Genomic DNA, 144,179 nt, shown 5'->3' with positions numbered 1-144,179 from the left:
TTACCTTACCTACTTTTTTCTTCTATTTCAATTCTTAAGCCATCATCCAGGCTCATCCCAGTGTGTACCCGTTTGAATAAAAATATTTTCTGTAATAACCTGAGAATAATGTTTTAACCTACATGTAATACTGCTTATGTCATTTGAAGTAAGATAATATGATATCTTCTCAAAGGAAACACAAGAATGAAAAGTTTCAAGGTTTTTAAGGAGTGGTGAGAATTGCTGTCAGTGTAATGCTTTTCAAATGTTTGAGACTGAAGTAAACAAGACTGCATTTGATGAAGTCATCAATAATATGATACCCGTCTAATTCGGAAATAATTCTGTAGCCTGTTTGCTTGTTTGTGCCACAATACAAGAATATTTTGAAACTAAAGTCAGGTTTTGCAGTTAAGTTAGTGATTAATGTAAGATCCTCTTGTTTTGTTGTGGCATAAACATAGAAAAAAACTGTGATTACAGAATTTCTTCACAGAAATAATTACTCATTAGTGTATTATGTTATTGATGTGTTTATAGTGCTATACTTATTACCAGACTCCCTTTACCGATGGGGAACGAGCGGCAGGACTCGGTAGAAAAGTTCACTTGGCCTCGTCAAAATTAAGTTTTTCACTTCCCTGAGAACACAAAGTTCACGAGACTGATTTTGTTATTATTTTGAGTCAACATAAAAACTGCTGTCAAGTGAGGAAAATTAATTTGTGCAATGTTAAACTATATGCCCGAAATGAGACCGGTAACTTTGCGGGAATGATGATCTGTTGTTCAGTCTATGTTTTAAGAAGTATTGCATTATACGGTAAACACACTCAGTGTATTGAACACAAGATATGTGCGCATTTTCCTGGAAAATAATAATCCTGAAAAAAAGGTAAGGAAGTTACAAAAGATATGAAAGAATCAACAAATGAACAGAGATAAAAACAAAACTTGACAGAATGAAATGCTAACAACAGGAAGAGCGCGGGGTAGCTGAGAGGAGGGTGTCGGGTATACACTCCTGCCAACACGACAGAACACGAACCTCAAAACTTCACTCGTGGTGAATCAAACCCCTTGAGGATTAGGTTTGAAGAAAAAATGTGAGACGAGTTTTCGAATTTTATCAAGGGAATTAATTTCCTCTATTTCTTTATTTTCTTTGAAAATCTCCCGATAGCTTTGCACACGAGCGATCACAGATACATGTATACACACATATGCGTGCGCACACACACAGAGAAAAGAAAATAAAAATGTAAAAAAAAAAAAATTATGTTACTTCGCATAAAGAGCGTGAGGAGGAAGAGAGACTGAAGAAGAAAACGAGGGAGAACGAAATAAAAGATAAATAAAACAAAAGAATTTCTAACATATGTAGGTAGATATTAGACATTGCAAGCGACAACAAACAATCAAATATTTGTTCGTCTGCTTCATTGGTCCTAGAAAGAGGTTTAAGTGTCTAATGACGGACAGTATTACAAAAGGTGTTTACACCTTCACAAACATCGGCGAGAGTTCATCAAAGGGCCGCTAATCTCAAGGCGAGCATCCTCCGTTTCCTGTCTGACGCCGGTCACACCTCGCATAGTCTCCTCTTGTCTCAACTCATTTAACGACACTTCAGAGACTGCAGATGGCGACAGTGGCTCTTTATTTTCTAGACTGTATACCATTCCCAAACTCCTACGACCTTCATGTATATAAGATGCAAGTATGCATGGACAATTGGAGTAAAAACATATGTGACATATAAAAAATGTGTTTACAGGTTGTTGTTTATTTAAATGTGTACAAAACAATTTTTTTATCATTTATCCCCAACAATTTCAATGAAATATCGGATAATAATATGAATATACATAACAGATCTTTTTTTGCAATGTGTCCTACAAAAATGTCGGGGAAATAAACCATTTCCTTTAAAGCACATGCTGTCTTTTTTATCACATCCAGTCTCCATTTGCTAGAATATTTGAACAGAGTCCTCACTATTTGCGCATGCGTCATTGCACAAGCGTTAAGAACCCATCCCCAATTTTCTAATTCCTGTGGGAAGTAGGGAATAAGACGCATTAGAGCTGAAATGGATGTCCCTTTGACTCGCTCGCAGCCAGACATGCGTCTTTCATCAAAGTCTCGACCTTTGAACCCCAGCCACCGAGGTAATGTGTTGACTCTTATGCATGGACTTTTTCCTGTCTCGGGTGTGTGTGCATGGCTTATCTTTGCGCCATCAATCCGTTACAGCTTTTTCACTGGGACTAGATAGGTTTGTCTGTCCGCTAACATTATCTCTACCGCCGTAGTCTGGGAAATTACTTTAGAGTCGGACGTGAAATGACTTTCAAATAGCCATAGTCAAAACTCGGCCTCCTCCATCAGTCCTCTGATGAACATGAGCTCCATTTTGCCTACACTGGGCATGGATCAAACTATTTTTGTCTCTCTGACTGATATACCATCAAAACCACTACCATAATAAAAAAATGGCTAAATAATACATTTTTCTTATTTTAGTATACCTTAAATCATGAGATAGCATTATTGTTGTAAATAATTGACAAGGACAGCAGCATGTGGATGTATTTAAATGTTAAACAAATAATAACTAAAGCTAGAGTGTGATGAATATAGACATTATTCTGTAGAGTTGATTTATTTTATAGACATTCTCTTTCACATACATGATACACCCAGTACTGAGCTAACCCTCCAAGGCGCCACGAACAAAAGAAACTCATGAAGAACAAACTGAATTTTTGATTCGCTAAATGCTGTTGACACAGGCGTCAGCACGGATACATCAATAGTTTTCTATTTTTTTAATTTTTTTAAATTTCTGTTTCAAATTCTCTTGAGCAGCAGATCTTTGGAATCTCTGTTTTATCTTTAAGCAGAGTACGCGCAGGTCAAACATCAAAGACGAAAGAGGAGGACATGGATGAAGGCCAGCGTACACGAGCTGGAGGTAGGTGGATAAGAATGGATAGGAATACAAAAGTTTGATTCATTTGTTAACATACACCGATCTGTATCCTGTATGTAGCACAGCCACTGTATACAGGAACTAAAATAATTGTGAACACTGCTAGACATCTCCAGTGGTGAGCTACTGTTCTAGGGTCGTTCACAGATGATGCCAGGTGTTCATAATATTTTTTCTGTCGAGTCAGCTGTACGAGAGTAGACTAGATTTGTCCGTATCAGCCTGTTACCGAGATAGAAGATACTGCTGGCTTCGTACCAGACAGGACTTCTGATGTATTTTTCTTGGCGTTGGAAGTGGTAAATCAGTTTCACCGGAGGGACGAGTTGCCTCGCACAACAAGGTGATAGTGGATCAGGTGAACTATCTCCCTTGTTTTTGGAGCGGGGTGCCATAACTAACATCTTTCTCTTTTGGCAGTTTGTAAACAAACTTTGAAAGGTGTCCTCCCCTATAACTTCCCGCATCCTGATAGATTCACCTGTGAGAGGCTCCAATGTGTTTGCCCTCGTGATGGTTTCTGAGCAGTGGCATAAGTGACTGATGGTGATTGATCTTCCAGTGATGTTGTTAATTGAGCGACAGTTCCTGGTTTGTTTGTTTGTTTTTTGTTTTTGTTTTTGTTTTTTCTTTTAATTTTTGTTTGGTTTTTTTTTTTTTTGCTTTTTGTGTACAGAAAACAATGTAGATGATGTACTCATTTATGGTTTTTAGAGTACATCATCATCATCATCATACTTATACATGACTGAGAAGGAAATTAAAGAGACACAATGTCTGCTGATCCTCTTGCAGTTATTTTGCATTCCTTATTAAGTTTTCAAGAGAATTATACTGGCACAGATTTCGCGTCCATTTTAATGAATATCTTGCGACATAAAACTGAAATATAACATTGATTTTACATTCCTAAACACCAAGAACCAAGAGTTATCTTAAAGGCTGATTACAGATACATGTACTTTATTTTATTTAGTTTTCAAAAGTCACCTCGCTGTGGTAAATTAAAAATTAATTGCCTCCTACGTCAGAGTGGAAAGTGGTTTTCCGAAAGGATGTTTTTGCCGGGAGACATAAAGCTTCATGTGTCCCTGAAATCTCTGTTGTCTGTAGCCTTTCCGTTGCATTTTCGCGGGAGTTTCAATCTAATGAACAGAACAAATCCGCACGAGAGCCGTAAAAAATGTGGTTCGGCTGCGGGATTCAGTCCTGGATATCACGGAGAGGGACGTGTCAGGGTTAATTTTGTCTCGCGCATCACTGTGCCCAGTTAACCATTCCGATTATTTTTAGAGAGATTGACTGTCTACCGAAACCTTCTTCTAAGGAAGAAAGCTCAGCAGAGCTTTATGTGGCCGGAGCGAAAATGAATGAAAATGCCATTTGTGTCGTGGCATCTGGATAGTTATTATCGGTTTTACAAAAAAAAAAAATTCGCGAATGTTGGTAATACTTTTCATTCCTCATTGAAATTAGATAATAGTAAGAAGAGAAGAATGTCCTATATAAAAAAGATGTGAGGATTTATTAAGCCACCAGAAGGCAAAGTTAGAGTGACTAGTCACAAAAAGAGGGATTTCTCAATAGGAAAGCCTACAGACAGCTGGGGACAAGACAAAAAAATAAGAGAGAAGAAGTAGAGAAATAACACAATAATTGTGAAAGGTCATGGCCATTCCCTACAGGAACAATGACGCAGATGACAAAAGGACAGTCTGGTATATGTACATCATGGTTGTCTCTCTGTCTACACACTCGCCCCGAGTGATCCTCTGTAGACCAAGCAAGGACCACTGCGCTGAACCTTCCGAGTCCAATCTTTGAATTTTTTTCAAAGAAAGGTTAAGCGATACTATTTCAAAACAGACATAAACAAACAAAACCTGACATTGCTAATCTATTTTTGTAGTACTGTTGTCTGTTTGAAAGGCTGTAATAACTTACATAGCTGTAGATCATATTCCTAACTCTGTTTTAGAAGTTTAGAGTGTGCTATTTGAACTTAGCAGTGCATTATGTACTCCTGAGAGAATACTGCCTCACGAAATGAAGATGGAAGTACCAACTGTAAACAAGAGTTTGGAAGCACATATTTCACGGTAATAAATTTCTTTCGGGAGACAGCGAAGTCTCTTAATGCGTGTCAGCGGTTTCTGGTGGATACGTCTGTAGGTGGAACCAAAACTGTTTAAGTTGTCGTCTGGTGCAAACCTACACCAGGGACGAAGAGTTGATGGTGTAAGTGCTCAGCACACGTAAAGTGAGCAAAGTGAGACAGGTGCAAAATAGATTACTATCTGCTATCTGACATCCAGAAACATTCTATGGATGAAACAGAAAGTGAACCATCCAGAGCAAACCTTGTCCTCTTACTAACGTTTGTTGCCTGAAAGGCCAGTGTCAAGAACCTCCAAGTCTCAGAAGCTGCAGGAGCAAGGTGGTATACTGTGCCTAGAACATGCAAATGGCGGTGCAAACACCTTCATTCTCGACCTTAAGATAAATCAGCTACCCAGTCCTGAGAAACAGCTGCTGGGTGGTCAATGGTATGGATTTCCAGGTCCAGGAATGCCTCACAACATTCTGCTTCGGAGTCAAATACATTAACCACTAATTTACGCTCCCTATCATAAAGGTAAACAAAACAATAAAAGTGTCTACAGAATATAGGTTATTTTTTAACTCATAAATAATTCAAACACTCTCAAAAAGAGAAAAAGGTGCCTAATCTATTCGAAGTGACTTAGTGACACTTTGACTTGTCCACTTTCTGGAATCCACGTTCCAGCTAACATCCAGGTACTTGAGGTGCTCCCATCGACCTCGTTTTTGCCCGTTCTGTCATTTCTGGGTCCGAAATCCTAGTTGTGCTTTCGTTGTGGGCTGAAAAACAAAATGTTTACTTCAGCTGCTTGCAGTTTTTTACATGATAAAGACGCCTTGGCTTCTGAGACGATTTCCATTCATCATCCGTTGGGCGAAGATTCCTTGAATGTATTTCGCTTCTCCCCGTTGTGGCAGTCCATTAGCTTCATGGTGAAGACATATCTGTCCCATGAGCCCTACAGTCAAGGACGATGGCATCCTGCTATGCTCTCACTTATCATGATGTTACACCCACACGTACAGTCTGCTGCTGTTAGCATCTCAAGGACCGACTATGTGTCCAATTTTGTGGACTAGCGGGTTAGAACGCAGAAAATTCATGAAGGTTTGTAAGACCTGAAACTGCATAGTTACAGTTTGTTGATAAAGACTTGTATGTTCCAGGACAAAAATACATATTGCAAAAGATCGCTCGCTACATGTAAAGGGTCATGCGAGTGCAATATTTTTTGTATAAGATCGGATTAAGTTTAGTTTTCCTAAAATATGAGCACATAATTATGATTCATTTTCAAGATATAGGTCTTCAGACATCGACATTCTGACCTGCCACTAGGAAACCAGAAGAAAATAACTCTCTTATGCTGGACAGCTCCGTTGCGCGCAAGTAGTATTTGTAACAGTGAGTGTCGCTCAGTTCCAGAAAATTTGTGCATGACTTCCTATCAGATGAAGCAACATTACTCATGTTGTGTTCAAGAAGAGATTTTTGCCCAGAAAATAAAATGGCTGATTTTGGAATACAGCCCTACATATTTGCTTTTTATTAGGAAGATTTGATTAGTTTTAAAAAAGGTTCAGACCAAATTCGCTTAACAGACAGGTAAATAAATCTTCTTCAGATTAAAATTTTATGGGCAACAATCACGGACATTGCAGTCTACATTGTATTAACATTGGTTATTTTACTACGTGGGCGCATTAAGTTAATGCTTCCGCTTTTATTATTGTTAATAAATTACAAACGCATTTCAAATACGTGTTTGTCCAAGATAAACTGTAATTTTTATTTGATAGTTTCTAATTTCTAGTAATTTCTAGCATTGCAGTTTTTAGTTATCACTTTTGAAGTATTTTGAGTATATTTTCCAGTACAGTGTGGAGTCAAAGTTCGCACGGCACCTTTGAACAACGCAGAGATCTGTAGATATGCATAGATATTCAATACCAACTCACGCAGACGGCAATATTTCATTTCCTGTTTTCTCGACAAATCCAGGTTGGATATAGATAAAACGTTAATATGATATTTCTCGTGCCTCATCGTCATAAAACACCATCGGAAGTTGTGAAGCTTTTTGCTTTATTTACTGCGACTTTCACTCAGAGCTCGTGTTCTTCTGTAAACAGTCGTTGTTTATTTGTTATTTTCGAAGACGAAATCTCTTACACGAGGCAAGGCCATAGCAAGCATTTTCGAAAATAAATTCGTATATCTAGTTTTTCTGCGAAAAGCCGAGCTTTGTTCTAAATGGTATGAATGGAAAAAAGGGTTTTGTGCTACTTTATTTAAATGTGTGGTGTCTCGTCAGTGCTATAGCAAGTGTTCGAAAAAAAACAACTTCAGGATTTCGCAATAAACAGAGATTGTTAGCTGAAAGCTGAGCTGTTATGTTCCTGCAGATGTTTCTTTTAATCACTTCTTTTTAATTATCCCAACCTTTAATTTATAGTGAAAATGATCCTAAGAGGTGGTATATAACTATTCGAATCTTAATTTAAGTCCACTCACTTTCCCAAAGCAGCACAGTTTTCAAGAAGCTCTTTAGAAACCAACTCTGTTCAAACTCCTTCCTCCGATGGACACGCTTATTGTCCCTCACCTCATTATTTAAAAAGAAATCATTCAGACATGCCATCCGCACTTGCATGAGACAATATTGAATTTGTTATTGGGTAGAATAAACATACGTAGAATCGACTAATGCAATCTGAGGTTCAAGATGTTCCCGACACGCAATCAAGCATTAAACGTGTTTTGAAAGCATCAGAAGAAAACAATCAATATTGCGCAGGGACGCCAGAGGAAAACATTCTTCAAGATGATGCGTTTGTGACGGTTAGCAATTACAACACGTTAACAACGGTCTAACGGTGGAAATAATTGCAGCTTACAGACTCGCCTGACTACACCAGCCATTAGTCCTCCTGCTCCGGTGGATGCTTCCCTAAAACTATTCTTCCTCTCGGGATTTACGTAGCGGCCTTCTCGTAAGACTGCAAATGAAATAAAATCCATTTTTTTAAGAATTTAATTTAATTAGATGAAGTAAAAACTTCTAGTATGGCTGACCTTTTTATTTAATTTTGTGAGAGCACCCTGCAGAGTGAGAGAAGCTGAGTTTAGAAACTAGTTTGTCTTTGTTTATTAACCATCCTCCAAAGCTTAAATGACCTGATGCTAAAGAGACCTACTAAATCCCATCCTATTCACTTACTGCCCAGATTATGGGAAGATAATATTACTTGAATAATCAGGAAAGGTAAGTGTGGAAAATAGTAAGAGTTAGCTTGCCTTTCACATACTGATTTCTAGACACGCTGAACCACTGCCTCATCGGCTACTATACTATATTACTATTTGCTTTTTCATTTTAAAGTACAGCAGTCAGGATATGTGTCGCAGGTTTTGTGATTGAGAAAGAAGAAATGACCTTTTAAACAACACCAATCACGTTTATTTGTATGTTTTACTCCGTTAGGTGCGGAGGAGAGCAAGAATGGAGGCACAGTCTGATTGATCTGTTAGTCCCAGAATACGTGCCTGGACCTCACATCGTAAACATGCACATAAAATGCACCAGTATTCCAATTTCCCATTTTGCTAATAATAAAAAGACCTCCAGACAGATCGACCGAACAGTTGTCTTAGCATCTTGTACCCTTGTGACCTACGTGTGCTTGTTTACAAGAAATCTGAGTAATAACTGATCACTTCCTTCTGTAGCTGTCCAATGAACTGCCAAGGAAAACTACATATTTTCAATAGCTTTTATCTCCATAAAAGATGAAATATTTGCACTCAGGCATCTTAGGAGCCATCCTCTCCAGAGACAAAGAACTGCACCGGCAGTAGAGGCAAAGGTAGGATGGACAGGATGTGGCACAGCCGCAACATGAGGTTTACTACAAAGTATAATTTGTAACATTTCGTATAGTCCCTGTCCTGTTTTATGAATGTGAAAAGTGGACATGTGAAACCCTTGCCGATACGAAGAGGAGAATTCAGGCATTCAAAAAAATAAAAAAAATCCTAAGGAAACTGCTCCAGACCTCATAGAGAGAACATACAATCACTTGGAGGACATCAGGAATCTCTACTTGCCACAGTCCAGCGATGTAAGCCGGTGTGCTTTGGTCACGTGACCCGTCACGACACTTCGTTAAAGACTTTCGTCGACGGCGCGGTGACCAGAGGAATAATTGACTAACGAGCGTGTAGTTGTGAACAGGTCGTCATGTTCAGGATCTGGTACCACCCGAGACAGGTGTGAGTAGCGGACCTCGTTACCTGCCGCCTCAGTCCATGTTCCCCACATCCTCCAGCGACTGATGCCAGTGAATGGACAAATAACTGACTCAAGCATATGTGGATATATATTGTGTCTCTTAATTTTTTTTTTTAGGTTTATTTACTTTTGTGGCTGGGGTTCTTACGCCACCCACAACTCAGGTACAGAAATAAAAATGGGATATCTAGCCAGAAGCTCTTTCTTGAACCTTATTTTCATATTGATACGTTTAGAAATAAATAATTTAAAACATGAAATGGTTTTCTTTAAAAATGTCTGAAATCCTGTCTTGAGATTGTGTTGCAGATGGTTTTTTTGTGATTTTATAGAGTGCTTCGAACTAAAATATTTTTTCTTGTTACTCTCTGGCGTCTTGCGACGCATTTACAGTCATTCATCACGAATACAGCCAGTCGCCGGGCGGGAATGAACTATCTTTTTTAGGAGCATTATACATTATACACTTACCCGAGGGAAAGACTGCACAGTGCCAGCAACAACTTTTCCCAAAATGTCTGCTTGCACATTTGTCATAACGGCCGACATGAAATCTTAGCTCTTGAAATTTGAACAAAGGCTCCCACCATTAATCTCGACTGAAATGCCAAAAACATGTTTTACTTTGCCTGTGTTTGTTGATTTTATTTGTAGTAAACATGAACCCTCTCACTCATGCTATATCTCTCACAAAACACACACACACACACACACACACACATAAAGTTGAAATGTCTCTATAACAAAATTGAGATGTTTCACTAATACAAATGCGTAGCAAAACATGTTTTTTTAAAATTGTTATTGAAGATTTTGTTTGTCAGGCCAATTTGTTGTCTCAGCTCTAAAATATTTCTTAAGACTAAACTGTGCGATTTTCTGTCACGTTCTATTACAGTCATTAAGACCGAAACAATATTCCTCCAAATGTCGACAGAATCACCAAAGAAAAAGCGCCATTGCTGCTAGTCAACAACGAACCTGCAGTCAATGCACCTGTCACATCGTCTAAAACTCCTTTATTCCAGCTGTCGTGGTTGCCGACAAGTGAATGCAATCTATCAAAGGTGATGAATATGTTTCCTCTTTTTGACGATGAACACTTTTTATTTGGATTTTGAATTAGCGGCTAGTTCCTCGTTCGAGCACTCGGCGAACTTTCTCACCCTATCCGTCTTTCAACATTTTAGTTTGGACAGTTGAAATGTAAAACTCTTTAAAAATAACAAGTGGTTTGTTTTCTATCTCCTGATTGTGTGAGTTAGTGGTGAGTCCAGTGCTCGCTGAAGTTCGTTATAAGGTGTTAGTGTAAAAAAAAAAACTAAATATTGTAGACTTTAAATTTGAGCACTAACCTTGTTGAAGGAAGTTTGAGGTCACAAACTGTGTCTCTTTCTATGCGGAGTATTATTTTCAGATAGAAAGTCAGCTTGACCGGGATAATGACAGTTTTATTTGTATCATTAGTGGAGTTAATTTGAAAGTTTCTTATTTTCCCATATTGCATTTCAACAACATTAAAATGTGTGTCCTCGCTGTAGAGTTGACTTGCTGGCGGGCTAGCTTGTCTTTAGAAGGCAAATCTATCACATTTTGTATTAAATTTTAATGCACTTGCATGTCGGTAGTGTGCTGAAAGTAACAATAAAATATTAACACATAACATAGTAGAAACAAATGTATCAATTTCCTCCTATCAGTTTTTGTTATATGGAAACAAAAAGATGTTAATATACAGGCTAGCAGATTAGAAATATATCTGTTGATTTATACTACGAGAATAAACATCGTTACACATCACTACATAGCTACTGCTGTTTTAGGAAAATTCCCGACTCAGGGTGAACCCCACTCATCTGTAAACCTTTTCATGGGCTTCATTTTCTTTGTTTTCGGTCAGTCGGTTCGAGTTGAACTGGCTAACCAGGAGAAATTTCATTTACGATTAATTTCTTCTAGACAGATATTCAGTTAAAAAATAATCTCTGCAGGCAGTTGCCAAGGTGACGCGTGCACTCTGCTGGACCTTCAAGTTAAAACATCACATCAGACACTGAAACTTGTGGAGGCTCTCGCTCTACACCATCACTGTATCCCTGGGGCCAATGGACATCATCATACGACATGTCCGACAGGATCTGGATAGAGAGAGGCACTATGCAATGTTTAGTGTGTGTGGGAGGCCTGGTCTTTATTTTGATGTAGTGATAACATAGCCATTTCACTTAGTACGTGTCTGTCGCCATATTTCTCTGATTGTTTTTGCTTATTTTGCTATTTTGCGCAGTTTTGTTGTTGTTGTTGTTGTTGTTGTTGTTGTTGTTGTTTAGCATGAGCCATGACATGTCGTCCTGCGTGTTTGCCTGTAAGTGTACGTGTGTGTGAATGCGAGCTCGTCTGGACACAAACGTTCTTCAAATCCAGTTTTTTTGCCTGTTAATGCTTCCTGTTTGTTGAGTAAACTTAACACACATTTGTTCTTGTTAGCGATGTAAATAAATAACATCATTTACATCTTAATGGTTATGCTTATAGGTGACACAGACACAAACCGATATTTCCGTTTCCAAAAGGTTTAAATATTTTTTTTATTCAATTGGAACCTGTTTGCATTTGCAAGGTACATATATACCATCTTTTGAATTTTCCCACTTTGTTAAGTTTTAGTATTTTTCTAGGCAAGGTTATTTCCTTTCTATACTTCTTTAATCTAATTTTTACTTTAACCGCACCTGGGCCTTAAGTTTTCAGAACTTCTAGAACACTCATTTCGTCTTTTATTTCTCCAAAACGGTTCAGGTGATGACAACTGCGAGACCTTATTCTTGAATACTTAATAAGCATTAAATGGATTTCGGGTACTACCTCGACCTCAAAGCTGTTTCTTTATAGATCACTAATCTTTATTTGGTGTCCTGAACATGTTGTGAACGGAAGTGATGCCACCCGCTTCATTACCGTGGACGGTCCCATCAAAAGCCCCGTAAAGCCGGCGTGAGACGCTGGAACATAAATCTCAGTGCGCACGTGAAGTGATGCCACACCCAACGGAGCAAATGCAGTTTCGTTCCAACAACTATCGAGAAAATTGCTGGAAGAATTTTGTGGCGGACAAAAAAGGATATTAAAAAGTCAAGAACAGAGTAAACATTAAGGCCTGATGCTTGTTCGCGCCCGAGTGACAAGACATTCTAGATGATTTCTTTAAGATTCCGAGCAAGCAAAAGAGGAACTTGGTATGGAAGGAGGGAGGATTCCAAATGTCATCCTGGAGCACGGAAAACAGGTTTTAGGGAGGCGATAGAAAAAGGAGGAAATATCACATTTTAAACAGAAAACAAATAATAAAGTAATGTCCGTATAACTGCTCAGGGTCTATATACTTTACACTTATATCTAGATAATATATGTCTATGTATATAACGTTACAAGGAGCGATTGGAATAATTTTTGTCTGGAATTGGAATAATTGGAATAAACGAAGATTTTTCACATGGACAGGAACGAACAAAGTGAACTACTGAATGGCTTTGCTCGCCACTCAGAAGTGTCTCAAAGGTAGTTTTATCGATTCTGACAGGCTGTCGGCGATGACAAGTAGATGACTATGGTAAAGATAAGGTCATTTACGCAATCGTCGTGGAGAAAAGAAGAGATGGAGAGAGGTGAAGTTCAAAACGAGAGCGGAAGTGACGGATGCCGCCAATTTCTGGCTTTGACAGATGGTGGCATTGTGGCTCAGTGCTTGCAGAGAGTCGTTCACAGGCCACGAGTGCTTGAAGACTTGTTGATGACGGTGGAAGAGATAGGCTGACTCTTGTATCTCTAGAATGGGTTCAGTTTTGCCATTTTTCGTTTCCTCACGTCCTTCTTGCCATTATCTTTTCTCTATTCCTCCTTCTTTCCACCCCTCTCCAAACTCGTTCCTCGCTGTTTCTTGCCTCTCTCGATGTCAGGTGAGCATGAGCATGCTTTTAGCTTCTTCATGATGCCATTGTCGGTCAAAGTTGGAGAGATGTCTCTGTAAATGTGGATGTGTTGGACAGTTGAGGGTCAGGCTGTCCTGCGAACCATTTCCATATCACACGAAATGGTTGCAGGGTAATCATGTTCTAAGCCACCATCACACAGCCTCGCAATTTGTGTCCAATTCTTTCGCCAAAGTGTTGTCATGTCAACACCGTGTTTAATAAGAATAGTTTATTGACTGGGCAGAACAACATAAATCCCATTAACAACCTGGGACTGACTGTTGTTTGAAGTCAGTTGAGTGCCATGCTCCCAATAGTGCCAACCACCTTTTTTTAGTCTAACACCACATTCAGCATCTGGCTAAAGGATTTTTGAAACTAAATAATTATTATATTAGTCTGTATATTTCGTTATTTCAGGATAATAATCTATATAAACTATGTGAACCGGAGATGCGTTCATGCCAGTGTTAATTATTGAATTTCTGTAAATACGTTGTCATGGCCACGATTTCACCACTCCCAGACCGACATATGAGTGATAGCCCCTGACCACTAAAAGTTTTACAATTTTAAATTAAAAAATATAAGATATGTCATCATTTGTTGCAAGTCTCCAAGCAGCTTTCTCGTCACGTGTGTCTGACATGTAACGAGCTTGTTGCGTGCTGTTTGAAGCATCATGATGAAGTCCCTTTTCATTATGGAGCGTGATGAATGTAAGAAAAATAAGTTTTTACGAAGTATTTCCTAGGAGACAGAGAAGAGCTCTATTGAGAGATTGCGACTTTCTAGGGTGCTGTCAAATACACTCACTTTCAGTCTGAACACATTTCCTCCCGCAGGGATAAGTGATACTGATGGCGGGGACACTCTCCATCCTCGTGTAGGGCTGTCTTGCACGAGACTTAGCTTGCAATGATGTGTAGCGGCAGTGAGGTTGTCACATACAGAATGCTGGTGACTGGTCTGCCTGGAAAAACTGTGAAAGTAGAGTTCAGCCTCAAAATGGCTTGTATTTTGTTGTGTCCAAACTAATGTAAATACCATATAAATGAATGTCAAGTTAAAGCACACCTGTTCTGCTCATATTATACATATAGTCTTTTATTGCTTTGACCTGCCCCTTTCCACTATAAATATTCTGATTATCAGTTTTATAAATGTACGAAAAAGAAATGTCAGGGTGGAAGTTCTGCGAGTGGTAATGAATGAAAGGTTGACTAGGTAACGAAAGAAGCACGCAAGATAAGGAGATAAAACTCCACACGATTATTTTCCAGGTGCTTCAATACTTGCATCTCTTTCGTTCATAAAAGTGCCCGTAAATTTACGAATGGGCGGTCTTGTAGAGCTTTGACCCCACTGCACTGAAGATAGTAAGATCGGAATTTGTCATCTTTTCTCACATCGCATGCTTGTCTCTCAGGATGAAGCCTGTGTTGACTGCGCTTCTGTCTCGGGTTTTCTCGGGTACTCCGGTTTCCTGCTACCCCTTCCCTTCCCCAACACACCCCCGCCACATCGTTTTCATCATTTTTTTTTCCTACAGTGCAAAATCACTTCTGGGAATCACGTTCCTACCAGATAAAGCAGACATCTAGCTGACCATAAAATGACAAATAGCTTGTTGGTCGTGTGGCACGTGTAAACTTTTCTGGCTACAAACAAGATACGACAACACTCTTTGCATTTATGGCGGGTTCTCACTCTGAAATAAAAGCTTACTTCTTTAAATCAAATAAGATCGTTTTAATTTGCACAACAGGAATTTTTGTCTCTCCAATTCAAGTGGGATAAATCGGATTGCGAGCTCTTCACAATGGTGGCTGAAACTAGTCTCACACACACACACATGGGAGACATGAGTCTGATCATGGTGTGCCTGTGTGTGTGTGTGTTCGTATGTGTGTGTGAGAGTTTAATGGAGCAATCACTCATTTTCCTAAGTATGTTGTTTTGACATCGAAAGCGTTACTGTATGTGAATAAATTCATATTGCTGTGTCAGTGTGGGACTGCGCATGACAATAAATTATTATGATTTACTGTCTGTTAAAGAAATGCAGGTAAGCCCCCAAAACTATCAACGGCAGTTGCAGAAAGTATCTGACATGAAAGATAAACAATACAAATGTATCTAATAAAAAGGACAAACTCCCATTATCGTACATTATCGTAAATTTTCACCTGAGCAGAAAACAGACATTTAAACTACAGGAGCGTGGACGCGGTTTCAAAGCGATGACAACAAATAAAAAGAAAGCAAAACAAACACATAAAAATTCCAAAACAGACAAGCGGAAATGAGTATTTATTGGCGCGTGTTAGACAGAATGAGATTGTGCCCGGATGTCACGCCGTCCTCGACCGTTTTCTACAGTCACCTCATCTCTAGGAACAAACCGCTTCCACCAGGTCACTTTGAGGAGCGCCTTTCTACCATTGATTTTGTTTTATTCTTTTATTACTTTTTTCCCAGATTCCTCAGGGTGGCGTGAAACAAATGCCGTTCATCCTGTGACCGAGCAAACAAAATCATCACTCAACAGCGCATCAGTAAATCCGTGATTTTTCAAATGCATGCAGGATAAAAGACCGGATGCATCTTCTTATAAAGTTATTCCTATAGGTGAAATGCACTGGAGTAGAAGACATTCAGAGAGAAATGAGTGCAGGTGGAGTTCTGGGAGGTCTTTAGTGTGGTTTAAAACGGAAAAAAACTATCTAACCATTGCTCTCACCATGTCTGTACATTCCAAGGTGGACGATAGTTTTTGCATTTAATTGTATTTGACAAATGGTCGACGGCTGGGTAGCTGGGAGTTAGAAAGTACACAAGGCAGGAATTTTCTTTCCATCTTGTGATGAGGCTAGCGATGGACATCAACACCAAGAGTGTCATCACCAGGACTGTAAAGGACAAAACACCAGCGCCTCCCACTCGAGGTAGTGATTGTTGTGTGTTGACAATCTTTTCCGAATAATTATCATGCTGACTGAAAAAAAAGTTTTCTCCCGCATCTTTACGAGTGTAATTTCTGAAAATCAGCTCTTGTTTTAAATGAGATGTATCCTATTACCAACAAGGATAATTACTTTAGAGATGCAATTCACGAAGAACCTTTATCGATTTATCGAGTCAACTTTGTTAAGACAACTAAGATGCCTAGAGGTCTTGTGTCCTGATATTTTTCCCTTACAGTTTTTCCCAAACATATACACCACCAAAAAAGGCATTCAACATCATTTTATAGGTGAAATTAATTCACAAATAATCTCCAGTAAAAAATAGTGGATTGCAGCAACAACTTTAAGATGGAGGCTATTAATCCCATTTTGTAAAATAATCCCTCAGAAATTGTTGTAATTATAATAAACGAAACTAAATCCCACCATATTGCGATTCCTGAATTTCTCAGACAACACATTCAGTCGTCCATCTGCGTGCTGTTCCTCCTTATCTTTGCTTTCGATAGCAGAGCCATGAAGTGGTTCACTGTGTCCGGCCTTTCTCGTGTATTGTCTTCATGGACTGCAACTTGAGATGAGTTAACAATGTGCTGATGCTACATCAAACGCATTTTACAAATGTTTGGGGTTAAGGTTGGGTCATATTAGTTTCTTTTGACACCAGATGTTAAATAGATGTGTATGTATTGATAATATCCTTCTTGCTATGTCACACTTTCTCAGACATCAGCCCAGCCATCCAACCAGCAAATCCATCAGTGAGTCATGAGTCAATGAGCCATTGAGTCAAAGTGTCAATAAGTGAATCAATGAAGGAGTAAGGTAGGTAGGTTAGTTTTGATTTACTTGTCATTCTGATTGAAAGCGGACTACATACACTCATGAACAAACCACTAAAATGAACATCAGCTTCCTTTACCTCTCTTTTTCCCCTCTCTCTCATTGCCTTTCCTAATCTTGTATCTCTAAATTTCTCCTTTTCTAACTTTCTGTTAATTTTTTTTATTATTATTTTTTTGTAATGCTGTCATTCTTGCAAATCTAATTTACTTAAGGAGCGCATTGAAATTCACAGTCTTTTTTAACATGTAAAATAGATGACAACTTCAACATTTTTAGCCCTCCACCAACGTGCCTAAGTGTTCCTTCTGCCTGGATGTCCGTACTGACCTGGAGAAGGTATGGAAGCCGCAGGCAGACTGCTGTTCAAACAGACGAAAAATTGTTATTTGCCCGTACTGATAAATTCTGAAGGGACTTTGTTGGGGAGAAAATGGACTTCCTTCCGCAGCTCTCGGCAACAGAACAAGGGTATCTTTAGCAGCACCGGGTAGCGAAGTGATATGCTAAAATAAAAGGTCTTGATGTTGACAAGAAAACTTTTCGGTCGAAAATATCCATTAATGCCGTGTAAATTTTGAAGCATCAGTTGTATTTGTATCTTTTCTTTTTCTTCTCATCTTGTCTGCCTTCTCTTTGCACGAGTTCTCTCTCTACCTTTCCCAGTCACTCGCTCTCTTGAATTTACTTCCCCTTGCTTGGTTTGACTAGCCAGCCATGCGTTGATGATTAGTAAGAGTCCATTGATAGACGACAGACAGGATGGATTGAAGAGACAGAAGCACACACAAGTACTCACGGACAGACATGAGTCGAAAAAATAAACTGACCTGTAAAGACAGGAACAAAAAGAACACGGGATGGAGAGAAAAGTAACCCAAGATACACAGGTGGCTTTAGTTAGTTTATTTTAGTTTGTACAATGGTCACAAGCATCATAGGCCTACAAATCAAAGAAATTTACCAATTTGACTTAGGTTTTTATCATCATCATCATCATCATCATCATCATCATCCTCATTCTCATCCTCATCCTCATCCTCGTCCTCGTCCTCGTCCTCGTCCTCGTCCTCGTCCTCGTCCTCGTCCTCGTCCTCATCCTCATCCTCATCATTCTATCCAAGCTGATGTCGTCAACGTGTAGCGACCTCAAGTAGGGTATCCACCCAGATTGTGGGCAACAGTGCCTTGCATTGAGTTTCACGCAATCAATAGAAACAAAGTTTGCATCCCGCAGCTGCGCCCATATCGCGAGACAAAATGCAATATTTCAGGTCCATTAACAGGCTATTCTTTTAGAACTCGACGACAAACTCGAGAGATACTCATGAGAGGAAGCAAAACAGTGTTAGAAAACCCTGTCGGCGAACGTGATGATCAAGGGTTGGGTGGAATTTGCAAGCACTGAACGACCTAAAAACTGAGACCGGCCCTGGGATGTCTTTGATTTGTTCTCCTTAATGCAGGTTCTTGACGAGTTATTTCTAATTTTTAGCGAGCTAGTTAATGAGAGATCACTGAAACTTTATTCAAAGCACGACTGGTGCTTGCATGCCGCATAAAAAGTTTAGAATTCAGGACCGTAAAAAAACTGGTTTTCGTGCGTTTTAGTTGTTGTTTTACTTATATGTGGTAGATAAACACTTAATTTAAATTTAATTACCACTTAATTAAATTGTGAGAAACAAGTTTTAACCTAAATTTCACTTACTGACCTAATTTAAGGAACAGACTCGTGGAAACCACCACAAAAATAAGGGTATTTTTTTCAAATGTAACTAATATACTAGCCCCCAGTGGGACAGTTCCAACAGGGTCCTAACACTTGCGGGGAAAATTTGTGCAGAAGTAAAGAGCCATTTCCTGTTACACTGGTTGGTGAACCAGACTCACACACACCCCAAGTCTGATCCCTAAGGTGCTTTAAACAGAACCGTGTGATGGTGCTGAGTGTTCTGAGACTCACCACAAACAGACACACCCATCCCATTACCACCACCACCAGCAGCAGCAGCAGCAGGCTTAACAAGCAAATAAACGTGTTATACGACCTCCCTGCATCGCAGAGGCATCACATGCACACGAAACTAAAGAAAAAGCAAATTTTCCAGGAGCAGGTGTTGAAAGCACACAACAGGTAACTTTGTTGTTTGATTTTTTTTATTTTTTTTTTAACCTGACAACGGCATCCTTACAATCCTTGCACACCAAAACATAATAATCATAATAAAGAAATAATTAGAGAGTGTGAGAGTAATGAAAGACATTCTATATCCTCTATTTTTCTCTCCTAGAAGTAGCAGCAACAGTTACAAACGCAGGCGTGAACCTGGAACTGCGTGCGTGCATGCATGCCAACATATATGTATATGCAAGCTTGGCATGGTTTCCACTCAGACCTTCTCTCCCCTAAATGACTTCACACGTGTGTGTGGCTATCACATTTCACGGACAGTGGATTACGTTCCGAGCGGTCCACCGCGTGCAGGCGAGCGATTTCGTTCCGCGAGCGCTCGCGATGATGAATGGAGGCAGACGAAGCGGAGTCGGCACGTGGGCAGTCATCGGCAGTCAGCACGCGCTCTGTAACGCTGGCACCACGTGGCTCTCCGAGAAGACAGATGGCAAAGTTCTCAGAGAGAATCTGCTTGTCGAGCATCGGGAGTCTTTGATCCTGCAACTGCAACGCATGCTGATGACCAGCGGAACGGGGGCTCAGCCATATTGCTTCCCTTCCACTTTAGCGACAGACCTGTTCTACGCATGCGCGAGGAGGCTGTTCTTGGACCTACACTCACCTGCTGTCAAGACAGAAGCTATAGTCTAGGATCATTCCAACCAGGTGTGAACGCACTCTGGAAGGTCACCTGCGAAACTGAGAAGTCCAACACAGCCACAAGACACACGGAAAGCGGAAAGTGCGAGCAAAGAAGTCTGAATCATATTCGATATCTCAAATATTTATCTGCCGTGGCATGGTCAATGCCTCGGGGCCTGGGATGTAGCGACAGTATCGGCTTTCCCGCACTTTCACTGAAAATGTCTTTTTTTGAAGCCCAGCAGGCGTGAAAATAGTTACCTTAGTGTTATTCGCAACATGAGAGATTCTTTACCCACCTTCTCTCCCTCTCTTATTTCATTTTGGTTATTTCTGTTCCTCCCCCTCCTCCTCCTCTTCTTCTTCTTCTTCTTCTAACATTTTTTTCTCCTGACATCAATAAGCAGGCTTACATTGACTGCTGTTCATTGAAGTAATTACTTCATTCTTACTCTTATCTCATTGTAGGGCAGAGATCGGGAAAATAAAATCTGATTCTTTTGAACGGTTTCCAAACATTCATCTTCTCATCTCCACAGCGAAGATGTTTTCGGCTTTCGCCAGCTTTCAGAAGTCTTTCAACTGTCTGGCCATCGCAGGCTGTGCACTAGTTGACTGCCACTAACTCTCCAGCGATTGAGGTCCGTTTATGCTCCACAAGTCAAGGGTGTTTTCTCGCAGACATGCACTGACAGGGTGCCAAAAGCTTGCCCACCGAAGGAAAAGGTGCTGAAGTCGGACAATAAATCTCTGCTTGCTCTTAACACCTACCTTGAAAGAGGCAGAGAGAAAGAGAAAGGTGGTGCAGTGGGGCAAAAAAGAAAAAAAATATATATATAAAACACATCTAAAAACTCCGTCCATATCGTGCAAGTCAATAGTTCCTCTGTAAGACATGCTCACTTGACAGATCAAGAAAGAAAAGAAAGAAAAAATAAGACCACCTCTGTAGACACATATACTATCAATCCTTACTTTAAAGGAAGGCTAAACTTAACGATCATTCGGTTTCCATGATCACTGATCCCGTTGCCCTTAAAGCCATGTTTTCGGCGCCATGATGGTAGGTCTGGACTCTTGCTGTTTCACTTCCAGTGGTGCTGCAGACAACATCCACCATCACTGGGATTGTCAATCAACTGCCTGGACGTGAATACTCACTATTGCAATAACAAACAGAAGTTCGGTGAAAAAAGGTTTCTCACTTTTTAGATAACTGGCATGATGACAGGCTATCTTGCTTTGTCTGCGACAAACTGACATTCTGGTCAAAAGTGTGTTTTGCGGGCAATCACGGGCACGGAAGTTAGAAAAGAAACCATGGTTACTGCAGGCATCAAAGACCGGCGATAACAGCCGCGGAGACTACTTATTCAGTGATGCGGCTGGGCTTACTTTGGGTGACTGCGCGATGCAATAGTCTTTTGCAACATGTTGAGTCTCAACTCTTTCTACTTTCTCTGTTCTTTACTCTCTCTCTCCCTTTTTTTCTTTCAGACCGGTCAATTTTCTCTTTTTCAAGTCCGTTTATCTATCACCGCGTTTCCACAGGTTGCCCATCCTCGCAGTCCGAGAAATCTGGAAAAGAGGAGGCCATTAGGAAAACGTCTTGACAAAACTACTTAAACTCAGTCTGGGAGCAAAGGAGAGGCAGAGGTTGTGGGCAGACACATCACTTCCGCCAGAGTCTTTGATGACAGCGACGAAAAGTTTTTTCTGGGTGTGCGGCTTTGAGGCTGGCCGACTGAGCTCGTCCTTTCAAGAAATAGATTAACAATACTTCTTTCACCGCCGTACGCTCCGTTCTGAAGTCGTTATCTAGATGAGACACCAAACCCTAAAATCACACGCTTGCATGCGATGCTGGACACAAAATAAACACAAGGACTGGCATGAATGCACACTAATTCACCATGAAAACAAGCACACACACAAACACATATTTGCATGCATGCTCAAACGCGCGTGCACACACACACACACACAACGCGAATAACAGATATTACAACAAAATAGTCTTCACTCAGGACAGAAAATAAATAATAATGTCTTTACCGTCTACATTTCTTATCAATATCACCTTCTCACTATTCACGTTTCTACCAAGTGTTTGCAAACAAAATTCAGGTCAACAGGATAAAAGAATGGTGTTGAAATTTAGCTCACTATCGGGTTTATTTTTCTTAATTTTAATCATGTTTTTCAAAAAAAAAAAGTTTTCAAGATGGAAATAGAGGATAGTAACGATCCATCACTCCATTTGCACCAAGAGTTCCCTCCTCGGGGAATGAATAAATTCTAAAATCAATGCAAGATTTCTTTTCTAAAAAGTCCTCATCGAACTACAGCCCTTTATGCTTTGAGCCATACACAAAAATATCCCTACAAGTCAGTTTTCTATTTTTTTATGTAGAGATGAGACAAGAGAAAGGGAGAGAGAGAGAGAGCTTTCAATAATGCAGATTGCATTTCTCCTTCAGCACGCATATTTCCACTTCCAGGAAAAAAATTAATACCCAAACTTTTAAATGAATTTGACACAGTTTATAAATCACAGCATGCTTTAATATTAGGATGCAAGTTTAAGGTACTTTGAGGAATTTTAAGTTTTCTTCTAATCGAGGAACATCCATATCCCTCGACTCAAAAAATGTGATATTTAATTCTCGAAAACAGTATGTCATTAGAATGTCTGGAATACATACTTTGTCATAGATAAGTGACCTTTGACATGTAAACATGTAAAAAGGTGCTGACTATGACCTACTGCCTGACTTTCAGTGTTGAACAATTGGGAAGCCTGGAACCTAAGCTGTTACAAATAAATTACACTTAGTATTTAGCTTTAACTTTCGTGAGGCCTAAACTTTACTTAAAATGCTCATAGAACGCAATTCATATTTTGTTTTATGGAATGTTACTGAGATAACAAAAACATTGTATTTTTTATTGTTTCTTCATTTTATGTTTTTCCCAACTTTGGATTGTGTTTCTATGTTTTGTTTTTATTGTTTTGATTGAGGAGGTTGTCATTTCTTTCTTTCTTACACTTTTTTTTAAACTGAAGAGACGCACGAAGCTCCTAACTGCTGAGGACATATCTGCATATTTTAACAACAAAAATACACATTTGTAGAGAGCCTTATGATGGAAGAAGAATGTTCCTGCTGAACTTGCAGACGATCGTGAAGCTCAGCAGCGCCATCTCTAAAAATCACACGATGATCCCTTGTGGACTGTCAAGATCCTTTACACCGACATCTTGTAATCGCCATCACGTGACCTCGTCCACAAGAGAAAAACACGTGGAGAGAGAGACAAAGACAGAAAGAGAGAGATAATTCGCTTCTAGTTGTCTCTCTTTTTATTATCAGCTGTTTCACTTTCTTGACGGATTATAGACATTTTCAAACATCAATACTTTTTGTTGCGAACATCCACTTGTATTGTAAGTCTTCACACATCTGACATTTATTATTCTAGGGAAAGTTTCTCGTCTGGCTTCGCTGTTGTACTCCGTGTTGAAAAAAGTTCTTGGCAGCTAACATGAATTCTTTAACAAAAATAGCATAGTACAATATTGCAATAATCTAGAAAATAAAATCCTGAAACATTTACTTGTTTATTTATTTATTTTTTTTTATTTATTTATTTATGTGGGCGGAATTTGTTACCAGAGACTGTGTGATGCTGCTGATGACATTTCGAGACTTGTTGGGGACTGTATGTACTCAACGGTAATAATGCAGGCACGCATGCGCACACACTTGCACTCAGGCACGTACACAAACAGACACACTCACACACAGACACACGTGCGCCCACACGCACACTGCACGCACTAATTACTGGACAGACGAGTCCTGGCGATGAAAGCTTGGCCTGACACTGGAGAAGTTTCTGCGTAACAAATCACCGGCAAAGCCTTATCTCTTTTTACTGCTCTTTCACGCACTCGTTTCTAGACCCTAGTAAACCAAACGCAGATGGCGCTGCTGGCGAGCTGCGCCATACTTTCCCAACTTAATGACGCGACCACCGCAGCCACGTAATAGCCTACGGCGCGGCGACGTCCTCCCGCCGTCACGGCTTGTCTGTTTAGTGCCATTGGCCCCCATCGCCACCAACGATGTTGCAGCCACTGCAGCCAGACAGCTGCTAGTAGACGCAGGCCACGTCCTCTAAGGGCAACGGGAGGGAGGGATCGGGACCGGGGGGGAACAGCTGAGATGTCCTCGTGCATCAGTCTCCTGTAGCCGGGCCAGGCAGGCAGGACAGATGCGTGGGTGTCCTCGGGACGTGACGTCTGCAAGTCACTTGACGACTAGCTTGATCTGGCTGCACCCCTTCTCGTGTCCGTCGACAACGGATAGAGTATGCTGCGCATGCGCAGGGAGTCCCACTGGAGCCTCCTTGGAGTTGTTCGTGTCCAGCAAGAAACAGGAAGCTCTTTAGCTGGAATGGTTTTCTATAACATCCCCTCCATCTGTACACCCGACCACCTGCACTGTGCATCGTTCAGATATGAAGGTTTCGAAGCAAAAAAATTGATGATGATGAATATGATGATGATGATGATGAATATGATGATGATGATGATGATGATGATGATGATGATGATGATGATGATGATGATGATGATGATGATGATGATGATGATGATGATGGTAAAAGCTTCTCGCTTTATTGCTGATTTGAAATAGTCAGATGTCCAAAACGTCTGATACGGTCTGGTAGGTTGATGACGTAGAGACAAGATTACATGTAGCACAGAACTACTTAACTACAATATACAGATCATGTATTAATATGTCACAACACACAGTATTGACGTTACAGACAACCATGAAAACTCGTGACACGGGATCCTATCTTGCAATAACTCTGCACCACCCACGGATAGTCAACTAAACATAAAAGATAATCGGAAAAAGAGGAAGACTAAACAGGGTTCATTTGGAATTATTGGCTGGCAGATATGTGTTATTTATAGTACTTGTGTCATTTATTCGAACTCACCTACTGGCACACGCAAAAAAACTTACTTGTCTTCACCTTTATTTTAAGAAGATTTACATCAGGGCCAGTTGCCCTACTCCCTAGGGAAGTAGCTCTCATTGCATCTGAACAGACCTTAAATTACTTAGGTGGAAACTCCTTGAAACATCCCTCCGCATGTCGTCAGCACACCTACATTGCCTCGCATGTCGGAGGTAATAGCCACGGAGCCACATGCTAACAGCCGAGACGGGGGGAGGAACGTGGTCAGAATGAAGCACAAAGGGAGGGCAACTCTCTTAGAGTGCTTCACGTTTCAACGAAAAGAGAAAGCAAAAATTGATCGGGGTACTTTAATTCCTAGTTGCCTCTCATGTGGAAACCGACATGCGCTGTTCTTTTTTTCAATTGGCCCTAATCAGGGAATAGCACCAACTCCTTGCCCCGAGGTTATGTCATTACGGCAATCCTGGCTTGATTGAGTCGGTGCTGATGGAGTCGGGCGGATTGGGGATACGTATACACACATTGAAGGTCCGTCCTTTGGAGAGGTTAGTGAGGGTTACCTTCCTCCTTCTCTCTCTCTCTCTAACAGTGGCGGAAGGGCGAAGTGCATGTCACCAAACCCGATTTACGTGATTGACGAAGTTTTCTCTGGATGTGTCGCTGTTTATAAGGCTAGACTAATTCATTGTGATACAGCCTCGGTGGTTAATTTGGCATAAAACGCCAGCAATCAACAATTGGTAGTTAAGTATGGTGTGACAAATAAGGAACAGCTCTGGAGACAGGTAGAAATACGGATTAATAGACATTGTGTGTTAAAAGAAATTATATTAAGACAGGTATGAGTAAATGCACACACACATACACACCTCTTCCATAAAAGCCGATGGTAACACTCTGGTAGTAGATAATTGCTTTACAAAATAAACTTTCTAAGCAAAGACTACTGTCCACCACTGCGTCACCGTGCAACAGGACAGAAAACAAGGTCACGTGATGACGCGACATAACGAGACAAAAACATCGCGGGTTACTTTCTTCAGGGTCCGTTTTCAGGTTTTCTTCCTCATCCCTCCCACGTGTAATTATAACTTTTTGCCAACTCTAGAACATTGTTAGTATCGTCGTGCCCTTCAGAGTTTTCTCGTAATTCGAGGTTGGGGACCCGGATGACGACTGCTCGAGAGGGACTTTGCACTTGTAGGCCCGTGTGGTTAGAATCTTCAGCAGATAAACAGCGGTTGACAAGACTTTAGCTAAAAATCCTTCAAACGTTCTCGGTGATTTTTTTTAACTTAAAGACGATGAACTTTGCAATGAAAGAGGACATTTTTGTGTGAAGAACTTCTCAACTATTTGTGTCTGAGAAGAATCGATCTCCAGACCGCTCCCTCCACACACCAATAAACAATACTAGTACAAGAAATGTTTTCTGAGCGATGTCTGCTACAAAGTTTGGTGCTGCCAGTGTTGTCTCGTGTTGTTCACCTCCCCCCCAAAGTCTCCTCAGAACTGTAGAGTGTGCCAGACCCACATCCATGTCACCACCGCCAAGCTGACCAATCGCTGAAAAGGTTTCCATCGCTTTTAGAACAGCCCCCGAAAAAAGACAAGAAGCTTTTTATTTAATCTCTTACCACAATCTTGTCTCTCTCCTTTTCTTTTCTTTTTTTAAACTGTGTTTCTTTGTTTTGTTCAGCTAATGGTTCTTGCTCTTCTTTTGACTTCATTGTTGTTGTTATTGTTGCATTGTTGCTGTTAAGAGGCAGGCGGTAAAGATGATGGTTATTGAAATGCTTTTAAGAAACGCAGCAGCTAGATAGAAATTCACATAAAAAGGGAAGAGATGAAGCAAAAATAATCAAAATTCAAAAAATATTTGACAGGAAATGTTTCGTATTTTTGTGTGGCATCATATGATGTTGCATGTGCTGGTATCTGTCTCAAATAAGTATCAGCAACACTCTACTTGCCTTTCTTTAGCTCAGTCTTCAAAGAATGTAGCTGGAAGAGCCAGCCACGTGGAAGATCAGTCTCTTTCTTTCTTCACATGTATATAGCCATTATGAGAACAAAACAAAAAAGTCATTAATTTCTTGTGCATTTTGTTTTCTTGCAAAGTAGAAAAGCTTCTTTTCGCAGGATCAGCTTTTAATATCTTTTTCGCTTTCTCTATCGCCCATTCGAATCACCTTCATCTTTCTTTCTCTCCCTTAAAATGCTTCAAAAACAAGATACAGGTAAAGTCTTTTTAGCATTGCATAGGTTTTTATTTTGTAGATTTCCATTTCTTGGATAGAAAATGGTAAAACCTATCTTTTTATTTACGCCTTACCTCTATTCCCTTCTTTCTCTGCTTAGCAGGCACAAAAGTCCCTTAATGTCAAATTTCTTGGCTGTCCTGCTACATTAATGTGCAAACAAGAGTTTTAGACATCAAGAAATATCTATACTGACTTTTATTTCAACCTTTCATATTGAACACTTCAACGCAGATATACTCTGTGTCTTATGTCTCGTGCTCTTTGTAGAACTGTAATAAACAAAATAATTAAATTCCACCAGAACGTTTCCTTGGCAACCATAGTCTGTAGTGTTTTGTGATTTAGAAGTATTGCGCTTTTGAATAATTTAGTCTGTTTTTGTATGTTTCAGGCTTATCCTGTGTGTTTCATGTCAGCATTAAAACTTCTATAATTTATACATCTAAAGAAATAAGAACTAATAAATAATGTGCTTCATTGAATTATTTTACCAACACGAGAATTAACAAGTTTAGTAACAAGCCAAGGGAGACAAAAACTTGCCAAATTGTTTGTCTTAGAATTTATCACATGGAGATTTTTTCCTTGGTTAAGTAAAGCGAGTTCTCTGTTTTCCCAAAATCAACAGTCCTTGCTAATGTAGTTAGACAAAAGCCATGTTCGTTTGTTTGTATTCACAACAGTGGAAACACAAGAGAAAAACAACACGGAAAGAACAGCAATAAAAAACCAGATAAAGAGCAGTGCAAAAAAAGCAACAGCAGAACAGCGATGATAGAGTAACACCAGGAGAGCAGCACCAGAAGAGAAGGACGAGAAATACTATCCAGAAACATGATCCATCCACAAACATAGGAAACATGTAAGTACAGAATGTTGGCAGGTGATGCGTGAACAAAACATGGATTTCCTCTCTCCACACGCGCTGCTTGTGGGCTCTTTTGGCATAGAATCTTGCAGACTGTTTAGCCCAGAGAGATGACATTTTGAAATAACATTGGAAGAAGACATTTCAAGAGGACCATTGGAGATAACATTTATTACAAGTTGAGATTATACTAAGAGACTGATGACAGAAGAGATATATGGTTTATATTTATTATTTTTTGTGTGTCTCTGAACCAATTCTGCATCCAGGTTTATAGAAGGATAGGTCTATACCAAACAAGTCGAATGACAGCACTCCAGAAACAATATTATGTCAAAAAAACTTACCCTCAGGGCAAGGGCTCAATCTGGAGTTGGTTTATTGTGGCAACGGATTCTTCCCAACAGGCAAAACACAGTGTCAAGTTCCCATCTATGATAAAGACTATTGTTATTCAGACTGAAGAATCTGAGATGTATGCAATGTCTTTCACACAGTCCACGGTGAACCACAGAGATAACTAGGATCACATGACGTCATTTCCGTAATTACCATAAGACCCAACACGTTACATGTCAAAGTACTTATCGAATTCCTGAAACCATATCAGCTTCATGATTATATCTACGAAGGTCTGTTTAAATCTGCTGTTTCTTCCATCAAGATGAATCAAATTTGGTTTTTCGGACAAGTAAATTTCCCCAGTTTTCTGAAGGGGTTAGGGTTATTTTTCACGAGGGTGTTACGGTGCCCGGTCCTGTTTGTCTGTTTTCCCTCGCACCAGCCTGACCCCAGGGTGAGCCTGCTCACAGCCTGTTATTCTGTTTACGTTGTGAAGAAAATCTCGCGAGGGCTGTGTGTGCAAATAATTTGCAGTTTGATAAACAGCAAATAACCAGCACACTATTGCATTGTCTGAACAGTCGAAATGAGTCACTTATCTGTTGCCATAAACCAGAAAAATGTGTGTTGACTTGCGAATAGCCAGACATTCAGCAACCGGATATTGTGCAATTATCAAGTCGCCTACTGGTCGTCAGTAGAGAAGTTCTTTTGGTCCGACAGCTTGAATCAGCGATATTGTATTGACTTTGTCGACTCTCGTCAACACGAAACTAAAGATATTCAGCATGGTTTCAATCAACGTAGATATATATGTACATATCGAAGATTCTGTTGTAGTAGCAAACGACTACAAAAATCAAGCAACAAAATTTTTTTTTTTTTTGAATTTAATACATTAGGATTTTGTGAAGATATGCATGTTTACCTGCATGTGTGTGAATGTAAATATGTGCACATATATGTGCATGCTTTTTTGTGTCGCTATTTTTTTCTCTGTTTGTGTGTTAGAAAACGCAAAGTGACGCAGAATGTTGATGTTAATGCTCCATTTCCTCCTTTCTCTACGTTCAGAGCTTTCTAAATTATTTCCATTGCTGGTACCACCGAGGTAAAAGCCTAACCACCCCTACACAGTGAAATATTAAGGTGATGTCATTAATCGGACTGTCCAAGTGCAGCACTAAGCATTACAGAAATGCCTTTGTCCATTAAATGGACTCTTTTAACCAGAGGAAATAGCCCTGGACCCTCAGTACCATGGCTGACGATCTGTTTCCAACATTTACACCAGATACTGCAACAGCTGGTCATGTGACTCGTACAGACTTGGACTTACCTGAAAGGAACGCTTCATCAAAGAGCAGAAAACGCAATTCTTCCTCATCCTTTTTGTGTCGATCTCGCCATTCTAAGCCTTCAAGACTCCATTTGTCTGCCTGTTGGTGCTTGTGCAACATTTGTGTCAGTCGTAGGGAATGTACATTCCTGTCTACGCAGCTTCACTGGTCTCTCTGTCACTTTAGCTCTTGCAGGTCATTTTGCAAGTGTCCAGTAATCTTCCTTAACATGTTTGTCCTTATTATTTTTATCATGTTATCATTAGCAGCAGGCGAGGGGAAAGTTTGAAAAACAAAAAATAAAGTTATGCAATATTTCATGTGATAATTTCAGATTATCGTGGCTAGTTCCTATCGTAACCCCAGTCCTTTTCCTCTAAGTTCTCTTCGGGTGGATATACTTATCGACTAGAATTAAACATCAGTATACAACGATATCTTAATGAAACTTGTCTGCGAACATTCGTTTAGGAGCATGACAAATTACAGGAGTTATAAGGACAATAAGAACAGCAACTACGAGACTGACAAAGAGAAAAAGAGAGAACTCCTGACTTTAATTACCAGCTCATGCTATAAAACAACTCCAAGTCGCTTTTTACTTCAAGTAGACAACGTCCACACCACGTAACAAGAAAGAACGTAGTGGTGTACATGTTTGGAACAAACTTTTATTTGTTGTTTATTTCCACTCAGTCGTGCCGTGTGCACAAGTTATTACATCGGAAGCAAAGTAACTCAACCGGTCCTGGAGCTCTCCACAGAAACCAGGAACATCTGTTCTAATTTTAGCCTGAATGTTTGTTGGTAACAAGAGGAAGAAACAACTTGTTCCTTTTGTTTATGTAGAACACGGTTTGTGGGTGTAATTACATGACACGCTAACTGCTGAATGTTTAGGACGGGTGTAAAAATGTCTGGGCCATTGCCTCCTCCCACTTTCTCTTTTAACAGGTATCCCAGATTCCAATTCTGTTTTGTCATGCAACTGGTTTCAGTTTTTAGGAGTGAGCACATTTGCATGAGAAGAGTCTTTTTTATGGTAAATTCGGACTCGGAAAAGGATGAATTGGCAATAAGTAGCTTGTGTTGTAATAAATACGGCGATACGGAAGCACGGAGGTTTTACTCTTCTGTGCACATTTTCTCGAAGAGCTTCATCAAAAATGATGGCGATGTTTGTGTATACAAAGTATCACTTGAAGAAGATGTTGACAGAGACTAAATGTGTAATTTATGGGTTTGCGTGTTAACAAGGGGTCTGTCTCACGATCCCTGAGACAGTTGACACACATGAGCGCGCATGAAAGATCACACACACACAAAGAGAGCAAAGACACAATAACACTGTCTATGTGTGTCATGCCATCCAGACTGCTATGATGCCCTGGGTGTACATACTTCTCACAGACGACGAAGGTCGATAAGTACAAGCTGCCTGGCAGAGCGGCTGTCAACCCACGAGCTCGAGCTACCCCTTTATTGCCGAGTACTGGGTAAGTGATCTCCATCAGTATTTCCAGCTTCCGAGTGGGTGTATAATGTTGCCATGCTCCTCCTCTCGCCTCCACCTCTACATCGCCGCCGTGTGTGTGTGTGTGTCCGTGTGCCTGCCTGGTAAGAAATTAAAAAAGAAGTAAATAAATATTGAATCCGAGTAAGCGCATGAAAAATGGATACACTGCATAAGTTTTGAAGTGGTTGTGTGTATTTGTAAGGGGAGGGAGTGTGTGTATTCAACTTTCGATCCCTTTATTCTGACAGATAGCAAAAGCTGCCTTGTTACACTACATGATTACAGACAAAAAACAATAAAGTTATTCCGCTTGTATTTTTTGTTGTCTAGAAGTTGGACTTCTCCCTGCAATGAACGCAGAAAAAAGGCAAACTCGAATATGTCCTCAATCATTCACACAGCTGGTGAGGAATTATTCCAATATAAATGTTTACACAGTATTTTTTCTCACTTCCCTGAGCACAGGGCTGCCATAGTATTGACTCTCCGCTGACGAACAAGAAAGTCGAGTATGGTTTTATCTTCACAATCTAACCGCCCACCTAGCAGACGCCGAACCATTTTCAAATTATCTTGATGCCAGATAAGAGTTAGGTAGAAAGAGAAAAGTCACGCCATACAAAGTACTGTGTTGGCCTCTTCCCCGCCCCCTCGTTGTTGTGTTTGTCTCTGGGCTGTAATTAGTCTGCCATCAATGTCCCAGAACGCTGTCTCATCGTCATGGCAATTGTCGACCGCGCCATCTCGTCTCTCCTTTGTTCCTCGGCGTCCAGCGTATTGACGAACGATGAACACAGTCGAGCAGAAAACTACTGTCAAGGTATGAGTAGTAGATCCATGATGGTCATGAACTTTCAAATTTTTGTAGTCAATTGTTATTACATATTCGTGGTAAAAACTTTCGTTGTGGTATATGGTGGTTTTTAACTATACACACTTATTTTGTTATTGTCAATATTTTGGAGAGAAACACGCATTATCAGATAGTTCTTACGAACATAACCTAGAAAAAAATTAATTACAAGTTTGCTTCCAGCATGCTTTATATGAAAAGCACATAGCAATGGACTCGATTAAGAATCTTTGTGCTTGGTATAAATAAAGAAAAAAATACGAGAAATAAAAACATAATTTGAAGCATTTTAAAAACTTTTATTAAGAATACTAACAGTGCAATGCTGCATACGAAAGCATCACAAGACAGCCTACGTGTCTGTTTAAAATAATTGAATAAGATATATCTTTAATCTACATGCACTAATTTAACCCCAAAAGTATTTGTTGCTCCTGAGAGGAAATAAGGAATCGTGTAAGAAGAGGGTCACAAAGTGCAAGCTGAAATCAATATTAACACAGATAAGATTTCTCTTTTAATAAGAGTTGGGATTGAGAAATGCCACTGGCATGTACGAGTGTGGTCTGCAGGCACTTCGAGTAAAAAGATAGAGCAAGGAGAGGAGACTTATCTGGAAAGTCATGTTTAAATAATTTCTCAATACTAGTAACAAGGATTACAAGATTTTTGTTTTGTCCTTCTCCATCTTTTCCTTCTTCAGACATCAAGTCATTGTCATGCCTACTACTGAGCTGCATTATAATAAAAATATTCCGTGTTTAATTATTTCTGAAGCAAGAGTGAAATATCAGCACAATTTTATATTGTAAACAACAATTCCACGATTGGCAGCTAAATAATGTTTTTCTGTCACAGGCAAGCAGTGTTCGTGAGGCATGCACTAAACACGCGATCTCGCATTACATTTGTCGGGTAAACATGGTTTGTTTATCTTTCTGTGCAAAATTAACATTGTAGACTGAAGTTTGAAGTGCTGCATTAGAACAGCATATAACTCTTTTATTTCTGCAATAGATTTTTCCACGATACAGTAATATATCTGCTAGCTATGAAAAGATTTAAAAAAAGTATAAAATCGAAATTGAAAATATCTGCAAAAAAGCAAAAACACGAGCTTCCTGACGCGAGCATTCAGATGTAATCTCACCACAAGATATTTTTCTCAAAATTGTAGAGAAAAAAAGATCAACCAACAAATAAAATCCGCTTTGAAGAGGGATTCATCACGGATGGAGTTTTAGCTGACTTTCTGCCGATATCTGGGAGAGACTGGGGTCTGGAAGGAGAGGTTAAAATCCGAGGTTCAGGCTGATCGCCCGATGTCATATTTTGCGGCCAAGAAATCGAGTGAATCGATCCCACGTCACGCTTCACAGCGCCCTCTAATTGTGCGTCCGATTGCTTGTGAACGAGTAGGCACGATTAAGGAGCCGCACCCATCGAGAAGAGAAAGGGTGGCCATGGGCTTAGAGGCACTGATGGGAAATGAAGAAGTCGCCCGAGAAGCGGAAGTAGGGGGCTGGAGCGGGAATAGGGGGCCGGTCAGAATGGCATTTTCCGGCGAACCCCTCTGTGGAAGGCACACTGCACCGCTCCACATCCCTGCTGCTTCATATTCCGGAGGGGATACGCAGCTATGATAGATTTTCCCGCTGACTGGTCAACTATTAGCTGCGCTAACATCTGCCTCTAAATGAATAGCGGTTCGATCGCTATGATTAATAAAGAAACAAGCTGATAGCCAAGTTCTTCTGTGTGATACTCGCTGGCCGATTATTTGAGAAAAGAAGGAGGACGGAGATACCCAGTTAAGCGACAAAATCCGCTCCACAAAATATGGCGAGGACCGGATATCTGTGGTTAAACCTCGTACAAGAGAGATGTGAAGGAACTGCAAGAAGGAGGGAGAGGGTACTGATCACAGACTACCCTGACACAGATGGCGATGAGGGATAATCAAACGATATTTTAAAGAATAGAACATGTTAGGATGTAAAAATATATTCGATACCAGACTTTAGCATCTTCAGGGCAGTGACAAGAACAATTTTTTTTCAAAACACATGAATATGCTGTATCCTCTTTTTAACATGCATCTGTAAAGAAATATTTCTTCCAGACTTATTGAAGTTGTTTGTGGATAAATCTCAATACAAGACACAATTATTGCAGATCTTGGTGAATACCTCATGATGATAAGAATACATGCATACAAAATAATCACAAATGAAAAGAGGTCAAAACGAGGGACAGGATGGGGTTACGCCGTCAAGGCCTCGGTCAATGAGGCAGCTGGAGCTTTGACTTTTCTGTGCATGGTAATGTTTGTAGACATTTATCCTGACAATGAAAGGGATTTATTCTGGGAGCAAAAGACACATTTCTGTGTTGGACGTCCTCGGACAGTCAATAAAGTTTGAATTGATTTGATTATTCTTCCATATATTGAACGATTTTAGACTGCGATTTACCCAATTTAGAAAACAAGTTCTTCAAATTTACTTATATTGCACTGGATCACTGCCGTTTTCAGTCCATAATCCGATAGAACATGTAACTACTTTCATAAAAAGCGGTTATTATTGTATTTCATTTGTTGACCTTTTGCTGGCAGGTCAACAACAGAACGTCATCAACAGCGATGTCCAGGTCCCAAGAAAAAGAGTGATCACTAATGTGTTTAAGAGTCCGGCTGGTGCATCAATGGGAACCAGTGGGTGACTAAGTGACTAAGACAGATGAACCGTAGGCAATCACCGGTTGGTGAAGCCGATAGCCGCCTCCAGAAAGTTAGCCTACTATCGATGGTATCGACCTTTACATCTGCACAAAACACTTTACAATAAATTCAGTCAGTACAACAGCAAACGTTGAGAATAATGGGGAAAGTCGCGGCCATACAATCGCTTGTCCCGCCCTACTGTCTCTTCCTTCATCCGGGCTCCTTCTGAGAGTTGAATGTGTCCACTGAGACAGATTGGAGCACAGAGTTCAAACACAAATCTCAGTCAGGACAAGCCAGGATCCGACAGCCTCTGCGCTGACCCTGACCTCCGTGGCCACAGGACTTTGATCTTTGCCGACCATCTTTAGCCGCTGCAGTTGACTTAAGCTCGCCGGCGTGGGGACTAATTTGGCGCCAATACTCAGGCGGCTTGACCATTTGAATGGACGATTCTCGGTACTGTCTCGGCAGGAGAACGTTTTGATTTCTTCTCTCACGTCCTTGCCAGTCACTGCCAGCTGCCTGGATTGCCCTTGTCCCTCGGTGCTCGAAGGGTTCCCTCGGTTTCCTTGGCCCCGCGTCAATCCCTCTGTCCTTGCCAGGTCCTGGCCAGTTGGACTTTCCTCCTGACTCTCTGATGACCCTAATCCTCATGAGTACTCGGGTGAAACGATTATGGCAGGGTCTGGCTGAGTTGTAGCAACCAGTCTGAGTTGGTGTTAGAGAATGTAAAATTAATGTTTTACAATTCTCAAAGCTGAGTAGTATCAATGTCAAACAAATATTTACAACTTGCATTCAATGTCAACATAATACATGGATAATACATGAACGTATACACACCCTAACATTCATACATGTGCTTAAAAAATAATTAAATTTGTGCAGTTGACATAGCCATTCCACAAAATCGAGCATTGCTTTACGTGACATTAAACACTTGCCCATATCTTTAATACTCGTTTGCATCAAACTTTTTTCTTATATCTATTGTAGATGTTTAAAATAAAACGCGAGAACAATTGAATCAACCTGAAGGAGCCTGGGGAAGATTTCATTACTGTAGACACCTCATTTTAGCAATGTTCAGACATTGATAACAACAAAAAATATTCTGAAAGCTCTGCTTCTGGTGAATGTTTCACGACAAAGACTTGGTTAGGTAGCCGCCTAGAATAGCGTGTCTGCGTGCATGTGAGTGTGTGTGTGTGTTTGTGTGTGTGTGTGTGTGTGCAATGTCTCCTGTTACCACTGTTGCCTAACAACATCACACAAACACTAGACATCTATCAAGTGTACTTTATCTCTGACATGCAGAAACCGCAGCTGCATCAAGTACAGGAGTTTAATCTCTATCTTCATCATCAGCCAACGCTGTGGTCAGAGATGTTGGCAGTTCCAAGTCCACTCATCGATTTTAATATCAGCACCTCATCCTCCCCCTTCAGCCTCGTCACCTCTTTATTACATTCAAATCCATTCCACTTACTGACAGGAGAAAAAAAATTCCCGACAAAGTCTGCAATAAAAAAAAAGAAACAGCAAGTTTGACATTAAATATCACTGAGGACTCAGAGAGTATTTAATTATTATCTCGCGATAAAATGGAGTGATACTTCCTTTCTACGGTCCCTAAGGTCAAAGGTGTCTCGTTTGGAGTGGTCGGTCGGCCAAGGATGTGTAGATTAAGAAGCATACAAGTCATTTGGCCGCAGCTTCGTCAGCACTTAGTGTATTACAGTGGCGTAGGAAGATGTTCGGCGTTGGGGGGGCAAACTCCCTGTTGACAGTGAACGGCGTTCGCAATCGCACATTACGTAAAAAAGGATGGGGGGGGGTACTGCACGCACGCACGTACACAGTGGTAGCATCACAACACGCTGCTTATTGTTAAAGGCTAAGCAGCATTAAATAAGAAAAAAAAAAAACAAATTAAAGAATGACTCCCCGGCTACCAAACATTATACCTAAAAAAGAAAACACCAAACCCCCGTGACAGCAACGATCAACATTCCAGCTCTGCACACATACACCAGCGCGCACACATCTATGCACACATGCGCGAAAGCACAGGCTGCGCAGTCACACTCGGTCACACACCGTACACGTCTGCATACTGGGCAGGGTAGCCATCGGTGGAAAAACAAAGTAAAGATTAATTAAGCCTACTCACCCAACGGCTCGTGACACGCGTTGTTCTATCTCAAAACAAACGCGGGGAAAATAAGCTGGTTGCTGGAACCTTCTTCTAGACACCACTGCCAGTTTCCAGCGACCAGTCCACACAGCACGTGGCAAAATCCCCCGACTACTCCCAGAGACGGGCACAGTCTCTCCGCCCCGCCGTCTTCCCAGTCCACATATACCTGTGTGGCAGGTTTCTATAGGCTTCAAGAAACCTCCAGAACCTTTCCCTACCCACAGGGCCCAGCGTCCGCGAGATAATACACGTTACAAAGAGGCACAGCCCTATACTGAACTCGGTGTCCGCACACCGTGGGAAAATAGCCCATCCACCCCAAAGAGAACCAAAGAGACCAGAGAGGAAGGGACGCAAGCTACCGTATAATTAAGGGCCATAAACTGGCCAGACCACCGTGGCCAGGGGGACGAAACTAGGGTGGGAATGGCCGCAGGGCCATCCCCTTCCTCGCTACCCGACGGTGCTGAGCCAGCTATGCGACACGTTCTATGGCCATCTACCAAAACACGGGACACATATATACAAAACCAAACAGTATATCAACAGATAACTTATGTTGAGTACCAGCACAGTCGTTGATGATAAAAGAGTGCCCTTGTGTAGTTTTAGAAATGTTACTTATGCACTTCCCCCTGAGTCGTAGATAGCAATAATACCAGTCTCTCTGTCTCTAAAGAAAACTACCAATATAGGGACTCGGAGTCTTTGCCTTCTCATGCTTCGCTAGCTTTTCACAAAGTGTAAGGGTTCCTGTCTGATTGGCAAGACTCACTGGGGTATTGCTATGCAACTAATTCGTTACTGGCATTCTGTGTTCCCGATGGCCAGTGCTGCCCCTTCGGTTGTAAGCGATAGCAGATAATTTTAGGTGACAGCGAGTGGGTGGGGGATGTTTTATGTTGTCAAACGAAAACCGCCAAAGAAAAGGCGTCGCATTATGGGGCAGGGGGAGGGAGACCACACTCGATGTACCGATGTACATGTCCGGCTGCTTTCTTCGCTCAGCTTCAACACAGCCTGCAATTAGCATGGCAAACAATACCAACGGACTGTCCCCGATCGTCAGAGGTGCTAGAGCCTCCACTTGCCTCAGGGCCCGCTTTTGTGACGGTGATGACCGTCTCCTCTCTACGTTCCCCTACCTTTCTTTGGTTCTTTGCTCTTTGTGAGGAATTACGTCTCAAATATTGGGGGGGCAAAAGGATATTCCTGCCCCCCCTGTATTTTCCTTGGGGGGGCAGCTGCCCCCGCTGCCCCCCTGGTTCCTACGCCACTGTGTAACCGCGATAACCCAGCCTCACTCAATCACTGTATCCTCCACACCCTGTTTGCTCGGGCAGGGGAAAAGGGTCAAACCACTTCATGTCTGGACATAGCTGTGGCTGATGTTGAAACTTTCTAAAAAAAATAAATATGTTTTTGAAGACTGTAGTATTTTGTCCTTCCTTTTAAACTTTCTAAATAACTTTGTCTATGTTTAGTTGAATGAGGTCTTATCTTTTTTATATTTGGATGATGGGAGATATTTCATTTTTATATTAACAGCTGAGGTATATAAATAAATACATGAAGAGATGTTTACCTATTGCTCCCTTCGTCTTTAGCTTCCATGTCAAGTTTGGTTTAGACTTTTATTACCTTTCTACACTATAATAGCATTTGTAATATTCCTGACAAAACTTGTGTCCTTTCTAAAACTATAAATGCATGGGTGGTTGTTTGACACTTAACATTATTTAAAGAATTGTAGACAAGTATTAACAGCTGCTTTTATCGAGGATAAATCAGTTCTTACTGTGTTTAGTTTCAGTGTATTCCTTGTTGTTCCTCTAGGAGCATGGGGCCGCAATGTGTTTACTGTGTGGACAAAATTAATTCTGTCAGCAGATCACAGAACAGGTGGCTTAGGATTTCTGCTCACAAGTGTAGAAATGGTGTTGTTTAAGGTACAGGGTTGATGGCAGTCAAATGCTTCCATTAACCTTGTCTGCATCAATCGTCATATCCGGTCGATTCATGCAGCTCTCAACCCGGGTAAACGACGTGCCAAGAGGGATCAACGACCGGGTATGACCCGGATGTGACCCATTTGAGTCGTCACTTCTACCTCCACTGTGGATATGGTCAGGTTCAAGTACCCGTGAGTCTAAGAATGACATGATCACGGCAGGATTGGCAGCGGCAGTATGGAGCAACACCATGGAGCTTGCCATTTGGTACCGACTGTTCTTTTTCTACGAAAACAAGACAAAGGCTTCGGTTGCTGATGTAAGAACAAGAATAATTCATGTTAGACTAGCTGCAGAAAAAAAATCCGCTCCAAGTTTCTCTCCTGGAGCTAAACACCAATGAATCTTGTATAAAGCAGGGCCGACACTAAAAACCCAGTTTGGCAAGTGTGAACTGGTGTTAGCTTGGTCACGTGACCAGGAATAACTCCCTGACACCGCTTTATTGGTTAACTTAGAGTAAGGCCGACTGTAAGGTGGACAGGACAACTGACTAGTAAGCTGAAGGAATGGACTAAGCTTACCAAGGACTTGTTTACAACTGCTCAAGGAAACAACAAGCCATCCAACCGCTAATTTCTTTGAAGACCAAGATGAGCTGACAAAAACAGACCAGCCAGTATCCTCCAAAGAAATGAATGAATGAATGGGATGCTGTCAGAAGAAAATATAATACAAAAGAAAAATAATTTAAAAATTGCATAAAATTGGGTTACTAGGCCTTCATGATGTGGGTTCTAGTTTGATGTGTTTACCTGCATGTGGTGTTCCGAGACAGCTATGAAATTCGTTTTCACACACAAACACATGTCTGCTGTCTCAAATGACATTGTCCAAGTTTTTCTGAGTGGTATATAAACTTCGCAATATCTTCTTCTGCGCAGACAATAAACATCATGAACACAAAGATCTCGAGCAGTGTAGGCCTGTCAGACAGCTGTGATTTAAAGTTGTAGGCCATCAGATTGATTGTACCCCATCCCACCCTCTTCCACCCACTACCACCCCCACAAACAAACACACACAGACACACACACACGCATGCGCACCTCGCCTGACTTTGTTTTCTTTGTAAGATTTATAGACTATATCATTCACAGATAAATAAAAACACAAAAAATAGATACATAGATATTCAGCAATGACAAAGCAACCTGTTTACATCCAGCAGCAGATCTCACTTTGAGTGTTCGCTCATAAAACATTTTTTTCTCTGCCAGAAATCGGATTGTTATCGCGCTATTGGGGCAATCATGGAGAACCCGGGGTAACAAGAGAAGTGTTATTACAAGGTCTCAATAAGCTGTCGAATGCAAGCATGGCGTTACGATCCACAAGGATCCGGTCGATGGAAGAAACGATTTCCTTTTTTTTTTAATGCAATCTAACTGGGGAGCCGAAGCAATTAAGCTTCTAACAGCCTGAGAAAACAAACATCACTTAGGAAGAAAACCACACAGCGGGCAGTCCTGAAGTGAAAAGCATTAAAGGGCAGGGTTAGTAAACACAGGATACAATTTAGAAGGCTTAAGCACGGCAAGCACTACAATTGCAGGAAAATGCCAGTCTCCTAAACCAGTTTTTCAAAAATAATCTTTCATAATTCAGTGCATTTATAAATGATTTAAAAGAAGAAAGGGTTGCAGACGAGAGCCAAGCAGACAGGTATTCAGGATGGTAAACAGATAGGACAAAGAATATTTAGGTGTGTTGGTTTGTCTGTTTGGGTTTGTTTGAATGCATTTCATAATCAGGATATATTTGGGAAAGTTTGCAATGATAATTCTATCCTTTTTTAATAATACATCTGACAAACAATACCAGTCATACCGGTGATATTCTTATTCTTTTGAATCTGTGACTCGCGGTCGAAAAAGAATTCTTAGTGGAGGCATTTAAGGTATTTGGGAAAAATCGTAATCAACATTCGTCGATGAAAATCCCACCCTCACTCTAGTCAATCCCTCTTTTGAACGAGTATGAGGGCAGTGTTCCCTCTGAGATCCTCTAGGCTTAGTGAAGGGCAAGCAGGGAGAAGCAAGGATCAACAGAAAACAAACACTGGCACCTTTATAGCATTAATTCGTCTGGGTGGAAAAATCAGCAATTTCTTCGGGAAATATTGGAAATGCCAGCTCTGATTGCTAGATATGGTTGTGAAGCAAATCATCCGTACAGTACAACTTAGAAAAACAAAGGAAACAAACAAACTTAAAGAAAACAGATTAGTAGATGCGTGTGCACCATGATAGGACTTTAATAAAGTAATTTTATTTTTGTCCCTGTATTTTCTGTGGAATAAGAATGCTCATTTTATAGCCCAAGGCTGTCATCTTACGAAACATGACAGAATAGTTGTGGCTACTAATGCGAGGGACTTCAATTCGACTGAATTGCACAAACTTAAAAGACTAAAGATGAGTGTCTTAAAAAGGCAACAATTTAACCCCCACCTTTTGTAATTGCTCTTCGTCCAGTTTACTTTATAAAGTATTGTTACAATATTAAAAAAACAAACAAACAAAAAAAACCAACATACATCAAGCCAAAACGTAAGGCGATACTTGAGAGTTGCGGACAGTCTTGTCATCATATGACATTGTCACACACTCACGCTTCCATGACTTAGGTTCTGATCTTCAATCCTTTCCCGACACTTCCGCCTCCTCATACATTTTTTTTAAATCGGAGATGATCTGGGTTGCCATTTTCTTTATCTAGATATGTCGTTAGACCAGCCGATACTCCACCTTGATGTATAGGCCTTGTCGGCTTCCTAGACACTGCCATACATATATGGATTCCTCCTCTGACCCTTTACACACATATAGTGACCTCGGGTAGATTGGTATGTGTGAGATACCAAAGATAATACACAACGAGAAGATAGAGGCTGTGTGTGTGTGTCGAGATGTACATAACAGCAAAGTCTAAGCCATCCAGTCCTCAAATACGCTGCTTCCGGTGAGGATTTTTAGAGTTATTTCCCTTTGCAGCAAATATTATGGATTCCAGATTAATCTGCCTTCTCCCTCCTTGAGATGTGAACAATAGAGCATGCAGGCTACGTGATATCTGGAATACTCCTTTCATCAACCCTGACTTAACCCGTCAAACTGCCTTCAATACACATGCACGAACACATTACTAGGCAAGAAACTGGTGGAGCGAACACATTTTACAGCATGTAAGAAAAGAAAGATTTTTTTTTTCTTTTTTTGTGTGGGGAAGAATATTGAAAAATAGTTTATGCCTCTGTTAAGGGATTAATGGACCTCGGATCATTATTCAGTGGATCACTAAAGAACGATATTCTAATACCAGCTTTCCCACCCTAATGGGGCAGAATCGATGGCTGTTGTGAGAGTTGAGCAGGTCAGCTCAGACTATATGACATGGTGGCAGGTAAACAATACCACGGTATATGACTTTAGCGACCGCTACACTCCATGAATCACTAACTAGCCAACCGTATTTCTACGTCTTAGCCTAAAAACTCTCTCATTAAAGCCATGGGCTGTGCAAGATGTGACTTTAATTACCTTTAAATTTCAATTACCTTTAAATGTCGTCCAGCAACGTCGTTATTACGTCCCTAAAACGTTGTTTATTTGTTTTTATATCAGGTGACAGACCTCAATGAGTCACAAACACACACGCACACAATTCTTAATATCGTGTATGATATTCTGTTGAAATTGTGCAATCATTTAAGTACAGTTTAAAGGGTAGAATGGGAGACCGTGGACATTCATTGTGCCCCATCCTTTAGTGAGGTTCATTTTTGGAAGGGTTAATGAAACAAGTTTTATATTCGACACCAACATAAGCTTGCATAAAATAACTCATTTCTCTTATTGACTAATGTGTTAAACTTATAGGAAAAGAAATAAAGTTGCAGTTCTTTAATATGAACATTGGAAAGGAAAGTGGAAATAACCTTATTGAACAATTTTACTTATCATCTGCAAGGCGTCCATTTTTCCTGATGCTAGATAAACATATTTTTTCTATTCTTATTTTATTAGAGTTTTTAAAGCCATAACTCAGTTAGTGAAGATTATAACTTTGGCAAAATCTCCTCCTTAAGTATTATTCCATGATTCAATACCATATGGACTTACATTTTGTCTGCTGGGCTGTCGTTCTTCATCTGGTTATTAAATAATGAAAGCATTGATTTTTATTTTCCCTCTTTCCACTTTGCTTAAACACATCTTTTTGGACTTTAACAGAACCAGCAAGTCTGCTAACTCTCATCACACCGGTAATTTAGTTGCCAATAATTATTAGGCGCCTGACCAGAAAGGTCATATATTTCCAAGGTGCAGCACCATTAGAGGAACCCAAGCAGCAGTTTTGCTTAAAACAATTTAAACTTATGTCTACAAGTCCGGAACGGTAATAATTTTTCCAGGCTGATGGCGGTGTCATGTAATGAAAGTTGACTTTTTATTTGTTTCGCCTGTCAGATTTGTTGCACGAAATATGCTTCACCAGGGTAGATCTGACAATTTCACTTTAACTACTTTTGCATAATGTTTTACAGTCTGTCAGTCTGCGAGACATTTCCTCCTAAATTCAGTTTTTTTCTGTTCCTCCCGATTCCGGTTAGCAGCCTTCCATCTCTCTCTCTCTGTGCGGGGTTAAGTGTTCTTGTTTATGTGTCCGGCAGTTTAGATAACCTTTTAATAGACCTAGGTGTGATTTTAACATGTATTTTTAGCCCTCAAATATTTTAAAATTCCTCGCAATGCTATTTCAGAACACAATACGTTCTGAAGTCAACAATAGCATATATAAATGTTCATATAAAATAAAGGTTACACCTTGTAATGATGTATTAATGTGTAGCAATCGTAGAAGGACGGGTAAGAAAGTTCTGTACACACTATTGGGACCTCAGCTGTCACCACTTTCAGTAGTTTCAAATTAAACATTTTCCCTGCATCTTCAGGTGTAGAATTCACCATGAAAAACTCATTATTTTCAAATACATTGTCAACTCAACAGTCATCATTGTATTTCTGTTTGGTTGACAGAAAAGTCCATGACACCATGTTACTTGCTGTTTCTTGAAGGATGCTCAGGACAAACCATCAATCAAAGCCATCGAGGATTTTATTTGCGTAGAAAAATGGAGTTTTTATAATAAGTGTTTTGGATACAGTTGAGTCAGTTTAAAAAGAAATATTTCACCCTCCCGTTTACTTGAACAGAAAAGATTAAAAGAACTTCTAAAAATTCTAAACGCTTAACGCCTCTTGTGACACTTCGTGACAACCAACCTCAAACTTTTATAAACTCCAGGATCCAGCAGGATTCCAGGCTGTCTAGCACCAAGGGATTCTGGAGGTAAGATTTTGACAGAGCGAATTTTGATAGTTTTTCAATAAAGGCAACTAACCTAATACTCCCCATGAGGAGGCCCCATGCTCCTCGTCACTGCACCGGTTGTTTTCTGGAAACAGCATCAGCCTCCCTTTCTAATCTACACATGAACTTTATATCCTTTGTTGTAATATTAAACGTCGTCGTTGTTGTTGTTGTTGTTGTTGTTGTTGTTGTTGTTGTTGTTGTTGTTGTAAAATCTCATCGCTACCACGCAGTCTGGAAAAATGGCTTCTTGTTATTTGATATTTCGCACCACTTGAATTGAAACATTTCTTGGCAGTCCCCTAGATCATCTTATTTTATTTGGGTTTCTTTTTGTTTTGTGCTATGTGATTATTTAGTTTTTGTATGTATTTTGTTTAGATTTTTTTGTTTTGTTTTATGTTTTTATTTTATTTTAGTTTTGTTTTTTTATTTTATTTTATTTTTATTTGTTATTTTTTTTCTGATGTCTTGTATTTGTATGTTTTGATTGGACTGAAAGGTAAAGTTCAAAGTTTAATTAAAGCTATTTGTACAAAAAATTCACAGAAACAATAGGACTACTCTGGGTTGTTGTTTCTACCTAGAAATAGCAGTTTACATTACAAATAGTGAGACTAAAGGTAGACTACATTGTGCAGGATGCAGCTTAGTCTGCGATTAACGTTGTGGCCGACTCCAACCCCAGGCAGGGTCAAAGGGTAAGTTCGTGCTGTGCGAATGGCCACCCTGTGAGCGAACTCAAGCTGTTGAACAGGTTCAGGCTCGTTTGGCCGGCTCCAATGTTCCATGCAATTTCCGACCTAAAATGTGAGAAGTGGTTTCCAAACCTGTCGCCTTTAGATGATCGTTGCTCAGATGATTACAATAGTGTGACCAGCCCCTCCATCTTCTCTGCCCCAATCAGAAAAATACAGTGTTCATTAGGAAACGTGCACGTGGAACTGAACCCCTTGCCACCCCAATTACACTGTGTAGGGCTTCTGGAGTTGTGTTGGTGTGATCTGACAACGAGCAGAGAGGGAGAGGATGTGTAATCAGCAGCCAGAACCAGTAAAGTTGTTTTGGTAAAAGCTTTCTAACACTCGTCTTAAACAATGATACAAACCAAGAGTTCTCTGTAGTCGGTAAAAAAAATATAATGATAATATACGAACACTTTAGTCTGCTTTGGTTTTCTCTTTTTAACTTCAATTCTTTTTCTTCTTTTTCTTTTATTTCTTCCACTCTTTTTTTTCAATAGACACAACAAGCAAAAACCAACTGCTGTTTTATTATGCATGATTACACACAAATGCTTACAAGACTCCCCATAGGCGTTAAAAAGAATAAAGACTTTATTTCTCCAACGTATTGCTAATTACTTAAGTATGTCTAGCACCATCCAGCAACAAGGGACTCTAGAAGTGTATGATGTCTGCTGTCTGGTCTTCAATTCCTGTCCATATCAATTTCTAACAAATATCTGGTCTTGAAGTTCAAAAGACTAGTGCAAACTGTTCGACTCCAGGAAAAGACACAGAGCTTTGATAATAGGCCATCAGCCCTGCTCTGACCATCCATGTTTTGTGATTTTTTTATGTTTGTATAGGACAGTAAGAGATCCAGAAAATTTCCCCAGGGTAACAAAACAATTAATAAAAAAAATATAAATAAAATCAGCAACATTGAGTGTTGATGAGAGTGGTCCTACCTAGCTAACATTGGCTTGGCACATTTTTCTGCTGTGTCCCCGGCATTCTCTCACGCCTCTGAGATTATTTTGCTTGAAAAAGTGCAGGGTCATACTCTAATAAGTAATACAATAAACCTCCTTGATGTATAGCTGCACTAGATGTGACGGGACCGATGGAGTTAGGCAGGGATCAATTCGCAATCATCCTGCAGAGTTGAACTCTTAGCACCATAGCCAAGCTGTGCACAAACTCCATCACAGCCCAATTCTCACAGATGTTATAATGCTTGTGATTGATTGCGTACCAGTCTTAGAACCAGTCTGGAAACCAGTCTAGAAACCAGTCCAGCCAGTTAGCAGCATCCACTACATCTCGCTGGCGAGGCAGCAGCTACGTGCGGTCGACCTGAGAAATTCGATGCTCGGAGAAATTGTTTCGGATCACCGTGACTTGGCTGCAACCATCTCACGAAAAACCTTGACAACACTCGATTTTCAAAAATCAAAATGTGACCTGAAAGCACCTACATCCTTCTTCATGCAGTTCCTGTCTTTATGGGTACCGGTGATCTGAAGACCTTGTCCACACCACGAAAGTTGTGATTGTCCGTTAGTGATATACACGTGTGACGGACAATGGAAACTTTGACCTTTTATGTGACATTCTGAGGTCATGGTTATATTTTAAATAAAGAGCCTTTTCAACGCAGTCACGCCTCATTGGCTGCTACCAGCTCTTGTTTCTTAAATCACAACTTCGGTGACTCGACTTTGAATATCATGAGCTGAATACCCTGTTCAGAAAAAAAAGGCTTCAGAAGTTTCATAGGTTGAGAGCGATGTGAATTATCGAACTCCTGATTGGTTAAAAAAAGATCGTGATCTATTAAGTCATCAATAAATAATCATTATTAAAGCAGCAGCTTATCTTCTCTTATATTTACCAGTAAGCTACCTCATACCTCCATGCACACACACACAAGCAATCTCTTTCTTTTTCTAACTTTCTGTCTCACTCACTCTCTCACACATACACCTTCAGAATCATCCTTTCTTTTACCCACAAATCCATTCTCTGAACAAGATCAGTCCGTATTTTCATGCCAGCCGCAGAGCCTTTCTTAGTCGAGAACAAGTCGAGGGGGATGAAGGACTGTATGCTGCGGGCACAACTCTGTAGCTTCTCAATCATCCTGTCCATTTTTTTTTTCTACGAGCGCCGTGAAGCAGCCGCATGAGGCGACCACCCAGTCGATGTTCATCTCAGGTTTGATATAACAACACTGCTGGCGCGGTAAAGGTGATAGGATGGATGCGGTTGGCATGAGGAAGAAAAAGAAAAGGGATGTATAGCTATGATCGTGACTACTGCATGAATGATCTTTAAAATGGTTCGTTTAACGACTTCAATGGCGGTTTATTGAGAGCAGTCCCAAGGAGGCTCCATAAACGTGGCCAAACGCCTCCTCAGGGTTTGTTTGTAAGCCATTTTGCCAAGCACCACGACCACAAACAATAATAGTGTATTGTTCTTTGTTTTAACACCATTTCCGAGTGATGACTAAGCCATAAACTTAAATACTTCGCGATTAAGTGTTGTACAAACACCAAACATAATGGCTTATGCTGTTATGTGAAAACGGCGTGGCGCACGCTGGGTCCTTAATTGTTGCAGCAGCTCCTGCTGAGTAACAACTGTCGTAATGCAGAGAACCGTTTAAGGACCGGTGTGAAATGATTAATTTGTGGTCCAGTTCCTGCCTCGTGCGCCCCAACACGGCGCGACGTCCATATTGATTGCTGTGAGCAAAGTCTTGGGCCTTGAGATAAGGCTAAAGCGGGGTCAAGGTCACACGCTTAATATGCAGTTGGCTTCACACCACCGCCCACTGTTGGCAGTTGCTATGCTGTCCAAAAAAAAAAAAAAAAAATCATCCTGAAAAAAATAGGGCCTGGGACAAGGTAGCAGTCCCACGGTCCGTACAGTCGTTGTGGTCATTCTTACATTACACAGGTTAAAGTTCACTCAAGATTAATTTACATTCTGTTCTTGCAGCCTCAAGATGGGGACTTGCATCTCTGTGGGTGATGGATCTCGATCATTATTTCTCTCAGCCAGAGCTTGCCGCGTTGATTGAACAGCTTCCTTTCGTTAAATATGTTGATAAAAAGATAGAATAGAAGCTTTTTTGATATATTATCCCACAATCCTTTGCTTGCATGAGGTGTGAGGTGAGTGTAGAATTACGTCTTTGTCCTGACCCATTAAAAATGCATTGGCTGCATTAAGAATTTAACTCATAAAAAACTATTGTCGCCTGGATAGTAATTTTGCAAAAGGTCTACCAGTCAACTGGTCAACTGGCTGAACTGAGAACAGTTCAAGATATGACATACCCAACATACCTAAAGTGCCACCCCTCCTTCATTTTCGAAAATTAGTCTTTAAACGCATCAGTATCCGAGAAAAAGGCCTAATTTACATCTAATTAGCATAATATCAAATATTCTCCATCGGCTGTCAACATGATAACAAAAGGATGGTTGTGTCCACGGGTACATCCCAGAACTCTCGTGGAAAGTTATCTCTGGTAGACATTTATACATTGAGTTTAGTAAGATGTGCTTTTGTTAGTTGAGAAGCAAGTTCAATGATAAATTCTCATCATAGAGGTATGTTTGCAGGTAGTGTCTGAATACACAATCAGGATTTCATTAGCAGATGTAAATGGGCAAATATACACGAGTGCCTTCCTGTCTGTGATGGTATCTCGCTGCGATTATTAAAAAGTTTGTTTTGAATGATAATGACACGGATGAGAAGAAAAAGCTGGAAAATTTTACGCACAGAAGAATAGAAACTATGAAGCAGTCTCACACTTGTTCAAAAGATGTTTTATAACATTCGAGATAGAAATAACAACCTTACTAACAACTTCTTTGTTGATCACAATGAAAACAAAAGAACCTATTAAACGTTAAGTCTGTAAACAGCCAAAGGACAGGAAACATTTTGTGGAGAACACCAGCTTCACTACAACTGTGAAACAGTTTGTGAACGGGTTTGTATGCTTTTGCACTTGCCATTCACTTTCACCGTCAGGGTGGCATGCAGAACATGTTTACCTCAATACCCGATCGCCTTAGTCGGAACGGTTCCAAAAGATTCTGGAAGATTCACCGTTTCCCACAAGTGGGGTGTATGTTTCACACCTAGAAGAGAAACAGACCCCTGATCACAAGCTCCGGTCAAAACCCCTTAAAGAAGTCAACGAGACATAAAGTGAATTTGAATTTATTTATTGAAGAGGCCTTTGGGCCATTTTAAGGTGGGTCCAAACAGTACACAATACAACACAGAGCGATAGAGTATACATCACAAGCTACACAAACTCTATACTGAATTAAATAATCAACTTTTAATTAAATTTTGCACTTTGAATGCTTCATAGATATAATTTGGTACACTATTAATCATACACTTGCTAGCATTTGCCACCAGCACGAATAAACGGACAGCAGATGGATATTGGTAACACTTTATAGGTATATATATATTTCTTTCTCAATTTACTGTATCGTCGACATAAGAACATAAGATGCATTTCAAACTCAAACAAAAGGGACATGACAGGACATTACCATTGTCCCATAGGTTGATAACAAAATGCAAACACGATTTAGATGCTCGATAAGATGTAAAACAATCGACAACTGAAGCTTTAGTAACAATCCCATGCCAGTTTCGATGCCAGTTATCATTAAGCTTTTGTTTCAACTCCTACAAACACAGTTTAACATCTTCTACGCCTTCATTTGCCTAACATCCCAAAAACCATAATTATACAATAAAAAGAAAAATCAGACCCCTGAGTTTCTTTGTTTTATAGATGCATATTCAACAAAACATGGTATATTTATGCTAAATTCAGTCTGCTGTCATTCGAAGGACTCGAAGCCGGTAACAAATATGTTGAATATAATACCAAGAGGACATCTCACTGTTCCTCCATACTTCATGGCATAAAAGTGGAGAGTTAGCAATGGGGTTAGCAGCAAAGGAGTGTAATTGGCCAAGAGCTCAGAAGTGTTTCTTCGCCGCCTGGGACCTATAATCTTGCGAATGTCATCACGAACGATGTCAGAGAACGGAAAAAATAACAGCATTTGAAAAGACATAAAATAGCTAACTTAACCTTCATAATGCCAAAAGTATGAAAACGAACCAAGTGGTGTACAGTTGTTAGTGTTCCACCGACCAGCAAGTCCTCCAGACGCCATGCAGCGTCTCCGGCAGTAACGGAGGTCACGGGATCTGACGGCCGTTGATATTCTTTGGGTTGAGAAAACCGTAAAGACCCAAGTGGCGCACTTACTGTAAGATGCTAGGGGCAGTTACTCTAGAGACAGCACTGGGATGAAGACTTCATGTCCTTCATTCATCCCTTGACCGACATCAGCTGATGACAAGCTATTCTCGTCTGGCGGTGCTGGTTGTCGTCAGGAGGAGGTGGATAGAGGCAGCGACTGACAAGACTCACCACTTAGGCCTGTCTTGAGCGGCAGTAAGCGAGGTCTGTATGGTGTGGCCAGCCCAATCTTTTATGTTTTCAGCCATTTTTATTTTTATTGGCGTTGGAATCAAAAGTACTCTTAAACATGACCTCCCATAGAGTTTTGGCGGGTCGTATGTCCAACCCAGACACGCAAGAGCCGCAGAATACCTTCCAAGAGGGGTTCTTGGTAGGGCCCTGTACTCCCTAGATATTCTTACCTTCCATATACAAAGTTTGGAGCAATTTACACAAGATCAAATTTGTCTGGAAAGGTCAGGTTGCGCATAGGCATCCTACCGATCGACAGAAAGATGTAGTGATAATAAAGGATGTTACATATTATGTTTCCCAAGGAAAGTGTTGTCAAGAAATCGCTACATCTGTTGTTGAGTTGTCTTACGCTTTTAAGCTCAGGTGGCTCTTGGATAGAACTTCAGTGATTTTAGCATCAGGGTACCCCCAGAGAACTCCCACAAATGTATTTTAAATCAATTAAGCTGTAAAAAAAAGTTGATACTGATGTTTTATGCATTTTTCTATCAGGATGCTCTTGCTGAAGATCTCGTTTGAAGACATCCTGATCATCTGCTTCTTGAAGAGGTTTACTTTATTTATGAATTTTCTTGGGTGGCTGATAAGGCTATGTAGTTTAAGTATTGTTTAATGTGTCTTTTCTTTTGAAGAGTTATGATTAGTAATTGCATCCATTCTTTGATCCATTTTTAGCGTTCTTTGACGGTGGTGGGAGTCTTTGTTGTTTCTTCCCCACCCTTCTTAAGCAGCTCAGCTGGAGTGTTGTCAACAACAGATAACTATTCTCCCTTCAGACTCTTTGTCTCTCTCTCTCTCCAGTAAGACTAGTAGGTCTAAAGACACTGGTTGACGTCTGAGTGCTTTGAACAGGACATTGCAGTGTTCCTTCCATCAGTTTAGTAAGCAGTGTTTTATGTGAAAAGATATGTTTTGTTGATTTTTTGTTTGATTTTTTGCTATCTTTTTGTTTTGTTTTTTGTGTTTTTCTGTTATTTATTTATTGTTGTTGTTGTTGTTGTTGTTGTTGTTGTTGTTGTTTTTGGGTTTTTTAAGTTTTTTTTTTTTGCTAAACTGACGAGTTTGTTGACCTGTCTTGGTGACGGTCTACAGTCGCTGGTCGGAATATTTGCTGTCCCTTTCTGCCATAGCCTCCTCTACCTTTTTGTAAACTCTTAAGCCCCATGTCAGTTTTATACTCTAAACTTGCTTACTGCTTCTGCGCTAGTAAGATTCTGAACCGACCTCGCGTTCTAATCATCGTGTACTTCTTTCGTACTTTTTTCTCAGACGATTGTAAAACTTTTCTACTTCTTCGTCTTCGTTGATGGAAGTCAAAGACCTTGGACAACCGTCACGTTGCTGAGGCCATGAAGAGATGTGAGCGAAAATCAGTCAAGTGGGCGTGCAGCTGATAACATCTCAAATTTTCCTTCTGTCCGAGAAAGCCAACACCTTGCACGAGCTTTGTTTCTTCCTCGCAGTATCCGTGCAGTTGGTATCATTCTGGCTGTTGAGTGAGTTACCTCACCTTGCCGCACCTGCTAGATCAGACCTGGGCAAAGGCCGGCCCGCGGGCCGAATCCGGCCCGCCTCCTGTCTCTGACCGGCCCGCCCGCTAGTATATATACTATAATAACAGTATTGGGTAAAACTGAGTTAACTATATTAGTCCGGCCCTCTAAAACCAACCCAATTTCTCATGCGGCCCCTTGGGAAAATTAATTGCCCACCCCTGTGCTAGATTATGCAAGCACTCCATCATCAGATGAGTTTCATCAGATATTTCCTTTTAAACACTCAGATCATGGCTAAAGCTAGCCTTACTTGATTTAAGATGATGGCCATGTTAGATGATACTGAGTTCTTGTTTGGATGTAAGCTCTAGTTCCATATTTGCTTGCTCTACTACAGCGTAATTGTTTTGTTATGTTCTTCCATATCCTTTCCTCGTCCCTTCAAAAACATGGTAAACAAATCCAACTTAATCGGCATTAATAGTTGTATTACAGTAAAAGCACTCGATTACAAGATATTATTTACTGCATTGACCGGACAAACTGGTTTGTAAAGCAGGACCTTCTATCACACAGACAGAGAGACACGGATAAACAAAGTAGAATAAACAGAGTTGTATTTACAATGAAGGTAGAGAATATTTATTCACAATAAAATTTACAGAATGTGGATAAAATGTATCTATAAAGATGCTTTGGAAAACGTAAAGAATATGTACTGTAGATGTATTTTACGTACCCCTATTTTTCTGTCATCTCCACCGTTGTTATAATTATGGTCTTGGTCGGGGTGTTTCTATAAATAGCGATGAGATCATAGGAGATCCTTTAACGGGGAGGAGGACATATTGATTCCTAATCATGTGACTAAAAAAAAAAAAAAAAGCAAGTTCCCGTTTCAAACCCTTCAGTAACCTCTGCCTCCCTGCACTGACCGTGACAAATACTCGGCTTTGTCGCCAAATAGCAACCACCAGCCACCATAACATCCCCCATACACCTCCCTTGTCACCATCAATATATACACCCTTTGTGGCGATAATATCTGTAACTCTAGCCTCATCCACAAGGTTGTGGAGCCATGGAATTCCCTAGATATTGACTGGAAGTAGCCTGTCAACAGATTCAGTTTGTTTACAGTCGGCAGCGCGGGCAGCTGGCAATCCATCGCACCATCTCCCACCTTTTCTGCTCTGTGTTGCTGTAACAGTTGTTGGTGCCGCTGGTGTAGTCATGAAAGTGGTGGTGGTGGTGGTAGCGGGTGTCTCCAAGGGTTCCACGGCGCTTTGATTGATGGACGCAGGGGAAGCTGTATAATGAGGTTGCGCGTCCTTTGTAAAGCCAGTAAGCGTTCCGCATCATTAAGTCAAGTTTTCCACCCTTGCTGTACACGATCTGGCTGACCTTTGACACCGCATAAAACGGTCATTCGGTGGAACAGCGATAGTAGCTGCCATTGACCAGGGCAGGGAACCAAAGGTTTTCGTGTGCCTCTTCCATTTCGTACCAGACTCCTCATCCCCCGAGATTTCAGGGGGCGAGTGAACCACCGCCAACTTATTTACGTATCGAAAGGGTGACTTGATCCCAACTTAAATGGAATTAGCTCCGTCATGTGGCGAGATGATCTCTGCACTCAAAGAATAATAATTTTGTAATTTAGTAGACACTAAAGTGCTGTACTCACTCCACTCTACGTTTTGGCTAGAAAGGTCAAGATAAGGGCCCCAAAGCAAGAGATCGTAGAGGTAGTGAAAGTGGATAACTGTGTCTAATGTATGGTATGTGGAAGGATGAGTTAACCCTGAGTCTTACCCTGTACAACCGCCATATTTACTGCCAAACAACTGCTGGGTGGGCAAGAAAATGTTTCAGCCACAGACCCAAGCAGGCCTCGAATCAACAACCTCTACCGTCGGGCGCACTAACCTGTTATTCGGCTCTGTTCTTCCTTTTTTTATGTCTTCTTGCGTTTGTCTTACTTCTTTCCAGCTTCTTTCAATGTTTTTCTAGAATCTGCCTTCTGTATCGGACTAGCGTGCCTGTCAGCAATTTGGAGGTTTTGCCAACTACAGAGGGGATTGCACGTTCGACTCTCCTTACCTTCCTTTGTGAATCCATCTTCCCCACTTTAACCATCGCAGCATCCAGATTAAAATCACAGACACTATAGTGTACACTGATGCAAATTCTAAACCATATAATACTGCATTGATGGAGGCAAGACGAATATAATGTCTGATGTATTATGTAATAGTAATATTGGCAGACAAACAACTCCCTAAAAAAGAATAATCAAGTTTTGTGTTTGTATTGTGTTGAACCATCCTCCCTACCTGCAAGGAGTTATCGATGCAACATATTTTCTTTCTGCATGCGAAAGTATCAGGAATAAATATTTGATTTACTCTATTTACACTGACTCTTGATGTAGCATTGAATGCAACGGAATCCTTTTATGTCCACAAAAAAGGCAAACTCAAAGAACGATCGCGCTGTTGTCCATTCCAGGTCTTGTTTTTACAAACAGTTCTTACATATGCTTCACGCACTGCAACCAAAAACATCTTACATCCCATGCAACACACTTCTGGTGCATTTAGTATCAGCATCATTCTCGCACTTTCCTGGCTGCAAATGCACATACTCCTGTGGGAAGCTAAACGTCCAGGACCATTGGCAGGCGAGGCGCACGCGGCTGAAAAGATAAGAATGAGACATCAAAAGAGGCCGCGTCACATTCCGCGATCAATTGATGAAGAAATATTAGCATTGTAAAGCCAACACGCTTCTGCAGCAATAACGGGGATAAATACTTTCCTCCTTCTCGTCGTTTCTCTGCGGTGACCGTTAAAGTGAGTGCGGAGGCATGTCGCATGGCGACGAGAGCCCGGGTATAATGGCGGCCTCCAGGAACATTGAGGAGACGAAAGTTGCGATTAGATTTTTACTTTCTTCGCTCTCAACCCCACTCGGCAAGTGGACTTCCATCCCCTCCAGCCCCTGACCCCCCATTCAACTACCCATTTCAACCCCTACCCCTCACATTAAGTGCGTTTGAGTCTGTGAGGTCGTCTGCGAGTGTAGGTAAAAATCGAACCTTTGCTGTTGAAGACAGAAACTCGTAAGTATAGCAAGCGCTGGCTCAAGAAATGGCTGGTGGAAGTAGGGTGTGGGGAGTTTAATGGTAGTAGGGGATGTAGGCTGGGGTCACATCTCTGCCGTCCATCGAGAAAGTCAGCAGACAGAATCAAAAGGAAGCTAAGCTGGCATGAGATTCATGTACTGTTCGATTATTCTTAGACCTTCTCGACGCCTGCGCACGTAATGGAAGCAGAAAACTATTTTTTGAGTATTGACTAAGGGGGATTTGCGGAGGTATAGGACACGTTCAGCTCTTCCTTCCTGCCGGGGGAAGGGGACACAAATCGCTCACATTCAAGACCCTTACTCTCAAAGTTCATTCCAACTTTCTTCCCGCCAGCCTCACTCGCAAACGCAGCGAAAAATCAACGAGATATAGAGTTACCTACAAATAAAATATTTCCATGCATATCTACCCAGCTGTTGATGGGGCCGGGGAAAGAGGTTGACAGAGAAACAGAAAGACAGATCGAGGAGAAGGAGAGATTCTGCGGATTGCGCCACCATCTTAATCTGAAACTGATAGCCGGTGTATATCTGTTCCGAACGCGAAGGCACTTCATCAAGACAACTCCTAAGACAGACATCATCGGAAGAACCTGTCGCCATGGCGACAAAGCCTTCTGGCTGTTAAGCACATACAGGAGGCAAGCCCGGAGAGTATCCAATCATCGTCCTTCACTGTCAAAGAGTAACCGTTTGTCGCCCTTTACTGCCAATGGGAGACACCTGCTATCAATTTTTATTAAGGTCGTTAAACAGTTCCACCACGACTGGTGTAGTAATAACTAGGTATTCTGATTGCTTTATGAGTTAATGTTTCATTGGCTTCGAACATCAACTAAATATGGAACTCCCCCGTGTGTAGGTACTCACAAATATCCCAATACGCAAAATGTTAGAATTTGTTCTTCCTTTAAAAAAAATTGGATTAAATATTGATATACGAGTAATAATACTTATCATCTGAGTAACAAAAAAGTCGGTTCACCTATGGCCAGGCTCTTTCCACTACGAGTCACAGTGAGCGCAACTCACGATGGCAATGAGCATCGTTATGGGAGATCACCAAAGGGAGATCCCCGCAGACCAACCTTTCAGGAAAATTCTCGAAAAGCAATGTTTGTTAGATGATGTGATATCGACCGAGTAACACGAAGTTAAGCAGAAGAAGATGATCTATCTCAAGATGGTCCACCTAGTCTAAGAAGGCAGGTCAGCCATTTTTGTCTGCTGCTCCTCCAAAAATATGTTCAGACAGCTAGAACATGCTCTGCTATATTCAACAAAGATTGTGTACATGAATGCGCAAAACGAAATTGAAAGTAACTGCTTGAAAATGATGTCCATAAATGTAAACAGTGTTAACAATTGGAAACTATCCCCTTAAAGAAAACATTAGGTAGACATGAAGATTATCAAAGGTATCGACTACTCCGACATCATCTGTGCATTAATACTTCACTCACACAAAGTCGTTGCAGAAAGGATATATAAAGTGTCTGAAACAATCGTTTAGCGCAATGTGTCCATATTATCGCTTTTAATATGCTTAACAAAATAATACAAAGCAATGACTGACCTCTCTCTGACTGACACATCTCTTTCTAGCACCGTCCGTATTACCTATCTTTGCTTATCTTATTTCTGTCTGTCTGCCTGTTTTGTTGGTGGTAATCACTGTTTAGACCCTGTCACTTTTCGGACTGTCTTGAATTACATTTCCTTCCAAACTGATACTTTCGTAACCATAGCTCGAACTTTATTTTATCTGAGAAAAGAAGAATTAGCAATAATACAAGCTTTGTAGCAGACGGCAGCTCCTAATCAAATCTCACAGACTGTGCTATCACTCTCTTCAGAAGCTGATGGTCGTCCTGGACGTACAGTCAGACAAGTCCCAGTTAATGGCTCTGGCTAATGGCACAGGAAATGTGGGGCGGACAGAACTGACCAGCGGTCACCGGTCAACAAAAGACACTAAGGCCATTAGCATCCACTCTCCTCTACCTTCACAACCACCCGAGGTCTACTAAGTCCAAGGAACTTCTGATGGCTACGAGAAACTCAGAAACTGATAATCTCCTTTAAAAACCTAAATTTTATTTTAGCCTCGGATTATAGCAAGATCATAACAATATTAATTTATATTTACGCAGTTTATGTCTAAATAACAGTATTAATTTCCTTTCTCACAAGATACATTCTAGCTTTTCTTGTGTTTGTGTAACATACCTTAGAAGTCTTAAAGTAAAGTTGCCTCGTCTTGATCCTTAACACTGTCTTAGGCAAGAAAAAAATCGAATTTATAGAAAAAAATCGTTGTCATTCTTGCCGAAAATTATTTATTATAATTTTTATGACCTTAGTTCATCGAGGAGAATCATTCAATGAAAATGGATATATCGATAAAAATGTAGCGGAATTGGGCTCCGCTGTTCTGCCTGGTCTGGAGTAGCAAAGGTGAGTGAGCAGCACTCAGCCTCTCTAAACCTCTGAAAGCGCTGGCACAGTAGGGCAAGCTCTTTACCTGACTTTGCTTTTAACCGATGTGAAAAAAGGAGCGAGATGGTTTTTGACTACAGAAGATTAGTGCAACGAGTGGCGGACTTTGTCCCTGTGGCTGTGGACTGGTAGAGGAAATGAATGTATGTAGATGATTGAATTGATACTTGTTTAAGTGAGTGATGATGTGGGTGTGTAGGAGTGTGTGTGTGTGTGCGCGCGAGTGTGTGTGCAGGGTAACGTAGAGCTAAACGGGTGGACATAAGGGTATAGGTCACGTTCTGTCGGGTTTCTTGATGTATGTTCTTGATTTTCTCAACTGTGTTGGCAGGAGGGACTTGTCTGGTTTGTATGAATAATGTGAGGTGGTCTATGTTTAGCTCGTTATGTTGCTGTAATTAGTGCGAGGGGCTTACCTGTGCTCATGTCTGTCTTCCCACACAGCTGTACTAATTGTGTCGTATAACACAACACTGCCAGACAACAGCAATGTGAGAGAAGAAGTGTGGGCGAGATATTCTTTGAACTTTATTTTGAGAAAACTCAAGATCGTGGCTGAAGGAAAGGTTTCACCAAACCCCTCCGATTTCACCATACACATTGATATTATCTATTCTTGATGCACAAATGAGGAGAAGGGGAGAGAGAGAGAGATTCAAAAGGAGAGGAAGGAAGAGAAGGTGTGTGCTTTAGAGAGTGCGTGACCACACGTTTCAGATGCTCCCCACCCCAGTGCAGCTACATTGTCAAGTCCTACTTCTTGTCTGGCAGCTGGATGGGAGTCGCACCGCTGGAGTTTAGTCCCTTGTCTGACCTTCTGCACCTTATTAACGTAGCCTAGCCTACTAGACCATCTGGACATCCTTGGCCTTTAAGACCCTTCAGAAGGTACCCAGACTTCTACATTTCATTAACGTGGCGTGGCTTATGAGATCTCATGGCCACTACTCAGCCTTCTAGACTGCTTTTGGTGGTTGGGTAAAGTACTTTGTAAACATCCAGAAAAAAGTAAACAGTTTTAAAGGTTTGCACTGGAAAAATAAGAATGTGTTAAATACATTAATTAACAAACTATACTAATGCAATGTTGTACAATCATTAGTGTATATGCATTTTCATTGAATCGTATTCAGCCTGTTCTGCTATTATCAGAATGGGAACCCTGCCTGAAAACAAAATAACCTAAATGTTCATTTATCGTCTTTTTCTTTTTTTTTTTTTTTTCTTCTCGTGATATAGATTGCTTGTGTTGGCGTAAAACACCAGAATGCAACCAACCAAACCCTTTTTCTTCTTTACAATAAAGATTAAGCTCGTTATCGTGCGAGTAGAGTGGTCTCCCCCGACTGAAATCACTCTCGTGAAGGCGGAAATCGTGTTAAGTTCACCACACAAGGAAATTGTGGGTAAAGGTCAGCACCACTGTGTGGAGGCCAGTCAGCCAGAGAAGTGCAGTTCTACCGATACACAATTATTCTGAGAGGTAGCATAGCAAAAAGAAAACAATAATTGGTGTAAATTCTCCACACATCAATTCCAGACTATAATTACTGTTTTTTCCTGTGTAAGCTGCTTACTTCAAGCTATTGAATACTGAACAGAATGATTTTTTTAAATGTTTTACTTGGATCGCCATTCATTCAATCTATATCTTGTTTCAGACGATTAGTTTCACTTTAAAATATAATAAAATTGTTTGGGGAACTTGTTAATTGACCAAGCCAAACCAAGTTGAATACAAAACAGAAATAAACCGAAAAGTGCGAGAAAACTCTGACAATGAAGCATTTTTTCTGATTTGATCATGACATCTCCACAATGATGATCCTTAAACTGCACATGATGATTAAATTTCATCGTTTTAAATTTTCGCGAAATGTTGAAGAACTTAATTAGCTCAGCTGTTGTTTTCAAGTTATTGCTTAAAATTAAATGGCTTAATTTAATATTTCTCGAAGAGAATCGTGCGGTCCTCAGGAAACGAAAATATTTCACAGGTGGAAAAAGTCTGGAAAAAAGCTTGTAATGTGTCAGTGATAAATGGGAGATCATTAATTGTTTTAAATAATTTTAATCATTATTGATTTGTTGATGCATGAGACACAGATCGACTGACAGGCCCTGTAAACTGTTTGTTTCAAACTTTCAGCTTGGAATAATTATTTATTTACCTGTAGAGTCGTTATTGTCAGCGCTGTCTAGAAATCAAGACTATTTTCTGTAAGTGTGGGACAAAGAGGTGTTTGTCAGTGTGTTTATGCTTGTAGTGTGTGTGTACACACACGCAGGGTGCACGTGCGTGTATACGTGAGCTAAATTTAGAGTCTGCTCCAGAGTCCGTGTCAGGACGTTGCTAAGGTTACGGCTTTCTGCAAGAAAACCTCGGTCCTGTCAGCGGTGAACTAAGAACATTGGAAGTGGTGGCACTAGTCATGACACGACATTCTAACTTTAGCTCTCTGCAAGTATTATTCAAGCTTTTCCTGTATTATTCAAGCCTTTCCTGTATAAATTCCAAATATCCTTCCTTTACAAATCCCTACTCTTGATTTGAAAAGAGTTTCTGGAAAGCTTAAGAGATTTTAGACATTAGTGCGTGAATTATTGTAATAGGAGAGATGCGAATTTTTATCTAGAAAGAGAAAAAGCAAGATTAAAGCAATGTTTTGTGAAGAAAGAAAAAAAGAAAGAAAGGAAAAAGGAAAAAGAAAATGGATAAACAAAAGTAAAAAAGATAGGAAATGGTAGTTGTTTGTTTATGAGGTCAGAAAGTGCACGAAATGAGAGCTAGTTATATATAGTTCCAATGTCTAAAAGCCAACGATATGACTGAAACAAACAGTAGCAAGGTCTAAGAAGGATTTCATTTATAAACGTTAAAAATTTACGACCACATCGAACAGGTTCACTAAACAAATAAAGTTCCAGAAAAAGAGAATTAAAGACCAACAGAAAAGCTAGTTAAAAATAACGGTACCATTTAAGAACAGGTAGATATCACATTTTAAAAAATTAATATTCACACTGATAGAGAGAAAGCGCGTACTCATACTCACAGATACCTACAAATGAATATGAATACGTATATAGAGACAAAGAAGAATGTGACAAGCCTTACAACGGTAGAAATAAGAGAAGAAAAGCAACCAAAAGAGATCATACAATAACCATGTCCTGAAGGCATCACCTTAAGGAAGGACAGCAAGACCAGCACACAATGAGTTTATCTTGTACACACCGGGGAAGACGAGCGAAGCACGGAAGGTGTTAACAGACGCCAAGCAAGCCAACAGACCCAGGTGTGAAAGACACCGGCGATGTTGAAAGAGAGACTCCGATAAGGAAGGAAGGGATGGATGGTATCGCAAGGGCACTCACCTCACCTCACCTCACCTCACCTCACCTCACCTCACACCCACTCCCCACCGACCGTCACGCTCACCGCGTGCATCCCTCTGTGAAATATTCTACATTCTTTCTGCTTCCAACATATTCTTGCTGCCAGAGGAGACGCATCCAGCAGCGAGATGTTTGGAGAACAAACGGACAGATTGCTTCTTTTCCCCAGCAGCGGGATGAGGCGTGTTAATTTTTGATGCCTTAACGCAAACTCCGCAGGGCGGCTTACCTCGAGTATATATACATAGGACAGGAAGGACAGTGTAGAAGGATGTATGAGAATATATCAATTCTGTGCATGTATTTCTGATGGCATTGTGCGTCTTCAAAATGCAACTGTCTTATCTGAACAACAACACATTCTCCTGTTGGGTCCTTCACGGCTCGGTATCTGGACCACTTCTGTACATCTTGTTCTCAATACCATTACCACATCCAGTCTCAAGTTTCTCATCCATCAACCGCTGACAACACAGAACTGTGGTTGTTCACTTCACCATCTGAGCCTCACCCTGTTACTAGTACTATAGAAGAAATAAGAATTGCGAGTATGAATATGCGCAAAATGTTTAAATAATAATAATAATTAAAAAATAAATAAAATCTCCGTTATTTGAAGATAAAATACTAGTATGGGTTTATTAGCAAGACTGCTGTGCTTATATAAAATCCATGCGCTCATGAATGTATGTATTTATGTATGTATATGTAATTCACCGGTATTTGTGAGTATTTATGTAAATATGTGTGTATGCGCGCGCGAGTGTGTGTATGTGTTTATGTCATTAAACCGTTAATGTCAAATCAGTATGCTTTCTCCATCGATTTCGACCCACCAGACTGAAAGTTTATCTAGCCAATGTTTTAATTGGTTTCGCGTTAACCAGAAGAAAACCCTGGTCTGGACCGCGCACCGGAAATACGTTCATCAAATTATGTGCCTGACCTGCCCTTTGACGTCAACACGCATGCGCACGGCTGCCTGCGATTTGAATGCGCGAGCACGTTCGTGTGTTTGTTATAAATAAAGTAGCGCTCTTTTGTGTCCTGAGATTTAATCCTTCGTCGATCCTTCCTTCAGCCACGCCGATGACGTCAGCATCCACCGCAACCAACGATCCTCCCTAACTGCCAGGACTGCTGTGTGTGCCGGGATGCTGTGCAGCATCCTACTTCGTGCCAGGTGAGAGGTGCACGACAGCCAAAAGCCACCGGTGGTTCCGGTTCATTTACTGGGAGTCTGGGTTTAGCGGGTACAGAGTTCACCTAACGAGAGGGTCTGCAGCCATCAAAGGACCTCACGAAGCGTGACTATTGCACCAATAAAATAACGAATATTTACGAGGGCACAAGATTTGTTCGCAGATGGTGCGTGATCTGAGTAGGAAGGAGTGAAGGTACACAAAGGGAATCAATCCTGGGGGAACATTTTTTGGGGGAGACGAGGGTACAGAGGCGAGTCGGGTAGCGATAAAGCACAGACTGGCGGGAGATGGATCAAGAATTCCGAGCTTGTGATGTGGCAGATAAGATCGCATAGCTTGCAAAACAAGGAGAGGCAGCGATTTTCTTGCCATGTGGTCATGAATTAATATAGCATTGTTTATTTCGGGAGAGGGATTTATTTGTGTTTGTTTTATTATTTGTGTACACCTTGGCCTCGTTGTATTTTCCTAACCCTGTTGCGATGAGATCGAGTTTGTAAAACGTTTGCGAGAGTATTTGTTTTCTCTGTGTCGATCCCCTTTTATCTCTTATTATTCACACTCTTTTGTATTTTTCTTTTTTTCATTTTTCTGCCTTCTTTCTTTTTTCCCCTTTCTCCTCCAAATATCTGGCCTATTCGCGTCTGTTTTATTTTGGATGGAATCGGCGAATGGGAGGGTCTACCTTACCGATAACATTATTGCTTGCAGAGGGAGGATGTGAGAGCCTGACATTATGTAGGCGATAAAGAGCTGATAATCTTCTTTCTTGTAGACTTTATTAAAAGAGTCTGTGCATCAACTGTCTGGCGTTTGTATGAGTGGCAAGAGGCGTTTCTTCGCATCATGCGAGAGCCGAGCAGGCATCATGGTCCATCAGAGTGCGGAATATCGGACCGCCCAAAGCCCGCTTGTGGGTGTCGTCATCTGGAATCAAAAGACCGAAAAGCAAGAAAAAAAATAAGTGCGACTGCTCTCTGTAAGCCTCCTGCCTTTCTGATGAAAGGTGGATCTGTGGCAGGCTGGGTAGCATCCATTTTACAACCCCAGACCCACAAAATAAGACGCAGCTTGGCCTGGAATTCACGTTGAGCTCTTAACCACTTACAGGCCAGTTAGCCTCCATCCTGCACACATACCAACGCCAAGACACGACAGGTAACATAAATGATGGTGTCATGGGTCCATGGCAAGCCTCATTTTTTCCTTCTTCCATTCCCCTAATGTCTACCTGCATATATAGTCAAGCATATCAACACATGTAAACAAAAGGTAAACACCAAAGCTCTTGTTCTCTCTCTCTCACACACAATCCTTCACACATTCTGTTTTCTTGACTACTTTGTTCCCTCCGTTGGGTATTGTACATATGCCGTGCGAGCAAATTCGTCAGAAAGTTGTTTGTCTAGAAAGTTTGCGCTTTCTCAAGTTTCCAGGCTGTGAAATTAAATTACGTGTCAACAAAATGTCCTAAGGGGAGCGAATTATAACTGAAATTAGAAAAATACGAAAATAAAATATCATCACTTTTCTTACCCATGTGCGTATTGCATAACTTCTTGTTGTTCAAGTAGCATCCCTTTGAGCCAGCTAGACGAGCTAATTACTTCTCAACTTTTCATTTGAAGCGAGTTCATGACCTAGTCCCCCATCCTCCACCTCCACCCAGACCACCCACAAGTCCATTGGAGGCCGGAGTTTCTATCGAACTTTGGCTGCGACAGTTGAGTATTGGCCTCTCGCTGACTTTTCTTGGAATCGGAGCACGCTCTCTTCACACGTAGCTGACACGTGCACTGCTCTATATCCTCCTCTCAATCCCCAACCCCTGACAAAGGGGAGACTACAAGCACTGGGAAAGGCCAGTCGAGAAACAAGGGGAGAGAAGAAGTGCTGGTACGTCAGGTCCCGAAGCAGACGGTGACTGCAGCGTTCCGAGACAAGCATTTTCAACGATCACTGAGCGCTACTCTCGTTCAAACCTGTGACCCGGATAAGTGTTTCCAACTTTTGTCGAATATTTCATCACGTGACCGTAAAAACTGTTTATTACGTCATATAAAGCTGACTGACCCGCAACCCCCCTAAAATACACATTTTCTTAATTAGAGAAATCATTTAATTCATCAATCAATCGATCGATCCATAAGTCGAACTATTTGCACAGCTGATTACCAGAAATAGACGCCCATTTGGATACGCAATCGCCGGAAATGAGGTCACGCGCGGTGCATTCTGGGGAAAAATGGCTTCCCTGTGACAATTTGGCGGCTACTGCTACTGAGTTGTGGGGAAATACGAGCAGTACTTGTCCTCAAAGCATGTTGCACGATACCCGGCAGTTGCAATATGTTGCAGTGAGTGTATCATTGTGTCCGCTCTCTTGAGATGATCACTTCAGCTCCAGCTGTTGCCATCATCCGGGCAATTGTGGGAACATGCGACTGTCCTCGTGTGAGCTGCTGTCGGACTGTGTGACTGTCGACGAGTTGAGTTTGTTAAAAAAGATGAGCTTATCTCCGCTTGGATTAGAATTGTCAATGTGGGGATTAATTTGAAGTGTGTGATTGTCAAGCAAGTGGCTTTTGTCCACATATGTGACTTATCATCAACATGGAGATTTTTTGAGATATGTAATTGTTAGCATGGAGGTTTCATCGTCTTACTTAGTGGTCATCATGAAGGTTTTGTTGTAATTATAATTGTAAATATTTTGCCATGACACGTAATTGTCAACTTAGAGGTTTTCTTTTAATATGCGATTGTCAACAACTGACGATTGTCGCAATGTGTGATTGTCAGTGTTTAGGGTTCGCCAGAAAGTAAGGTTGTAATCCCGCCTATAATTAGACAAGAAAGGGCAGCAAGCAAAGTTCTAAAGGGGAGGCCATCTCGTAAACCATTAAACGTAATGACTGAACGTATTAGTTTCTTCCAAAGGTCACCAACGATTCTGAATTTGGAAAGTGACTGAGGCGACATCTGTCTAACTCTCTTAACGAGCTGTCTCCGTGGGATTTACTGTTCTTATGTTAGAAGAGCTAAAGGCCACCACTACACCCACCACTACACCCACCACTACACCCACCACTACACCCACCACTACACCCACCACTACACCCACATCCCCCCTCTCTCTCTCTCTCTGTCACACACACACACCGCGTGCCTTGTAACAGTCCTGAAGTATGTTTTCGTTTTTAAAAAAAGAAAGTCTGGTGATCATATGCAGACGCGCCCTCGTTGGAAGGGAGCGAGACGTGAGACGAATGAAGAGCCTGCTTCAAAGGCTGAGACGGCGCGAAGAACAAAAGTTAGGCAGGCGAGTAGATAAAAACAAGGCATTAAATCTCTCCATTGGGTTCGATCCGCCAAAGATTGCAAGCTGCTTGGTGATAAATCATTCCTCTCAGAGCTGACTTCACTGCTTAATTCGTTTAGAGCGATACGTTGTCAGCTTACTGTCTGGAGTTTAGTAAGCAACATGATAAATACTTTCCATACAAGCGATGGCTCATACATTGTTCGTCGTATTTATCATCGCTTGATGCCTTGAAGTCAAGGAAGAAAACTAAACCTAGCTTTTCATCTCTTGGGATATCTTCTTGGGCCATAGAGAATGTTGTACGCAAAACGTTGTTATTTATTATTTTTTATTTATTATTATTATTATTTATTATTAAAAGAAGATGAAAATATTTATCTTGGTGCTTTGAGAGTGATGTTTCCTTACAACCGTTGGACGCGAAAAGGACGTGAAAGACAATCCTCCTTTGTTTTCACCTTGCTAACAGGGTCAGCACGATGTCCAGAGGAGGATGAATGCATGCGTAGACGAGGACTCTTGACACAAAATGATGTGGAGGTGCTTTGTCCTTAGAGCTGCCGAGGGCTGTTGGAGTCGGAGAATGTCTAGCCGTAAGTTTAACGTCCCATGACAAAGTGTTTACAGACCACGAAGTCGGACCTGAGGGCAGCTCCCATTTTTTTTTACCCATAATCCCACATGAGGGATCTTTGTCGGGAGAAGGTTGGCTTTTAACAACCGAATAGTGTATTACTAGATAATTAGTGTTCTCGGAGGACTGGATTGTTCAATTCCTTCGGGACTAAGAGTTGGGCAGAAAATGTTAAGTGCAGGCAAATAAAACCATTCCACTCTGAGACGCTCAGTAAAAGCTAGCCGGACATTCACGTATACTTTTGTCTATTCATACTGCGTATGTGTTGACCTTTAGCCCCGACGGTACTTTGACCAAACTGTTCTGGTACATTGCGAAATCTCTCGGTCAGTGTGACCGAAGTGCACACTCGGTCTTCCGTCGAAGACACCCGAGGCCCTGGCCGCTTCCGTGAAGCGCGTGCTGTAATCACATTCTCTCATTTATCTCTGACAGCACCGAGTGCAGAGGCTGGTTTGGTGAGTGAGTGAGGGAAAGAGAGAGCATCTCTCACACACGATGAGACGAAAGCCAGTGAAGGGAAGGTCTGGCAACATATGATTAGCCCTCAGCCAAGACTTGCTTTGCAGGTTCTTGCCTGTGAGTTGAAGGTCTGCTTGATCCTGCTTTAATGCAATTGAAACTTCTTGGTGGAAGTGTCCTGGCCCGGCGAGGTCACGTTATGACAGCGTAATGCAGCCCGAGGGATCTTGCCGAGGGTAGGTGGACATAATAACAGCTAGCTGAAAAGGACCGTTAACGTTCTCCGTAAAATTTAAGTAACAACTTCCCATGTTAAACTTTTAAATGTTCCTGGTTCTGACTTTGCCATAAGTTCTTTCCTCCGTTGCCTTCATCTGAGATGAGCTTCCATAATTTAACATCCGCCAGCCTCCTTCTACAGGCTTACAAAGCAGTCAATACTAGACAGTCAATTCAGAATCTGAGATGTCATATCGACCCTGGAAATGTCTTCACTCAGAACTACTGCCACAACATTCCCAACAATTGCGTCTCAGGAGTTGTGTCTTCTTATTCTTCTTTTTCTAGTTCTTAAATTTTAATCTGGATAAGTAGTGAAACTAAATGTTATATCAATGTTGCTTAGAATGACTTCCTCGCACTTTTTGTTTAAAATAACATTCTTTTTCTATCACATTGGCTAAAAGTGCGGTGACAGGACGTGTCTACTGGCAGTTACTTCTCCACTGTGGGTCAAGACATTGGACCTTCCCACAGTAAGACAGAAGATTGAATAAGAAAGTTTCGCGCTCATACCAATAGGTTCAGTTTTTTGCAAGAATTAAAGGATGGAACAAGATCCTGGCCAGGCTAATAAAGAAGTCAGACCGTTGCAATCTATTGTCGGTACCACGCTAAGATGTAACAGATTTGTGCAAGAAATGATGCAAGAGTCTGAATAGAAAGTGTCCGCACGATAAACTCTGCAAACTGTTCGGATTCGCAGACAGTTCAATGCTTTTAAGAGGACGATGTGGTGCATTAAGACGACAGTGCCAGGCTTTCATCACCAGGCCAATGGTGCTGGGTAGAGAAAGGTCTAAGACATTCACTAATAAGATAACACTTTATTTATCCCAGAGGCAATTTGAGTCAGCTCCATAGAAAAGCACAAAACAATACCATAAGCCAGCGGTTCTCAACCTTTTACTTGTGGCGACCCCCCTGACGAACACCGGTACGTCCGCGACCCCCCTTAGCCAGCTTGGTCGGTGGAAGAGGGGGGGGGAGCCTTAGCTAACCTCGAACGCCGCGTCGAGGAAATCAACAAAGGAAGAACAAAGTTCGTATCTGCAAGAAGTATAACTGTTAATGAAATTTTACTAAAGCAAATTCTGCGGTGCTAATAAATATTATTTTATTAGTTTTATTAGACACTCACTTTGATTAATGAGAAGGTTGAGCCTGCTTGCTGTAGCATAGAGAAGCGAACCTGTGTGCGATGTTCGTACCCACTGCTATTCGCAGCTCAGCCTCTGCGTCCACACGATTTCTGTATTGAGACTTCAGTGCTGCCAATGCTGAAAATCCTTGCTCACACATATATGAAGTTGAAAATGGCAGAAGAACTTTCATTGCTTTCTCAGAAAGGAGAGGATATTCACCGTTGCCGCTAATCCAGAATTTTGGCACTGGTGTTTTTTGGAAGACCATTTTCAGGGATTGGTCACTCGAAAGGTCGATGAGCTGCTCTTCTTCTTCCGTGGACAACGCACTTGTGCTAGGATCAGCCAGAAATGGATTACGAATCCAATCGTATTTAGTCACATCAATTTCAGCGAAATAATGCTGAAACCTTTCTTGCAGTCCGTTTAGATGGGCAATAATTACATTCTTCACCTGATCAAGATTCAAGTTGTCAGCCTTGCACTTACACAAGCACGGAAACATATCAAAAATATTTTCTTGGCGTATCTTTTGCGTCCACAACGAAATTTTTCGGACGAAAGCATTCATCTTGTTAGTTGTTTGTAATATGGTGGTGTCTTTCCCTTGCAGAGAAGTATTCACAACGTTCAGATTCTCAAATATGTCCGATTAATATATCATTAGCAGCAGCCATCGGTCCTTCTTAAGCCCCCACCCAGCACTGTCTGGTCATGGCCTTCTATCAGGGAACTAGAGTACTAGGAAAGGGTGTGAATGATGGAAGTTTCCTGAGTGCGTGCCTTTTAGATGTTTTTTTTTAAAAAAAGAGAGAGGTGTGACTGGAGAGGGAGAGGGGAGTCAGCGATGAGAGATTGGGGGAGAGAGAGGGCAAAATGCGAGAGGAGGGAGATTGGAGGCTTAATTGTTGAGAGGGGGATTGTGTTTTGAGTTTTGGAAGTGAGAAGTCACTGCATGCCGCTACAGTGTACTTGAATAGGGAGAAGCGATTTGGAGTTTGATCGCCCTCACCACTCGGTTACACAATCTAAGCTAATTTCACTAATACCGGTATAAGAAACTTTTAAAAAAGGACCACCTTCGCGACCCCCTTGTAGCCACGTCGCGACCCCCCAGGGGGTCGCGCCCCACAGGTTGAGAACCGCTGCCATAAGCTATTCATATTCGCCAGACTCATACATTTGTGTTTCAGACAACTGCATTCATTCGCACTCAGTAACACTCATAAGTCGCAAGGTCCAAACACTGAAGAACAGTTGGTCCCGCATGCAAGTATACAGAATCAGAGGACAGATGCCTGTCATCACAAAGGATTCTGGACACTATATGAATATCAGCCTGTTAAATAGAGTCTGAAGAGCACTCTGGGCCAATGACAGTGATTATATAAAATATATATACGTTTGTGTGGGTGCACATTATGGAGTAACTTTGAGAGCACAATCTTAAGTACGAATCAGGACACTACAAAACACAACAATTAGCAGTCATTGGATTTAACACATACCACCAAAGTAAGACCATTCAAAATGAGGTTGAAAAAGGAAAGACACAGAGACATAAAAAAATAACTATGTATGATGCAGAAGAAACTTTGGGCTAAGACCATTCCAGGTAATGTTAACTTTCGTGTAGTTCGACCTTTGCAGTATTTCTGTGATAATATAATATTTCACATTCATGCAAAATGCATAAAGCTGATCAATCCTCGTAACGGTAGAGATACGGATACAAAAGCCCTCGTCATTTAGACACACCTTTTGTATACCTCCAATACAAAACATGCTGCGGAAATGTTTTCTCTGCTATGTTGATGTAAGGAAAGAAATATCGTTCGACATTTGTATCGAAACGGCGCGCTGTTTACTTTGGTCCTTTTGTGGTGCTTTCCGCGATAGCAGGCCGTCCAGGACATATTGCTACACACAAGCTTGCAATTCTGCAACGAGACTCCTTTAGTTCCAGGACCAATGTTTACTTATTCTTTGTTACCGAATGGATACAAATCATTTGGATCTTCAGGAACACAACTGTGGAGGTCTATTAGTACACACGAGTTTTAACTTCCATCGAAAGAGGACAACCGAATGTTGTAGGTAATACCAAAACATGGAAGTTTAATGATGCTTTTATGTTTAAAGTCGATCGATCCCCTTTTCTCTAAAAAAAATTTCAAAAGGAATAACGAAGTGTACAAAAAGAGGTTATATTGTTTTTTAACACAAACATGCCTAATTAACATATAAGGTCAGCTCTTCAATTGGCGAAGACCTTCACAACATAAACTTACCCATGTACAATCTCCGCTAAAACTTCAACAGTTAAAATGTTAAAGCCATCCTCTTGCATATTTTAACACTCCATTACTGTACATAAATTGGCTTACTGCTAAGACAAGTTCCCCTCACAGAGAATAACAACAAGTTTGAGCTTATGACATATTATGACCATGTCATAGTTCTGAGGCAATAATTTCTAAGACGAACCATCCAACTCCTGGGAGACAGGATGCGACGTATCTCTGACAGTAAAGAAGTTTCTATCTCGAAATCCATCTTTTCTCTATCAGAATGAATGTCTTCTATCTTCGGCGACCTGACAGTTCTGCAATCGAACCCACCGTCGATTCTCGAAACTCTACCATTCCTCCTGTAGCATCACTAATACTTGAACAGGGCATCTCAGATTGATATATTACAGTCTACTGTATTTGTTTTGGCTTGTTTATTATTTGTTTATAGCTTGTTTTGTTTTGTTTTGTTTTTGTTTGTTTGTTTGTTTTGTTTTGTTTTGATTTTTTGCCTTGACGTTTGTTATCATTGTTTCAGAAGGTCTGTTGATCATCTCAAGAATTTCTGACCACATTCAGGGCCAGAGTTGTTTCCAACCCCCTCACTATCTCGTTCTTTAACCTCATAGATGTACCCTGGGGTCCTATAACCATTTGGATTTCGGCGACGAATTATTTTCACTCTCCAGAGTCGTTTCCATCACCACCACGTGATTAACAGCAGTTCACACAAGAGGTGACCTGTGCATGGTGCTGTGTGTCTTTTATAGTAGCAGGCTGTCATCTCATCTGTTTCAGATCACGTGTCTTTTGTTTCCATCTTTCCGCTAGAATATTCTGTAATCGGTGTTGATGTCGTTTATCTCTTGACTACGGTACACACCGGCGCCATGGCGCTCAATGATGTTTACGGCGCTGCAACGTGGCGGCAAGTGATCCGGAAGCACAAACAGAGTTCGCGATATCGACTGGGTGTGTTTCCAGGTCGAGGTAAAGGTAAGGTAAACACTGAAAGGTGAAGATGAGAAACATGTGAAAACGTGTATCAGCGTGTGTTCAGAGCCTTTGTATCATTATCATGACACGTATACAGTATGAAATCTGGGGTCTTGAACTCTTGTGTGTGCCTGGAATCGATACTTGAGAGGTTGTTTTCATTATGAAGAATACGTTGTGTGTATGACGATAAAACCTCCATGCTAACAATTACATCTCAAAAAATCCCCATGTTGATAATAAGTCACATATGTGGAGAAAAGCTACCTGCTTGACAATCACATACTTCAAATTAATCCCCACATTGATGATTCTAATCCAAGCGAAGAGACGCACATCTTTTAACAAACTCGTCGACAGTCACACAGTCCGACAGGCTTGTAGGTGGTCCTTAACACGATTGTCAAAACAGGTTTCACGAGGACAGGTCTCCCGGCGAGGAGAATGGAGGTGGCCAGGTCCACAAACACGTGTATGGTTGATAACGTCCTGTCCTGGTGCCACCAAATGCCAGTCCTGCCTTGTTTGCTCTGTCTTCGATCGCAGGACAAAACCACAGAAACTGGCGAAACTTCTTTGACAGGGTGCCGAGCGAGAGAAGGAGACAGCTTGGGGATTTTTCTCTTTCTATGATTCCTTCACTCGACCTTTCGTTTGGGCTTTATGGATGTGCGTCTTAGTAGACACAAGACACAGTTTCTTTTCAGAAATTCTGTTCCTGTCTTCTTTTCGTGTCTTGTCCAAACATTCCCTCTGCGGGTGCACAAAAGAAGAGAGACAAAAGCACGGAACCCCCACAAAAGACATATACGTGTATACACATACCTGTACATACACGCACACACCGACAAACACACACGCACACACCGACACACTCATGCACGCAGACCTGACACACCCTGTGTTACTATATTGTATCATGTGTGCACGATGCACGTGTGTTTTGGTGGAAAAAGGTCAAAAGTGAGATTGATTTAACTGCAGCGTTCAACTTTTATAGTCGTGTAGAAATTATCCCTTCGCTAGTCAGTAATCACATCTAGATAAGAGCAGTTCTTTTCTTCCTCTATATCTCTTTTTATTCCCTCTGCGATTTTTAGCGCCACTTGTTTTCATGGTTTTGTCAATGCCCTTGTCTGCACAAGTGTTTTTACCTGTGATTATGTGAAAGAGATTTTTTTAGGTGTGTATGTGCCTCTATTGTTTAAAATGTATGCAACAAGTTGCTGTTATTAACTACATGTCCTCTTATTATCTCCGTATGAGTGTGTGTGTGTCAGAATATAACTATAATGAGTGCATGGACCGAAACACCTGTACATGTACGCATGATATTTCTTTCTTTCATCTCACTCAAACAGTTAAGTATGGACAATAAAAAAAGCATAAAGTGATCTAGATACACAAAATCAGAAAAACAAAACATACACGCAAGGACAAACATGAAAAAATCATTACATATGAACATATATATATATTTTTTTCACCTTATTCAAAGAGGTTTTCGATGGACAGGATTTGTTTTTTGTCTGCTAAAACCCAACAACTGCAGCAACACATTTTCTGAACTTCTTAGTTATCATCGATCCGCACATCGTTTCCCTTTGAACCGTTGTGTGGAAGACAACATCGCTAAAAGGGTCTTGTGGAGGTGAGGCGATCCTAGCGGCCACCAGAGCCCCGTTAACACGGACACCAGCGAGATGACCAATCAGCAAAGAACTTGCCTCGTTTGAGCGCTCAACTGCTCGGTGGCGCCACCTGCAAACTGCATCTTCTCATTGGCGGAGAGCCGCTGATTGATTTTTGTATAATGTCCCTGGCTTGCCATGTAGAAGGCAGAATGACTGGCTTCCCATCTGTTCCCCTCATCCCCATCCCCGCCCCCACCCCCGTGGTATGCCCTGGGAGAAGCAGCCAGCCTCACACCGCCTCGTGCCTTGACTCTACCCTTGCGTGCGTGTGTGCGTGCGTGTGTGCGAGCATGCGAGCGTTCGCGCACGCGCGCGCGCCTTTTCTGTCGGTGTCCGCTGGAGAAGATGAAAGAGCTCCGCCACTGGCCTGTTAGCACCTTGCTTTCTGCTTCTCTTCCGTTTCTTCCTTTGTGGTGGTCAATCCTCACCTGTTGGAAGCATCTGACCCAAGGTCCAGTCTCACCTCGCTCAAGTCCATCGGAACAGGTATGAATCTTTCACCTTCCTTGCTTTTTATTTCTGCTCTTCATTTTCAGTTCATCAAGCTGTTCGAGCTTAGTTTTATGGTTATTTTGTGTTTCTGAAGAGCACATATTGTGTATGTCTTTTTTTTTCCTAGCTTCACTTGTGACTATCAACCTTTGCCAAGTACAGAATTTGTGGAATATGTCACTGTATGTCTTCATTGTGCCTCTGCATCTGCATCTACACTGTTCTTGAGTTCTGTGTACTTTGTCGAGTGTTAGGCATGTACAGTGGTGTAGTGGCCTCGACTGTTACGATTAGCAATGCTCATGGAGTTTAGTCGAATCATCAGAAAATACTAAAACAATTATTTAAAACATAAATTATTCTGTTTGCGGTTCATTTCGTCTCTCGGTTACAGAATTGAGTAACATAAATAACACACTACTATGAGAACCCACTGTTCAGATTTTACAACAAATATCTTACAAATAAAACACAAAGCTTAGACGACTGTGAACGGTACACACAGTCTGAAGATCTTTTTTCCGATGATCACTCTGCTGGCAATGAACATGTTTTATCAGACAAAGTAGAGATTGTTCCAGTTTGCAAACCCCTGGCATTTCTACGGTGTTGCTCGGTAATCGTTTCATACTGTCACTACAGAAATGATATATTGTGCCCACCATTCATCGATATGTGTAATACATCCTGAAGATGACGAGACACTTCGCTGGGAGTTCAAAGGGCATGGCAACGAAGCAGTCTAGTCGACCTCAGTCCTAGGAGATTAGTGAACGTGCGATAGTCTTCATCCGTAATTTGATTACTTAATACAACGAATAGATATGTAGTGAAATTGTGTGTGGATTGTGTGTGTGTAGACGTGTCTGAAGCAGTTGTTTACGAGCGATACGTGTGCTAAACACTCTCACGGGGAGGCTCAACGAGCGAGTCTGACTGTAAACCTCTCATCGCCGTTAGTCGGTGACGTGATGTGCGTGACATGGGTGGTGCTGTCAGGTTTGTGTCCAACTCCATTTGATGTGGCTCAGGAGAAAGTGTGTATGTGTGTTTGTGTATATGTGTGTGTGTGTGTTTGCTTGTGTATGTGAGAGAGACAGAGCACTGATATAGGAAATAAGTGTTGTCTTATCCTTATTCACAGGCTTCCTGGTTCCAAAAACATGATTTTGTGATAGTTCTTGTTTCCTTTTTCTCAGCCTCGCTCTCTTCCTCTCGATCATAAAGTGTTTCTTATCATGTTCTCAACACAACACAGACAACTTTAGAAGCAAATATTTTATGAAAGTAAAATACATGAAATCCCTTATATAGCATCTGATTCGTTACTGTTTCAAATTTCTCTACATTTTATTGGTTTACTGTCTCTGACTGTAAGTTGATAACAAAATTCTTTTAAAATACACTTTTAGTAGTCTTTTTCTCTCCTGCTCGCTCTATCACATAATGAACAACTGAAACTGCGGTGCGTTGAGCTGTTGGAGTGTGTCAGTCATTAAAGTCTTTGTTGTCATTGCTCCTTTGGTGGACATGATGAACCCTTACATAATAGTGTCCTCTAAGACAACACACCTGTCCTATTCATGTAAAGCATCTAATACTAAAATAATGTGTGTTAACACTAAAAATGTATGCTACTTTTTGCATGGGAACCAATGGCATACACTTATGTAACCCTTTGGTATGAGGGTACACAATTAAACCCTCAATAACCTGTTTCCTCATGATCATTAGATCACCATTAGGAAATTTGTTGTACGAGAAACCGTATTCAGGTTTTTTTTAATTTTTAATTTTTATTTTTATTTATTTATTTTTATTTATTTTTTTTTTGTCATGAGCTTTGACAGTAAGGATATTGTAAGAAGCAAACTCTATTCTAAGTATAAACAGGGAGAGGTTGTTGAAGTCTGTTATTCTTTTTTTTTAATTGAAAATAAGGTCACAACGCCGAATTAATCATGTGCGTATTATTTCATGCCTTTAATCTGATCTTTCTTTTCAGTGAGCAATGAGGTAGAGGTTTTGAGATCAGAACCATTCAGCAGAAAACTTCTTTCTTTCTGCCATCCTTAACAAGCTGTATTTTTTCTTGCTACTTTCAGATTATAATGAAACATCCTCGGGCATCGCTGAGTGATGATCAGCTTTTTGTAAGAACTCGGGAAAGATTTTCTTTTAGTTTATTTTTTTTTGTAGTTCGTGACATTCAGTGAGTTGAAGAAAAACTTCTCGAATTCTGCCTGTCAGTGACATCTGACAAGTCAATGTCCCGATGGGAATTGTAACAAGTTCCGTTTTCATATCTTGACTGAACCAAACTTTTGTAAATCTTTAGAATATGTATTTATCTTTATTTTAAAATCCAATTCGTTTGAATTTATTTTAATTTTTGAAATATTAGTTCTGATGTGGTTCCTGATCACCTTAAAATATCATGTAGTTCTACGTGTAAACAAGAAAATTAAGGTCGGTCTAGTTTTTTTACTTACCTTTAAGTACACAACAAGACTGCAAAGTCTCAGACTATTTTTATAGTGTTTGAATATTTTCAAGTGAGTAATGTGGGTTTCGTGAGGATTCTCAGAGCTTAAAGGCCAACAAAAATCGAACTCATTGATAGTGTTACTCTCCGACAGCATCAGGTGGGGATCATTATCTGTGTCATGGTGTCGTTAAGAGAGAATAGTCGTGTAGATGAATGTAGAAGACACTGCCAGGAGTCTCGTTGAAGATGGGTTGCAAGTGATGTGTCTCACCAGCGTCGGATCGCATCAAGTAGACTTTCAAAACTTAAAATTATTTTACTCTAAAGGTGATAAATATCGTTGACTATGGTATTCACGTTGATGAGTCAACTAAAGTGTTATTCTTCCTCAGTTTACCGTCCATTCATCTTTCTTTCAGTTCACTTGTCGGTAGAGCCTTCTTTTGTGATTTCTTGTCATTTTTAATCTTCCATCCTAATAACTACCGATTTCTTGTTTACTTTTGCTCATCGTTTCTACATCCTTATTTCAGTCTTCATCAACTCAGCCATCTTCTGCCCACTTCATTTCTCCCTTTCCCTCCTCCCGCTCTCTCTCTCCCCTTGCCCCCACACACTCTGCTAAGTAAGCAATGTGCACATATGTGGGCAAACACCACTGCATTTGTTTGCTCATTCCTCATTCTCCTTGTGCACACGTGTGTGTATGAACGATTTACATGTCGGTGGATGCACTCAATATAGTTCTGCCGCGTGGGACGAGCTCGGCCGCTGGTAGACCTGCCTCCAACGATGATGACGAAGATCGATGAAAAACCAATAATTTTCGCTAGGCTCGGAAGCAGATGAAAACATTTTTTCTTAATGACGTGGCGTTATTTCTGACAAACACTTTCGAGGCTTGACAGGAAAAAAACCGAGAGATTTACGAGAGGATTACGGATCGGTGTTTACTTTAAACTTAGCAGACCCGACTTCTTTTCGCAAGAAATAAAAACAGGAACAACAATGGAAAGATGTGGAACATGCTGTTGACATATTTTCTTTGTGTAAATAGCGGTTTAAGGCTTTGTGATAGAGGTGCAGTTGTCCTTTTGGTAATGTCTTTACCTTAGGTTTATACTTAAACACATAATAATTATATTCACACATTTAGGATATAGATACATATAATATTTTAATTACACTTTAAATTATTGATGTAATACGATTGAAAGTATGATGAAAGGTGAAAAAAACTGTAGGCATTAATACTGTTGTCAACTGTATCTATTCAACCAAAAAGTCTAATTATTATTTTATTATTAATGAGTATTATTTCTCTAATAATATGTTAAATACCTTTATATTAAATATCTCATAATAATAATTATTAAAAAGCAGAATTGAGGAAGAGGACGGCGGCGACGACGACAATTATGATGATGATAATGTTAGCTTTACAATTGCTCCGACACACGCTTAGTGACGGGTACTCAAACCCCCACAAACGTTTATTCCAATGGAATAAATCAAGTCGGACACTCCGATAAATGCATCTACCGGAGAATGGTGGCACTGCACTGCGAGGATGTAATGGATGCTGACAGAAATGAGAACAAGGTGCGGTGACTTCCCAGTAAATAAGGTGCGCAGGAGTGCTTTGTGCAGCCCGCCCCCTATAAACCTCGTGTTTTGTTGTCCCATGGCAGGGCCACGGCTCTTCATGCTAAATTTGATCTTCATCGTCCAGCTCCATGTCGCTGCAAATGCGCCGGAAGGAAGGGAGGGGACGCGGGAAACCGATTTATTTATTCGTTTATTTATCTGTAGCGCAAATTTAGTCCCTTATCTCCTCCAACATACTATTTTGGTCGCTTTATGTCAGAAGGGGGGTAGCGGGGTGGATGAGAGGGGCTGACAAGGGTGTCTGAGATATTAACAAATATAAACATGTCAGATGTCTGGCATAGATTTCAGTCTGCCAGGAGGAACTGGGTAACAAGTTGGGTGGTGGGTGAGTGGGCGGAGATGACCGAATTCTACTAACGGGTCTTTGGTCTTGGTACACAACCGCCAGGCGGCGCGAGGCGCAATCCCAGCCACGTAAATATTTTAGCAGGCTCTTATCTCGTGTACTCACTCAACAAAAAGACTGGAGAACAAAAACTACTCACGCTTGCCGCTAAGACTCTCGTTCCAACAATGCTAAAAAACTAAGTCAAACATCGTGCTTTCTGCTTCGAACCTTTTGACTTTCTACAAGACATCGCAAAAGCCTCTTGTGTTTGTTATTGTCTGGCAAAAAATATCAGGTGTTGTACAGTAAATACTCTCATGATCTGATGGGAGGAAACAGCGTCGACAACAAGAAGATATTGACAATAAGTACTTCTAAAAAAATAGAATAAAACTATTAAATTTAGGCATACTTAGAGATAGTGAGTTGCAAAATTCACGTGCAAAACAACAAAAGCTTGCGCTAGAAAATTCCGCGGGTGGATGGGTAAAGTAGTGAAACTCGTGCCCCTTGTGTTAGTGTGGAAAGTCGATCAACCAGCATACTACGTTCATTGCTTTCACTAGCAAGTAAACAATTTTTAGACGGTCTCTATAGGAAGAATTTATTCACGATGAAGTTTATAATAAATTCTTATCAAACTATTGACCCATGGTCACGGTGCATTTCTCTCAAACTTTGGTGAAAGTGTGCATTCACGTGCATGGCATATCTTGACGTTTACTCTATTCATCTGCCATATTCTCTCTTCCCTCCTATTTCGATCAGGGTTAGGTTCGATCAGCCAGTATTCATCTGACATACCCTTACTTTTCTTTCGTGTTGCAGGTAATGTCTTTACCTGTAATCAGTTTGATTCTTTCGTGCTCGCTGAAGCGTGTTCACTCTGCCCGGTGTGTGTTACGCTGCACCACCCGGGGTACATCCGCAGCCATGCGTAGCCTCGCCTCCATAACGTCAACTGCTCGGCATTAAGCAACGATCATTGTCAAACAGCGGGCGGTCACGGTTCGCTGACCTCAGGTGTGCGGAGTAGATTTTTTTCTTTGGTTTCCTTTTTATTTATTGTTTCTTTCACTTTTTGCCTTGTGTAGAATGCATGAAGGCAGTCAGCTAGAACATTGCACTCACGTCCGTAAGCATTAATTTATTCAAGCGTGCACGCACACACACACACACACACGCACACACACACACACGCACACACATGAAAATGAATGTGCTTGACAGCTTCTTGTATGTTGAACACTTTCTAGTGTTTTTTCCTCCCGCAAAATAACACAATACGTTGCCTTCTAATGAAATCTCTTTCAAAATTTATCACAATTAAGCCAATCAGCGACGCCTGGAATTCCTCTGATTGTCATTACAGTCAGTTGTTAAGGAATGGGTGGTGCGACAACACATCATTCGGGAGAAGTAGAAAATTTAATCTGTTGTTTCTATTTCTAGACACAAATTCCATTTCTGGATCCTCGGGGATTTTCTCACCCTCCGCGAACTGTAAGCAGAAATGAGATCACAGCTTATTTTCATTTTTTTCTTTAAAGAGCTGCGATACTGAAGTCCGTAGCTGTGGCCATTGTGGTTATTTCAGGACCTTTACCACCTGCTTAGGAATGTGCTGGACCAGTCATATTTAGTTTCACATCAGATGTCCAACGAGCGGAAGTCCCTATTGGGTCGACATAGAAAAAATCGTGGGAAAGGGAGAGATGAAAGGTCTGGGATCACAAAAACGTGTGGAAGTCCTAATGCCAGGAATGAATGAGAAAGAGGTGGGCTTTGTCAGGACTCGTGCTTCCATTCCGCGCACAAAATTGTTCGCATATTTAACATGGTTAGAGACCCTTCTTGGACTCTAGAATTGGAGCGTTTAATACAAACTATTTATTTCAGGCAGAAATTCACACAAAAGACACATCTTTATGTAATGATCCGAAACTGTCTAGCTTAGCCATAAAAAAGTGGAGCGTTGGCATTTCCACTCAAACTTCCTTTCAATTGGGAAGTTGTAATAACATTTTGTTTCAACCTTCACTTTTACCGACATAGCGAATGCAAACGGGCACAACCCAGGTCTCTCTAAATGTTATATCGAATGATAATGTATATCAAATGTCGGCAGGCTTGAAATAAACAAATGACAAAGACTTTTTTTAAGGCTAATCCGCCTTCTGCAACCAAATGATGAACTGATAGTAAGAAAGGGATTTTATTTTTGTTGTTGTCAAGCATTTCATCATTTTCAAGAAGAAACTCTCTCATTTCTCCCTACGTAGGAAATCCATCTTCTATTTTAAATCCAAATCGAAGACAGTTGACATTTCTTTGCATGAGTATTTGTCACAAGAAAACACTTCATGAATCATTGCGAGCAATGTGATTGATGATAACGAAAGCGGGGTTAACGTGTGCGCGGCTCATCCTCCTCCTCCTCCTCCTCACCCTACTCCTCCGCCTCTCAGCTACAAAGGGGAAATGTCGTTGCCATGTGCTTAGCAGAGCAAACATAAGTGCGATCTCGACAATGGTTTAGTCTGGGATAGAAAACGAGGACTTAATCCTCCAATGAAAGTGATTTTAGGTTATATGGACTTGCATATCTGAATAATACATACGTGTACGTGAACGTCAGTGTGTTTGTGAGTGAGAGAGAGACTAATCGTTTTGTGGAAGACTGGATGTCTGAATAAACCACCTGCAAACGTCCTCCTCACCAAAATCAATCACCACTCTCCAGGCCGGCCGAAAAAAGTCAACAAACCTCATGATCACAAGTCGTCCCAAGACTGTGGTCCTCCAACCCTCCATTACGCGACAACCTAAACCACGAGGAAAACAGAGAGATCGTTGACTCTTTGACGAAAGCCATCGATAATCCTTTTCCAAAAGCAAGTACGATGTTTGAGCAGCTCTCACAGACGTGTTAGGGCTAAGGAGGTACCCCACGTCCAACTAGCTGCAGCAACCCTGGAGTGTACAGTTCAGAAAAGCCACCATCGACTGAAATGTCCCCGTCCTTCTCAGCTGAAAGAACAATAAGCCAGTCAAGGGAAGAATAACGAGGTTAATTGCAAGCCTCTGTACCATTTGGAGTCGTGCTGTACGACATCTACTTCATCGTCAGCAAGACCTGACTACCCCCGTCTCTCCATCCCCCCTAAAGGCAACCTTTTTAATGAGACTTCGAGCTGGCTGGGCTTCTTTCGGGGAGGTTCTCCTTTCGGCGCTCCCTTCCAAACAGTTTGGTGAGAGGACAGAAATAGACAGGAGATTACAAAAAATCCAGAGGAGGATGCGATGCGCTGAAAGCCTCACAGCTCATTCTCAAACAAGAAGAAGACAAATGGTTGTCTGCAGTTCTCTCTGCGTGTTTTCTGACGATGTGTGGTTTAATGTCGGTTTGATGCGTGCAACATGCCACGACTAGTGCATAAAATATTCTGTAGGCGGAACTTTCCCATAAACATATCCACAATAAAACTTAAGACGACAAGAGCCTACGGAACATTTTTATTTGGAAATTTTGGGTTGGTTTACAAGGGCGGCTCTCTCCCAGCTCAATAAAAAGTTAGCACTTTGCATTCAACGAAAACAATAATAATAAAGTGATGTTTTGTTTTACCATATCTAATACATATTTTCTCCACACATTCGTGGTAGCAGCAAAATAAAAATTGCCTAATTTTTCTTAGAAATCACAATCTAGAAAAAAGTTTCACGCCATTAATACTCCCAACACTCTTATTTTCTCTCTGTATCATTTCAGCTTCAGTTCTACAATTTGTTTCCTTGGAGACATTCTGTGCACTTCTCCTACTTTGAAGTGTTGAGAATGTGTGGATCATTTGGGTCAATCTATAAGTGCCTTTTCTCTGGTGACACCAGTTCGATGTTCTTGTGAGAGCTCTGGCATTAGCAGTCACAAGGTACTTGAAGCCGCTGTCTAGGTGTGACGGGCGTAATGCGAGTCCAATAAAGACAGAATTAGAAAAAAGAACACTTGCAGAGAGTTAGAAGCAAAAATCAAAAGGTTGTGGGCGAAGCCAGGGATGCTTGTTTGTGTTTATTGGCACAGCAAAAGCTCTCAAGTTTGCCTCCTACAGATAATCGATGTACATCATAACAGCGCACTTTCTCCCCAAAGGCATCAGAATGCCAAGCTCTTTATTACTTTTTTGTCCTTCTTTCCTTTTTTGTCAATCAACGCCTTTGTTTTGGCTCACTTTCACGAAAATTCTAGTATCGCATGTCATGACATTATTTTTATTTACAACCCCAGGTACCAAGCGTTTTATTTATTTATTTTGCAGAAGTCTTTAATGTCAAACATTATTTGTCTTCTCTGACACATCTATCCATACCTGTCAACTTTATGTGTATACTGGACGATCATTGTGATTTGTCTGTCACTCATTTCCTCTCATGCTACTTCCTCTAAAATCAGCCAGCCCACTTCTTCACATTACCTTCTTTGGGGATCAGAAGAATGAGATAATGAAGGAAAATTTTTCCTAATTTTTTTTTATCAAAGCACGACATTTATGCCGTCGGTACGTGTGTTTGCTACAAAAACAAAACAATAATATTATTCATACTTTCCCATTTCCGATAGTGCATTTGCGGAAATCGTAACGGCCGGAAGTGTGGGAATTCTCTATAGAAAGGCAGGCTGCCAAGGGAGCTGTGAAAAGAGGCGAGAGAACCCTTAGGACCCTATAGGGACGACGCTAAAAGAGATGTTGTTTATGATGTTGCTGCTGGCTTTAATGTGAGTTACGCAAGCAAGCAGCTGGACGTTGACAAAAACAGTTCTGTAAGGTTTTTTCAAGTCCTTTTAAAGTGATTTTTTTTTCTTTGACAGTTCTAATATTCTTCATTTCTGATGCATCTCTTTATTATTTAATCCTACCGGCAGCGTTGAAGTTTGCTCGCGTGCTAGATTCGTTGTTTGTGAACATTATATTTTTGTGGAAAACTGACAAAATCTGACCAATCTGCAAATGTCTGTTTCCACGCCTTGGACATGCAATTGTGAACAAGCGGCAGGAATGAATTCAATTTAAACAATAAAGCCTCGGTATTCTCTCCACACGAAATAGAATTTAATGAAAAAATTCTTACTGCAAAAATGAAGAATAAATTTCAAGTGTCTGTTGTACGAAAGCATTTTTAATATCTCCCTTGTGTGCTTTCAGAAAAAGGACGAGGTGGGTTTTTTTTCTGGTACAGTCTTTTCAAATCATGGCAAGTACACTTTTCATGATTATTTTAAAAATTTCAAAATATTTCCACAAAGTTTTCGTTTGTTTGGAAGGACAATGTATCTTTGACCAAACATATCTGCCCGGTGACCAACCCTGACCCCCAACCCCAAGACGTAGTGGGTTTATTTAGTCAATGAATGGAACCAATATGAGGTGGATTGTGAAATATCTTATGTTTTGAGTCCCCCAACTACTCCCCAGCACTTATAGCTATAATTTGCACTAACAGCCATGCGTGCAATCTCGACATTTTGCCCCACAGCAGTGCAGTGCACGACAGAAACCATTTTGGTATGAGGCTAGCGTGTTTATCACGCTATCTATGCCGCGTTCATGAAGGGAATAAATCGAAACTGTCTTGTTTATCGGGACATTTCTGTTTATACTTTGTGAGTGATGGCACTGATTGTCCTATTGCGTTTATTGACGCTGGCAGCGACAGGACCCTTGCGTGGCGACCCGAGGCTGGCGTCAGAGGACCATTTCCGTCAGGTCACGTGGCCACAACGTCACGAACCCCTCGGCCCCCAAGTCCCCGGATGCTGCCCGTGGTCGATGAAGAACTGCAAACTGCCCGGACATGCGGCGGTGTCGTGTCAGCAATCTCTCCTCCCACGAAAGGATCACGCCGAAGTCGTGCAGTGATTGCCATTGCACGCATGCATGCGCTCAGCGGCGGTTGATAAAGAAATAAAATAAAATAACCTCCACTGCACGGTGGAGTAATTATCGATATTATGGCCAGCGACAGAGAGGCTGAGCCACATATATTACCAGCCAGATAACTACTCGTACGTGCATCTTGCTTCAATGTTCAGAGTTTAATAATTTGTAATTGACTGCTGATTGCTGATTGCTTATTTGGCATCGATGGTTTGGGGGTGAGAGTCATCGTAAGCGTGTTTATGGCTGCTTATTTTTGAGAGACATTTTAAAGAAGTCTTAAAATATAAAAGAGGTATAAACAATCAAAGAAAACACACACATAGAGGACAAACACTTTCTTCCCATTATACATAGGCAGAACTGTTGGTATTGTTCATCTTAGAATTATAGGAAAATATTAAGTAACAACACAGAAGCACCAACAGTTATAGAAGTCATCCTGGCGAATTTCCGCTCATCAACAACAGGATTGAGGAATTGCAAACTCTGTTATATGCTAGATCATCATTTATACTTGTCATACACTGTCAACGGGGGAGGGTGGATATTCTCAATACAAAGACTGCGAATGAAACAAAATGCTCATCAGCTATAATCAGACACCACTCATTAAACATCCTACTTACTCCACCTTTTATTTGCATGATTGTGATTATACTCTCGGGACCTCTCTTCTTTTCAATCTGTCTCTGTTTCATTATCGAGGTCGCGGTGGCATGTTTACTATCTTACACGCAACTTCCGGTGATTTAAACTCACAGCCGCAGCACCCAACAGCGTCTAAGCCAGAATTTTCATAACTGCACTTGCCTCTGAACTGGAAAGGGCCTATTCGTCAAACTAAAGTGATGCAGGAGAGTATATTCATGGTTTCCTGCATGAAGAGAAAATAAATGCATAAAGAATAAGGTTGACTTGATGGTTTGTGAATGTTATTTCATGAACTTATATTACTGGACTGCTGGAAGATTTTTTTCAGTTAACTACTAAAACGAGGCAGTTGTGTACAAAGCTTCCGGTTTAGTCTCGATCTTTGTTACGGCTCGCCGAGACTAACAGAGAACTTCGCAAGAGGCTAAGCGTTGGTCTTGGCAGACAGACAGCAATCCACCTATACACATCCTTGCTTATTTTCAGTACCTGTCTGTAGATTGTTTAGACAAGATCGGTCATTTCCCTCCTAATTGTGCTTTTTATTATTGTTATTATTATTAATGTTACCTGGATCTCTCCCTTGTCATTGTCCTGTTGTGCTTGTCATTAATTAAAGCCGGATCAACTTTCGAGTAACAAAATTTTAATATCTCGTTGGCAGAAACGCAAAGGGGTTATGAGGGTCTTTGGGAGGGCAAATGTTCAAGTTAGTGCTCTTAGAGTGTATAATTACTTCAACTCGACAGTTCTATTGCTTTCACACAAAGAAATTGTTCAGTGGAACAACCGCGAGCTCACAGATGTCGGAGGCAAAATACTCGCTTCCCATCATTTGTCGGAGGCAACTGGTGAGGAGGGGGAGGACTTGCTGTTTTAATTGAAACCTAAAGTGTGTGCAGGAAATGAGTCATGCAGCCACTCCACGAACTCCTATCACCCACCAAAATCCATTTATCGCGCGCAGCATGTGGCGAACTGTAACTCATTATTCCAGGTCCAGGTAATGAAAAGGTGCAAACAGATAATTTCCGTGATCAAACAGACTTGACTGCAACAGATAATTTATTAGCCAGCCATGATTGGATCAAGAATTGCGTCAGGGTGTGAACCCCAAGCGGTTAGCAAGCTAATTCTGTTCACTTCATGCATACCACAAGTGTACATCGACAATAAGAAATAAAACTTCTCACAATACTGTCGACCTGAACAACACATCAGCCATCTTGGAATCACCACGCCCACATCTTCCAACCTGCTGATGTCTTCTAAGTGCTTAGATTCTTACCAAAAATTAAAAAATTAGCCGTCTTTCCGCATTTGGTTCATAATAGTCTGGTTACAGCCACTAGACGACCTCCTCCATGTTAACGAGTGCTTGACGATGTGTGTGAAATCATTTCCATGTTCTCATGTTCTCAGACGAGCGGGCAAGCTTTCTGGTTAATTGGGTCGTTAAATGTAAAAACCGGACAGTTGACCTCGTTTACCCCGGTGTAAGGCATACATACCTGCCTGGCTGTCATTTTACTGGAAACAATTGTACGAAACTTGATCCAAACTCACATTTCTGCTTAAGAAAATGTCAAAGAGAACAAAAATACAGTCTGTGCACTACAAGCAAAGGTCATCAAGGTATGTCTGAGTTGCACTAAACGAAGATTCTTTTATTAAATTGTTAAAAACAAAGTTAAAAGACCAATTGTTCCCAGCATCCAGGCTACATCTCTTTTAAGTATTTTCTTTCACCACCGAAGCAAGATATTCAGAATCCCTTTGCCAATGTCCGTGAACAAAGATGATGCTCGGTGGTATTTCTCGTGAGAAGACATTCGACAACTTGAGTTGTGAATGCAACTGTTTCACCAAGTCTTGAAAATGTATTTGCTTCACATTTATGTAAAGACTTGTCAAATTTGGTCAAATGTTTGTTTATATTTGTCCGGTTAAGAACGTGCTTTTAACAGAATGAGTAGAAACATGAATTGATGATCCCACATCCAAAAGAGCAGTCACGGTTCTGGACTTAAAGAACATTTCTTTGTCTTTTCGGTTTATTCTTTTACAATTGTTCCTATGTACGTTCGTGTCGATAACAAATGTTTTGGTATTTTAGTCTTTCTTCTCCCTCACCTACTGTAACCAGCAATCTAAATCTCACGAGTATCATCCCGACATCGTTTCTCTTCTTTCTTTTTTCGTGTCAACCGTGATGTGCGTGTTCGAAGATTTCAATAGAAGCAGGGACTTTTTTATTCCTGCTGTAATTTCCCGTACTACTACTCCGAGATCAAACCATTAACTTGCCAGGAGAAACTGCCTGCAGCACTGCCACGATTCTCCTATTTCTGCTTCAAAAGGCCGTTTAAGGGATAACTATTTTCTGCAGAAATATTGGTTATACACTCAAGACGACAGCTGCGTGATCACCACAAAAAATGGAAGCAGAGCCACGTGATGGAACAAGAGATGAAGCCGGCTTTTGCTCTTTCCATCCGCGTGCTGAGGCTGGTGTGAGAATCTTCGTGGTGGCCAGAGCGGACAAACAGACAAACACGTGTACATGTAGGCAATCCCAGGCATACACTCATGATCACACACACACACACACACACACACACACACACACACACACACACACACACACACACACACACACAGATACACACAGATACACTCTCATACACCCTCAAAACACACTTTTCCAGATGTACAAATGCTTGCATACATACTCTCATCAAACGCACATGTGAATGTCCATCTGTGTCTGCGTGTTGGCACATACACAAATGTGTCGGTTGTCGGTGTGTTCAGACGTAGATAAGACAAACTAAATAAATGAGCAGATTCACAGGCCGAGAAGTGCTGGCAGACACAAGACAAACAGAAAGGTCAAACACTCAGTCCCGTGTTCCTCGTGGAGCATTCCATTATTACAACAAAAGCTTGTGTCTTAACGGAGTGTACATCTATATTGCAGGACCAGGTGCAAGCAGCAGATAAAATAATTATTTACACCTACTAGTACACCAGGTGCAAGCAACAGACACCATATCCACACCTATCAGAACACCAGCTGCAGTCTAGTGGAGTCTAGACCTGTGTTGTAACAGCAGCTGTGTGCAGTCTATACACTAGTATACAGTGTCTGGACCCTTTACAACACCAGCTGCGGTCTTAATGGAGTCTAGACCGAATACATAAGAAGATACAATTCTTGCAAATTTTGTCTCGAGGACCCCATGTTTAAATTCATTTGTCGGGTGGCATTTAGTTTTGTATAATTAATGGGTTAAGTTCAACTTAACATACAATGTCCACAACTCTGGATGGATACCTTTTCAGTTCGCGAAATATGCACCTGCAGACATCGCCAGGTACAATTGTGACGTCATGGGATACATTATAACACATGTCTCCAGCTCTGTCATTGACTGAGGCTTTCAAACCCCTACACATATCCATACACTACCCAGTGATATCAGTTGCTGACCTTTTTTCTGTGCAGTGTTGCTTGTATTTCGAGATCAGAAAGTTGTAGGGATAAATATTTTCTTTTTTTTCTCTCATTCTTCCCTTTCCACACCACAGTATTTGTCCTCATTCTTTTCCCTTTTTTTCTTTTCCCATCTCTTTTCGAGGAGTGAACTCTACTCACTTCAAGCGGACGGAATAAAGCCGGTGTCATTGTTATTGCCATTGTAATTGTCCTTCCCTCTCTCTTTTATTGTCGGCCTACGTGTGCTGAGAGGACAACCTTTACGTGTCGAGACTGAGAAAACTTACTCTCGCACTGCGCATGCGTGTGAGTGCACGGTTGATAAAGAAGGTGAACGAACGAAAGAAAAGAAATGTTTGAGTGCAGTCGCGGAGATCTTTTTGCAGGCAAGCCTATCCCCTAGTGAAGAAAATCGGTCAGCACTTGATTTATAGTCTTCTCTTTCCTGGTTCTCGATCTTTCGGATGCCGTTTGGATTCCCTGGGGCTCGCCGAGCTGGAGATCATGCGCGAAATGCCCTGGAATGACCAGGAGGTCAGGAGTATTTCTATGCCAGATGCCGAGTATTAACGGTAGATGTCTTCTCCCCCAGAGTCAAAAGAATTGTTGCAAGCTCTTAATGGACAAAAATCTCTCCTGAGATATGGACTAGTTCTTGGATCCGAAAAAGGATATAAAGAAGGTGGGAAGGGGGGAATAACTGGAATATTACACACTGCTTCGGAAAGGCATCCGACACAATTTAAGACGGAGGAAAGCAATGAAAATTGATTGGAGGACAATTTGGCGGTAGGGCTGAGAACTGATAGTTGTATCCGATGCTAATGTGGGCATGTCATTAATGTGGTCCTCATCAAGTTACAGTCCATTTATCATGCAGTCTCAGACGTATCTGACAATCCTAGAATGGGATTTGTTCGTCTGATGTATTTAATGAGTAGCAAATGAGCAGTGATCACATGGTAAGAGCTAGAATCATTAATTTTCATTTGTCGAGATAGTGCAGTTTGTAGGGTAGGGGAGGAGAAAGGAAAGTCCTTCAAATTTCTTTAAGTTACAAAGTTTTCAAAGATTGTGGTCATAGTTCTTGGATAGTTCATTGATTTTTCTCTAATGTCAGTTGTGCCTGATTTTCAAATTTTACAAATTTAGGTCCAAAGGAACATCTAAACGAGAATTCTTTAATGAGTTCCATCGGGAAGGAATCAGATAAGATTCAAATGGAAAGGACAAAAAAAGGAAGAAAGCCGTCTTGCCTTCTTCTGATACTTGCTCGGTACAAACAGTAAGTAGATGACGGATTGATTGGTACCCGTGGTAAAATTAATTGATTTTTAAAACTGTGGATAATGAATCTTCATCGGATATAAGGCTTTAATTTTTTTTAAGGATGTTATTTATTTGATCATTGTACCGGGACTAGAAATGACTAAACGGTCAACCTTTGCAAAAAATATGGAATTAGGGTCATTGGAGCATAAAACGAGTAGAATGCAGGCAAATAATGCAGACTAATTTACTGGCATATCACCTGATGAGCATAACCATCTGCCCTAGCCTTTACTACCTCCCTCTAAAGAGTTCAGTCATATCCGCGCCAGAGGTTACCCGTCCTGTCGCAAACTTGGACACAGCTCTGCCTCCAGTGAACTCGGAGGTGGTGGATAGTGTGGGTGTGAGGCGACTGTATTGATGCTCTGGTCAACGTTTTATGTTTTCCGAGGTCTTAGTCATCGTGCGGACCGATGTTTATCTAGAGGCCAATAAACTGGTCCTGGCATTGTCTGAACCGCGGCATATCTGTCAGTAAATCTTCATGGCATGCTAGTTTTGCCTGTCGCTGGTCTAGTGGTCGTGAGTTTCCCTTTCCAACTAACAAATGTGGATGTTGATTGGCTTTTATCACTTATTAATGTTCTTTATTTGAACTACGAGCTGTACAAACTGTAACTCCTGAAACATCTTCATCCATGAAGAGATGCGACACCAATGCATTTACCATTTTTTGCTTTTGTGGTGATCTGAATTTATTTGTTACTCTTGCAAAAAAAAAAAAAAAAAGAAAAGAAAAGATAGAATTTCAAAATTGTAAAGTGCCACAAGCCTGTCCGTGGGCTGGGATACTATTTTATTCTGTACATTACCATGTGTTTGAGTGGATCAATGGTTGGATGTTTGGTATCATTGTGACAATCTATATGTGTATAATTTTTAGTAATAGATAGTATAATAGATGGAAACGAATATCTCTCAGAGAGACTACTTACTAAAGAATAAGCTGCGAAAAAGATAAACGAGGGCCAGGAAAGCTGTTCTGAAGAAGCCTGCGGCACAAGGAAGTGGACCTGGACTGTCATCATTGTCCAACCACCTCGTCAACCCTCAAATTGTCAGAAACTGAGGCAGAGCTGGCGATTTAACGACGATCTAAGCTTCCGGTCTGCGAGATGTAAAAGGAAGAGGGTTTATCGCAGACCGACCGGCAATGGTTCCAGACCTGCGAGAGGAATGTGACACACGGATGGTTCCAGACTTGACGGCATGTTGCTCGTGTCTGAGTGGGTCTGTGGGAAGCTCTTTCATGAAGCTTCATGGATGGCCTCGTAATAGGTAGCTCTCAAGACTTTGGCTGTGAAAAAATAGTTTGGACGATCGGCCACGAAGGACTTTGCTGAGACCTTTTTATCCAAGTCAGGCCTTTTCGCGCCCCAAGAAAATCATGCATTTAGTGCTCAGCTCGGGCCTTTGCCCTTTTCACACTGAAGTCTTCTAATAAGGTCTGACACGGATGGCGGCCAGAACTCTGGAGATTATGTCATGCCCCCAAAAAAAACTTTAGCCAGAGAGCCAGCTGTTTCTCGCTGCTGTGTATTAGTGTGTATTGTCTACTGATGGCTTTGGCTTTAATGACCTGCCACGCACCACCACACAAGCAATGGACCCAAATGTCCTAGACAGTGTCTTCACAACCAAAGTCAGACACTTTGACACTTTTACATGTATAGACATATACATATACGAATATACACACTAACCCCCTTCACTGTTTGAAATCAGTTTGTATGAAAGTAACTTCGGGTTTTCTATAATTAGTCAATTATGTTTTTTCCTCTTTAAATAGGAATCTATTTTCTCAGAAATTTGTCCTAATTTTTTGGAAGTGTTCTGATTTTTTTCCTTTGGTTTCTTTAAATTAGTTTATTACCTTATGGGACAAAAAAGATTTATTCCATTTAACAACCTACTAGTTTGTCCTCTCTGACTAGAAAGACATGCAAAGTCCAGAAAATCTGTAAGCACCTACTTTCCTTGTCATTTTACATATTTTCATCAAGTGAAGACAGGAGTGAAAGAATCATTCAAATGCAGTTTTTATACCTTTAAGAAAAACATTTTTACTTTCTAGAAGAACTTTTTTTTTAGTCTGCTCAGACGCGGCCTTGAATCATTTTTATCGACTTGGAGGTTCCTTATGATGAAGAGAGTTCAAGAAGAAATAAAAAAAGTCTGTAAAGACAGAGCTGTGGTTGTCAAAGGCTAATTCAGCTGGAAAAAGTCGAGTTACTCTCTTTCTGGTGAGGAAATTACGCCGCGACCCCAAATCTTCAGGAGTGAAAACTACTTCCTTGATCGCCATTTATTTGGGGACAGCACACGACTTTTTTCGAACTGAGTAACATGTTTCAGTGACAGCATGAAGAAGAAGAGAGTGGAAATGAAAGGGCGGCAAAAATACTGGAGCGGCATGCGCGTGAACTGTGGACAGAAATCAATGCCAGACGTCAGAGACGGTCAAGCATGAATGTTAATGCTCTGGACCGGCTCTTCACAAATGAGTCACCTCGCTGATATGTAAAACGTACAGCATAGGAATTTGCTACTTTTTTAATGTACGACACAGTGGATGTCTCTGGAGTTTTTTTATTTTTGGTTTTTTTTGGGTTTGATTTTGGTTTTTCTTTTTTTTTCTTTTTTTGTTTTTTTTTTTTTGCTTTGCTTAATTGCGAAATTCTGAATGTGACTTCTTGTAGGCAAAAAAAAAGTCTATTACTTTAATCATTTTTTCCCTGATGTGGGTTTAACATGCAGACTTTAATGAACACTTTTGTACTACTTCTTGATTTGGAAAGTTCTAGATGTCGGACATGTGAGTTGAAGTCGACTGATAGATGCACACAAGCAAATTTTTAGTCTGAACATGTTTGAGCGAAACATTTGTTGGAGGAGCGCAACTACACTTCCCATCATTTCTGTACCTCTCAGGTGAACACCAACTCTGTGTGTGTGTGTTCAAATGGCAGCGGAAACCCTCCCTGGTTTCCTTTCTGTGAGAACATTTTTTCTTCGTTTAACTACAATCATAACTATTCTATTACATGTTGTATTCAAGTATATCTATATATCTAATCTTATTACAAAAACTTTCTTCAACGATTCCTACCGTTTTGTGGGTGGCATGATCTATTGTCTTTCAAAAATAACCAACTCTTTGTTTTTCTACCACTCCAGAAGTTACTAATCAAGCTCAGAGATGAGAGGCAGTAAGGAGAGACTTACAGCCAAACTTGCTTCCAACAAAAGCAGGTCTAAAGCCTTGCTGCCTCTCCCTCCTCCTCCTTGGGTATCACCTTACCTCCCCCAACCATCCAGGGTAGGAAAACAGCAGCGAGCTATCTGTTGTCACGCTTGAAGGAAAACAAACCAAGCGGAAAGGCTGTGGACGTGCGGTGGCGGTGGCTGCTGTGGTTGCAGATAATAGTTGTGAGTGTTCGAGATGTGGGTACAGCCACTTTTTGCCTCACCTTCAGGCGTCTGGGGAAAGATTTTCTGGTGCTGCTAACTACATATCCCTTTGTTCCTGAGTTTAAAAAATTCTCTCAGCTTTGGAGGCTGTTAATGTTTCCTTGTTTTCTTGAAATATCTGTCCAAACCGTTGCTGATGATGTCATAGTCTATGCTTAGAAGCAGTCTATTGTGCGCGGAATTCAGGTTAAACAGCTGCGAAAGAAGGAAAGAAGAAGGAGGTAAGAAAATGCATCCCCGTGGTTACTGGTCTTAGTGTAAGTGGTTTACCGGGTCTAAGATAAACATTTAGAAGACAGAACCAATCGTTTCTTCGGTCGGCTTTTACCTATAAAGATAAATTGTGTGCATTTTTGGTTGATGGAGGAAGGACGGGGAGAAGAATTAGTATTTTCGGTGACTAACCCCTACTGGACTTGCACAAACTACACGGGTAAAGAGTTTTGACGAAATGCAAAAATACTATCAAAATTCCTGAAAGTCAAAGTTCAAATGTTACCCCAGAGGTCACAAGAAACCTTGTTCGCAACATCTTCAGCTTTCAAAGATAGCGAATAAAGTCTAATGTCGTTAAACTGCAATTGGAGGTCTTGGGTCTCAGGAAGAAGTTTTTTCTCTTTTAATTGTTTTTTTCCGTTTCCATTTGCAACCCGGGAGGTGTCTGCAAGCTGCGCGTATTACTTTGAACTACTGTGAGATTGTTGAGAGCTCGGCAAAATCTCAACGGGTGCTGGCGATGGCGGCCGACCTCTGCTCCGACATCAACCGGAGATTGTGTGTCCGCAGGAGACCGAGAAACGCAGGCGCACAAAACCACTCATGAGGCTTGCTGAGAGATGCAATTACTTACTCCGAATCTTCCTTTGCTGACTGACACTCCCCAAGATACAGAAGAACGGAAATTGCCATTGTTAAACTCTTTTTAATGACAAGATAGAGTGAATACATGGAAATAAAATGTGCCTCCTCCTCCTCCTCCTCCTCATCATCATCATCATCATCATCATCATTATTATCATCATCCATCATCCATCATCATGATCATCATCATGATCATCACAACCACCACTACCACCTAAAAACATTCATATATTTACTTTATTTGCTGATTCCTTCCCTCACTCATTCTCCTGTTTCGGGTTGCTATTTTCGATATATTTTCCACAAATATTCACTGGCGATGTCGCGCGAGGACCTCGGCCTTATTCTCAGTCATTTCCTGGTTCGGGGGAAACTGGAATTTCGCAGGCAGTCCTCAGCTCGGAGCAGCGACCCGAATGTCTGGACCATCAGATTAGGAAGAGCCAAATCGGCGTTTTGTGCCCCGGGTACCAGCACAGCACTAGGAAGATAAGTAATGGAGAGTGGCTAGGGGGTGCTAGTCTAGGGGGGAGAAAGTTAGTTAACGCCCTATGGACACAATCAAAAGTGTATTAGCAGCCATGTAAATGAACTGAAGGTGCAGTTCGTCTGTCGTTCTTGCCGCTGAAAGATTAAAATAAAAATTCACTATAGAGATCTTAGTTAGGGGCAAGAGATTTTTGCTACTCTCCTCCCATCCCCCTATCTAATGTTTTATTTTCATTTACTGAGAATGAAAGAGATTCTCCCAACCCAAAGGGAAGATGAGACTGTATAACGAAGCAGATTTGACAGGGATATTGCCAAATAAATCCAATTGTGATCTCGAGGCAACAATTTTCAAGGAGATGCTACGTGTGCGCCTGAGGAAGCCTGGAGGTTCACGAGGGTCTGAAGCACAAGTGTCATGGACTCACACACACCAGTGACTTCAACAACAAGCTCTCGTGGTAAACAACAGGCAGGTATACAGTCTTCGCGAAGAATTTAACATTTCCGGTTAGCATGTGTAGGTACTAATATTTTAAGCATTCAAAAAATGTCTCGGTTACATGATCGTTTGATAACAAGTCGATGTGTATGCGAGCGTGCATGTGTATGTGGTTGCATGCGGTTATATATAAGTATGTGTGTGTGGTCTCGGTCTCTCTGAGATATATGAAGGGCTCTCAGTTATATTTACCACCGTTTCCACATAACTGAGGTTCCTTAAAAAGAGAAATGTTTTTCTTTTGAAGAGTTTCTAAAAACATAACCTGTCGTTTAAAGTTATGTATATAATAATTAACCTGCTCTTCCACATGCCGTTTTACTAATAGGTGTAGAATACCCAACATTTAAAAAAAATTAACGGAAATAAGTTTCTTCGGGAAAAAAAACTATTAAAAAAACCCAAGATCTCCATTAGCCAATACAAGGACCCATTTTCCACAAAAAAATTTCTGGTTAGTGTTTTTTTTAAATTTATTTCTTCTCTTTCTATTTATACCAATGGCAAAAAAGTTCAAACTGTGATGAACCTGCAAAACCTGCGTCGTTACCACAGAAAAGAAGCTTTGGTAGATGAGTGATCTGCCTTCAATGCCATATTTTCTCATCTCTTCCCTGTAACAGTTCAGCCAGGAAAGATCAAACCTTCAGTCGGGTAGCGAGTCGGATGGATGTTGGAGGGAGCAACTCTTTATCGTTTTGATCTGTGAAATAACACCGCGGACGTAACCTGACTCCTCTTGCACACGTTTTGTTTGAGTTACCTACCCTTTACTCTTTGGACACATGTCAAGCCCGCAATTCCACATGAATCCCCGCACGCATCGGAACCTGCAGGCTCCTGGGTTCTTGCGTCCCGCGACCTCTGACCTTCGCGCCGCGCTCGGAAATTGCGTGATGGCGGCAAGCGAAAGGTTGGCGAAGTATGGATACCCAGACACAAAATCAATGTGGTTTTGATGGCACGTAATGAACGTGTCACCTCCGTCGCTGGCTAGCCACTGGTGTCTTTAAGTTGTGTCTCCTCTTTCTTCTCGCATCTCCCTCAGTTGCTTCAGCAAGCGCCATGTTGCTGAGTTGCATCTTGAGTTTCCGAATATATGTAATGCCACGGTATTATATGCACTTTTATTTCTATGGTAAACATTGCAAGGACCATCAGGCACCATGAAACGCTTGGTAAACATTGCTAGCCTCAGTAAAAAAAAATCTGTAATTATTCCTGACTTGTTAGTTCCTGGAAGATCTCTCACTAATTGGTCAGTTCACTGATCCAAATGTCATCTTTAAAGGGACACAATTCTAACTGTTGGACAAACTAAGACAACAATTATTTTATTCCCTCTCTATAAAAAAAATTCAAAATAAAAATAAAATTCAAAATAAAAATATTTTTAAAAATTTACACGTCTTTATCTATCCAACATCATAAACAATGCTTCATAATACTAGCGAGAAAGACTGTGACTATATATTAATAATAAATATTCTCTAACATATTTTTCAAAATGCTCAGCCCTAAAAAACATAACATTATTCTATGTTAATATTGCTTTACCATGCTGCGATACTGATTAGACTAAACTGTAATATATTCATAAGTATCAGACCAAACATTGTGATATTTCTTCACAAGATCCACCTAAAGAAAAATTAAGCCAACCATTATTAATGTCTGCTAACTTCTCACCATCACTCTTTAGAAACAAACTGGGATCTGAGGCAAGTGATGAAAGACTTTCTGGCGCCAGGGTGGTTGTCATGTCAGCGAGAACGATGTTTGCAGGCTGCAAGAAGGAATCATGGCGACTAAAGATTTTACTCTTCTCCCGAGATTCATTTCCATGTCAGGACTGGAATTACCACCCGCCTATGAATCCCGGTCTCTTTTGATGCCCCCGTGCCGTCTAAATAACCCCAAGGGTCATGTCTCGAAATACAGACAGGGGTTCGAAGTGGAAAACGTGATCATGGCTGCAAGAAATGACTGCAAGACGAATTGGTCTTTGTGGTCCTTCTGATAAAACTTAGTTCTCTTTCGGTTATAGTAATGTGGACTATGATACAATTGAAACTAAGTGCGCAAGATAAGACAGTAACAACTTTTCTAATTTTTTATTTCATAAAAGTGAAAGTATACCCCTAAATGTTCCCCAGCTGGGAGGTATTGAGATATTCGCAATGTATTTGCACACATTACTATCGGATTAGGAAGTATCCATTTTAATATGCGTGGTTTCTATTTATATCCAATCGTTGTTTCCATATCCTGGTCTGTCTGCTGAAAAAACACTATATCGTGAGCAATTCATCCGACCAGAACAGATTTCTAGTAATTTACTCGTAATTTACGAAGGGTGTGGTCGTATGACCTGGACAAACATTTGTCGAAGTATCCAATAACTGTTTTAGTTTCCAATGGTTTTAGTTCACGAAAAATGTCCTTTCTCATTGACGTATTTCAAAGACATTTAAAAAAATTCTTATTGCCACTCCACATCACAGAAATAGGTCTGTGCATGCACCCAACTCAGATGTAGACATTGTTACTGGTTCTTTTTCTACAACAAACAGTTTCTGACACAGAAAAGGGATTCATGGACGGTGAAATGCATCGAGCCACCATCTTGTTTATGAGAGTTTGAGAAGGTCAATGTCAGCTGTTTATTAGTTTGTTTTCTTAATGGCTGGAAGAGGCAGAGCATGATGGGTAGTCGGTGAGGCAGGGCGCGACCAAGCGACCGAAAGTCTTCCACTCAATCTCTGCACTCTTCTCTCATTATGAATGCGTATGGATGCTTAATGAGGGGAAAACGAAGGTGTCTGAACAGCTTTGGTTTTCGCCCCTTCAAGCCATTGCCCTGCTCTTTTCCGATTTCCCAAACCCTTTTCCCTCCTTCTCGCCAGGTTTCCCTCCTCTCTCTCTCCCGCCAGAACCTTTGCACTCACCCTCGTCCACTAGACTGTGTTCCTCCGGTGCTTCCTCGACAAGCAAGAGTAAGCACAGCCCTCTGGACTCCATTCTTTACGGTTAGATTAATGTGGGTGCTGGGAATAAAATCGCTGGCCAAACTGGAGCGAAACGATGACTAGAGGCCAGACAAGCTAGCGCTCGCAGACATCTGAGAGGAAGACAATTGATGTTTTACAACAGAGTGACCGTACTTAGGCGGTAGTGCGTCACCCAGTCTGTGGACATCCTAGTCGCACAAACAACTGACCGGACTTTTTTTTCTCTGCGCATGGATACACCAGTCCTTGGCATCGCTCCTGAGGCACGTTGTCTTTGTTCTTTCCCCGTTAGCCGTGGACTAAAATAGAATTTGTTATGTGTTGGCCATCTTCGTTAGCAAGACGATGATGTAGTTTGCTGACGCAGTTCACTTTTTTTTCCCGACACTCAGGCTTCTGGAGACAGCGAGAGGCAACAGTGTGAAAGGTCAACCAGAGAGCAATGCTTGTTTCAGATACGTAGTTGAGATTAGGTAAAGATACAGTTAAGTAAATTTGTGCTATGAAATCACATCATTAAAATGGTATAATGAACTATTAAAGGAAAAAAGTATATGGAAATTGTATCAGGAAATAATGAAAGTTGTTAAGACTTTGACCAATGGGATATCTCCAACCAAATGCAATGTGGTGGAAGACTTCAGGAGACAGCATCTTGCACAAAACTGAACAGGGTTGTGGGAAGGAGAAGAAGAAGAAGTTCCTTTAAGACTACTTTCTTATACTGTACAGAATGTACAATTTTGTGTGACAGTGTCTATTCCAGAAGGCGAAACTAAGGAACAGGACATCGCTGTACAGACGAGCATCACCAGTAACTGCCAATGTGTGAGAGTGGTCTGTGAGCCGTGATTGCCGCTTGATTGCCAGGTCTTAGTACCATCTGCCGATGACTTTGTCCGGGACACGTCTGACGGAGGGAGATTGATTGACTGGGAGGGAGCTTCTTGTAATCATGGCAACAACCAGCTGAGCCTGTCATGGCCGCCTTCAGACACGTGTTGCGTCCTCCTCACTCCTTCACAATGTGCGGCTGTGTTACCAAAACTGCAGGGTCTGGCTTTTTCGTTTATAGTTATATCTTCGCCTTCACATCTCCAGTGATGTTCAGGAAATGAGTTTCTATTTTTGACTATCAATATTTCTTTCTATGGAAATAATACTTCAGGTGTATTATGAATCTCTTTTGTTCAGTGGAACATGTCTTCACCACAGACATATCATCCTTTGATGTAATTACTGCCGAACTTTTCAGGACAAATCAGTCGTGTCGAAAGGTTTTTGATTCGACAAAATATTTAAAGGTGTAAAACCAGAGCCAGGCTGACAAGTTTAAAAGATCCCTTGAGAACCTGTCATAATGTCGGGTCTGGCTGCGACACAATAATTAAGCCATGTGATCTGGAAACGAGACCCATCCTCTAAAAGCATTCTTCCTTCTGATCCTCACCCATGTACCCGTCTGACTGGCTCCGACACCCGATGAGACAGTCCAATTGAATTACATGAGTCCAGTGGAACATGAAGCCCACGTGAACAAAACATAGGTGCGAAATATTAACTGCGGGTGGTAGTAAAAATATACAGCTCATAATCTTGTTTGGACTCAAATGACAGATATTTTTTCACACAGTCTGTGTAGCATGCAAACCTAAAATATTCAAGTGTCTGATGTTACACTCAGATGGGAATCCGTAGAGGTATCAATTCCATTGCATAGTATTCTTTCTCTCTTTCTCACACTCTACCAGCTTCACTCTCCTAGAACCCATTTTATTGGAAAAAAGTAAGATTAATAAATGTCTTCAATTAGTATCGATATTTTGCTGAAGAAGACTGCTTTTCAATATTGTATTACAATTTCCCTCTCTCTTTGCATTCTTTATTTTCTATTAAGGGAACTCTAAACCTTTAGGTTTTGCATTGTTAATGCATTTTCCAGCCTTGGGTCACAGGAGCAGGGTGCAATTATCATCAAGCAATCTGAAACAGCTCTTACAGTTCCTTCCCCGCAATGTTTAGTAATACAATTCGGATGATGTATGGATGGTCATAACAGATATATTAATTCAGTGCATATCCTTGTCTCTTCCACTATCTCTGTGAAAATAAGCTCAGGGCGATGCTTTTCAATGTTACGATTATTAACGCTTGTCTTCTTGAAGACAATGCAATGCTGAAGCTTTCTGAAGATCAAAAATTTAATTATTTATTCTAGACAAAGCGAGAAAACAGTATACAACAGAATAAACACCAGCCAAGAAATATGCGATTATCATTATTGTTTATCTAAATGCTAGGTACGTCCGCTTTTTTTTTTATCTTTTTCTGTGTCATGACCTGGTGAAAATGTCTGCGGGGAAGGTAACCTGAATCAACTTCAGATAAATCCACACCAAACTCTCTTAGTAAATGTCCCCACAACAAACATATCGAATAAAAAGTCTTTGCTTTAATCTGCTTGAGTGACATGTATATTTTAAACCCGAGACCTAACCTATTCATGAACGGCGGGTGTAAAGGACACGGACACCGTTGACCGTGTGAACGCATCTCATCGCCAACACCAACATCCCTCCCGTCCTGCGTGTGGCAGTGCAAAATGGTGAAATCATCGCCAGTTTACTTGGGTCGTAAAAAGAGCGATTCTCACGAATTCATGCGGTGACACGGCCAAGGGTCTCGTTATCGATGGGCCATGTCTAGCGGCGGTTGTCCGCTCCGTTGGTGGTGAGGTCGGGTGCTGCCAAATGTCCCACACCATCGCCGATGATGCTGCAAGTGTCTCCATCAGACGAATATGCGTGTGCCACACACTCAGCCTCGTCTTCGTCATGGGCTGAGTGCTGTTAGTATGCAGTGTCGTGGTTGTCATGGTAACAATCAAGGAAAGGTGTGAAAGGGTTTTGCCAATTTGCTGGCCTCTGGGTACAAATAAGGACAGCGCGTGAGGGGTCAGTGGTGTTCTTCTGTGTCTGCGCCTGATTAATAGGGGAAGAGTTCAAATGTACAGTGTGATGATGAGAAGTATTTGAGAAAAACTAGGAATAGTAAGTGTTTACTGAAATGCGATTTTTAATAAACGCATGCTGAGGTAAATGTTTCAATTCTTGCAACGGTGTTCAGCTACTTGAAAACCATCTTCAGAATCTGATTATGTGAACGGTGTCCATTCAGTGTGAGATTTAGTGAAATATTGCTTTCCCTTTGTGAAAAGTATTTTTTTTTCTTTCATGTTCTCAGGCCTCTCTCCTGAACAGTCGTGTTTGTTTTTGGTGCAATGTCTGCACCATTAAGATCTTTAAAGCCACTCACAGTAGGTGAGATGTGGACGATGAAAGCTGAAAAGAGGAGAGTACTCTGCTTGCACGTACTTGAAGTCTAACAATTTGATGAACATAAGACTTCCACAGGTCATGACAGCCTGTGTCATGTGAACTAACACGCGCACCAACCAGCAAACCAAGCTTGCATAATGCACATTCACGCGCCCGCGAGCTAGTGAGATATGCATAACTGCATAAAATCATGTTTATGGAGGATCGAACACACACAGAGAGAAAGAGAGAGAGAGGAATGTAAGCGGTCGTAAGTAAAGACATAATCTTTGCCATTTAGAACCTCTCTGAACGATATTGACATTTATGACTTATTATTATGAATTATTATGCTCATAAATTGTTATCATCGATCAATATTTGTTTCTAGCCCGCAGCCATTACATAAATTGACTAAATTAGAAACATTGATGCCATTCACTTAGTATTTAAAAAATTCCCAAGAGATGTCTTCTTACTGCTGTCTTCTTCCTATTACGAGAGAGATGTGACATTAGCATAGATTGTTCTTGCTCAGACAGTTCGTGGTTCTGCATAATTGCAATCACGAGAGATTTGCCAAATCATAAAAAACACAGCAGGTGTGAGTGCACTTGGGCGGAGGGTACAAGAGCATAACACTGACGATGCCAGAACATGATCACCAATAAAAACACCCAGTGGGTTTCTGCTCAACTGTGATGTATAATCAGTATTGTTGTAGCAATGTCCCAAATGACCTGACATTTAACACCGTCAGAGACATAAAAAGCACAAATGGTATCCTTATTTCTTAAATACTTCTTGATTGTTTTAAATTTAATGGATCAAGAGGGATAAAAAAGAGGGATGGAAATTTGTATTTACAAAAATAAAATTAAAAAGAATGAAAGAAAAAAGAAAAAAAGCTGGAAGGAAAACACCCAAATGAGGTGGTAGGGGGTAGCTAGGGAGGGAAACCCAGACAGGCAAATAGAAAGAGAAAAGATGGGAGTTTGAAACAGAAGCAGGCAACAGTGATTGTCTCCAGTCGAGACAAGGTGGTTATTATGCTAAGCCTTTCCATCATCTCATCGACTCCGCCAAATCCATCGGCTGATGGTACTGGCAGGTCGGCTTGGTATAAAACCATGAAGCCGTCCGCCCCAAAAATGTCTCTGGAAAAGTCTAATCATGTAGCAAACACCAAGAAAAATTTCTAGACGCTCGTATTTCACTGTTTGGTCCAACAGCTGATTTCTTTGAAGTGGCAGCTGGTGCGGTCGCTCCCTTGCGTTTCAAGATGATCTCCAGGAAACACCCCTCTTCCCCCTCGCATCTGTCTCCTGCAATTGATGCGTGATCCCATATTAGGTACCTTGACACGGGAGACTCTGTCTAGACCGGATCCACAAGCAGCCATAAACTTCTAGCACCAGATAAATCATCGCAAATGCCGGAGCTTTCTCTTGCTGCGAGGTAAAGCTCTCGGCGCCATAAAAGGGAAGGGTGTAGATGAATATCTATCTGTACAAAGTCAAAAATCATTCAGGAAGAAATCTTCTACTCGAGATCACTTAAACGACGACGACGACGACGACGATGACGACGATGACGAGGACGATGATAATGATGAGGAGGAGGACACCAAAATGTCAGATGGTCCTTCTTAAGACATTTGTGTGTCGCGTGCCCTTGTGGGAAAAAAAAGCTTCTTTCTTTACTCTCGATAATGGAATATATTGCTGCTTCACATAAATAAACATCAATGGCAGGTTTATATTAACCCGTTCTTGAATTAATCGAATCACAATGTTGTACTAACCCCTTTCCATCTCTTCCTCCCTTCAATTGTTTATGTGCAGCAAATAGACAAAAAAAGTTGGACAAACTTTCCAAAAAACAAATGTTAAAAATCTAGAAAATCATTAAATTATTTTTATTTTTACTTTATTTAATTATTGTAATATATTTACATCCTACGTAACACTCCTCCCTATCACTAGCTTTAATCAGTAATCAGGGTTTATTGCTTGCGGGGGAAACAGGTCCTTAATTAGAATAAGAAAAAAAACCTATACTCGATTTTTCAGAATTGTAATAATTATGTTTTTATTTATTTACTTATTTCACACTTTCTGCTTGTATATATCATGTATCTCTGTACTTAAGTCCTGCGCTCCTTCCCCCTTCCTCCCTTCTGTACAAACTTTTAGTGGGCTGGGAAACCAATTGACATTTCTGGAGTATTCTGTGGACTTTTACGATGGTTTGAGGACAGACACTCAACTCAAGCCTTGAATGCCTGTGTCTGAAAAGAAGATATTAATGTCGTCTAGAACTCTCCCAGGCCTTGTAAAGAAACCCAGGCTTGCTCACCTTGTGTATCTATGTCCTAAACACTACAGACTAGCAAACACCGATGCTGGAATTCCCTAGTGTCTAACGCAGGATATCTTAATCTGCTAAGACCTTTCTTACCCAAAACATAAAAGACCCTTCCTTTACTCGCTTTAGAAATTTCCAGCAAGAAAACTCCGACATGCGACTACTTTCCCTGAGAAAGGCAATTCTAAGCCCAGCGGGAGATTAATGTAAAATCGTTGAATCCTTATGGTCTGCCTTGTTTTCTTCGCTGCCTGCAACAGAGTGCTTGGTCTGAATTTCGTATTCAAACAGTCCCCGATGTCCTTTCGATATTTCTGCTTCTTCAGATCTTTTCAAAAAGAAATTTCAAAGAAGTTTTCCCTTAAGTCTTGTACGTGGAAAAAATAAGTATTCATAGCCACAACACTCTTGGCTGCAGTCGTTAAGTGATTAAGATCAGTCTAGAAAATAATTTGAAGGAAATTTGAGCTTTTGATATTTTTATATGCGTCCGTGTCTAGACAGGTCTTGTCATTTCTGCTAGTCGATCTTGAGTCCTCGTGAAATTGCTCGTCTAAGCATCCGAGACTGCAAGACATGTTTGTTATAGTGTTTTTGACAGTTGCGTGTCGGCTCCTGCTGTTGCTTGAAGCTTGAGGTGGACAAAAACAGACAAAGAAGCAGAGATGATTTAAAGGATGCATTTCAAATACAGTTTTCTTTCGGACAGCTAGTTCAGCCCAAGCTATAACATAAAACATTTCTGAACTCAACGATATTGTCAATACCTACACTAAAGACCAAAGCAATCAACCTTTCCCCTCAATTTTATGGACGAAAATGCGTTTATTACATTTGTTTCTAAAGGACAAAAATTAGAGAATTGAAATTAAGATTCTTTCTACATAAATGGAAGCAATAAGGTAAAAGGAACAAGCTCATTTACAGCATTTTTACAGCATCTTTTAGCCTGGTAATAGCAAGGAATCGCCAAGACTATGCTCTGCTTCTTGGCCACAAGGTTTCCATAGACGCCAGTCTTGGAGTAAATTCTTCCAGAAACATTTTGAGACAGCCTGCCACCGTTACAACGAGGGAGGGTCTATTTCCGCCAAGCCTTCTCTCTCAGAAAATTACAAAAAAACTCAAAAGAGTTAATTCTGCTGGGATGAGAGTGGGCTGCTACAAGCCTGCTGAGACTGACTGTGAAATAAATTGTTTCCAGTAAGTTATTTGTGTGATGTGATGAGAAATGTAAAGTGGTTATCAATATTAATGTTAACATATTGCATTATATTTTTTTCTATTATCAAGGAATTTAGTAATGAGATATAACTTAAACGCCGTGATGGAAAATGTTGAAAGAAAATGTTGGAAGAAATACCAATACTAGGATGTTCTATAGCATGATTTAGAACTTTTAATACAAAAATGTAAAAGAAATGAAAACAAATTATACTAACAATATTTTGATAGAAAATATTTAATTTTTATAGAAAAATCGTTCGGCTATTATACGATCAGTTGCATTTTGGAGAATCATCAATTAGCTTCACAATACTTTGATAACACTGATAAAATGAAATCTGTGTTCGCTTTTATTCTAATGTTCATATCTCTTGTTTGAACTACTAAGAGCTTTTTTCATGTGAGCACGTGACTGTTTGAAGAGATGCCTTCTTTTCAATCTTTAATCTTTATACACATATTGCGCTTCATAAACTAATGTATTATCTGTCAATTCCAAGTATGGTTTTCGACTTTAACATTGATCAGTCTGAGAGTTGTAGAGCTACACAAAAAAGTTAAGAATATTTTTTTTCTAAATCAATTGGTGCATAACTGGCAGAGAATATTAGCCAGTTTATAAGATTGGAGATTTATTCTAATGATACTTATATAAATTAAATAATCTAATACACTTTTACTTTCAATCACTTGTAGCAATTACCTTTATAGAAAGTGTCAAGTAAAACACATTTTAGTTTAACAAGTATGAAAAACGAGGGTTATACGACATAGGGTCAAAGGAAGTTGTCGAGGTGCAAGCGTTGAATGCGTTATCTCGCGAAACCTCAACAGAATTAAATGATATTTCTGTCGGTTCTTTGGTGATCCGCATTTTCCCTTTAAAATTAATTATCAAGCTATCAGAGTGGTTTTCCCTCGCGCTTAGAAGCCAGGATGAACGGAGACGGAGAAAAGATCAACTACAAGCTAGGAAAATCTCATCAGCAGCAATCAAAACCCTTAAAGCCCATCTTTGTGGGAACGAGGTCCTGGCAAGACGGCGACGATTTAAAGCGGACATGTTCGGAATATACAGAACGATTTTAATACATTTCAAAGCCGGGGACAAACCGAGGGTTGCGGTTACATCGCTTGTAACGACAGGAAGGTTGCACCCGGGTGAGGATAATCGCGTCATGGCGATGACAGCGACAACATTTTATTCGTCCTGGTGGATTTCTTTCGCAACATCATCGTGTCAAGCGAGGATTTTCAAGCTAGGGTTATCGAGTTTAATGGCAGTTGGAAGAAGGAGAGATAAGAAGGAAAGGTACCGGTAAGCGGACAGTAGATGGACAGCCAAAGACACCCAGGGTGCGATCACAAGGACAATAAGAACCACGTAGCTGCGTGTGACAAATGTGTCAGGAATGCCAGAGACTCCGAAACAGCTGTCACCGACTGTCACAGGTTTGAACACTCGACGGCAACATCCATGGACACGAGAAAATCGCTGACCACAAGCCTTGATTTACACACATTTCCCTATTTCTTGACGTAATCAGGCCAACTGTCTTGTATTTTCCTGCAAATTATGGTGCCATTTGTCTTGCATAGCCCTTGATGAATTCTTTCAAGGAAGGATCCTTTTTGGGAAATAACCGCACATTTCGTTGCCACAAAAATACAACTTCAAACGCAGTGTCACAAGGAGATGGAGATGTTTATTTTTCATTCACGTAATTCATCCGCATTCTCCTGAAGAAATAAATTCAGCTACTTAACTTATTCAGAATGAAATAGTTCTTTCTTTAAAAAGAAAAAGATGCTTCTTGGATTTACATTTCAGTTGACTTCTCGAGAGGAAAGGAAACATAAATCCCCGAATGACATCAGATAAGATTTTCTTTTCCTTACAGGGAATTAGATTTCTGTCCAATAGCTGAGCATTTCGTAAGTGTTGCCTGGTAACAGGAGGTGGTAATGCGAACTGTTAATTAGTTCCCATGTGTGGCGGCCAGTTGTCCCCCGCATTATCATCTGAGAGCATGGCGATGCCATCTGCGAGAGACACAGGAATCAATACATTTGACAGAAGGTTTTCACTGCTGCACCCAGATTTTTATTTTTGAAAAAATTTAAGAGGTTTATGTCAGGTCGGAGAAAAAACATGAGAGGTGTATGCCATGGGAGTAAAAGCTGTTGCATCAGTTCATTGTTTCTATGACAACGGGCCTGACACTGAAAGCTTGTTTTCTCATTCACCTGGCGTCCTCAGAGTTTGAGGTCGTTGCGAACAGCCAGCTGACGCCAGCATCTGGGGAGTATTATGGGAGTTCCATCCCTGTTCTCTCCCTCCCTGTTCTTCCCTCCCTTACTCGCACACACTCACACAGGAAGAATGTACGCACCGTCGTACAGACAGGCGATGTGAATAAGAACTTACGCTGCATTTCGAGAACAAAATTAAGTATTTGTGACTGTGTTTGTTCTACAAGCATCTTGACATTGAGTATGTGTCGTGCAGATGGTGCAGCTGTTCATTTGTTCGATTTCTTTTTTCCTTTTGTAGTGAAAGCAGTGAGGAACAGAAAACTTTTTGTGTTGACAGCCACACGTTGTGCCAGATGTTACTTCCAAGATCGTGTGAATGTCGTCAGTTTGACCAGTTTATAAAACATCAATCATGTTTAATGTCCATGATTTAAATATTTATATTCTTCAAAGTTAGATATACTGATTCTCTTCGGGAAATTGTCTAGAAACACAAAAACATACATGCAGAGAGAGAGAGAGAGAGAGAGAGAGTAAACAAAATAAAAGTTCAGTTCGGAGGGGCAAAGAAAGACTATAAAAAACAATGACTATGTGTTTTCTTTTACTCAAACACCTTTATATCCAAGCAGAATAGGAAGATACAGGTAAGACAGAGTACAAACCCCCTCCATCGAGTTTCTTTTCTCTTCTTATAAGAAGGAGCGCATTTGTTTACAACTGTCTCGCTTTTTTTGAACTGCCATAAATCAACACAGTGTCGAGATAACCACACTGCACTGCCTGACTGTTTCGTGTGTACATTATGCCTCTCTGAAAGAATTTGCACTTATGAAGCTTACAGAATTATGGAAGACCGCAGACTGAGATGAAGACCTAGGACATCGCTCTCTCCTGACTGTGTTGGTAACTGATGCTGACTTCAGGTCCTGGGTAGTCTTCCAACACGTCTCTTCTACTTCAACGCTCAGGAGAAAAGAAGAATAACCGATATTTAGACGAACCCCATAAAAGGAAATCCTGGTTTTAAAAAAAGTGGGGAAGAAACTGTTGGAGCTACTTTTTTCTAACTCGATTACAAGAAGACTTTTATGAAGAGTCAAAACGAGAGACTTGTCGTGGCAAGGAAGGTTGTGAAGAGCCAGACCTTGCCGACTGAGTCCCCAGAACTTCAGGAAGGGAACACTGAAACAATCGATTGTGATGAAAGTCGAGAGGAGGAGGACAAGACACGTGAAAGTCCTACTGTGAAATCCATTTCGCAAGAGATTGTACCTGACCCGGTTGAGATGTCTGGATCTTGAAAATGAGTTATGGGTCCGTTGTGAGACAAGTCCAGGCTCAAGAAGTCTGTAAGGATTCTGTTTTCTTTAACGCTGAAAGACAAGCAGGAAGAAAGGACTCAAGCTTACAGAAAATCTTTTGAATATTATTAGAGTTGTAATGAGATCAGCAGGTTCTTTCTTTCTCTTTTCCTTCTTCTCCTTCCACTCTCCTTCTCTCTCTCCTGTGTTCGCGCATTTGTTCCTAAACGTGTGCTGATTTCCTATAATAGAAATCGGAAAAAGGGTTAGCCCTTATTTGGCACTCTCTTTACTCGTGTGCAGCTTCTTTTCATTTCCTAAAGTGTTAAGCATCACACCTTTAGGGAAGTTCCGACAATAAATAATCTTCGGACACCATGTAGTTTGTGTTCCATCTCACACATTTCGTAACCTCGATTTGTTTCAACTTTTGGAAGAACTTCTTCGTGTCAACCGTTATTAATGATAGATTTTTGGCCTGTCCACTTTATAAAATGTATTTGCTGTCCCAGCAGGAAGCAGAACACTAAACATTCAAAATGCGACATTGGCATCAGAAGAAGTTTGTGTTCGAGTGCTTTTCTTTCTGACCCCTTGAATCACTCAGGAAGAGGAATGGGAGTAGATTGTGATGGAAGCTCATCTGTAATACAGAAAGCAGACTGCAGCCAACCAGAATAAATGGGATCCAGCAGTAAAAACGAAGTAATAGAAGCAAACAAAATAAAACTCTATGACAATATCCTGGCAAGAGGCTTACGTTCATCTTAAAAAGGAAACAAAAAATACACATTAGGCATCTTAGATAGAATCGCAAGTCTTTTCTTCTGTGCATTTGCAACAAAATGTCCTCTTATCTTCCAGATGGAGTGCCAATGCATTTGAATTAACCCTTTACGGTTCGGGCGCACGGTACGGTATAGAAAGTGCTTCTATAGAACTTTTCCGATCAGTTAGAAAATATTAGAATTAACTAGACCGGCAAATAAATACCGCATGTTGGAAATGAAATAAACTGCATTGGTTCAAAACATAGATCTCTTTATAAAGTTAGGAGCAAAGGATGATTCGGCTTTTACACAAACTAAAGAAAAGAGTCTGAATTTCAGCAACAGTCAATCACACCTACAAACATACACATAAACAAACAAACAACAACAACAACAACAACAACAACAACAACAATACACACACATTTTCTATCGAAGACACAAATCATTAGCTTTAGACAATACGAGATTGTGTACCTTTACCTTTAATACGGGCATCGGTTTGTCTAAGATTTCAGACTACATCTAAGCTTGGGTGAACCTAAGGTCAGCCTCTTTAGAAAAATCCCCACGGAAATCATTTGATTTGTATTCCTCATTGTCTTTTTTTCCATTTGCAATTTTTCGAGCATTTCGTGACGATATTAATACCTATTAACGAAATGCATTTTTACTGAATCCGATTTCCTCGTGTCAATACTGATATTTCACAAAAATATGTCCCCTGTCTCTCGTGAAAGGGAAAAAAAACCAAGCAAACAAACAAAAATAATACAGTTAACCAGAAGTTCTACACAGCCTACTGTTTCGCTAAAGCGAGGGACTGCTGGGAAAATAAAATGAACGCAGGCCTTTCCTCTGGGGAGATGCAATAAATAACATCCTTCTCTGAGCTTGCGATATTTTACACTCATTTTTATCCTGCAGAGGCGGTTCTCTTCTCTTTCCAGTAGCTGCGGAAGCATTGCCTTCCCGGTCCAGAAATGGCTGAGGAAAGCGTCCATTCTGTCAAATGAAGGTAATTTATCGCCTCTTTTATGTTCCTTCAAATGCTGATTTTAGGTACTAGCCAGTGAAGGAGAATGATAATGCGCAGCAAGAAGAGGGCCAGCAAAGCCTTTATTATAATTTGTACGAAGTGACTGAAAAATGCGCAAGAAAGACCCTTTGAAAGTCTCCACCAAAGTGAAAGCAAGACTCAGATATTGAAAGATTTATCTTCCTTTCAGTGTAGCCAAAAGTAGGAGCACTCTATCATCTTGGACATGAACTTTAGCAGGACTAATACCCCCGGGTTCTTATTTAGCTTTGGTGAGACCGATCTCTGCAAGGTCTTCTCTCCTCTACTAACTCACCGCGTGGGCGTTGGTTTACATACAAATTCCATGGCATTAAATTTTGGGGCTGTTCGTGAAAAAGGGAAAGTTCTGGCTACAGAATTTATTTCCGTTCTTCAAATTGTGTCGCTACAATAGATCATCTTCTGGTTGGCTTGGCAAGGAATAAATAAACCCGATATTGCCAAGCTGTGTGTTGGTTGGTATGCTCAGAATGGAGACTTCTTCACACATGTCTTGTAGAGGCTTCAGACTGCTGGCACAGGCAGCCAGCCGGTCACGTGGGGTCCAACGAGGCCAATTTATTGGCTCTCGTAAATATTTTTACTCTGTAACAGTGCATGACTTAGGACCGGGCCCTGAAGCAGGAGGGGCAATACTTGAGGAAGGTCTACTGAGTGAGAGACAGGAAAATAAATGAGTAGCTCGCACTTCTAATTTGGGTTACTACTTTTAATTCAAAGTACTTCATAATGTTTTGTAATTGAATTTTTTATAGAGAATATAACATAATGACAAAAACTTTAAAAAAATATTATGCTTAATGGAAAATAACATCAGCATGCTTCAAAATTTATTCTGTTATAAAGCAGCTTTATCTAAGAGTAATTTCTTTGAAAAATGAAAGTGATCTTACTTTCGAAAAATATTCAGGTGTGTGCTTAAGATCTCATTGATGATTGAGCGATAAATATTAGCAGAGTTCTTTGATGGAAACTTTTTTTCGTAAGCTTTTATGTAAAGGTCAGCAGACGACATAGCTTCAGAAGAAACGTGATCGGCACAGTGGGGATTGGAATGAAGATTAGGATATAAGGCCGTGGAATAAAAAAGTTATACCTTCATAAATGGTTAGATGTTTGCTTTTGTTTCTCGTACTACTTGCTTTCTGCCCACTGCGTCTACTGAAAGTCTTTGAAAGACTTATTACATAAAACACAAACATGGAAGTTTTGATGCTTTAATACTTGGGAAGCGAGGTCTGCTTAGGACAAAGGATTTTCTGTGGAGTTCGTATTTTGTTTTTGCAAGCATCTCTTGTGTGTTGAAGTGCAGACTCGGATTTCATCGAGGAAGAATACAGGCGGCCACGATGACGAAATGAAACCTCCACCAATAAATCTCTTAAGCTTGGCTTGGAACTCAAACTATAATCAAATAAAATGAGCCTGGAAAACGGCCAGCACTCTTGTTCCAATATTGTGTTAACGGAAAGCCTACTCATTATTCCTTTCTGGCAAGTGAATACTGGCATGACGATTTCCGCTTCTGGATGGGAAGCGATCATAGTTGGCCGCAGGACGATGAAAGCTCTTGCGAACAAAAAATAATACAGTAATACAGGTCTGCAAAAATGTTGACTATGAACACTGGTGTATAGCACAGTATAACATGACGAGTGCTACAAACTGAAATGTGGGTGTAATGTGGCGTGTCTTTCTGGATGAGAGAATTAGCCCCAAGCAAGTGTGCTTGGACATGAATTCGTGCTGTAGATGGCATTGCAGTGCATTTCCTCCAGTGAGGAGACACAGTGCCCTAACCCACAATGAAACAAAGTGCTCCGCAGGCTCGAAAAAACTTAAAGTACAATTTTAAGAAAATTTGAGAAAGGAATGTGCGAGAAGAAATTTTAATTATCTGGTAAAAGGAGGATTTAAATTTCAGTTTTGTCACGATTTCTCCCCTCATTTGCACATTTAATCTCGCTTCACAAAGACGTGTCCTTACCTGTTTTGGATGGCACTGGAGAGTGGTGGTCCTTGAGAAGGCAGCTCTTCACAGTTGATGTATTATTGCTTGATTTGTTATTTTTGTGACCTTTGTATCGGCAAGAGCTTTCTCTTTCCGTTTCTGTGGGGAACTGTGACTTTTATTTTTCATCCACCTCTTTCTAATTTTGTGTTGCCTACCGGTCTCTTGTCTCTGATGCCATAGAACTTTCCAGTTGTCACAATTATTGACCTTTCATCCTTGTCAAACAATAATAGTTTTCTCTGTCTTGTTACTATACAGATTATACTATTCTCTTAATTATTTGATGTACACTTGGCCTGAGTATTCATTGATATGTGTTTGCCACCGTCCAAGCATTGAATTTACGATTTTTTATCTAAACTGTAACAGATCACAATCTTTACAGATGTACTCCACCCAAACAAAGATCATTTTTATTCTATGACCTTTTGAACTTTCTCGTCGTCTTTTCTGACCTCGTAACGGCTTCTCTAGTCATCACTACTATGGACGACTGTTTGATATTTTCTACGTTTGCCATGGAAGAAACAACACCTTTATGCGTTATCTAATACTGTTCTCATAAATATCATCATCGTCGTCGTCGTCGTCGTCAAGTTAGCTACGTGATTTTTGCATGGTCTGATGTAATGTCGAGATATATCACTGCCAGTGCCAAAAGAATGAGAAGGTAGAACATATCAGGAGATACCCCCGGGGCTGCAGTCATTCTTAGCCCGACATTTCGTGCATTTGTTTCCTCGCTGCCAAAGTGCATCGCATTTCAACGTCAGCGCGAGGATGGCGCGCGCGGGAGAGGAGGATGCAGGGGGCTGCGGAATCAATTTACAGTCAGAAAAATTGTCGCACAGGTTACATCTGGAAACTGACTGCGTCTGGCTGGAGGGCATGAGGGTGAGATTGATCCTCCCGGACAAAATGGTTTCTCTTTCCTCTGCGAGCCCTGGCGGGTCCTGTACCCCGGGAAAGACAGAGGGCGAGGGCAAGGGAGCTTTCGCACGATCCTGGGAGCAGCGGGAGGAGTCTGAAACGGAGTGATGGTTTCCATCAGCAGTGTCCAGATCAGGTTTACGTTTGGACGGGGGTGGTAGTGAAATTAGTTTGTGCAACTGAAATTGTAAGCTGAAAATCCAATTAATCACATCCCTAGACTCATCGAACGTTTTATCCTTCACGACTCCGTCTTTAGTTCTTTCCGCCAAAAGTAAATGAAAGAGGAAAGATTCCTTAAGAGATTAATGAGGTACAAGTAAAACATTAAAAAAGAGTTTGTATTCATATCTTTGCATTAACAATAAGTGACAAATTGTATTGTCAGTACAGACAGGTTTAATTTAACTTTTCTGGGGTGTCTGGTTTTATGTATGTCTCCGTTGTTGTTTCCTTTTAATTACCTCTCTTAATGTCTTCATTCCTTTCCGATGTTGTGACTCATCGTACACTACTCGTTCCTCTTTGTTGTTTTCTGTACTTTCTCACTTTATTTCTTATCTCTTCTGCTGCGGACTGAGCTTTTGTGACACTCATGGCGGAGAATTTATTGCAAAAGAGCGCGTGAACAAGCCGAGAAGATCTGTCTCCCTTTGTCTTCCTTTTAATACTCAGTTATTGTGGGTCTGAAGCCAAACACCATTTCTTCCAGCGGTATTATGCGACTTAGGACAGACGACATCCACAAGCCAATATTAACAAGTATTGAACCATGTTTCACAACATTTTAAGGACCATTGTCGGCATCAGAGCCTTCACTAAGCTCATAATCTTGGCATATAAGAAACTAGTATACAAGTTATTTTGTGGAGAAGACAGACAGAGAAGAAAGAATGCATAGAGAGTCGGAGCATAAACAAGGTTTATTGTATGATATCAGGGACTTTTATAAATCATGGTCATGTCTAACAGAGCAGAAACCTGAAAGAACAGAAGGCGGATTAAAATTGAAAAAAGGAAAACTGGGCCATGAGACCATCATGCACATCGTCAAATTAAAACTCTCTTCATGTTCTGAATGAGGTTTTTAATAAGTGAATATGAATCTGGCACTCGGTACCCTCTTATCCACCAAACAATGTTTGTCTCTCTGTTCTTCCCGCTCTTCTACTTCCATGATGGATGCGATTCATTCCCCTCTCTACCTTCAAAGGCGTCCTTGGCAAGTTCCATTTATTCAAGATATTTCACGGCATCGTAAAGAAAATCTGGTCTCATTTTTTTTTTTTTTTTTTTTTTTTGAGATAAACTTTTTCGTGCATCAGAGAAATTAAATTCTTTCCTAGCTATTGTAATGGGTAAATTTTTTAAACTCCAAAATACTTTGCAACTTAAATGACTTCGTTGAAGTTTCCGGACTTTAATCTTAAAAATCAAATATAGCACAGTGAAAAACTTGTGGATTAAAAGTCACAGTAAAAAAAAGTATAGAGACTAGTTACAAAACATTTTTCTTAAAGTTAAAACTCTTCTAAAGAAGTTTAAAACATTTTTTTCACAAAAATCGCTTTTTTGCCATTTAGATGCATTGCACAAGTGCATACGAAAAATTGTGCTGACGAGAATAAAAGTCTGGATTAAAAAGTTTTATCTTCTTTTAAACCAGTTTTACTTTTAAATTTTTAAATTGTGGTGTATTCTGTGTCTGATTATCTGAATAAATGTACGAGCTAATCGTGTTTAAAATAAGTAGTACTTTATACAACTGGTCACAGAGCATTTCAGAGTTTTGAATGGAGTTTTTATTGTGACACTCAACTTTGCTTCATTTTATGCGAGGAACTTTTGCAATTAAGGATAATATGTCTACACAGTTTCCATCTTTCTGATAAGTAGTTAGTTTCCTCTTTGGACATTTTACCCACATTTACCATTTTCTACCCGTCCAAACCTAATCAACAAAATGGGCATTCGGCTCGTGAACATGACAATGACAATTGCTATATTTCAGTAGACCGGTGCCCATAACCGATATTAGGGGACAAGACGGGAGGGCATCAATTATTGGTTAAAAAAACTCCCTGAATATCACAACTTAATTAAAATTACAACGTGCACTGAAAGTACCAAAGTAATGTTTGTTCTTTCACAACCCTTAGTCCTTATGGGTTGATAATTAATTGGTGTCTTTTTGTTTTGCCCATCTTTAACCGGTAGCTTTGAACAGTATTCAGCATATTCTTAGTTAAGGATGGAGGAAAGGTAGACAAGAAAATGGCGGGAGAGGGGGCTTTTGCAGCTAGCGACACCAAACTAGAGGTGTGGCCACATTATTAGGCTTTAAGCTGGTACTACTTACGATACTTTAGTCACAAATCTGTTACTAGTTTGTTAATAGTTGGCAATATCTGTGTGAAACATGTCCTGTGCAGGAAATGTTTGAAAAGCATGTTTGGGCTTAGCATTGTTTCTAATAATTATGTGGACTGAGATATAAACCTCCGCAATAAATTCCTTCTGAATAGAATCACGAAACAGATACGTTCCTTGTAAGTCGAAGGCAAGCAAACAGCTTAGATGACTAGAATCTGATACCAAAGGCGCACATTAGCTCATTAGTCACCAGTATGTGGCTGCGAACTTCCTTCCTCCACTCCAAGTCGACCCCGGCGGTTGGGAATAGTTAAATGACTTCATACTGGCTTGTTTAACGGGCAAACGTTTGAGAAAGAGAAGATGGGCACTACCAACACGAAAATCAGATTCGAGATAAGCAGGTCACTTCTCACCAATCGAAAGGTCAAGGATACAATTTACCTTTACTTTGCTGTGCTCTAACCACGGGGAAAAACTTACGGTTCAGTTCCCATGTTTTCCATTTAAAAAAAAATAAATAAAAGAATTTGGGTGACAGCCATCGTAAGTCGATTACAAGGAGATCACCATTACAGCACATCGTTCCAATGACATTTCCGCAGCATCGGAGAGATGAATGGTTTGGGACGATGGCCTGGCCGATGCAGTTTACTGTAGCTGCCTGTTGGTACAGTGCGACAATGCAGTCAACCGTGAAAGGCTCTGAAGTGATTGTTGGTGAGGAGTAGAAAGCATAGAGCTCGAGGTTTGCCCAGGCTTGTATATGGAACTACTACTCCCCTGGCACACCCACCCTGTTTATCTGGGAAGGTAAAGCAGCGGAATGAGGTTGCTGCGAATTAGACACGTTGAACCACTTATAGTCCACTGTCTCTACTGCCAGAAGAATACCGTTTAACTTTTAACTGGTAAAAGCAAGTTTTTTAGAGGTTCAACTTCGGACTTGCAATGAGTCACATAAAGCATCAATCAATTATATAAACAATAATGGTCCATGATAGCTTCTGTCTTCTTAATAAATTGATACCTAAGTCGTAATATTGCAATCGAGAAATTTTTCAGAAGCATTAAATTCTCAGACATAATATTTGTTAACTCATAACTGTCTCATGTAGCTGTCAAGTGAGTTCATTGTCATAACACGACTCGCAACGTCAGTTCGACAATATGAAAATAATTATTTTGATTATTCCCCTTCCATTTTACCTTTAATAGCAGAGAATAAACATGCCTTGTGCTGCCGAAATTGATAGAACATTGCTGCTGGCACACATCTTCCATCTTTTTTTCTACATTTGGTAAACACTGCTGGTCAGAGAACGCCACCCGTTAATCAAACCAAAAAAAAGTCCAAGGGAGATAAACGCTTGTAAACAACGATAAAGTTTGCAAGAGAAAATCATTAATGTTACTGGTATTACTCTGGCTCCTCCTGTTCCTGTTAAGCTGATTCTTCATAACGGAAACATCTTTTCCCGCTTAGCGACTTTTCTGGATTTTCATCCTCGATTACCGATCTTGAGTAATCTTGTTGCTCATTTAATCAGTGTTTTATTCATTTGCTTTTTTCATCACCAGTCGACGGCCTTGACCCAAGCTCTTGCAGACAGCTGGTTAAAAAGCTTTTGGACTTGTTTTCGAAGCACTTCTACCTTGATCTTCTACAGCTGTCTTCGTGGCAATATCTTTTAGACGATAAATCACCGCCTCTCGTTAGTGTGCTGAGGTCAGGTAAATGGCGTTCTTTAACGGATGTCACAACTTCTGACTGATGTTCATATCACCAAACCCAGTTCCGTGGACGTTAACGACAGTCGATGATCGTGAACTTTCAAACCATTTCACTCAACATTTGAAAAAAAAGTTTGTGATTCGACTTTTACTTTGCCTCCATGTTACAAACGCTCTTCCAATCGGTTTTGAAGTCCGTCTGGTGATCACGATTAAATTAAATGTTACACAAACTTTCTATAAGGAGGCTGAGGATAGTAACACTGTTTTAAAGTATGCATACAAATTGTCTGAATCATTTTCTCAAGTTAGTTTTTGCCTCACAACATATCGTGAGACTTGGCATTGATTCACCCTGATTGTTGTCCAAGAGGACGATCCCGCAGAGTTCAACTACAGTGATGACAAAAATTCAAGATTCAGTCTGTCCGTCTGAAAGAGAATTCTTTTCTCCACACCTCTCTCTCTCTCTCCATCATCGTCTTCGTCGTCGTCGTCATCATCATCATCATAATCATCATCATCATCCCCTGCTTCCGTCCAACCTTAGGGTAACTAAGCTGTAGGAGAGCTCCTTGGACGAACTATTCCTTGTAGCTGTCAGACTAGCTCCGGAGTGTATTGGCAGCAGCAGCAAGAGGACAGGAGAGTGACAAGGGTGCACTTGCTAATCGCAGGCACGTCAAAGGCCGTCAGAGGTTTGACTGTTATCCTCTGTTCACAGGGCGCCTGCTGCCAGAGCGAGGCTCACAACCATAATGTGACGCGCAGCACATAAGCAGCTTACGTAGGAGGGACTCGGCTTGCAAGGACATCCCCAAATCACAATTACTTCTGCGCAAAATGCGACACGCTAATCTACTTTGGCACACCCGGCATCGATTTCTCGCGACTATTCATCTGCACACAGGTGCGCCACAAATAAAACAAAAGTGCTTCCTGTGAAGTTTCGCTCACGAGCTTTATTTTAGACAACCGATCAGATAAGAGCCCACAAGAACTTGCCAGGACAAGCCAAAAACTGCCGGAGGCAATGACCTTTCGAGGAGCAACTCTGAACTCAAAGACACCAAAGTCTCGATTTCATCTTATGGAAGCTTAAACCCTCGCCGCGGTTTGTCAACTTAAAGCAACCAGACAGGTAATTATGACACGTGCCTGCTGCAACCAGCGAACAGACGTCACGGGGACACACATAAAACTGTGATAATCGGATAAGTCACGTGACAGAGGAGGTCAGACACATTTTCAGACAAGCGAGAATCTTTATTTACTTCCTTCACGGGACAAAAATAAAATGAAACAGGCTGCTGACACCCACACATGAGATATATCGGGAGGTGGTGTAAAAATGTGTACAGATTTTTTCTGGACAGCTGACGCAAGCAGTGGTCACGTGCTCAAGCATCCAGGAAGAGCCTAGCGGTGGCTGTCTACCTGTGCATCATTCCCGGCGTTCATTGCGCAAAGCACTTCTTAACCTTTCTCACATTTCGCGATAATGACACGTGTCTCAAATACCATCCATCTAACTAGCAATACGTGTTTCGTCAAGTGAGTCGGTCGAAAAGCATTATTGTCCATAGATATTTCCACAAGAAATGGAAAAAAATGTAGCTAATGCTGCTGACATCGGTGCAAATTAATGCAATCTCTTCACAAAGCTGAATGGTCGCGCCCAACACACTCTCCGTTGCGCTGGAGAGGACAACATGTCCACAGGACCGCAGGCTGACGGCTTTGTTTCCCGACTGACAGGACAAGCAGCAGACTACAGCAGTGACTTCGTTACCGTAGATGGATCGTTCTCTTTCCTAGAGTGTTCCAGAAGAAAAAAATCCATCCGTTCTTGTAATGTGTTTTGTAAATTGATCACTGGGGCCAATGCGCCTCGGTCTGATTGTGCGTAACTGGTGGTCAATACCCTGCTCCTTTCATTCTGCATCCAGTGAACAGCCTGGGAGTCTCCCCTGGCGCCTGCCTTTTTCTAGTTTTGGTTTGCACTCGACTTCTTTGCTCGAGCCAGCCATTCGTCAATGCCGGGACCTTCTTTTTGTTCCGTCTAATCGAGCGTACAGTGTGATCTGCGTGACAGCTTAGAGTTAGCTATAGGTTACCGATCCTAGTTTGAAAAGTTTGGTAAAAAAATAAAACAACTTCTTTCTCCGAGGATAATTGTTTTTAATTATTGAAGACATATAACGTAGAGGAAGAATTAAAGAAGGAAGAAGAGGAAGAAAAATAAAAGAATATTCTATCACGAGATGTGAACCCTATCCATGCACTTGCCGTGGCTTGGTGAAGAGATGGACTTAGCCTCTGGATCCAAAGACAGCAGTGACTGTGTCGTCTGCTAGCTGTTGGTCTGATGTACTTGGAACAGAAGACAGCCCGCCTACGTGGTTGGCATTAGTAGCATCTAGTGGATCCCTGGAACGTGAGTCTGCCAGCCTGCGTACCTGGCATTGCTGGCAAGGGTGGCATACCCACATTCATCCAAGGCATGTTGCCAGCGCTTCTTCCTCCAGCATGTCTCTCTTTCATGACTAACCAGTCGAGGTTTTCGCAAAATATTCGTCAAACCTCAGCGATTTTACTTTGCTTTCTAAAAACAGAAACATTCTCTCTCTCTCTCTTACCCTGTATATCCCTCTCTATCTCTTTTTTATTTGTCTTTTAGCAAATTCTTCATGTAGTGTGTGTGTTCTTGGGGGAAAAAGCCTTTACCCGTTCTTCTTCAATAATCTTTTTTACATTCTTGAAACGAACATCACAAGACCTGTCTTATCTTTTGCTATTTCCGTAGTAATTCTATGCTGAGAGGAAATTATCCTCCGTCGTTCGTCCATGAACACGCAAAACAGAGGAGAGACTGCTTTGTAGAAGTTTACAATGAAGTTCACTCGAGCTAACTAACTTACCACACAATCCAAAGGTTCTGCAATGATGGCGCGCGCGAGTGTTCGTGCGTGCGTGCGTGAGTGCATGTGTGCGTGTGTGTGTGTGTGTGTGTGTGTGTGTGTGTTAGTGTGTGTGTTCGTGTGTGTGTGTGTGTGTGTGTGAATGAGCACCTGCGTGTGCGTGTTTGCCACAACTATTGTAATTCCCTCTGTTGTCCACCCCAACCCCACGGCAGTCTCGCGAGACAAATTGTGTAGACCTCGTTAAAGGGTTTCGTGCAAGCGAGAACTTGTGGTTTTCAAATCTTTTTCTGCCAGTGACGTGCTCCTCCCAGAGTCGTTTCCAGCTTCTAATATGCAGGAAATGGACTTGCAGGTGCTTTGGCACACAATGAACACCTTTTGTGTAAAAACCCAATAATGTCACATAATTTCGAAAGAGTAGAGGTTCAACCACATGTACATTATTTCATTTCATAGCAAAATTCTCGCGTGAAAGATTGTCTCGGATGCAATCATTGTCAAAAAATATTCTCCCTTAGCCTGTTGATCGAGTCGTGTGCGTGTGAGTTTTTCCTGCAATGTCTTTCACGCGCTTGGACCAGAAAGTATACAGAAAAATAAAGAGAGAAAGAGGTATAAAAAGATAAGCAGAGTGAGGAAGTTATATACGAGATTTATACAAAATCATCACCTTCTCCTAGTTTCGTATCTTTTTACCAGTAAGTTGAGTTTGTACCCGTTGTCAATCTGCAAGAAACTACTTTGTTTTTCTAAAAATCTTGATTCGCGGTCCTCATTTTCTTGTGTTCGGTTTGAAGTCTGACCGCTTCCAGCCATACTTTTATGTTCCCTGGCTTCAATCGTCCCTTCAAGCGTTCTCAAGTTCTACTACATCCACAACGCTGTCTGCATATGTTCATCAAAGACTGATTGGACTAAAAATCGTTGTCTGTGATATTCAAAGCTTCCTAATGCCTCCTTTATTCCTCAAATATACAAAGAGAAGCATTGTGGGTACTAAAGAGATGTTAGCTGTGTGCTCGATTTCAACACAGCTCTGATCACACTTAAAAAATACTTTGATGGTCTCAGCTACTTTGAAAGCATTTTTAAGTTACCAACATACATTTCTCAAGATCAAAAGCTCACATTTTTAACTAAAAGCTCGGCATTCTTTAATGTCCTTAAAGCCTTTTTAATTTTCTTTTAACTGTTTGAAGACAGAACAATGTCCAAAGCCTTGCAGTAGAAAATCCAAAATGTCCTAGAAGATGTTTAGAAGATCAACATTGTGATTGTAACCTTCTTATTGTGGATTAGTCTTTCGTTTTGCTTTGCTGCAAACAGAAAACAGTCCTGTTTGTCTTTTAGCTCGTGCACCACTTGCTTGCTTTCTTTTGCATCAAAGTGCGAAGTGTGTGGACCATCTGCCAAGACGGGTAGCGTGTATGAAAGTGTTTTTACCCCGCTTTACATGGAAGTGCAAATGAGCACTCATCACCAGAAGAAAAAAGAGGCCGTAAATCGTTTGCTTTTCACGGCAGCTCTCGAGGAACCAATTTTGTTCGTCAGGCTCCCTTCCAATCAGCTCCGGGATTCAGACTCCTCGCCGGAGCAGCCCGATTCTACCTGATTGGATAGAATTGTCCAGAGTCCCTAATCTGGTAAGAAATTGTTTCAATGCCATATTATTTGGGTTCATAAGCTCCATTCTTTGGACACTGACAATCTGTCGTTGTTCGCTTTTTGCTTGCTTGTACACGGACTAACACGCTGTGCACCTCCACCTCCTTTTCGCCTGGCGTCCATCTTGTATTCCAGCAATAAACTGCTTCAGCGGCTGTAACCCGCACAAGTTGTCTCTCCTTGTCCTACATGTGTATGTGCATCTTCGCGACTATTTCCTCTTTCGCTTTCAGTATTAATGGTGTTGTCAGTTATGTTGCTTTGGTTTGCTAGTATGCTGAGGGAATGTTGTGTAACTTTTGTTTATCTTATGAAAATATATATATATACCGCTATAAAGTTGAGTCAAATAAGAACACGTCTGCGCAAAAAAAAAAAAAAATACACCTAAAAATTTTGCAAAACAGGAATCAGAGGTTTCAGATTAAATAAAATGTATTCCAGAATTGTTTCTGGTCATGCAATCTCTGCCTAATTTACCTTAGCCCCAAACGGAATTTATGTAGCATAGTGACAGCCAGATTGACTCAGACCACGCAGACAACAAGTTATTTAATGTCATGACAGACCCAACAGGTAGCTAGAAAGCAATGGCCGGTTTCACATATCAACTCTCATACAACCCTGCCTCTCCGTGGTCCACACTGTCCACACTACACACATTACAGCTCAACAGGACAAATTCAACTTGAGCAGTTAATACGGGTGGAGGATGTGAGGTAGGGACCGCTGGATGCCTGGTTGGAAAACTGGTTGAGCAGCTACCTTGCGTGTCCAATGAAGTAAAAGGCTTTTCTTTCCTTTCCTCTGGGTCTGGATCGATGCAGAGGGCGCTCTCTTCCTGTCCTCGTCATCGTCTTGCACCCAGCCAAGATCGCGCCGCATTAATATAATTTTCTGCGCCTTTCCGTTCGCCTAATATGTTTACGTCTGTGTTGCATTGACTTGTGGGTGTGGGACGGAGTGGAAGAGTCCCTGGAGCTAGAGTTTTGCTGCTTCATCGAATGGTCTGTTTCCGATAGAAGACGTATAGGTGGTAAGAGTTATTCTCTTCTTTTTTTCTCTTTTTTTTATTCTTTGCTGCAAGTCTTGTTTGACCATTGAGTCCGTCAAAAGAATCAAGCATCAACCCCTTTGAGATGCATTCTGGGAGTTCTGTTGGTGGTGTGAGATATGCAAAGGGGACATCACTGCATCGATTACATCCGGTCTCTCAGCACTCTGCTTCCCCCTAGACATGTTCTTTGTGGGTGTATTATTTATCCTATTTAATCCAGTCATGCCTTTTGAGTCTCTCCTTTACGGTTTTATAAGAAGAAAGATGAAGCTAGAGGGAGAGAGATAAAGCATGTAAGGTCGCCATCATAAAGGACTGAGTGTTTGAATTTGAGACTTATTTTCCCCAGACTCTTTTTGTGCATCTATCACAGGGCAATAATTTTTGGAGTTTAATGTTTAGTTTTACTGCTGCTTTTCCATTAGAGATGACTTGCCTCGATGGTTCAGCCTAACAGAAAAAAATGCATTTGCCATTCATGTGTGATAACCTTTCGCGGCTGAGACGATCTAATGCTCTTCTCTCCTTCTACCCCTTCCTTCTATTTCTGACTCAGATAAACTTGAAATAACACTTTTTCTGTAATATTCGCTTTTAATATTAACTTTTAACGCCAAAGTTCGATCATGTTCATGTATAAATGTCAAATTATATTACAAAAAAAGCTAAATGCGCTTTTTTCTGTATGTTTCAGGACTGTGGAATTGTGGGATCGAACTGATAAATTACTACGGAACCTCGTCACTTGCAAATCAAGTGTCAAAACGCTGGCTGGCTGAAAATATAAAGAAATATTTTTTCGTAGAATATCACCCCGCAATCGACTACGAATTGTTTTTTGAGTTATGTGAATAAATGCAATGAAATGAATCAGGACCAAAGTGCTTACCTGTGTTATGGGAAAATTTGAGGGTCAAGTCGATTTACAGTTAAATTCTCTTCCGGCTTATTTTCGGCCGTTGACAAAGGTGTTGAGAAATGCCATGATAGATTGCTTGGTTTAGTGTGTGTAAACACGGTTTTCTGATTTTAAACCTAAGCCTGGATTGAAACATTTCAGACAACCTAGTCACAAAACTCTGGCGATTGATATCGACTGATAACAACAAAATGGCGGGTAGTGTTCAAGAGGAAAAGGTGGAGATAGCAGTCATCGACACGCCCACTACCACCCCGCTGAACAGCGTGGCTAACTGTTCTCTGATCGACGACTGCTCCAATATCACGGTGGTCGACTCCTACCTGGAGTTCGAGCGCCTCAAAAGCATCATCGTGCCTGTCATTTTCGGGGTCATCGTCCTGCTCGGGCTGCTGGGCAACCTGCTCGTCATCGTGGTGATCGTTTCGGACAAGCACATGCGAAACACCACCAACATCCTCATCCTGTCACTGGCCGTGGCCGACCTGCTCTTCATCCTCCTGTGCGTGCCCTTTACGGCTGCCATGTTCTCCATGCCAGTCTGGCCGTTCGGCAGCATCATGTGCAAGGTGGTGCAGTACATGATCTACGTGTGTGCCTACGCCAGTGTCTACACGCTGGTGCTGATGTCGTTGGACCGCTACCTGGCCGTGGTCCACGCCATCCGGTCCATGAGCATCCGCAACGAGTTCAACACCTGGCTGGCCATCGCCGTCACCTGGACGGTCATCTTCTTGGGCCACATCCCGCTGTTGGTGGAGTACGACATCCACCACTACCAGCACTTAGACCAGAACCGCACTTTCTGTACCAACGTGGCCCATCTCGACAACATAACCTTGGCCAAGATCTTTTATGGAAGCTTCTTTGCTTTTGGCTATGTCATTCCGTTGAGTGCCGTGTGCCTCATGTACGGACTGATGCTGAAGCGACTACTTTACGGCGTCGTCCCAGGTGGCAACCAATCCCAGGAGTCCATCCGCGCCAAGAAGCGAGTCACACGGATGGTCATCATTGTTGTCATCATGTTTGCTCTGTGCTGGCTGCCCATACAGATTATCTTCGTCATACAGAGGTTCGGCAACTACCCCACCAGCATGGAGTTCTTTGGCCTTCAGGTGGCCTCCAACTGCTTGGCCTACATGAACTCCTGTGTCAACCCATTCCTTTACGCCTTCTTGTCGGAAAATTTCAGGCGAAGTTTCCAGAAGTTCCTGTGTTGCATCACCCCGAGTTCTCGTCGCATGGATTACGAGCGTACTAACATCAGATACAGCGAGAAAGAGTCAAAGAGTACACATTTATCCCGAACCGCAAACAATGTCTGAGGGTTGACCCCTTTCCCCAACACACGCTCTCAATCAAAAACAGGAACCAGGTAATTTATAAACCAAAACCTCGCTTTTCACTCATTTACAGAAACACATTTTGACCACAGATGGTTTTTATTTTTCATGATTATCAATTCTTTCATTCTTCCCAGATAAAATTCAGAAAACTCATTTAAATTCGTGCTTCTCAAAGTCCAATTTTTCGTAAGTTGTTTTTAGCTTCTCGCGTGCAATGTGAAAGACGACCTTATTTATGCAGAGACAACTGATACAAAAAATTCGTGTATGTACTTTGGATATAGATAATTATCTAAAACGATTTCGATCAGGGCTAGGCTGCAGCGGTAATAGTGTAAAACACAAAAAAAAAAATTAGGTTGCGACATCATCATCAGCAGCAGCAGCATCAGCAGCATCATCATCAATCATCATCATCGTCATCATCATTGTTGTCTATTCCTCAAGAAGTGCGCGCGTTCAGAATTTCAGTTAGTTACTGTCTGACCACCTCGTTGTATCCTCACACATTTATCGTCGGATTAGATGTGGAGATCGATGAGCAGAGCGCGGAAGATGTAAGCGAGAATTGTTGTGGTTGAGTTTTCCTGAGCAAGGTATTGGACATTTACATTAAAACACAGAAGTCTAGTCTTACTCTGTACAACTTGTTTTAGTTCTCACGCGCATTGCTGTGCAGCCAGGATGAGTGGGACACACAGACAGATGGTCTCGACGACAGGAGGGGCGGGTGGTTAGTTACCCGGATGAGCCGAGGCAGTGCGTGTTGCTGTAGCGTGCGTGTTCTGACTTAGCCGCCGCCATTTTGGCAGTCAATGTTGAATGCTGGCAACTGTCGATACTTATCTCTTCGGCGGTAATTTGAGAGGGGCGCCCTCTAACGACTGGATTGAATGCCTCCCGTATGCTGACTGTTATGAGTTATGAGACAATTGAGGCTTGGGTATTTCATGTTTATGATGGTCTCTGCTTCGCAAATACACACACATATATATATATGAGAATGTTTTTTCGAATCCTTGTTTGTAATCAGTCTGTAAGTAATGTAATCAGTCTGTTTCTGTCTTTATCGACCTGTTAGTCTCTAGTTACCTACCATCCCATCTACTTATCTTACATACTGTCTATAATCAGACATTAAACTTTTCCGACATCTAAAGAGTAGACAGGTTTAGGTTTGCTTATCCTCACAAATGTTGCAATTTGATAGGATTCAGCTGTCTCGAGATGTAAAGCTTTGACTTTACTAAGAGACGGAAAACAAGAACATGTGTGTAATAACGGCTGTTTTTTTTTTTGTTTGTTTGTTTGTTTGTTTTGTTTTGTTTTTGTTTTTTCTTGTTGTTTTTTTGTTTTGTTTTTTGTTTGTTTGTTTGTTTGTTTTTTTAAAAAACATACGATACACGCCCAGACTCAAATTACCATACCTGGAGTTCTTAGCAGATTGACAGACGGACAGCAAGCTTGGTCATGATTTTATATAACTTAAGTGTCTCTCACAATTGACATTAACTATTATTATTATTATTTGAGCCCTTTAATGGTTCGTTTACGTCTGGGTAGAATGTGAAGTGGACAGTGTGCGTGGCGACATTGAATCATGTAGGAAAACAGCTTCCAAGGATTTAGAAATGTTCAACCTTTGCACAACAATTATCAATGGATGGAGTTGCATGCCTGTCTATCTACCTGTCGGTCTGTCTGCCTGCCTGCCTGTCTGTCTGTTCCTGAAGCAAACATTTGGCAGTTGAGTAAAATAGCCATAGTCAAATATTTTGTAATGTGTGCGAAGGTTCTAGAGGGACTGGCATGTGAACACGTTACATAACAAGTACTTGTTTCCTGTTATTTTAAGAATCTATTAAGTAATAAACAAAGTATTAACAATACTTAGCTAAAGACAAAAGGTGATAGAAAAAGTAAGACCTAAGCATCTCGAAAACCTTTTATTCAGTTGTTTAGTAATTCATTCAGTATCAGTCGCCATTGGTCACTATTTCAACTGTAAAATCAAAGAAGAAATAAAACACAAGCTAGGTAAGGTTTTAAAGAATTTGCTCCTCGTTTGAAGCTCTCTTCAGTTCTTGTCCTCAAACAGTAGATAGCTCTTGAGCAAAGGTTTTTTAATATTTGCAAGTCCAGCTGCTGGTCAGCTGCAATTCCTCAAGTATTATAAAAATTGTCATTTCAATGCGTCAGAATAAAACTAATCATGAGGCTATTCATATTCTTCTCTTTCGCAATGGAATTACAAACTGCACCTTGAGCACCTAGCAGTTTTTTTAGCATCACTGGAAATAAAGTCTGTAAAGGTCAGTTGTTCATCAAGATTTCCTCTTGGCATCTGGACTAAACTCTCCTCCCACAGACACTGGTGATTGGCCAGGCCGTGTTGAGCTGCGAAATCTCTCAGTGAGTGGTATGCAAATGTAGTGTGGATCAGACACGTGGACTTAAAAAAGGAACAATTTAAAAATAATAAAAAGAAGAGTTCATGATAGGTTAAACCACAGGATCACATAAAAAGATACAAAAACGATTCGGACAGAGGGATGCAAGAAACAAGTCAGATAACTGCTGAAAGAAGACAGAAATAAAAATGAGAGGCTAATTAAGAATGAAGAAATCATAGAATTTTTTTTACAATGAAATGAACTAGATTTGAAGAATTATGCCTATTGAAAGGCTTTGGAATAATATATATTTTTTAACTTTAGAGTATCTGACAAAGGACTCCTTGGTGATCTGCGATGAAAGACATCAGACGGATATCTAAGAAGATAATAAATGATGTCTAATAAAATATATCTACTGGGGTACAGAAAGCAGTATGTTTTGGCGAGTTTTCAGGTTTACTGAAGTACATGGCATCTGATTGAAGTGTTATCTAATTATGCTGATGAGAGTTACTCAAAACAACGCATAACGCTTTAAAATTCTGACCTGATAGTTAAAAGATTGACAGTGTTGGGGAATGTGAACAGGCAGGTAGACAGACAAACAGCTAGAAACACATTAACCAAAACTTCGAGTCTGTAAAATGCGATTACACATCTGTTTGTCAAACACTCATCAAGTTATCGTGTGCATGTCAATGATTCATTAGGCTACCATATGTATGCTAGTCATCTGATTACAACATACATGTCAAACATTTATTACATTGTCATTGTATGCCAACCACTGACTAGATTATGTGTATATGAAGCATGAATTGGTGCAACCAGACTGGTAATTAAACACTCTTGGCTGCACTATTTTTAGTTTTGTTAGAAAGTTAAGTTACTTAACTCTGCACTACAAGAAATACATAAATGTTTACTCACAAGATAATTTTGCATTCCACAAACAATGCCACTGCGGAACCCAAAGAAACCTAAGATTTTCCCCACATGCCCACTACGAAGTAAAAAATATTTTTTACCATGTTTTGAACCGAATCTCTTAATTTCACCCACGGGAAACACCAGAATAAGTTAACAAAATCCACGTCATCATTTGTGAGGAGTAGGTATGTACAATGTACAAATGGGTAGGTAAAGATCCTCCCCTCTCACCATTATGTCCTCGGCTCTCATTTTCTATTTTAAATTCTAGTCTGGGTGCACAGATCCGTAAAGTCCAGACCAAGATCCAATTTTCACGCGAATCTGGGTCCGTAATTCAACTTTTTGTTCTCGATATACACACCTACAAACATGACCATACACAGCAGGATGTTAACATTCAGGAGGTCACGTTTGTAAGTAGATGTGCCTAATTAACATAATTATGGTCTGAACTTTGACAACCTAATCACTGCCCTGTTCAATCTTTATGTACATGGTAGACTATTTATATAAACTTAGGAAAACAGTGTCTTGTACTCACCTGAAAGATATTGTTCTCACTAGACCTTTAAGGTCCACACGCGTAGTCGACTCAACACAAATGAAGCAACGAGTACAGAAAGGAGAAAGGAAAAAAAAACATTTTCCAAATCTTCAGTTATTTTGCCAGAGTAGCATTATAGTCCCTCGATAAATGCAGGAATGAAGAAAGTCAAATCACAGATGAATCCATAAATACGATTTTTATAAAGCATTTTTGTTTTCGAAGAGTAGCAGTTGTTTTACAGCAAAACTCTATTTAAAAATGGAGGTTAAGCGAAACAGTTTACCACCTGCAAGGGCAGATAACCTAAGCTTATCTCTGGCTCCTATTGGTATTTTCTTTGATCTGGAGAGCTAGTTAATGAACCGAAACAAAAACAAAAGGTAATGCAAAAATAACGGTTTTATCTTTGATAACCGTGACTTCTGCTTCCAACCTGTAATTACTGGCTCGTGCCTCGCGCCAACATCTCGGCGCGAGCGTAAACACGTTCCGGCGCCAGTTCTGTGAAGCAGGAAATAACGAAGTCGTAGCAGTGGAGAGGGGCGCCCCCTAACGGCCAGATGGAATGCTGCCGTGTCCTGACTGTTATTATACAGAGTTATGAGACGTGATTCTGTGGGATTCCAAATCCATTATATTCTCTCTTTCACAACATCCCTCCCACGTCCAGCTTTCATTCAATCACAACTCTCTCTCTCTCTTCTCTCGTTCGTTCACTCTGTATCGTTCACTCACTGTCATGTGACCGTCAGCATTCTGTAAGCTACACGCATAAGCTTCATTCGTTATGTTTTGCAGGGACACTGTGGTCTAATGCTAATGCGGTGTGTTCCAGACTCAGGCGCGGCCATGACCAAGTATTTCTGAGACGGAGGAGGTGTGAGGACAAGGTACACGTGATAAACTGCGCTTTCAAAACTCCGAGGAGCAAGGCTACCCTCCCCTCCCTCCCAGCGGGAGGCGCAGACTTCTCAGTCATTTAAAGTGCTGGTGTCAGCACCAGAGGACGGACATTTGCAGACCACGGTTGTGATCTCGTCAGGGCCACATTGGTTTGTGTGGATGCAAGTTGTCGTGTATGTGTATATGTATGTATGCGTAGCTTTAAAATAATTATTTTTAATCCGCATCGTCACTTCCTGCTATGGCGGACAGCGAGTTGTCACATGGCGCCCCCGCCAACTGTTCTCCGGCTCTGGAAGGTCTGTGTGTCAACGCCACGCATCATGGCTCAAACGGTATGGTGGAGGTTGAGAAACTGGTGAAGATCATCGTTCCCAGTCTCTTCGGTCTCATCTTCCTGCTTGGACTTCTGGGCAACCTGCTCGTCATCGTGGTGGTGGCCAGCGACAAGAACATGCGCAACACCACCAACATCCTCATCCTGGCGCTGGCCGTGGCCGACCTGCTCTTCATCGTCTGCTGTGTTCCCTTCACGGCTGTCATGTTCGCAATCACCTCCTGGCCCTTCGGGAGCGTGTGGTGCAAGGTGGTGCAGTACATGATCTACGTGTGCGCCTTCGCAAGCGTCTACACGCTGGTGCTGATGTCCCTGGACCGCTACCTGGCCGTGGTCCACGCCATCCGGTCCATGAGCATCCGCAACGAGTTCAACACCTGGCTGGCCATCGCCGTCACCTGGACAATCATCATCTTAGGCCACATCCCGTTGCTGAGCGAGTTCAACGTTCTCTACTACGAGGACTTCGACCAGAACCGTTCCACCTGCACCAACGTAGCGCACATCACGAACCCGTACCTTGGACGTCTCTTCAACGTCTGCTTCTTCGCGTTCGGCTACGTCATCCCACTTGGCTCCGTGTGTCTCATGTACGGTCTGATGCTCCGGCGTCTCTACGGCCTTGCCCCGGGAGGCAACCAATCCCAGGAGTCCATTCGCGCTAAGAGGCGGGTCACGAGGATGGTCATCATCATCGTCGCGGTCTTTGCCGTTTGCTGGCTGCCCATCCAGCTGATCTTCCTCATCCAGAAGATAGGCTACTACCCTCTCGAAATCCCATACATTGGCCTGCAACTGGCTTCCAACTGCTTGGCCTACATGAACTCTTGTGTCAATCCTTTCCTCTACGCCTTCCTCTCAGACAACTTCCGCAGAAGTTTTCGCAAGTTCCTATGCTGCGCCGAGCAGCCATTGCCTGGGCGGATGTCTTATGAGCTCGTTAGCGTTCGACAGACTGAAAACCAGACCATGGCAGAACGGGTTTGAGTTCAAGTCCTTCTCAGGTGCAATGCATTCTAAATCTCTTCCGTTTCACAGCCAGTGGTCAATAGTAGAGCTATTCCGACATCTTATAAAGTGATGCTTCTGAAGTAAGCAGACAATTGAAGCAGCAAGAAGCCGAGCGGAAGGAATAGAAAAGCCGTCAGTAAGTTTAGGTTATGAAAGAAAGTTCTTCAATCAGGGATGTGCAGTAGAATAAAAAGTGAGAGCAGGCGATGAGATGTGACGATAGTATAGTAACGAGGCGAAATATGTGTACACTACAACCAAATCAGAGAAACTTTGTGATTTTTTTTATGATCAGTCGAGTCCCATAAACTGAAGGAGTGGAAGACTAATAATGTAGATGGAAGAAGGAAAGCATCAACATTTTATTGTTTTCTCAAATATCTGTAAAAAGACCAAGATGAATACAACAGAACCATCAAATGACATGATGACCCAGTCAAGAGATAAATTCCAGTCTTCAGTCATCTGTAACATGGCCACGGCGAGGACAGTCTTCACACAACATGTCACATAGAAAGTGTTTCTCGATGTTTGTGTTTTTGTTCAAACGCAAATTATCAACATAGCATTTCTACTTTCAAGACAGCAGCCACAGGTTGTATGTCTTCTACCACATGTTGATATAACTGTGCCTGAAGTCTGAGTTTTTAAAGTGCTTGACAATGGGAAAAAAAAACATTCAAAAGAGTAAACATGTTTTGGGATCTTGTGGAAACTGTCGCCATTTGTCAACATACTGCTTGAAGTGTCCCTGAGCGGCAGGTGTTTAGTTTGCTTCTGAAATTCGAACAACTCGTAAATAAATGCCTTCACTCAAAGGTGAAACTATAACCTGCAGGGAAAAAGAATATGTCTTCAAACATAGGTCTGAGTCTGTTCCTTGTCGAGCTGCAAAGCCTCTTTGGACGGAAGTGGCTCACTGTGTCAACAAGCTATATCGCTTCGGGATTCTCATCAAAAACATTTGCATAGACTGTTTGCTAGAACATGAAAGTTGAGTGTCTAGCTCGTGCCTATGGTAGGCCTCTGTGTGGTTTATTTATTATGATATATATTCGTTCGGACCGAAGAGACGCAGACCTGATGTCCTTCATTGCAGGCCAGGGTGAGATTCGTTTGTTGACATCCTGCAGTTCGACTTATTATCGGAGTCATAATAATCCAACATGTTCTTCGAAAGAGAGTGTCTTCTTTCAGGAGAAAGATTTCAGAAGGAACTCTCAGAACTGTTCTAGTAACAGTCTGTGTAATTCAAGGCATCAAACTAAATGACTGTTCGTGTTGTAGCCATCTCCGTGCCACAGGAGTCGGTAATGTTTTTGCTGCATTTGTTATTCTTTGTTGTTTTGTTGGCATATTTGACAATACTAGTGATGATCCATGTAAATGTGTGACATGTGTATGTTCATCGTCTGTGGACCTTGTGTTGAGTAGATTGGTCGATCCAAGTCAATCTTTTGCCGCCATGTTCTAGTCACCAATCAGAGAGTCAGTAATAGTTCATTTCAACTGTCGTAAGTCTGATTTAAAATTCCTCTTCCTCTTTTTTTCTGTCTGGTTGGCATGTTGGTTTTACCCTATAAGCTCCTAAAGTCTATTTTTCATGGTTAAAGTTTTGTTCCGCTTGATGTACTTTCACTTGTTAGTAGATAGCATAAATGACACATCAGAAACGCCGTCCACAAGAGATGAAAGATTACTTTTCCTTTCTCATCCCACGTTGTAAAACAAACCACAATCGGCCCTGATGCTTGCTGGAAATGTCCGTGTTTTTATTCCCGACCCCCGAAAAGTGACCGCGGCATGGCAAGATGAACTCGCCGTGTACCTGTGTCTTCATCCCTTGTATCGTTGATGGTGTCATCACCAATGGTCGCGCTTATTTTGCCTTCATTGGCCATTTTTGAGAGAATTTCACCGGAAGTAGCTCTAAAGAAGAAACATAAATTGCTGTGGTGTCCAGCAATGCAGTCCAGCGTCGCGTCTCTGTGTTTCTGATTGTTCATGTCCATCCTGCTTTTTCTATCCTTCTGCTTCTCATGATAAATTTTCTTTGCCAGATAGTTTCTGCCCATCATCATGCTTGAAGTCCATTTCCTCTTTGTTTCTCAAACTCAGAAACGATTGTCCTTTATCTACGTCGTAGAAGTAAAGATGGTGCAGGTTGCTAGACTGGGTTTTGATAGACTGTGTTTGATAAAAGAATAAACAAACCCAACTACATGGGAGACCAAGTCGGTTGTGTCAGAAAGGTTCAAACACTAACTCTCAACACAGTCTGGATCCGCAAGAGTGGATAACTCGCACTTTTCAATCAAGAAAAATGGCGTCCTTTATGAGACGTTCAGCTACAATTTGTGTTGCTATTCACTGATGTGAGGCTTCGACGGGGGAAATTTGTCTTAACTGAACTGATTTGTCTCGCCAATGATGAAACCCTTTTGCTTTATCAGCGGAAAGGTCTTTCCAAACGACAAGATGTATGGGCCACTGGGTCCTGGTGCGGAGGATGTTTGAAAGAATATCTGTAAGTACTGGACAGAACCAGTCTCTTCGTATATTGCACTCACATCCTTTCTGACTCTAGGTCCTGGCTCTGAAGAGGTCTTTTCATGCATCATAGTGGTAGCTGCAGCTGTAAGGGGAAAATTGTTTTGAGCAGCGGCTAATTCAGCTAAAAAGAAGATAATTTTCTTGAACAGTTGTGAAAAATTTTGGGATTTACACATTTAGAAATATGTTCTTTAAATATGTCTGGTATTTTAAATTTTTATTTCTTTCACATAGTTTATTTTATTTTATTTTATTTTATTTTATTTTATTTTATTTTATTTTATTTTATTTTATTTTATTTTATTTTATTTTATTTTATTTTATTTTATTTTATTTTATTTTATTTTATTTTATTTTATTTTATAGTAGGAGAAATCCTCTGAAGTGAAGTGGAATCTGCGAGGTTTTGGGTCCGAACCTTGACGAGCTCAGTAGAAAATAAAGATCCCTTGAACTTGGTCTTGGTTTCTGCAGAATTATACTGTGGTAAAAACAACCATCTTGAAAGGCTAAAGATAGTGTTGATTCTTCTTCTCTTTTTTTTAGTGTAGTAAGCTTCCCAGTTTCTTCACTCTTTGTCCAGGTCATTCACACAAGGTTTAGGCATCCCCTCCTTAGACTGATTCAACAGGCTAGGACACAACCTTAGTTTGCAGGAAACTTTCTGAAAGCCTTTCGTTGGGTCTGAGTGACACATAAGCTGACAATAACATTCTCTTACTTCGGTCCAGCTTGGGGCGTCAGGACAGGCTAGGGAACACTTCCTGTGCCAGAGGTCAGCTGTTGATGACGCCCGTGAGGAGGCGGAGGAGTCGAGATGCTCAGGACAATGATAGCTGAGGCTGCTGATCACCTACAGCGCCCTCTCTCGGCTGCAGAGATGAGAAGCTTAGCATCCACTCTACCGCCTGCTAATGTCGTGTGCGATCTCGGCGGGATGCTAAAAACCTTGTCCACGACCTCTTCCCACTCACGCTGGCTTTTTAACGCGAGCACGCTAACCTCTGGGGTTCATAGTTCAGGGGAGAGAGGGCGGGGAGGAAATAGAGAACAAAACGAATGATTCTGTACCAAGGTCAGATTTCTTTTTTTTTTTTCTTGAGAGTCGCAGATGTTAAATTGCTAAAAACTCACACCCTCTCTCCCCCCCCAAAAAAAGAGATTTTATTTCAGTTGTTTGGTGATCAGTACAATGAAATCCTCCTTTACTGTGTTGACAGAAACAATTTTGAAGGGCAAGGTCGAGCAAAATATTTCTTTTTTATTGCTTTTAGGAAAATGCACAATTCTGTTATTTTATATTATAATAGCCTAACATTAGCACCAAAGATTGTTCTTCTGCTCTGTTTACCGCCCATCTGCTATAGGAGCTGCAGAACTAGAAGCCCACTTATCCTCTGTTTTTCAGTTAGGATGCTGCTAGCCATTCGTCAAGCAAAAAATGTAATATTTTTCTCCAGGTTTTAATAATTGTTTGGCACCTTCAGCAATAATTCTCTCCTCTCCCGTCCTGTTTTCAGGACATAGGTGTCGCTCAAACGTACAAGCGAAAGACTAGGTGGATGTGTGGGGCGGAATATCTGCTGTAAATGCTTTAACACTGTTCCTCACTCCTTTCTTTGTGTGTCATTGTTTATGGCAAAGCAAGTCTGTAATCGTGGCTTGTTTATGAGGAGGACTAAGGTAAAGGACTTCCCCCTCCTCTATCCAAGCTCGTGAAAGAAGATTTTCCTGGCCTGAACTCTTTGCCATCAGGTATTACCACACTTTCGGTGTAAAAGTCACAGGTCTGCAAGATAGATTACCGCTTCTTACCAGTAGGTAACGAATGAAAAGGAAAGAAAAAATAGATATATCAAAATTATGATGTTCCTGGTCGATCTTCGTTTACATATTTTGTACATGTGTTTCTCTCCTGCACTGTTGGATCTCCTTCAAGTAAAGTTTATTATGGTTTATCATATCATCTGACTGCCCCACCCCCATGTTGGCCGAGATGTTGCATTTATTTCCTCACCAAAAATTAACTTTAATAAATGCATGTGCCATTCCATTAGGTCATCACCATGCTTTGTGAACCGCTTCATATGAATCTGATGTCAGACTGTTTTGTCCGACATTCTAGGTACCCACTGAATTAGCCCTTTATCTCCTTGAAGAATTCTGTCAGACATGAGTCAGATCTCCTTTTCTTTGTTAGAAGTGTCTGAAAGGAATGATGGTAAAGGAATCTTCTCTAGTTTTAGCATTCCTTGGCATATCCTTTGAAACTGCTAGGTTTCTCTCTCTTCTTTCTTTTTGTCTTCTTTCTTTCTTCTCCAAGACCTACTTACTCACCCTGACCCCGTCCTTCTTTTCTCGTCTTCCCTGAATGGGAGTAGGACGGCTGTAAAGTCGAGATGAATCTCACCACTGTGGAGTATTTATCGCAGACCTCAACTGAAACACGAACAATGAGGCTGGTAGACCGCTCTACCGAACTCACTGACCTCCGACCCTTTCCTCTCATGTACCTGCCAGCTGTCCTAATCAAATATGTCTGCTTCTCCTTGCTGCTGCGGGATCTGGACCATCTCACCCAGTGTCCTGTTAAGACGGTTATGCCATTTGTTAATCGTGATAAAAGTGGAACGGGTGGGATATGGGTGCACAAGATCAAAGTTGACTGGGGAGTAGACACTTGAATTAAGACCCTCCCTCCCCTGAAGGCGTTGATCCTGCTACAGATGTTGTCATCTGGACTATTTCAGTAATAACTAGAGCAAGAATATCAGATGAGCATTATATTGCCACGCACAATCAACTTCTGCTTGTTTAAACTAGGCAGTGAAGGCTTAGTTTTATAGGAACTGGCCATCCCCCAGGTAGGGAAGCTTTCCCTTGACACACGCACACACTCAGCATTTATGCTGTCTATTATTTTTGACATACAAATTTCAAGAATTTGTGTTTCTTTTAATTTTGTGAGAGAAGTCCTGCATTGTTGCATTGACAAAGCAGCAGTGACACACCGCATAAGACTAAAAAAATATCAAACTATCCTGCATCTGTTCACCAACATATTGGAAGATTCTAGAAACTCTCGAAAAACAACAGTGGCTCCAGAAGCAATACACAACATTTATTTTGTCTTTTCTAATCAGACAAAAGCCAATTTTTCCATCCTTATATCTGATTTATAGATGAAGTTAATCTGACAAAATCCAATTGCTAAAGCTTTTTTTTTAAATTTTTTCAGTTTCACACAAACATAAATATTGTTGATGACTTTGCTGTTGTCTCACGCCCACCGCTGTTTTGTTTCGTTTAAAGTAAGAAATACATTTTTCGCATTTCAGATTACTGTTTGTGAAAATATTGCTTTAATCATCAGATGACTGTCTCTACATGTTGCAGTCCAATAAAATAAAATTATGTACATTGTTGTGAAAAGTACAGGAACTGGCTGATGCTGTTCACGTGAAGAACGATCCCAAGCTTTCTCTCAAAACTCTGTTTGGAATATTTGTAAGCATACATGCAGATCACATTCATGGTAAAGCTCTTGGTATGAAATAAAATATTGAGGCTTTGGGGCTTAAAAAAGGTGGAGGGGCATGGAAAGGTGTAGAAATGAGTTGCTGGGGATAGAAAGATGGAGGAATGAAGCTACAGGGTATGGAAAGGTTTGGGGGATAGGGGAACAACATCTTCATAAACATTTTCGTCATTTTGCAGTTTCTACTCTTCCCGCAGGCCCACCTGTCTGTAAAAATGTCACCTGCATGTTTGTGAAAGTGGTTATGTCATGTGTGTATAAAGACTTCCAAACTAATGTATCTGTGTCTGTTCCTTATTTCTTTTATACGTCCACGTGAAGCATTATTAATTTATTACAGCTGTGTGGTCTCGGCATATTGCACTGTTGGTCTTTGACAGCTGCCATACACAGGCACCAGGTGAAGATGTTTTCACCAGGTGTGAGTTGTTTCTTCATAACACTGAATAATGGAAGCCAGAGGACCAGACCCCAGATGGCCGCCAAACCAACAAATCAGTCGTCGGAGTGGAGCCTTTAAAAATTAAACCCACAGACACAAAGGCTTGCCTTTCTGTTCACCAATGTAGCAAAAGTCTGTGAAAAGGCTAAAATGATGCCAATGACCTTTTAAAGACCAGACATTTCATTGAAATATCGGTACTAAGGACGATTGACAGATAAACTTACAAAACTGTTCTGACCATCATAAGTTTTAATGACAGGACAGGTTTCGTAGTTGTTCTTCGTCTTTCTTAACGATTAACGAAAACAACTTTATTCAGTACTTTCAAATCAGTGTAAATTAATTTAGAAAAACAAACAAAGACCGTAAATACAACATCTGATTTTAATGGTAAACGATTATCATATACTCTTACGTTTGTGAAACAATTTCTATACGAAGTCCTGGGCTAAACTTGGATTCTGCTACTCATTGTTCTACTTATAAATGTTGCAGTAAATATTCAAGGCAGGAAATGTATGTGTCAAATACTGTTTATCAATCTGTGGCTTCGATGCTTACAACAATTTTGTTGTGGAAACAGAATTGTTTTCTTTCTAGATGTAACTCCACAGTACTCGTGTCCTAAACTTCATCATGTACGACCATTGGATGCCCAGTTGTTTTTATTTCTCTACTCTCTTCCCATTGCTGGTTTGGAACCATTGTCCAAAGAGGTCAACACGTATGTGGTTCAAACTACACCTAAATCAGTTATCATTGAAAGAATTTATTTGTCGGTAGAGATGTTTTTTTACTGTTAACAACGTCCCCAGTTTCTGACTTATTTTTCTGGCCAGCTTTTTCATCAGAGGACTGCGAATCAGGTGGCCAATTATCTCCCCATCAGGCCTGTGAAGGTGCGTAACTGTGGTTAATACTGGGAGCTTGCCAGACTGTACCTCGACACAAGTTAACCCTTTACTGGTGACAGATGGGACTGCGTTCATTTGTCGCGTGTCAGGAAATTACTGGAACCTTGCACAAGACGCACCAGACGACAGTAGCTTCCGTTCAGGATTCACAAATTATTGTTAACAATTACTTCTCTATCTCTAAAAACAGCATCGCTCGATCAGCTCGGCTAAGTTCTGAAGTAATGCAAAAACAACCAAATGAGAAAATTACTCTCATTATACTTTCTAACTCATCTAAAGCTTGAAATGTTTACCAGTAGACTTTGTGTTCTTTCTCGACTTTGCTGCTGTTAAATAGCATCAGTCCATCGGCTTATATATATATAATGCCTTATTGAATTTACAGAGATTACATGAATCACCATTTTGATACTGTGAGGTTTCCTTTTTTTAAGTACTTGGGTGATTTTGATTCTGCCAATATTTCATGGAAATATATATTTCATCTTAAACTTTTTTGAAACTTCTCCTTTTAGTCATTTTCTGTCTTTGCAAAGGTAAATTTTATGAACAACTGACAGAAAATGATACTGAGGAGCTCGCCTCACCCCCAACTGACCTCCGCCAACTGTTAGTCGGAGGGAGTCAGTGGAGTCTCGGAGGACAGGTGCCATTCCGTGACCCACCCCAACACCAGTTTGTCTCCATGGTAACGTGGCAGACAACTAGCAGCGTACCTTTGATCAGTGTCAGTTCATCGCGGTCATGAGAGAAAATGTATCAAATATGTAATCATTCATTTGTAAAGGAATAAACAAATTTTCTCTTTGTCTGCCGTATACGTAAACAAACCTCTTTCCCTTGAAAAAGGCCGAAACACCTCCATCGCTGTAGCAGATGGTAGAAAAGGTCAAATGCATCAATTACCATGCGGTGACCTATGTTGGTAAGCATGCTGAATGTGTGTAAATCACTCAGACATTGTCCGTAGCACGGAGGCAACACTGGACAAGGTGTACAGGCCGGTAATATGATGCTTCCTCTTCAGCAGCTCGCCATCCTTGCTGTCTCTCACATGCAATCGCTGGTCTTACAAGTGGATTGCCTGCGATGAATATCTTAGGATATTGGCTTTTCACCATGCAGTCAATAAGCAAATATAGTGTAGTGAAGATTGTCAGATATATCCATGTGCTGTTAACAGTCTCTTTCTCTATCAATTTATTTGAATTTATGTGTTCGTACGCGTGCATAAGTGTATTTGTGTTTTTGTGTGTGTGTGTGTGTGTGTTTGTCCGATTGCAAGCGTGAGAAATGTGGTAAATCGTTCTTTTTTTATACAATTGGACTGATATCAAACTTTGTTACACAAACACACTGTCTATGATATCAAATATCCAAACCAAGTTGAGAATGTTTGTAATACTTGTGTCAAAGATCCGAAAACAAAGTAGTTAGTCTTTTGTCAATAATTAAAAACTATTGTCAATTAAAAATCTGTCATTAATCTCCAGTCTGAGGTAAAAATAATTACGCGGGTAAAGAGTCTTGTGAAAAAAAGTGAACAAATATTCAGGATGGGCTTTCAAGGATAGTCCAGCGGACAAACAGAATATCCGAACGAGAACCAGCTCTTGCTATTTCTTGCTATGCCGTAGTGACTTCCATAACGAGGCTACGAAAAGCCGAACAATAACAGCAAAATAGGAAGCAATTTGCAGTTGACTGGCTAGTTTTTGCGCTGGAAGTGAGCTGCACTGATCCAGAATAAGGACTGGCAAGAAGAAAGCGAGATGGGAGGAGAGGGAAAAGGCTAACAAGCAAACGTTCCCAGTAAGATGAATCTTCCAGAAAATTCGTCTTAATGTACAGCTTTCCTGACATAACCGCCGCCTGTGGTGGCCACAATGAGAGGTCCGGAAAGACGACCTTTTGCTGCTGAGGACTAGAACTGAGATGCTGACAGTTTGACCCTTGCAGCTGTTCTTGGAGAACAAACAGAAAATCCCTCGTGATGTCAAGCAATCTTTCAAACGCCTCCCCTCTGAGAAAGATTTTCACAAATTGAACCACATACTGAACTGCCGATCTCCTATTTGCAGGGGGCAATATAAGGTGTTTGTTCCGATTGCGTTCAAACCCGCGAGAAATAATGATGGCCTAAGGATGGCTTACCGGTCACGAAATTTTACCCTCGTGACGTCAGATATTTTGCAGTTGGAAAACAGCTGCAAGCGATGAATACTCGGGGAGGTTGATGTCGCATGCATGAGGATGCGTTCTGGAGGTCCCTTGTCTCTCAACGTATTTCCTCATAACATTTACCTGTATAGACAATTGAGAAGGGAAAAATGTCAAAGGTCAAAATCCAAGTAAAAATACATCCAGTCCTAAAGTTGAGAATGTTTTATTTGTAAACAGTTGTTATATGTGTACATTCTGATTTCGCAAATTTCCGTATAGTTGATCAGGTGTCTAATCATTCTCCCTGTAGATTTTATGAGATAATTTGTTCTACATCTGTGCTACCCTTAGACAACAAACAAAAGCAGTATTAATTAATCATTTAGTCTACCTTTTTAACGCGTTTCTTTGTATCCTAGGTTTTGACTTTTATTGGTAGATGACAAGCGAATGGTCATCACCGATCACCAAATGATTACAACCTACAGATATTCTTACGATAGCTTACAGACTTATTTGAGTTCTCACTCATCATCATCATCATGTGTAAACTTGTCTATGATTTATCTTTTTTGAGGGAAGAGGGGGAATGACCTGAAATAACCTTATAGAAAAAAACTTTTACCTGAATCTCAGGTACAATAGGTAACAGACTCAGAAAGTGTTGTGTATGCTCCAGAATGTGTTTTTCCAAGATGTATTAACTCTCGGCGAATCGGAGGGTGTAACATGTAAAATGTAACATGTAATCATCGGCAAATGTAACATTTTTGTTCACATGTGTGACTTATTGTCTCTCGCAGCTTTCAGCGCCGTGTCAGCTGACAAGTCCCTGGGAATGTTACTTTGGCATCATGTTAGGAAATCATAGAGTTTCTTAGTAAGATGAAAAATTATCAAGGAGCAGAAATCCACAGCCGATGACATCCTCTGTGTTTGCTCTTCCTTGTTTCTCAGTGTGTTTGTGTTGTAGGTGTGTGGCATTATATTTCGTAAAAATCGTATTCTGACATCAAATAAACCATTTCTGTAAAAAGACTGTTGAATGCTGTTTCCTTTCAATTAAATCAGCTTTTGCGCGCCAAAAAAAAAACACACAATTAAACTGTTTGTTGAGAATGCTTTGTTTTCTTTTTCTTTGTGTTTTCCTGTTATTTTTATTTGTTTGTTTGTTGGGTTTATTTTTTTTTTGTTTCATTTACACCAAAACATAGAATTGGCTTTAAAAGTGATTACTAAATCAGTATATTGTGCAAGGTAAATGGTTTGTGCCTCCATTTCCTAAATACCACCAAAGTGTTCTATTGTATCATTCTTGTGGTGAATAACATTACTCTCCTCCTCTGATAGACTGAAATAATTAAAGTGAGGTGGACTACAAACTTTCTGGATCGTCTTGAAGGCATGTTGCTGGCTGCACAGGACTTCAGGTAGTGGAGGTTCGCCATGTGTACTCCATGTGATTTATAGTTGTCAGAGGCTTTGTCGTCTGCACAGTCCAGCTGTCTTGTCTTCCTATTGTAGAAAATGTTGGAATGTGGGTGTATCTATTGTCTCACGAAATAGTCAGTGATCAATCATACAAGTTCAAGAAGTATCTTCCCTATCATCCTCAGCACTGCCACCAGTATAAATTGCTGTGGCAGTCTCTCATCCCCAACACTACTTTTCCTCATCATAGCATCTTCTTTAACCAAAAAAAAAAAAGAAGGATCCAACAGGTTTTCGTGTTCCAGATGGGTTTGTCTTATCAGGTGCTGGCTTCCTGGTCTGCTGCAGCCCTAAAATTGCAATTCGCGCTATGTAAGAAGACAGAGCAGTGTGTGCTTACTTACTGCACTGCCCCTTCTTCTTACAGTCCGCGGTTTGTGCTTACAACACGCTGACGAGTCTTGGCTGCGAGGTGTCTCTCTAACAAACTGGGAAGGAGTTTCAGTTGGGATCAATGCCATGTTCTACGGCAGTTGGGGAATTTATTTTTTCAACAAGGGTCTTTCTCGTTACTTTTCTTATTTCCATTTGTACCAATTATTCCTTCTTTTTTTATTAGAAGAGACAAAGAGGTTTACCTGATCTTGCTGGCAAATCCTCACACCAGTTACATTAGAATTACTGCACTCTTAACCGTTCATTGGCTTCAGCAACATATTTTTCAAAAAAAAATTTTAATACATTTAACTGTAATTAAACATGTTGGTGATTGAAACTTTTAGCTTTAAAGACATTTTACATTATCAGTTTAAAGGCCACTAACAGAATTTTAAAAAAAGTTTTTGTGTTTTGGTCTTTTATTTGGTTTTTATTGTAATAGAATAACTAGAAAAATGAGTCTAGATAAATGAGCAATTAATTTTTAATTGTGAGGAAGGACATTGGTACTGAAGCTGTAAAGGATATCAGAAATTTCTGTATCAGGATTTCTGCATCAGAAAATACACGCTTCTTTAGTCGATAAAGACTAGGAAAAACTGATTATTCTAATGAAAAATTCTGAGAAAAAATATCTGCTCTTGCCATCTATTGATTGACAGATAACGAAGGATTTACACAACGGCTTCTACTGTTTTAAAATGTAATATCCATTATTACAGAAACAAAAGCTGGACTTGACATCCTAATTATGGAGTGAACACTTTTTCCCTCCTGTCGTTTTCAGGATAGACAAGGCAGGCTTGGAGTGTGCGAGTAAAGATAAAAACTATTTAGCTTCATGTCAAAGAAAGGGATTATTAAGAACACGCGAGCTCTGTTGTTATTTTTTCAAACTGTTTTTAGTATATCATTGATTTCCCCGGAAGCCCGGTAATGCGTCTCTCAATAATCTATACTCTGAGGTTTGCTCTCGTCTCTCGGCTTCTCATTACTGAGTCCATCAAAACAGACTTGAGAAGCTTACTTATCTTACCCTGAGAGTAGACGACATTAACCGAGAGAAAATCAGGCTGGAAGGGGAAGCTATAAGACAGGCGGGAAGTGTCCTCAAGAGCGTGTTTTGAGGGCTCTGGTGTCCAATTTGCGGATCAAACTAGATGAAGACAGGGGATCAGCCGCGGCGACGCCTGTCTTACAGACAAACTAATAA

At 40.9% G+C, this 144,179-nt stretch overlaps 1 protein-coding gene across 1 annotated transcript; it reads left to right on the top strand.

The window, feature by feature from the left end:
• Positions 1-73,190: 73,190 nt before the first annotated feature.
• Positions 73,191-142,190, top strand: LOC112560996. The gene is made up of 4 exons (XM_025233110.1): positions 73,191-73,822; positions 123,781-125,331; positions 130,029-130,087; positions 130,354-142,190. The coding sequence occupies exons 2-4, from the start codon at positions 124,197-124,199 to the stop codon at positions 131,455-131,457; spliced, it is 2,298 nt and encodes a 765-aa protein (XP_025088895.1). The 5' UTR covers positions 73,191-73,822; positions 123,781-124,196; the 3' UTR covers positions 131,458-142,190.
• The last annotated feature ends 1,989 nt before the right edge of the window (positions 142,191-144,179 follow it).

Source organism: Pomacea canaliculata, linkage group LG1 (assembly GCF_003073045.1).
Source record: "Pomacea canaliculata isolate SZHN2017 linkage group LG1, ASM307304v1, whole genome shotgun sequence".
NCBI classification, from domain to species: domain Eukaryota; kingdom Metazoa; phylum Mollusca; class Gastropoda; order Architaenioglossa; family Ampullariidae; genus Pomacea; species Pomacea canaliculata.
Note: the sequence above shows the minus strand (reverse complement) of the source record. Positions and strands in the feature narration are given on the sequence as shown.

Coding starts and splice junctions, on each gene's coding strand:
- LOC112560996 (XM_025233110.1), top strand. CDS start 124,197: ATGGCGGGTAGTGTTCAAGAGGAAAAGGTGGAGATAGCAGTCATCGAC. Junction 125,332..130,028: donor CCGAACCGCAAACAATGTCT/GAGGGTTGACCC, acceptor TATGTTTTGCAG/GGACACTGTGGTCTAATGCT. Junction 130,088..130,353: donor TCAGGCGCGGCCATGACCAA/GTATTTCTGAGA, acceptor AATTATTTTTAA/TCCGCATCGTCACTTCCTGC.